At 43.7% G+C, this 144,179-nt stretch overlaps 1 protein-coding gene across 1 annotated transcript; it reads left to right on the top strand.

Moving 5' to 3' along the window:
• Positions 1–32,866: 32,866 nt before the first annotated feature.
• FNDC1 (fibronectin type III domain containing 1) lies at positions 32,867–141,194 on the top strand. The gene is made up of 23 exons (XM_046006351.1): positions 32,867–33,152; positions 61,132–61,326; positions 63,653–63,739; positions 64,189–64,257; positions 80,584–80,790; positions 88,914–89,012; positions 90,547–90,664; positions 92,572–92,759; positions 93,487–93,594; positions 96,295–96,483; positions 98,070–100,790; positions 102,547–102,647; positions 105,074–105,185; positions 106,159–106,614; positions 119,017–119,085; positions 120,710–120,853; positions 122,917–123,147; positions 126,044–126,152; positions 130,683–130,762; positions 134,114–134,143; positions 134,902–135,063; positions 137,416–137,538; positions 140,399–141,194. The coding sequence occupies exons 1-23, from the start codon at positions 33,047–33,049 to the stop codon at positions 140,512–140,514; spliced, it is 5,820 nt and encodes a 1,939-aa protein (XP_045862307.1). The 5' UTR covers positions 32,867–33,046; the 3' UTR covers positions 140,515–141,194.
• The last annotated feature ends 2,985 nt before the right edge of the window (positions 141,195–144,179 follow it).

Below are 144,179 nucleotides of genomic sequence, written 5' to 3'. Positions count from 1 at the left end.
CCTGACTCGGGGCTCGATCTCACGACCCCAAGATCATGACCTGAGCAAAAATCAAGAGACGGTCGCTTAACCAACTGAATCACCCAGGTGTCCCTCTTCCTGCAGCTTTAATAACAAATAGGCTTGAAGTCAAGGGATGGGAAAAGATATTTCACACAAGTGAAAACCAAAGGAGAACTGGGATGGCTATACATCTACTTGATAAAATAGACCTTAACTCAAAAGTTATAACAAGATACAAAGAAGGTCTACATATAATGATAAGGGGTCAATTCATCAAGAATATGTAACAATCATAAATATATATCCATGCCATATCAAAGCACTTAAATATATGAGGCAAATACTGACAGCTCTGAAGGTAGAAATAGACAACAATGTGATAAAAGTAGGGGATTTCAGTACTCCACTTTCAACACGGAGAGATCATCCAGACAGAAAATAAAGAAGGAAGTGCTGGGCTTGAACTATACTTTAGATCAAATAGCCATAACAGACTTATACAGAGCATTCCTTCCAAGAGCAGGACACACATTCTTCTCAAGTACACACAGATTATTCTCAGGATAGATCACATATTAGGTTACAAATCTTAGCAAATTTAAGAAGACTGAAATCACACCAACTCGCTTTTCCAACTACAATACAAAACTAGGAATCAATAAGAGGAGAAATACTGGAAAATCCACAAATATGTGTATATTAAACAACAGGCTCCTGAACGAATAATGAGTCAAAAAAAGAACAAAATGGGAAATTTCAAAAAACATCAAAACAAATACAAATGGAAACACAACATACCAAAACTTATGGGATGTAGCAAAAGCATTTCTGAGGGAGAATTTTAGTGATATGATAAAAGCCTACATTAAGAAAAAGGAGAGATTCAAATAAATAACCAAACTTCACATTTCAAGGAACTAATAAAAGAACAAATGAAGACCGAAGTTAGAAGAAGGAGGGAAATAATAAAGATCAGATAAAAAAAACAATGAGAGACCAGAAAAAAACAGTAGAGAAGATCAATGAAGCTAAGAGCTACTTTTTTTGAAAAGATAAACAAAAATGACATTTACCTAGGCTACCAAGAACAAACAGACCAAGGACTCAAATAAATAAATAAAATTATAAGCCAAAGAAGGGATATTATAACTGATACTATAGAGCTACAAACACTTTAAGAGATTACTATGAACAATTATATGCCAGGAACTTGGACAACCTAGAATAAATGGAAAAAAAAATCCTGGAAATATAGAAGCCACCAAGGCTGAGCTCAGGATGCAGCCAGGGAGAGGCCAAAGGGCCAGCCTCCCAAGCAGCAGCCAGAGAGGAGACCCTCTTGCCTTGCCTAGGGACAGTGTTGTTTCCAACACTTTTCTTGAAGAACTGGCTGGCAGAACAGAAAACATAACATATGGCCAGGCTGTGGCAACCAACAAGACAGTGCTTCTCAGTGTGTGGTCTTTGGATCCACAGCACCACCTGGAGATTTCTAGACATGCACCTTTTGGCACCACCCAGACCCACAGATCCAGACTGATTGTGGTGTCTGAGAGCCACCCAACTGGGCCCCCACCTTGTCACAGGAATCCTAAAGATGGCATCTCTGTGGATGGGCCCATCCATCCACACCTGACTGCCGGCCCCATCTGGCCCTCAACAGCAGGGGGAGCCAGGCCTCCCTTCCCAATGATGGTCCATCAAGAAGCGAAAAGCCAGGGATTCATTATGGATTGCTCTTTCTGCTGTTGGATTGCCTGCAGTTGGAGGCAGGAAGTCCCTTTGGAAAAGCTTCTTCTCATGCAGGATGTCCCCCTAGAATCAGAAGCCAAGCTAAGTGTGTTGATAGCCAGGTGAAAAAGTGAAATTGCACGCTCAGGTGCATTTGATTTGCCTTCATCTTTTCTGTTAGTTCTCCCCTGAGTTACCTCTATGAAAGGAAGGTCAAGAGTCAGATTCTGTCCCTGGCTCTGAGGATACTCTTTGCTTCTGAGATGGGAATTTTGCTTTTGCCTGATAATGCTAATTCAGACACCCTTTAAAAATAAATGTGGGGGTGCCTGGGTGGCTCAGTGGGTTAAGCCTCTGCCTTCAGCTCAGGTCATGATCCCAGGGTCCTGGGATCGAGCCCCGCATCGGACTCTCTGCTCAGTGGGGAGCCTGCTTCCTCCTCTCTCTCTGCCTGCCTCTCTGCCTACTTGTGATCTCTGTCTGTCAAATAAATAAATAAAATCTTTAAAAAATGTGTTTTTAAGTCTCCCTAATAAAATAATAGTAATTCTTTAAATATCTGTCGACAAAAAGCACAATACACTTTTAACACAGAAGATCAATTTTTTATTATATGCCCAAAGTCGTAAATCAGGAATGATGTCATTCAAATTCATTGAGCTGTTGGTGTTTAAATAAAAACAAAACCCAAAACCTAACAACCAAAACTAGTTCAGATTGCAATGACCCTTATACTTTTTGTTTTCTTAATTAGGGCAGCATCTATATTCATTCAAGATGTACGAGAGGGGATCATTTATTCAGTCCGGACAATGAGTCTGGACTTCTGGGCCATAAACTGTGTTTTGCTGGAAGCCAAGGTCCATAGGTCAGCTTGCTGCTCTACCTAGTCTTTTCCAATTATCAGGTAAATCACCTCCTCTGTGACATCTGGCTCTCCCAAGGGAAAGCGCTTTTTACTGGAAAAAGGGTTTTGTCATGACTGCCATCTGCTAGGGGTTGAATCATGCCCTCCCCCTCACCTCAAACATTGAAGCCCTAAGCCCAGTAACTCAGGATGTGAGTGTATTGGAGAGAGCATCTTTCAAGAGGTGATTAAGTTAAAATGAGGTCACTGGAGTTCTTATAAGAAGAGGCCTGAGCCCAGAAACACAGACAGAAGACTGTGCAGACAAGGGAGAGGTGCCTGTCTACAAGCCAGGGAGAGAGGCCTCAGAAGAAACCAAACCTGTTGACACCTTGATCTTGGATTCTGGAATCATGAGAACATAAATGCCTGTGGTTTAAGCCACCCAGCCTGGGTACTTTGTTACAGCAACCCAAGCAGACGAACCCACATCCAGTCTGCTCTACCCCTCAGGCTGTTTTCCTCCAGGAGAACCAGGGCTGTGGACTTCTTGGTTTCCCTTTGTGCTTGTTTATCCCCAGGTCTGATTTATGAACCCTGCCTTCCTTGGTATTTATAGCAGCTACTGCATGGCATCCTTTGCTGTTTGGATGAACATGACCTGCCCCTTCCCCTAGATGCTGAATAAAGATGTAACAGGTTGGACCAGCAGCTCTTGGCACCCACTTCCTCTCAGTCCCTGCTTGGGCCTTCCTCAGGCACCATATGTTGTTAGTTATGACTTATTTTGTGTGTGGTCATTCGGTCTCCTATTTGTCTTTGAATGTTTCTTATCTGAGCCCACAGGCTGGTATCTCCAGCTCTGTGGTCTCCCAGCTGTCTTTAATCTTGTATGAAATAAGGACATCCAGTACCATGAAAATGGAGTGCTGAGAGTCTCTAATTGTGGTTTGTTGTATATGTATGCACACCAGCACACACGTGCAAAGCCTTTTGGTGGAGTGATGATTTGTGGACATACCTGCCTCCGTTCCATGACACACTGAGTTTTCTCGAATGGAGACCCAGCTATATTTCTCGCTATAGCTCCAGGCCTAGCAGGATGCCTGGTATTTATAGATGCAAAATCTTTTCTTTTTTGAAAGGATGGATGGGTGTATACTCATGAGGAAATGGAATTTTATAGAAGGAAAGCTATAATTTCTGAGAACTTAAACATTACCAGACTTTCCTACCCAAAGGGCAGGATTTATCTCTTTACACAAAACTTCATAAGTAAACTAGATCATTTAAAGTCATTCTTTTTTTAAAGTTTATTTATTTGAGAGAGAGAGGGAGATAGTGAGAAGGGGGAGGAGCAGAGGGGGAGGAAAATGGAGGGGGAAAGACTCTCAAGCAGACTCCAGACTGAGTGTGGAGACTGATATGGGACTTGATCCCAAGACTCTGAGATCATGACTGAAGACAAGAGTTGGACACATAACTTACTGGGCCACCCAGGTGTCCCATAAAGTTATTCTTGGAGCAGGTTTACTCCATACACTTTAATTCTGAAGGCAACATTGGTTTCGATTCTTCATCCTAGTCTCCTTTCACAGGGCCCAAACTGCTGTAAAGAACAGATTGATATACAGCATCTAGGGTCAAACCCTGGGGTCACACAGAAAAACAAGATCGTTTGTGACTCCTTTCATGCTAAATGGAAATCAGGTTTATTCTGTGGCTGGAGGAGAGGAGAGGAAGTTTGGGACCATGAGCCTGAGTGGAGGCAGTGAAGGTAGCAAGAGGAAGGCTCTGGAGCTGTTCTAGAGAGAGTCATTGCAGGTTGAAGCTGGGGGGGGGGGAGGTCATGAGGAGGTGCTTCTTGAGAACTGGGGCTGTTTGGGGGCACAGATGACACAATCCCCCAAAGACTTAGGGGGACCACTGCCTTCCCTTCCAGGGAGCAAAGGGCATATGGCAAAAGAGTATGAGTGGCAGGTGGGCACTGTGAAGATGCCATTCTGCATCATTGGGTGGGGCAAACAGGAGGGAGTTCATCCACAGTCCACATGGGTCCAGCCACTGCAGGGTGAGGCTGTGAGACAGGGCAGAGGCATGGCTCCTGCAGTGCAGGTTCTGATGTCCCCAGGTTGTCTTTGCTTTTTTTTTTTTTTTCAATTCCAGAAACATCTACCACATTGTGAGTACAAAAGTAGTATTCAGGAACTGTTTGCTAGTTGGATGAACGGCTTAGAAAACAAAATGAGTTTCCACCAAGAGAGTCCATGGAAGCAGTATGCAGTACTTTTCCTCCCAGTCCCCCACAGCTGCCCATGGTACGGATACCTCTCTGCTATTTGCAGAGGATGCGACCTTATGTCCTTCTACTGCAGAGGCCACACACTTTGTGAAGATCCTAACTGGTTGATTTTGGAGACAGGATCTCTGAGAACTGTCAACTCAGCTTAGGTTAGAAGTCCATTTAGAATTCTGTGCCCGACCTCACGTGGTGTGAGGACTCTGGGTGTGATATGCAACTGATAAATTATTGAACACTACATCTGAAACTAATGATGAACTATATGTTAGCTAATTGAATTAAAAAAAAAAGAATTTTGTGCCCAACCTGAATCCTGGGAGCATGTCTTTTTCTTGCAAATAAGGGGCACTCAAAGTTTGTTCCATACATATAAATAAATGAGGAGAAAGTAATAAAAAGAAAAACGCTCTGATTTGAGTAAAAGAATGGATGTGTATTATTTGCACACCTGTCAAGTGCATAGCTGGCTTGAACTGTTTTATGTGCAGGACCCATGGGAAGGGAACAAGGGCACACTGCTGCCACCAAGCTCTTGGCTCTGGCAGGTGGAGGAGGAGGCAGCTCCACTGTCCTCTCTCTTCCTGGATATCTATTTCCCTCTGGTGGCCGATCTGTGCACTGCAGTCAGTATTTTTTTTTTTTAAAGATTTTATTTATTTATTTATTTGACACAGAGAGAGAGAGAGATCACAAGTAGGCAGAGAGGCAGGCAGAGAGAGAGGAGGAAGCAGGCTCCCTGCGGAGCAGAGAGCCCGATGCGGGGCTCGATCCCAGAACCCTGAGATCATGTGCAGTCAGTATTTCTGAGGCTCCATGAGGTTAGATTGGAACAGAATAGGCTGTAATACCTTGAAAGGTCCCTAGGAGTTTTTGATTCCTGCATTTCGCTGGCGGAAGTATCATGACAGATTCTGAAAAGCCTTGGAATTCTCTACAAGACTAGAGCTGTGTTTGAATATCAGGGATGATCTAAAATACAAGCATATTCTTGGTTCTGTGGAGGCCTGCTTTCTAATCCCCCACTGTCCTGCGATTCTGTTTTCTCGTTTGCGATCGTGTTTGCCGTCAGGCTGGTGCCGAGTGTTATTCCTTCACCTGCCAGGGGTGGAGCAGAGAGGCTCCGGCTCCCGGTCTCGACACAGGAGCTGGAGAGCTGTCCCTAGCGATGCACAATGTAAGCCAGCCCAGGCTGAGTCTGCGCAGCCGTGCACACCTGGAGGGGAGGGCCGGGGGCTCTCAGAAACGTGACTCTCTCTTACGTTACTTTTGCCAGCCCAGCCCTAGGACTTGTACAATTTTTATTGCTTCCTAAAAACAATGTTTTTGGAATGTGCTTTGATGATACTTGAGAGCCAACTACAAGCCTAAATGGTTGATACCTTATTTTATACTTGTGTCTATTTATGTTATTACAGCAGAAGGAAGTAATTCCACCGTGGAGGTCAAACTGGTCCTTTACAAGTGGTCCAAATGCTGCACATTTTGAGATGAGGTAACGGAGGCCCAGGTGAGTGACGGCCCTTCCCCAGTGTGAGGGGGTGGGGGAGTCTGGTGGCGGAGCTAAAAATGTGCGCAAGAGATCTGGTTTTTAGACGCTGGGCCACTCTTCTTCCCCTGTGCCATTGAAGGCATCCGGATTAAGCACATCTATTTTTTTTAAAGATTTTATTTATTTATGTATTTAACAGACAGAGATCACAAGTAGTCAGAGAGGCAGGCAGAGAGAGAGGGAGGGAAGCAGGCTCCATGCTGAGCAGAGAGCCAGATGCCAGGCTCAATCCCAGAATCCTGGGACCTTGACCTGAGCTGAAGGCAGAGGCTTTAACCCACTGAGCCACCCAGGCGCCCCTAAGCGCATCTATTCTGATATGGATACAGTCTGTCATTGTTTATCTTTGTCAGGGGAGATCTGATCTATAATCATTTAAAAATAAGACACACTGGGGTATGTTACTCCTTTCCCTGGCGAGTCAAGTCAGAATGTATTTCGCACTGTTCATAGCATTTTGCCTAGCACCCGAAAACATGGAATATTGATACAGCAGTTTACAATTAAATTTGGAGGAAAGACGTAGATGATGACAAGGGAGCCGAGTAAAGCGGGAAGTGAGTACCACGCCTTCACCTGCTGTTCCACCTGCCGTGTGTCTTTAACTCCACTTGGTGTCTTTGCACCCAGTAGTAACCTTTCCGTAAAGTCTCCCAGGAAGTGGAGAATGACACCCAGTCCCCTTGGTGCCACGGGTGCATCTGCCCACGCCCTGAGGTCTCCACTCCCGTCTTCCAAAAGTGGCCCAGGAGCATTCCTCAGGTCCGCCTACGGCCGGCCTCCAGGAGGAGCTGGGACTCTGATGAACACATTGCTTGTGCTGTTAAGGCCTGTTTGAGGCTCCTTAGGAAGAGTCTGGGTCCCTGCAGCCAGAGCCCCCGGCCATGAACAGTGGCTCTGCACAACACAGTCCACTCTGCCCAGATAAGAGGGCAGCGAGCACCTCCTGGGGTCAGCCAGTGACCCTTGTCACCAGCCAGGCTGCACGTGCACAAAGCACTGCAACTACAGAAGTGTGTGTGTGCATGCAAGTGTGTGTCTGCAGGTGTGCACACATACGTGGAGACACTCAGTCAAGGGAGCTGTGGCCACTTCCACGCAGAGCTTGTTTTTCAGGCCTTGAGTGATGCTTCTTCTGGGGACCCTCAGTGTCATGACGGGGCTGTTCCTGAGTCCGTGTGGACCCTTCAAGATGATGCGACTCCAATCAAAATGCCCAAACACCGGCAAGTGGTGTCTCCTATTCTGGGCTATTCAGCTACAAATCCAGTGAGTGTCTTTTGAAACTGTGGCGTTATATCCCTGGGGCGCGCAGATACAGGTCCTATATCTATAACATAAGGAAGTGTGTCAGCAAGGGGACAGAGACTGTGAAGACTAGGACAATCCCCATTGGTTTCATCTGCAAATTATCTGTTTATTCTAAACAAGCGCATTTTATTATTTCTCACCACTCTCTAGGGGGGTTAGGCCAGCTGGACCTGGGTTGACCGTTGGATAATGCCATCCCTTGTTCTCCAGCTGGCCTAAGCTCCTTTAAGAAGCACCCATCACCTTTGGTGGTCTTCCATTGGCCAAGACATGGCACATGACCAAGCTGCTCTGGTGGGATTTCGAGTCTGGGTGGGTGGAAGGATTAAATGGACCCCGTGACCCAGGGTCAGAGTTGGATAAACCCAACACAGGCAGGCAGTGGGCCCCATGTGGTCAGGGTGGCAAGGAGAGTCTGCAAGCCCAATGAACAGAGAGGCAAAGGAGGGTCTGCTGCCCTGAGCAAGTGGCCCAGAGCAGGAGGTGACTGGGATGGGACAGTGGGCTGCAGTGGGTCTTGGGGAGGCGGCCGATGAGGTCACCAACTACAGTAATTTACCATTATTGCAGAAAGGGTGGTTCTACAGTATTATTACTTTTAGTCAGGCTCACATTCTTGCTCAGGTGACTAGACATTTTTCTTATAAAATTTTGTGTTTTTTTAAAGATTTTATTTAATTTGACACACAGAGATCACAAGCAGGCAGAGAGGCATGCAGAGAGAGAGGAGGAAGCAGGTTCCCTACTGAGCAGAGAGCCCGATATGGGGCTCGATCCCAGGACCCTGAAATCATGACTGAGCCACCCAGGAGCTCCTAAAATTTCAGGTTTACTGGAAAGTTGTACCATTCTGTTCTTGGCATTTACTGGTGCAAGTGACACAGCAGAATGGAAAATATGTGTGTATGTGCGTATGTGTATGATTTATATCACTAGTCTACGGATGGTATTTTTCGTTTTCTTTCAACTTCAGAAGCGTTTTGACATTTGGTGGGAGTTCTCTTTCTTATCCCCATTATATGGTCAAAGGAAAAACACACTGAAAAAATTTGTAGCTCAGGCGCTTGTAACTTCAACTTTTCGGTTGAAATTTGGCACAAGGATTCTGGCAACGTTATGAGCTGAAACTGCCGGAGATGTATTTACTATGGCCTGCAGCCACCGCAGCAGAAGTGGAATTTTGTTTGAGGTCGTAAAGAAAAGTGGCTTGAGGATTTATGGAAGCACAAATTGCTGGAGTATTAAGTGTAATCAGTGCTCCAGGTGACGAGGGGCGTGAGGTGGCAGCTTTTTTTGCTCCCTGCTCCAAAACGACACAAACCTCTGTGAAAAGTTCCTGCCTTCCTCCCCACCCCACCCCATTCTCTGTTCCATCCACCCTCTTCAGCTCCCCTCTCAATTCTTCTTCCTTCCTTCTGCCTGACGTTACCCTGGAAGAGCAGTAGCCATTCCCGAGCCCTTGAAAGTCCTGTCCCTTCACTGGATGACAGAGTGATGTGATCCGCTGCGCGGTTCAGCTGGGGTGGGAAACGATGTGGGCCAGTTTTCCAGAGGGGCAGGCAGGGTTTCCTTGGAGACAAAGAGAAAATACAAGGAATTTTTAACAGAGTTCTTAATACAGTCTTTTTCTCCTGTGCGTTCCCTTGCTACCTGAGTTTCTGGCATGATTTTAGGGTGGTATAGAGAGAGGCCGAGTCCAGCTAGTTTCCTCCTGCAGAAAAAGCTCCTGCTTGGGAGAGGCTGAGAGAGGAGGGGAGGGGAGAGAGAACTCAAGAGGGAGCTCAGAGGGAGAGAGGGGGAGAAGAAGCAAGAGAAGGTAAGGAAGGGATGACATTGTGCCCCAGCATGGTGGCTTACACGTGCAAGTAGGATTATATAATTTGGGGGAGAGATCTGCAAGGCATAGACTCAGCCCAGCACACAAAGGCGTTAGTACAGGGATGTACATTGCAGTGTTGTTTATAATAGTCAAATGTTGGAAATAACTTACATATTCATTAATAAGGCAGTCGCTAAAAATTGTGGTTTTCCTTCTGATGGAATACAATGCAGACATTCACTCAATATAGTAGACCTCTACTTATTCACATTAAAGAGATCCATGATATATTTTTATTTTTAATTAATTAATTAATTAATTTAAAGAGAGAGAGTGCGAGTGGGAGGGGAAGGGGCAGAGACAGAGGAGAGAGAATCTTAAGCAGGCTCAACACCCAGTGTGGAGCTGAAGTAATCTTGTGACCCTGAGATCATGACCTGAGTGGAAATCAAGAGTTGAAACCTAACCGACTGAGCCACCCAGGCACCCCTTTACAGTATATATTTAAATTTAAAAAGTACTTTGCAAAGATTTACAAACAACATGTCTACTATGATCCTTTATTTTGGTAAATATATATATATGTATATTATATATATGTGTATATATATACACACACACATATATATGTGGAAAAAATCTAGGAGACATACACCAAAATGGTAACTGATTTTGTTTCTTAAGTGGTGGGATTTAAGGGAACACTCATTATTCCCATATACACATGTATATATATAAAGAAATATGTACTTCCTTTCTGTAATGCTTAACACATTAAAATAATGAACATGACAGTTTTTGTAGTCTGAAAATCATTAAAGATGTTGTCATTTTTAAAATAAAATCTATCTTGTGTAGCTTCAATAAGGTTAAGTTTTCTGAGAATCTTAATTCTAAGTTGATAATTAGAACTCTTTCCAGTGTACTTTTCCCCATTTCTGTATCATAAACTTAAACTCAAATGGGTGGTTTTCTTTCTTTCTTTCTTAAAAAGATTTATTTATTTATTTGAGAGAGAGAGGGTTGGGGGAGGGGCAGACGGAGAGGGAGAATCCCAAGCAGACTCCACGCTGAGCAAGGAGCCCAAGCAGGGTTCAATCCCAGGACCCTGAGATCTTCACTGGAGGTGAAAACAAGAGTCCAACGTTCAAAGGCTAGACCAGCGGCACCACCCAGATGCCCCCCCACCCCTAGGTGGTTTTCTAAAGCAATGGTTCTCAAACCTCAGCATGTACCAGAATCACCTAGGGCTGTGAGCTTGCACTAGGCTGGGCCACTCACAGAGCTGCAGGTTCAGCCTGAGAACTTGCATTTCCAACACCCCCCCTGGGGGGGGGACTGTTGCTGCTGGTCCAGAACCACAGCTCCCACACTTTGAGAACGATTCCTCTAAGTAAGGGGAAAGGTCTTCAAAGTTAGAAGTCATGATTTCTTTTCCAACTTTTCCAGCATAAGTGCTCCTTTAAAATATCATGTGCAAAATAGATTAAAAGAATTCCTGAATTTTTACGAGACTATTTTCCCCATAAATTATGTAATGCATCTGTGTGAATAAGTATCATGGGCATCACTATCTCCAAGCGCCTGTCACCTGAATTTGAATCCTCTCCTGTGTCTCAGTGCATGCCTGCTGACGTTCTGAAATGACAATCGCTGTCACTGTGATATTTTTGCAGCTCTATTTGGTAAATTCTTGGCCTGAAGCCATAGCTCAAAGACTCACAATACTGCTGACATGACATGTTAAAGATTCTCAGTGAACCAGAGGTGTGCAAACCTTTGCTTCAGGTTTATTTTTTTTAAAATGTTTTCCTGTCCTGCTTCTGTTTGTCTTACAGCTATACCACTGTGTGGCATGCATCCGTGTCCCTTCCGGGCCATGCTTGTCCTCACTGGTCCAATCAGTGGGGTGCTCTACTGGTCCGTGTCCAGGCTCTGCTCATACCCCCGGACCCTTTTTCACCACATCTGTGTGCTCCCCAGCATTTTTAAAGGACTACCCTTGGGAGTCTTGGGGAATAGGACTTAGTCCCAGCACCCACAGGTCCCTAGGGGACAACCCCGAGGCGTCATTTCCCGGGATCAGCTACCCTTGGGTGGGACTCTGGCCTGAGAGTGAGCCTTTGCTGGGCCCCTTGTCTCACCTTCCTTGCTTCCCAGTTGGCCCTGGGAGCTCTACTTTAATAATCAACCCATCGCTTGTACACGAATCATCAGAGGGTCCACTTTTGGGGAATTCTCACTTAAGACACGGGTCCCATGTATGGCAAAAGCCCCCTAGACATACCTAAGTGCATGTTACCCACACAGGATTATTGTCAACAATACAAGGGTGTCGTTGGGCCCTCTGCTGACGAGTGAGCACGTGTAGAGATGTAAGGCACAGCTAATGTCCTAGAGGCATCAACTTCTTGCTTGAGAGATGGAAAACAAGCTGAACAAAATTTAATAATACACCAGGGCTGGATGTTATTTGAGACATATTAGCAGTTGTTTTCATCTTCAGGGTGTTCTTTGTCACCCTCTCCCTCCCCCCATGGAGTGCTGGAGCAGCCATATGTCCTTTTGTTCCAAGTGTGACACAGAAGCCACAGGAAGGCCCACCAGGGCAAAGGATGGTGTGGTCAGGGACATGTGCAGTCTCAGTGGGGACTCCCATGGAACAGATGAAATGAGGGTGTCATGGAACCTTCCCAAAGTCTCTGTGCCCTCTAAATGTCCTGCCCTTACACACAACTCCAGGGAAAAGAGGGAGACCCTGATGGTGGTTGTGTGAGATTGCATGAGTTTCTCCTTATTGCGGCAGGACGGGGCATCAAAAGATAAATCCCCCTGCTGTACAGAGAACGAGGGCTGGGATCCATTCCCTCCACAAACCTGGGGCGTGGGCCAGATTGGTGGTGCAGAGGCAGCCCCGTGAGACGGAGCATTTGCGACTCTCCTGGGTTCAGGGAGGCTCTGAAGTGCAGGTGTTTTCTTGCACGAAGTTTCTAGTATCTTAGACCTTCAGGGAAGTTAAAGAGTTGGTGAAACCAATAAATAAAAACCCTATGCAAAATCACACCCTCATTTTATCCTTTGCTTTGACTTGCTCTACTTTTAAGCTTGCCCAAGGCCAAGTAATCCCCAATTCAAGGCTGGTTAGAACTAATCAGAAGAGCTTTGTTTAGCCAAGCAGATGGAGGTCAGCCCCTTAAAAGCAAAACATTCAAAGGGTTGAATTTTTATGTGCACAGACGCACCCGATTTACTGAATCCCTCGTATGGCCCTGAGCTGAGCTGAGCTGAGCTGAGGGGGTCCCTTGACCTCTTCCAGGTAAACAAGTGTGGGAGACCTGTTTGCCAGGCTAGTCACACCTCCTCTTTCCTTCATGGTAACTTTTGGAAGGAAAAATGGGTATGTCAGACCCTTGCTCCTCAAGGGACTTCTGGTATCAATTTATTTAACTATTTATAGTATGGGGAGAATGATATTTGCCTTTCTAAGGATTAAGGCAATAGAAAAAGAAATGAATCCTTTTAAAGCCTTCAGCTTGCATAGAATATTACCTGAGAAAACCCATGCTTCTATGATTGATTACGTTGAGCATGACATTGACAATGATAATGGTGAAAAGCTCCTGGTAGCAGTCAGGTTTTGGTCAGAGAAGCAAGACCCCCAGGGGAGAGAATAGATTTCCTTGTCTATCTATCCAATTATTCACAGCAATACTCCAACACTTCCGAGCAATTTGTATTTCATGAATACAGTATCTCTCCATTCAGTCAAGCCTTCTTTTAAAGTTCTAAATAAAGATTTATAGGGGCTCCTGGGTGGCTCAGTGGGTTAAGTGTCTACCTTCAGCTCAAGACATGATCTCAGGGTCCTGGGATGGAGCCCCATACTGGGCTCCCTGCTCAGTGGGGAGCCTGCTTTTCCCTCTCCCTTTGCCTGCTTCTCCCTCTGCTTGTGTGCTTACTCTGTCAAATAAATAAATAAAATCTTAAAAAAAAAGATTTATAGTTTTCCACCTGTAGGCCTCATTAAAGTTGTTCTCATTTATGACTTGATTGTTTTAAAAATGGAATCTTTTACATTTTGAGTGGTAATCGATTATTTCTGGTATGTATGGGAAAGCCATACATTTTTATTTACCATATATTCTTATATTCATCACTTCACTTACTTTTCTTAAATTGTTAGCTTGCTGTTCATTTCCTTTTTTTCCTTTTGTTTTTCTTTTTCATCACGAAAGCCCTAGATGGCTTTCACTAGATTGCTCAGTACGGATTAAACTGAGCCTCATAAATTTTGAGATTTTGGTTATCCCAAAAATTCTATCAAGCACCCACAAATTGTGGGAAAACTGTTACAGGCTGTGAATTCAAAGATGAAGAAAATGCTCTTTTTGTCCTCAGAAATTCATACCAGTAGCCTGAAAGACTGGACTATTTGCATTTTACTGAAATGATGTGTGTCCTGTGTGTACTTGGGACAACATGCTTCCGGGAACCTTTGCCAGACTGGGCAGCCCTGACTGCCTCAGTGGTGGTACTGGAAGTAGGTGAAAACAGCTTTAGCGCACCCGACCATTCTGCTCATTATTGCCCCTTTACTTCCCTTGACATTTGGAATATGTTCCTTAAATTCCATTTCCCTTTCAAGGACCAATGAGTGCCTGCTCCGTGATTCATGGTCATTGGCATTCCTGGGTATCTGATGTCTCAGGAGTGCTTCTGCATCTCTGGGGAAGTTCTTGATTATACATTTTAGCCGAATGAAATATGACTATAGTGATAGTTCCTCTACTTTGGCTCCAAATATTTCATTTCTTTTGGAAACCAAAGTGGATTTAAAAAATTCCCTTCCTGTCTTTGTGTCATCTGACTCTGCAAGTTCTGGTGAATTACCTGCCATGTGAAGAAGTCAAAACTGTCACACTAAGCGTGAGTGTCTGGGCATCAGTCTCCGGCTCTGGGTAAATGACAGAAGCTCTGTCCTTGATTTCTCGTGCACATTAGAGATGATAATTTCAGAAGCGTCAGATTAATGTCTGCAATAGCAACTATTATTAGTCATATTGTGAAAACATTCTTTCTTTTGGATTTTTTTTAAAGAAATAAAAGCATACATTTATTCTGTAAGATCTGAGAAAATGATTTTAGGATAGCACGAGCATTTTTTAGAAAAGATTTTACTTATTTATTTGACAGAGAGATGGAGAGAGGGAATACAAGCAGGGGGAGTGAGAGAGGGAGAAGCAGGCTCCCTGCTGAGGAGAGAGCCGGATGCAGGGCTCCATCCCAGGACCCTGAGATCATGACCTGAGCTAAAGGCAGACATTGAACGACTGAGACACCCAGGCACCCCTGGCATGAACATTTGTGATTAAAAACTGTTCCTGAGGTTTCCATGAGGGCTTCTCATCATTAAAATCTCCACAGGAGTCCATGTAGAAGTATGTTCTCCTTACCATTGAAGAAACAGGTCTCCCTGTATTAGTCAAAGTAAGCGCTTTGCTTTCGCAGACAACCCCGATATTTCAATGATTTATGGTAATAAGATGTATTTCTTGTTCACATCAGAGTATAAAGCAGGTTGGGGTGGGGGTTGTTCTAGGCCCCGGGGTCCTTTCACCTATCAGCTTGGCCGTCTCCAAGGGTCTTAAGATCGCCTGCCAGATTCACTCCATCCTCCAGCTGACACCAGAGAGCATGGGGCATCCTGTGGGATGTCTCAGGGGCCAAGACTTGAGGTCACGCCTGTCGCTTTGATCTATTGTCTGCTGGCCAGAACGCAGTCACTTTGCCTCACTTAGCTAACTGCAAGGGATCTGAAAATACAGGGCATGACACAAAACGAGGTGTGTGAGTTTCTGATAGCTTCTGTAACCAGGGACCCTAGTCTCGTGGGTTGACACAACACAAACGTACTCTCTTCCCATCCTGGAGGTCAGAAGTCCAAAATGGGTCTCACAGAGCCAAGTTGAAGGTGTGTTGGCAAGGGCACATTGCTTCTGGCAGCTCAAGGGAAGAATCGGTTCCTTGCCTTTTCAGCTTGTAGAGGCTGCCGGGTCCCCGGTTTGTGGTCACATCACTGTGACCTTGGCTTCCACTGTCACGTCTTCTCCAACTCTCCCGTGTTGCCTCTTCCACCCTTTGAAGACCTCGTGACTACACTGAGCCCAACCAGATGGTCCAGAATAATTTCCACCCCTCAGGATCTTTAATGACATCTGCCAGGCCTCTTGCCTGCTAAGGTAACACATTCACAAGACACGGAGATTAGGACGTGGACGGACGTCTTTGGGGGCAGTTACCCTGCTCTTGCAAAGGCGAGTTCTAGCTGTTTCTGTCACACTTCCTGCAAGAACTCCACAGTGGCCTGTGCTTGGCTCTGGGTATTGCTGGAGCTTACTCAGCTCTAAGTGCCAGTACGCCCTGACTGAGCACTACTAGCTATAGGGCATAAGTCACGAGCCAGATCCCTGGAAACGACAAACTCACAGAGGAGAATCTCCAGTGCGGCACCCACTGCCATCTACGGTCTAAAATCATACAATTGTGACTGTAACTACTCAAGGGATTTTTTAGTTTTTAAAAACATTGCACAAAGAATACATCAAGATATGGTTGTTATAAAAAATTCAAAATGCAGAATACGGAGCTAGAATGAATAAAGGGCAGAAGTCATCTTTCACGTCTCTCTCCAGAGGTAAGTGCTATTAGCATTCCGGAATGTGTTTCTGAGCAACTTCCATTTGCCCTTCTGATCTCTTCCCCACCCTTCTCCCCCCTGCCTCTCAGAGGCTGACCCATAGCAGACTGCATGAATGATCTTTTGCTCACTGGCGTTGGCCAAAGGGAGGCATTAGTAGGAGTTGGGAGGGCAGGAGGTGACTGATGTCAGGTGATTTATTCCCTCTTAGTCTCTCCCTTTTGGGTTACCATGAGTTGATTGCATCTCTGCCAGAAACCAAAGTGACATTTTCCATAAAGCCACCTTCTCCAGATTATGTCGGGCTTGTGGGTTATAATGGTTCCATGCTCTTATTAGTCCTGGGCATTGCCCTAAACCTTATTCTTTCCCAAAATTCCACGTGTACTTTTACCAAATTCTTTTCAAATTATCCAGTTTTAATGCAATGACCCTGATGGATACAGAGTGTGTCCTTCCAAATTTTGCTAGGACTTTACACACACACACACACACACACACACACACACACAAATGCTCACATGCCTAAGTAATAAGATGGTAAACTAGATTAAAGTGTGTGTGTGTGTGTGTGTGTGTGTGTGTGTGTGTGTGAAGGAGAGAGACAGAAACAGAGAGAGACAGAGAAGGACAGAAAGAGACAGGGAGAGAGACAGAGAGAGAGAGAAACACAAGACAATGGGGTGGTATTTGAAATATACTACCGTGCAGACACTTTAAAATCGATGGTCAAGAACAGATTGATCGGCTCACACGAAGGGTGTGGTAGAGCTAGGTCACTGCAGATTAGAGAGCACTTGTCAGGGGAATTACTTTGAAAAGAAATAACGTTGCTCTGAATATCTATCCTATCTCCTAAGGGTGGGAACACAGAATAAAGATTCCCCTTTATCTGAAGCCAACTGGAGCTTTAAGGGAGCCCTTCCGAAGGAGCGAGCCAGCCTCTGACACACAGCTGAGAATGAAGAGTTCCTCTCAGCCAGAGGCAGCGAGTAGGGGGAACCCCGGTGCACTGTGTGCATCCAGAGATGGCTGGTGGGGAGGATGGGACGTGGGTTTATGAGTCCTTGTCATGGACCAGATGTGGACCATATGAGAGAGAGAACTGGCCATTTTCAGTTGTGTCCAAGAGGGCAATGGGTGTCAACCACGTGAATCCATGTGGCTCAGTCTCCCGAAGACAGCAAACATGAGGGGACAGCCATCTGGAGAAAAAAATGCGGCCAACATCATGTAAAGGGCTGTTGCATGTTCTTTACAGGAGACCTATGAGTTATTCCCAAAAGCACCCAGAAAAAAGAGTGATGCCAGCCTGTAGGATCCCTAGTTGGGTAAAAATTCTCTGCTTCTAAACCCAGTGGGGTCAGAATCCTTTAGCAAGCTGAGGGTTGGAAGACCATACTGAAGGAAAACAGAAGAAGGAGACTTCAAGGTCTCCAGGCTTCCAAGTTCAGCAGGTTCCAGACTGGACAGGTTAGGAGAAAATCTAATTTAAGTTAAATTGGGATTTTTATTGTTATACAGGGTTAGACGTCTTCAGTTGCTGAGTTGATGCTGTGCTTATGACTTAAAGCAACCATAGCATTTGCTTATTACCTATGAGTTCACAGAGGCCAGGATACCAGCTGAATTTTTCCCTTAAGTAGAGAATGAACTTTCCCCACTGGACATATGTTATTTTATTTAACTTTTTTATTGTTAACATGTAATGTATTATTTGTTTCAGGGATACAGGTCTGTGACTTATCAGTTTAACACAAACCACAGCGCTCACTACAACACATACCGTCCCCAGTGTCTGTCACCTAGCCACACCATCCCTCCCACCCCCCTCCACTCCAGCAAGACCGGATATATTTTAAAGGACTGGTGGAAGAGAAAAATAGGGAAGTTTTCTCATTAGATTTTATGTGTCTTTCCTGTTTCATACACATCTTTTAAAATGTATGTGACTTTATGTCCCCTTCTGGAACTTTCTTGATTCAGTTAGGGATGTATATTAGAAATCTTTCTGTGTCTTCTAATTTCACTGACCAGTGACAAGCTAGAATTCCTATCCGGATGTACAATACCTTATTTAACTATGCCCTTATTAGTGGACATTCTTATTATTTTTTTCCATCAAGAAACAGTTTTTACCACTTCTGTGATGTAGAAGAAGAATAGATTCTCTGATGTGCAGGTGCTGCTGCCAAGAGATTGACCCCGTGTTGCTTGTGTCTGTCTGTCTGCTCTTCTCCACCTGACAACAGTACCTTTGGGGATTGGGTGATGAAGTAAGAACACATCTCAAATTGTTGTCCTCCACTGTGACTTTTTTGTTTTATTTTTTATTTTTTTATTTTTGAAAAGATTTTATTTATTTATTTGACAGAGAGAGGGCACGAGTAGGCAGAGAGGCAGGCAGAGGGAAAGGGAGAAGCAGACTTCCCGCTGAGCAGAGAGCCCGACACAGGGCTCTCTACCCCAGGACCCTGGGATCATGACCTGAGCCAAAGGCATGTGCTTAATGGAGGAAGCCACCCAGGCACCCCTCACTGTGCTTTTTTAAAGCAAATACAAAGTGGGGCCAGTGTTTGTCCTTCCTGGAGAGGAAACTCTGTGGCTTATGCTCTTGTCATGTGATCTGACTAAGCCAATCAGATACTCACTCCTGGGAACTTGGTTCTTGAACAGAGTGACACAAAATTGGAAAAAGGTTGGGGATGATTTGTCCTGAAAGGGATCTTATAAAGCGGTCAAATGTAGGAGTGCCTGGGTGGCTCAGTCGGTTAAGATCCAGCTGTTGGTTTCAGCTCAAGTCATGATCCCAGAGTCCTGGGATTGAGTCCTGCATCGGGCTCCCTGCTCAGTGGAGAGTCGGCTTCTCCCTCTGCCCCTCACCCCACTCGTGCTGTCTCTCTCTGTCTCTGTCTCTCTCTCAAATAAATAAACAGAATATTAAAAAAAAAAAAGGTGGAGCTCCTGCTTGGCTCAGTCAGTTAAACATCCAGCTCTTGGTTTTGGCTCAGGTCATGATCACCAGGTCCTGGGATCAAGCCCAGCATCAGGCTCTCTGCTTGGTGGGGAGTTGCTTCTCTCTCTACCTACCCCTGCTCCTGTTCTTTCTCTCTCCTCAAATAAATAAATAAAATCTTAAAAATTATTATTACCTAATTTAGCCTGAACATGTCTCTATTGTTTGTGGATGACATAAAGAACATGCATATTTAATATTTTGGCAAATATCTGTAGTTGCTGAGATCACAGTTTAAACTTCCACCAACATTTGGAAGCTTCTGGACTTCATTTTTTTTTAAATTGGCTTTAAGCAGTTCTGTGGTGATATACCCAGAGATTCTCCTTTTATTCAATTTTCCTGATATAATACCACTTTGATTTCCTGGTGGAGTGATTCTATTTCTAAATGGGTTAAACGATATTAGCTGCAAGGGGTTGGTCAACAAGTAATTCATTTACTCTTGCTAGAATACAACTGGCTTGTATTTAACTTGCCAGAGGTAAAGTTGATTAAATGGCCCAGTGTCAAATTAATTTTATTTATAAGTGGAGTGATTCACAAGGATATGAGCCACAAACTTGGACTCCAAGTGTTCTAAAACTGAGTATTCTCACATGATCACCTTAGCAACTGTAAACAATGACATAATTGTCAAATACCAGCAAAAAGAACAGTCAAGCATGCTACAAAAATTTCCTCTAATTAACATCATGTTTGCCAATTACTTTATTCTTACTGAAATATATATTAGAAAAACCAGCTGTAGAATAATTTACGATTTGAATTGAAGCATATGAAAAAGAAATCAGATCCTCCAACTGGGCGAATGCCATCATTAAAAGCAGTACATGTAGGGTTCATTGCCCTGTGCAAAGAGAAATGTCTGGGTTATTCATGGACGATAGTGACCATACATAAGGATGAGTGATAATGAAGAGTCTATCACCAAGAATTGTATGTACCAGGAAGGATATTGAGAAATGGAATCATGCCTACCACCAACTTCTTGAAATATTTCTTGCATCATGAACAAGAGGAAAAAATGTACATATTTGACTTTTCTCCCCTCTCCGTGCTCCAACTACTTTTGTTGAATTTAAAGAACAGAAAATTTCCAGAAGAGAGAGAATTAGAACATGGGAGCAGGGGCTTTGCAAGATTTTGTTTAAGAGCTGGGGGTAATTAAATCAATCACCAACATGCATCTTATAGGATCGTTGGAAGATTGCTTAAGTAAATAAAGTTGTGTTGTTTTGTTACTAAGATACATGGAAAAGATTGCCTTTCATGTGCCAAGCAGTGTAACTGACAGGTGGAGAAATTGCCAAGTTCCTGAAATAAAGGCTGGCTGCCAAGGCCTCCAGTGTAGTGGGGTGATGAGAATGGACATTCCATGCTTCTTGTATTTCTCAATTAAGAAAGGTGTTGCTGTATGCAGATTCTTTATAGATACTGTTCATCAGTTTAAGGAGTCTCCCTTGTGTTTTGAATTTCTTAAGATTATTTTTAACCTAAAGTCATGTATCTAATACTTTTTCTGAGTTAACTGAGAAGACCATATGGTTTTTCTCCTCTTATGTATTCATGTGGTTCCTTATATTTATTCTAATGTTAAACCTCCCCTGAATTCCTAGGATAGAGCAAGTCTGGAGAACATATATTTTCCTACTTATACCTGGCTGGATTGGATTTGTTCTGCTGTTTAGGATTTTTGTATGATGTTTACAAGTTAGATTGTCTGCAATTTTCTTTCATCATATCATCATTGCCTAGTTTTGGCATTGAGGCTCTGTTCACCTCATAGAATGTTATTGGGGCAGTACTCCCTCATTTCCATCTTCTAGGAGACTGGAATGATCTTTCTTAGAATTTGCTCATAAAATTGGTTGAAACTGCTATTTTGTTTTTGGGAAGATATTTAACTACAGATTAAATTTCTTTAAAAATTGTAGGACTATTTAGGCCTTCTCTTTCTTCTTGAGTCAAGTTGAATAAGTTGTAATTTTCCAGGGGTTTATTTCATAGATGTTTTCAAATTTATTAACATTATTTACGAACAGATCAAATAATGATGATGAGCGAACAATTATGATAATCCATAATATTCTCTTTTCTTCCTGGACTTTGATTGGACAGATGCCAAATCTTCCCATTCTTTTTTTTTTTAAGGTCTTTTTCTTTCTTTATCTTTTCCATCTTCCATGACCTTGTTTTACAGTCTTGGCAATTTCTTTTGATCAGTCGTCCAGTTGCCTAATTTTCTCTTCTGCCATGTCTAATCTACTATTTAGCCATCCACTGAACTTTTATTATTCATGGTAATATTTTTTTTCATTTGTAAGTTGTTTTGGATATTGTTGAAACTATTATTTATTTTATTATTTTTTAAAAGATTTTATTTATTTGTCAGAGATAGTGAGAGAGTACACAAAGGGGAGGCTGAGCTAGGAGCCTGATGTCGGACTCAACCTCAGGACTCTGGGATCATGACTTGAGCCAAAGATAGATGCTTAGGGGACTGAGCCACCCAGGCATCCCGAAACTATTATTTACTTTTCATTCTATTTTTATTTCTTTGAACATATCATTCATAATCATTTCATATTTTGTATCTAATAATTCTAATATCTAAAGCACTTGAGAGCCTGAATCTTGTTTCTGCTGATTATTCTCATGGTGTTTGTTTCTTTGAGGATTTGTGATTTCTTATCTGATTAACCTTAAACTGTGGAAATCATGAGGGCCTAAAATGGAGATGTTTTCATCTAAAGAGGTTTTGTATTTGCTTCTGCCAGAGACAGAAGATGTTTCTGACGTAGGACACTCAGGAGTCCAGGCTGATGTTGAGCTTGGGGGCGCTCAGATTCAGTCTTTGCCTTGTGGTAAGCCCAGCGATTAATTGTGGGATCTCTTAAAATCCACTTCCCAAGAGGCACCTGGGTGGCTCAGTCAGTGGAGCAGCTGCCTTCAGCTTGGGTCACGATTCCAGTGTCCAGGGATCGTGCTCTGCATTGGGCTCCCTGCTCAGTGGAGAGCCTGCTTCTCCCTCTCCCTCTGCTTCTGTTCTGCCTGTGCTCCCTCTCTATCTCTCTGTTAAGCAAAGAAATTAAATCTTAAAAAAATGCCTCTTCCCATCACACATATACCATGTTCTATAAATCCTGCTTCCCAGTATCCCATCTATTAATGCCTTTCATGCATCCTCCAGTCCAGCCAACCTGAACTTCTCAAAGTTCTCCTTCTTCTTCTTCACATCAGTCTCTCTGGTGAGAAGGTCCTGTTGTCACCATATCACAATATCTCATATCACAATATCACATATCACCATATCTCTCCTTCAAGGTCTGGCTCAAATGCTCACCCTTCTAAGACACTTTCATTGTTTCCTCAGTTTACCAAGCTTATGTCCCCAGTGCATTAAGCATCTGTCTCTCTCTCTCTCACACACACACACACAGATGTGCATACATGCAGATGCACAGATACACACACAGTTGCACAGATACAGACATACAGATGCACACGCACAAATTCATATCCTTCCCTCAGGAATTAGTTGTTTTGTGTTTTGTCTCAGAATTCCTTTCCTTCTCTTTTCGATTACTCTGAAGCTGCCTTTTTCAGTCAGGTTCCATTTCAGGCTTTTCTTTTTTTTTTTTTCAATAGGCTCCACATCCACTTCAACATGGGGCTTGAACTCATGACCCTGAGATCAAGATCGGAGTTGAGATCAAGACTCAGACATTTAACTGACTGAGCCCCGCAGGCACCCCTATATTTCATCTTTGTAGCAAATCCCCCACTTTTCTCATACCAACCCCATCTTTAATAATTCTTTCACATGAAGGTGAAATATGTTTATAAGATCCCATCTGTTTTAAAGGGAGCACAGTGGAGACATCCCTGAGAAAACTGTGGTGGTTGTGACTACATAATTATACCCAGTGCCTCCCCTGAAGGCTTTCTAGGTGGAGGGTTGGACTGGAAGTGGGGTGTATTCGGTGGATGCTTTCAGGGGACTTAATTCTGAAGGGCTAAAAGGCTAAGAGCTCTCCACTGATGTGTATTTTATATGGACAATAGAGGAAAAAAACCCAGAGATACAATCTTGAATGAATGATTCAATCTCGAATATGTGCATGGAGCCCAGTGACCACATTCAGAAGGATAGCAGAGCAAAGACAGGGATGTGAGGGGAGTGGGCAGAGGATCATGCTTGCCAGAGAGATTATCCATCCTCATTTGAGGAACGCTGGCAGTCTGTTTTCTCAGAGAAGTTATAATTTGGTGGTTTAGCAGTTTCAAGTTTTCTGTGTGATATTTGAAACTTTGCATATTTTCGTTCCTGCCAACAGTTATAACAATGCATCCTGCTTTTAAAAATACATTCCAGTGACAACTTCATGTTAGGCTCTGCAAACCAAGCAAACAAGTGCCTGAAGACAATATCCAGCTTGATTAATTGGCCTTGTTTAGGAGTTTGCTAACTATTGCAATATGCAAAGTGACCACATTTTGATTGCTGCATTTGAACTTGTATTTGATATAAAGCTTACTAAGCCAGGCAGATAAGTCACACATTAAAGTGAATGATACATGATCAGACCTTGTGTGATTTGTCACCAAAATATCATTCTTCTGAAAGATCATTCCAGACACTGTTTTACTCATGCTTGTGCTTTTGGTATTTAGCTTAGTGCTCGACATGTAGAAGGCATTCCAGGCATGTTTGCTGAAAAACCAATGAAGGTATTTAAAAATGATTTCTAAAAATGATTTCTAAGAAGAATGTTCTCTACATTCTTCATGGTTCCATGGTACATCAAAAAGGAATAGAGGTTTGCCACCAAGCTGGAACAATAACACATGATTACGAATGATGTGATGCAGACATAAGTGCTAAATGAATTTTCAGGAGAAAATTCTTTGAGGGTCTAGTCAGGGAAGGCTTCCAGGAGGAGGTGGCGTAAGATTTGAATACATGCTGCAAAAAAACATTGTTGAAGTGAACTTATTAGGTGAAGGAAAAACAGGTAGGGACCTTCTAGGTTAAGGGAGGTACATGAGGGAGTACAGAGGAGAGGGGCCGACGGGAGCAATTAGGAAAGAAACTGTCATTTCCATTCACAGGATCCTTAAGGGGGGCCTGCTAAATGCAATGAGGCTGCAAATGGAATCTGTCCTCGATGGGTCTCTGCACAGAATTTATGAGCTAAAATCTATGTCATATTTTATGAATGCACAAGGATCCTTGCCATTAAAGCAAACCAGAAAGTCATAACCTCGCAAAAAAACAAAAACAAAAACAAAAACAAAAAACATGCTCAGGGACACCGGCCACTGGGACACAATGACGAAGGACATCACAGGCACTGGAGGGTAAAATGTCATGTTCTGTGACCCTGTGGAGGAGGCCTGGGAAGGTGGGGTGCCTTTCCCAGCAGCGCGGCCTCAGCTGGAACAAAGGGGAGTAAGCGTGGAGTAAAGATTCAAAGAGAAACAAATCACTGGTCATTGAATCTAGGAATTGGCAGGAAAGCAAGGACATGGTGGCCACAGGATCAGTCGGTGGTAGCCAGCCTCCAGGTTAGTCCTCCATGGTCTGTGCTTCCTGGTTTTTACATCTTTGTGTAGTCCCCTCCCGTGCTGCATCAAGGTTGGTCTGAGTCACCAATAGAATATGATGTAAGTGGTGGTAGATACTTCCAAGACATATCACAGAAGGTTGTTCTGCTTCTTCCTGGACTTCTGCTCTGCCTACTGTAGGGAATGCCAGCCGCCATGTTCTGAGCACACTCAGCTCTGCTGGAGGCCCAGATGGAGAGGAAATGAGGCCAACAGCCAACAGCCAGCACCATCATGCCCTCCACGAGAGGGAATCCTCTCAAAAGTGGATGCTCCTGCAAACCGTCAGATGACTAGCACCCCAAAGCTGATGTCCTGACTGCATCTCAGGAGAGACCTGCAGCTATGACTGTCTAACCAACTGCTTCTGAATTCCTGCCCCACAGAAGCTGTGACCGACAACACATGAGCACTGCTTTAAGTCACTACTATCTGGAAGAGCTGAAACACAAGCCCTCTGGAAAGAAAAATACGGAAAAAACTAAACCTGTCATATCCTTGGACCAGAAGAGAAGTATCCCTCAATCTCTGCCTTTATGATGTGATGGTGTTGGTCAAGGTGATTACTGACATTTGTAAGCACGTGGACTCCTCCCTGGCAGCAACGGGTAGTGTTGAATATACCAAACCAGGTACACGAGCTGATTGGAGAAATTATGGTGTCTGAAAATCCCAAGGCACCCAACACCCATCTGTTGAATGAATTAAAGAAACAGCAAACGAGATGTGTGTCACCAATTAATAAAAAAAAAAAAACACAAACCCTGAATTTGTTACACAATTACTTTCCACTCATTCCTTCTCCATGTTGGAAACAATAAATGAGTATTTGCTTGTGATTACTAGACTCAAGGTACTGATTGTCCAGAATGGGAAATCTAGCCTTTTTCTTTTTTAAGAGGGAGGGAGGGAAGGAGGGAGGGGTGGGGAGAGAGAGAGAGAAAGGGGGGAGAGGCAGACGGAGAGGGAGAGAGAGGATCTTAAATAGGTTCCACACTCAGACCAGAGCCCAATGTGGGGCTCAATCTCACGACCCTGAAATCTGACTTGAGCTGAAATCAAGAGTCACATGCTCAACCAACTGAGCCACCCAGGCACCCTTGGGAAATCTAATCTTTCTAAACTGTGCTTGCAGGAGGGTCTCTTAACCTGAGGATGTCTGCCCGCTGGTTCAATGAATCACTGGTTAAGCATGGAGGGTGTTCAGCACAGCCAGGATCTGGGTGGGAGTGGCGTGGCAGCAGGCCAGATGTCCAAGCTCACACTTCTTCTTGCAGAGGCCCCTCCCACCAAGTTTGTACTACTGAGTGCAGAATGTCCTCCAGCCTGCATGCTCTCAATCAGTTTTTGCTGTGCACCTGTGTCAGTCAGGTCACATGCCAGCTCCTGGGCTGCAAGGGGAGCAAACCCAGACATGGTCTCAGCCCTAGCAGAGCTCATAGTTACACTGTGGCGATGCATAATGGAGATAAACACTTGGAGAGCTATAAACCCGCAACACACAGCGGTAAGAAGGGCTTGCAAAGGAAAGTTATCTGGTACTTCAAGTGGGCGTGCAGGTGGGGGGGGGGCATTTTGCCAGCTTGCAGAGGTCTGGGAGACTTTGATATGAGCTGAGTTGTGAAGGATAGGAAGGGAGGCAGAAAAAATAGGGGAAGGGATCAGCTGGTGCAAAAGCCCTGTGGGAGGAGGCAGCACAGTCACTTGGGGACTGCAAGAAGGCTGGTGGCTGTGTGCAGAGTTACTGTAGCAGGATTGGGGGGGAGGGGGAGAGGAGAGGTTGAGGGAAGAAGGCCTTCCACTGAGGGAAGAGACAGATGGAGAGCCAGAGCTGAAAAGGCCCTGACAGCAAAGGAGATGGAGGCATTGTGTAGCAAAGCAGAGAAGCCAGGACAGTACTGAGTGGCGGGGGCCAAGGAAAGGGTGTTTCCCAAAGGAGGAAGAGGTCATGGAGGTCATGCCACTGGGCAGTCAGGGGACTATGACTGAAGCAGGAGCAGAGGGCTAGGGCCCTTCCAGGAATGGAGGTAACCCAGGAATAGCTCAGCTACATCTTTTCTTTCAAGAGCATCATAAAAATAATGACTTAGCTCACAAATTATGTTAGAGAATCACATGGATTTGAATGGTACAAAATCATAGGAAGTTTCTTCTTGAGAGACACTTTCATCCAGATTCTGAAGGATGTAAGAAAAATGGGCTCAGTTTGCTTCTCAAATGTGGCCTGAAAGAATTGGTTATGAAACTGATGCAAAAAAAAAAAAAAAAGGTGCCTTTTCTAAAGTGTAAATAAAAGAGGCTCTAGTATTAAATACCCCTCCCCTTGCTGATATTTTGTTGCTTTTAATTCACAGAAGCGTTAGGAGACTAGTCTATAATGCAAAGAGGGCTGAGTTTGCAAAGGGAGTGTCATGATTTTCCTCTTGGCTCTCACAATAACTCTATATATAGTTAGACAGTTATACAAACTGTTTAATCTCAGTTTGTACCTCTGTGAAATGGGAATAATGGTGTGTTTTCCTCCTTCATGGTTCATGAAGGCAAACAAGATCATGCTTTGTGAGTTGAAAAGCACCACATACTTACAGTTAAGAGTACATGCAGCCATATCAGTCACTCACATTTCAGCTAGAAGGAGGTATAAGAATGTCCTTGAAGAAAAAGGAGAATTTCAGACCAATATCACTGATGAATATGGATGCAAAGATTCTCAACAAGATCCTAGCAAACAGGATCCAGCAGCACATTAAAAAGATTATCCACCATGACCAGGTGGGATTCATCCCTGGGTTGCAAGGTTGGTTCAACATTCGCAAATCAATCAATGTGATAGAACAAATCAATAAGAGAAGAGAGAAGAACCACATGGTCCTCTCAATGGATGCAGAAAAAGCATTTGACAAAATCCAGCATCCATTCCTGACGAAAACGCTTCAAAGTATAGGGGTAGAGGGAACATTCCTGAACTTCATAAAATCTATCTATGAAAGACCCACAGCAAATATCATCCCCAATGGGAAAAAGCTTGCAGCCTTCCCGTTGAGATCAGGAACACGACAAGGATGCCCACTCTCACCACTCTTGTTCAACATAGTATTAGAAGTTCTAGCAATGGCAATCAGACAACAAAGAGACATAAAAGGTATCCAAGTTGGCAAGGAAGAAGTCAAACTCTCTCTCTTCGCAGATGACATGATTCTTTATATGGAAAACCCCAAAGACTCCACCCCCAAACTACTAGAACTCATACAGCAATTCAGTAACATGGCAGGATACAAAGTCAACGTACAGAAATCAGTGGCTTTCTTATACACTAACAATGAAAATACAGAAAGGGAAATTAGAGAATCGATTCCATTTACTATAGCACCAAGAACCATAAGATACCTGGGAATAAACCTAACCAAAGAGGTAAAGGACCTGTACTCGAGGAACTACAGAACACTCATGAAAGAAATTGAAGAAGACACAAAAAGATGGAAGACTGTTCCATGCTCTTGGATTGGAAGAATAAACATTGTTAAAATGTCTATACTGCCTAGAGCAATCTATACTTTTAATGCCATTCTGATCAAAATTCCACCGGTATTTTTCAAAGAGCTGGAGCAAATAATCCTAAAATTTGTATGGAATCAGAAGAGACCCCGGATTGCTAAGGAAATGTTGGAAAACAAAAACAAAACTGGCGGCATCACGTTACCCGATTTCAAGCTTTACTACAAAGCTGTGATCACCAAGACAGCATGGTATTGGCATAAAAACAGACACATAGACCAGTGGAACAGAGTGGAGAGCCCAGATATGGACCCTCAACTCTATGGTGAAATAATCTTCAACAAAATAGGAAAAAATATTCAATGGAAAAAAGACAGTCTCTTCAATAAATGGTGCTGGGAAAACTGGACAGCGATATGTAGAAGAATGAAACTCGACCATTCTCTTACACCGTACACAAAGATAAACTCGAAATGGATAAAAGGCCTCAACGTGAGACAGGAATCTATCAGAATCCTAGAGGAGAACATAGGCGGTAACCTCTTCGATATCAGCCACAGCAACTTCTTTCAAGATATGTCTCCAAAGGCCAAGGAAACAAAAGCAAAAATGAACTTTTGGGACTTCATCAAGATCAAAAGCTTCTGCACAGCAAAGGAAACAGTCAACAAAACAAAAAGGCAACCCACGGAATGGGAGAAGATATTTGCAAATGACAGTACAGACAAAAGGTTGATATCCAGGATCTATAAAGAACTTCTCAAACTCAACACACACAAAACAGATAATCATATCAAAAAATGGGCAGAAGATATGAACAGACACTTCTCCAACGAAGACATACAAATGGCTATTAGACACATGAAAAAATGTTCATCATCACTAGCCATCAGTGAGATTCAAATTAAAACCACATTGAGATACCACCTGACACCAGTTAGAACGGCCAAAATTAGCAAGACAGGAAACAACGTGTGTTGGAGAGGATGTGGAGAAAGGGGAACCCTCTTACACTGTTGGTGGGAATGCAAGTTAGTGCAGCCACTTTGGAGAACAGTGTGGAGATTCCTGAAGAAATTAAGAATAGAGCTTCCCTATGACCCTGCAATTGCACTGCTGGGTATTTACCCCAAAGATACAGATGTAGTGAAAAGAAGGGCCATCTGTACCCCAATGTTTATTGCAGCAATGGCTACGGTCGCCAAACTGTGGAAAGAACCAAGATGCCCTTCAACGGATGAATGGATAAGGAAGATGTGGTCCATATACACGATGGAGTATTATGCCTCCATCAGAAAGGATGAATACCCAACTTTTGTAGCAACATGGACGGGACTGGAAGAGATTATGCTGAGCGAAATAAGTCAAGCAGAGAGAGTCAAGATGGTCTCACTTATTTGTGGAGCATAACAAATAACATGGAGGACATGGGGAGATGGAGAGGAGAGGGAGTTGAGGGAAACTGGAAGGGGAGATGAACCATGAGAGACTATGGACTCTGAAAAACAACCAGAGGGTTTTGAAGGGGTGGGGGGTGGGAGGTTGAGGAACCAGGTGGTGGGTAATAGGGAGGGCACGTACTGCATGGAGCACTGGGTGTGATGCCAAAACAATGAACACTGTTATGCTGTAAATAAAAAAAAAAAAAAAAAAAAGAATGTCCTTGAAGGCAGGTTTGGTAGTGGGAGGGGTTGGTAGAGGCTCCGTGGGTGTTGTGTGCTGGGGCAAGCGGTCCGGGAGGGGGTGCCACCCAGGAGGAAAGGGGGTGGGGTTCACTGCTAACAATCTCTCTTCTTCATCACCTTCTCCAGGGCTGGTTACTCTGGGTAGCGTGATACTACCGGGTATGTGTTCTGGGGACACGAGGGTCTTGCTGGGCACCAAGATTATGCTGGTCCTTTCTGTGGCTTGCCCTGGGGGTAGCCCACTGGGCTGCTGATAGCAAAGCCCCTGTCACCTGTCAGCTGGCCCATGCCATTTTAGAGGTGACCACCAATCTGTGCTGCTGAATATAGGTTGGGTATGCAGTAGGGGCTCATTAAATGTTTGCTGAAGAAATAAGTAGTTTCCCCATTTTGAGCACCGATACCTGCCTATCTGCATGGGGTCCGAGGCGCATGTGGCTGGTGTGACCTGCTCTGTGCTTGGCAGCTCTGTGCCTCTGTTGTACCCTCCGAACTGCAGCCCTGTGGGAGGTGGTGCCGGACCAGCGCAGGCTGGAAGGCAGCCAGACGTGTGTTTTGCTAGCATAATGCCTCAGCCAACTTCTCCAACTGCCAACCGCAACTCGAAGATGGGACATTTTGAGCTTTTGTTCCACCCCGGTTTACTAATGCCTTCTCCCCAAACTAGACTTCCTAATTCTGCAGGATTAGAGTGAGCGCACCCTGAGTGAGGTCTGCCTACGGAAATTACATGCAGGGTTAAAGCCCTCCTTGGGGAAAAAAGAGAATAAAGTAAGAGAAGGGAGAGGCAGCATTTAGAATGAGGTCTGTAAGTTTCACAGCTGAAATAGCCCAGTGCTTGGGATTGTAAATTTTTGTGTGTAAGCTTTTTGAGGCAAGGAGCTGCCTGAGCCTCAGTCACAATTTATCCCTAGATTCTAACACAGTACTTGATGCAAAAACCGCTGTTCCACCAACATCATATAAAGGAATAGATTAATGAATGTTTTCTCTCGATCTAGCCAAGTTCTATGCCCACTGACAAGTAGTGGGTGATAAACTGGGATATCTAGCTGCTTCCATTTGCAGTATGTTTGCCTAATGGCCTGGGGCCACCAGACAGAAACTTAGAGTAAGGTCTGTGGGCTTTCCTATCATGCAATCAAAACATTCACAATTAGAATCTTCCACGATTCTTAGGCTAGTTCGGGTATCTGACATCTTAATCCTTTATGTTCCACTAATTTGCAGTATATTTGTACAGAAGAGGACTTGCCTTGGTATCGCTTTGCAGCGGAAACTAGTCAGAACTTCTGCCCAGAGGAAGCATGTTTCAGGCAATGATGGATTTATGGAATTGTAACCAGCACTTCTCTCCTGTGTCTTCCAAACCTCGAGAAGGTGAATGAGGTAACATTGAGGTGTTGTGTAATTGTCTGCTAACAAAGATTGCTCACCATTTGGATGATAAAGAGGTGTCTCTGATCCATCTGTTCTGGACACGGGGTGAGCAAAACATAGTTTTATTTGTACTCTCTGCTTGGATCCTGATGCTTTTGCTGAAAATCGAATAGGAGACATCTGGAGGTACATGGTGTGGTGGGAAAGACATGCACCTGGAGTCAGATGGAGTGGAGGAGGGCGTCACCTACACTGGGTGGACAAGCCACATAAACTTTTGGAGCCTTGGTTTTCTCTCTGTAGATGCAGAGCAGTGTCTCTAAGATTGTTGTGCAAATCAGAACAAAACAGATACCACTCAAGAATGTATGATTAAACTAAGCATTTTGAGATGAGACCCTCAGGATGAATGAAGAACAAACCTCACTGAGAAGCGAGAGAAACGTTCCCAAAAGGAAGGCCGAAGGAAATAGAGGTTCGTAGCTGATCACTAGGCAGGAGGCACCAGCCAGGGTTTAAGGTCAAGAATGTGTTGTTGTTGCTTTGTTTCAGAGAAGAGATACCGCATTTCTCTTTTTCATAGGTCCACAGTTCATTCAACAACCGTTTCCTCTCTGTGGAACGACACAAACCTGGTCAAGTTTTGGGGTGTCCCGATGGAGGGCCGGCTCAGGGTTAGGTTGTGAGCTCGCGCCTGAGCAGCTTGGCGCGGAAAGCGGGGGCCGCCGGCAGCTCTGGCGCAGGTGTCCCCGTGGCCTGCAGGGGCGCTCCCAGCCGCTCCGAGGGGCGCGAGGCTTCCGAGGGCGAGAGCGGGCCACACACAGGTGGGAGTCCAGGTCAGGGAGCTCCGAAGCAGTAACACCACCGATCCTAGAGGAGGCCGGGTCAGTCAAGGCCTCGGGCCGGAGACTCCCCGCACATCAGGACGGATTCCTGAGGGCAGGTGATGAGCTCCACAGAAAGGACAGCCTGAGCAGCAGGGTCCGAGGACATCAAAGCCCTCTCCTGGGCGCGCGGGGTGTGGGAAGGCCGGGCTGAGCCGCAGGAAAGGCCACGATGTGCAGAAAGAGGTGAAGGGTCGTGGCTCCCGTCCCCAGCTTTGAAACCAGGGGTATCGACGGGATCGTAGGTCACTCTTGGGTTTGGCGGCGATGGGAGCCAGTTCTCGAGCCAGAAAACGAGAGGCGTTAGACAAGGGGAGGAAATTCTCACTGCCCTGAGAATCACCGAATTTTCAGAACCACCAAGCGGGGTTCCGGGGCGCTCGGGCACAGGAGCCCCGACGCGGCACCCGGTGCCCCTCCTGCCGGGGCCCGCCGCCCCGCCAGCCCGCCGCCGGCAGGGGGCGCCCGCTCGCGGCCAAAAGGCTCGGCGGGCGGCCCGAGGCCTCAGTACACGGCGCGGCGGCCGGTGCGCGGGCGGAGCGATCAGCGCTGGGCCAGGGCGCCGCGGCCACCGCGCAGAGCGCGCGCACCCACACGGACGGCGAGGACCCGACGGCTGCGCCTCCGCGCTCCCTGACTCCCTCCCAGCGCCCACCCCGCAGCCAGCCCGCCCAGCCCGCCCAGCCCGCCGAGCTCGCCGCGCACCCCGGGCTCCCGATGGCGCCCGAGGCCGGGGCGGCCCCGCGCGCGCGGTGCCCGGTGCCCTGGGTGCTGCTGCTCTTGGCCGCGCTGCTGCCCGTCGTGTCCCCGGCGGGGGCTCCAGGTACGCGCAGTCCCGGGCTCGGCTGCCCGACTCTCCGCGCCTCCTCGCCGCTTCTCTGTCCATCCTCCGCGCATCACCCACCCTGCCTGTCGCTCCGGGGACCGCCGTCCCGCTCTGTGCTGTGCGTGTCGTGTCACTAACCTGTGCGTCCTCATCGCTCGCGGGTCGCGGCGCGGAGGGGCGGCTGGGGACGCGGGGTCTGGGCACTTGGCACCTGGCGCATGGAGTCGGGCGCGGGGACACCATGGGTTCCGGGGACCTCAGTGCCCTTGGTTTCAACTTTGCCGTCGAACGCCCCAGAGTCCGGAGACTCGAGCAGTCAGGCTAACTTCCTGGAGAGATTCAGGCAAAGGAAAAACAAGAAAGAAAAGAGAAAAGCGACGCTTTGGCATTGCGGTGGAGGTGGGGGTCATATTTTTCTTTGCAAGAATTTCCCTGTGGGGATCCTTTCCTCAGTTCACCTGCCCGGAGGTAGGGATGTCTGTTGGAGGGTGGCACTCGGGAGACCAGCAGGGCGGCAGGACTCTTCTAGAAGCGCAAGGGGGAAAGCTGCGAGCCTCCCCGGGGGCGGTCGGGTACCCCGGCGCCCAAGCGTCCGCGGCAAACGGACGGAAGCCAGTACCTCTGGGTGGTAACTTTGGAGCTGGGAGACGACCTTGGTCTTGAGAGGAAGGAGAGGTAAAGTGGGAGAGCTGATTTGGGAGAAGCTCGCCCTTCCCGGAAGAGACAGGGCTGGGGATGGGAAGGATGCTGTCTTTCGGGGATGAAACGTGAGCAGCACTCTTCAGAAAATACCAGCGTGCTGGGATCAGAAGCTTTGAAGGTTTCCTGCAGAGAGTTAAAGTTTGTGGTGGGTTTTTCATCGCTAAGCCTTTGGTGGCCCTTGTTCCCACCTCCTGTGCAGGCATTTTCACACTAGAAACGGCGAGGCTTTTGTTTATGCCATCAGTTTGTAGGAATCCAAGAAGTCCACATTTTTGTTGATACTATTCACTCCCAGCTGGGTTATAAAAATTCAGATGTGATTCCAAGGAAGGCTACTTGCTTGATGATGCTATTTAGTGTCCTTATTGCCCTTTTAAAAAGGGGAAATGAGGGACAGTTGGGGGGGGTCACGTCTTGCAGTTCTTTATGGTGGGTACCTCTGCAGCAGGTTTATGCCACCTGGTGGGATGACCGAAGTCACTTCTTCCTAAAAGGCAGGACCAGTGGTAGATTTTGTTTTCCTCTCTTAACAATCTCTAGGAAAGCATTGACTGAATATTTGGTGCAGTAGTTAACAAGAATAAAGCTATTTTAAAACCTTTCGACTTCCCCACCTACAACCCATGGCTTCTTCCCCCACCCCCACCCCCAAATTAAGTTTTCTGAATGTTGAAAGAGTTTTTGTTTCAGAAAATGGGCTGGAGCTGGAAATAATGCTAACCTGGCTTCATGATGATTCCAGCTTCACTCCTGCTGGATTCCTCTGCCACCTGCCCAGTGGGTTACATTTGCGTGTGCCTGGAGTGAGGGTTCTGTGTGGCAGCTCCCGAAATGCTATGCCCTCGCTTGCCTTCTGCTCTGTAAATTCACTGAGCTGTGGAATGTGAGAGCTGGAATGCTTGCTGGCACTTCGCTCGACTGTGTTGACGTGGGACTTGCAGGAAAATGATGATCAGACTAGAAATGGACCAGCACATTTTGAAATGAATATCTACTGCCTTTAAATGAAATAATAGAAGGAAAGAAAGAGATATAATCTGCAGACAGCTCCCCACTACTGTGAAAGAAATCACGGGGCACATAATTTATTTCATCTGCTCCTCTGGAAGACTTCCTGTCTGTCCTGCCGTACATAGCTGCAGTCGCTGTTCCAGACTTGGATTCTGGGTCTGATAGCAAGGCCATGGGCACACCGCTCCTTCTCTGGCTGAATCAACCCATGGGCCCAGCTAGCTGCCTGAGTCAAGACTTCCCCTGCTCCCCAGACCTTGGGGAGGATCCAGAATCCTTATAATGAAAGCACCCAGAGCCACTCTAAATGGCAGGCCACCACAGCTCAGAGGAACTTTCCTTAAAACAGAGGAGATTTGCAGGGCACATGAAAGATCAAAAGAAACCCTTTACTTTGGTGGTCCGTTAAAACATAAACCAAAATAAGCAAATGGTGCCTCCACCATCCCTCCCTGCAATAACCTGCTAGGTAGCCATTGAGATTACAGTGGCACTTGCCAGTCTGATAGGATACATATCTCTAAAAATGTGAGGACACACTTATATATATTTCTAGCAGTTCTCTTAGGGTGGTTATGGGTGACTTTAATTTTTTTCTTTAGAACCTAAATATCCTTTCAGGGAATTTGCAAGGTCAAAACAATCTTCAAAGAAATGGCAAGATACTGTTTGTTTGTTTTTTTCCCGTGTTGATGTTTTCTGCAAGGGTAGAAAGCTTGGTGGGTGAAACTGCCAGTATTTTAGGGTGAATTGAGGTTTTGATGCCATAATGAACTAATAGTCATTGAAGTGAAGAAGAGATATGCCAGTTTCAGTTAGGAATGTCCTGGTGCAACAGTAAAAATTATTAATTTTACAAATCTCTACCCTTGGATGCATGTCTTTTTAATATTTTGTGGGAAGGAACAGGAAAGGGACATAAATTACTTCTGTGGACTGCCCAAGTTCAGTGATAATCCTGAAGAAAAATCCTGGTAATCCTGAGGTAATCCTAAGGAAAAGCTCTTGTGTAATAGTTTGAGTTGTGAACTGAACTACCTTCTTTTTTCATGGCACGCCATATTTACCAGAAAAAATGACCACAGACAAACTTGGGTATTTGGAGGACACCTTCTCAAAGATGAACAAGAGGACCTGTCACTTCTAGTAAAATAACGGATAGTATGTTTTACCAGTGATAAAATTTGAGCTTTCAGATGAAAATTGGAATTTTGCCAAGTCTTCTCCAATATCATTTGAAAGCTTCCCAATGCTTAAAAACTTCTCTAACAATATCGGTGGTGAGATAAATGAATGTGATGGTTTAAATATTGTCTTATAAAAACGTGTCAGCATTTAGATGACCTACATAACCAAGTGAGCCAGTAAATTCCAAGTGACCAATGCATAAAGTTACCAAATCTTGCCTAGCTAAAAGATCCAGCCAAAGTGCAAGAGAGCCCAATGGATCTTTCATGTAACAAAGTATGAAAAATTCTTTATACAGTTTCAGATTCTACATCACAACCAACCTTGAAGAAACCGCTACTTGATGAGTTTTGGTATAGTATCAAAGATTTTCCAAAAAGACTCATGAGACTGTTAAGATACTTTTCCAGTTATAGAGCTGTGTGAAGTTGGATTTTCTTCAGGCACTTCAACTACAACATATTATTATAATGGACTGAAGACGTAAGCAGAGAAGAGATCCTGCTGTCTCCTATTGAAGAGATGTGCCAAAGTGTAAAACAATGCCACTCTTCCATTTCTTTTTGTTTTGGAAAACACTTATTTTTCATAAAATATAAGTGTTTTAATGCCAATATGAAATGGCTTGCTGCTGCTATTTTAAAATGATTTAACGCATGCAGAGGAATGCATGCCTAGTTTATATTTAGTAGATCACAACAGATAAAACCAACATAAATATAACCTCTGGGAGATAGTCATTAATTTAAGAGTAGACAGGAATCCAGAGAAGAGGAAGTTTGATAGCCCCTGGGATAGAAAGGAGAAGTAGGTCCTCCATCAAGATGCCTGACTCTGAGACTCAGTGCGGTGTCATTCACATGCGGGGTGGCCAGCCTTGGACCAGCTAGTCAGTCTCCACTAGTCCAAGTGAATGGAAAGATTCCTTCCATCTCCAAAGTCTTCAAGGGTCTTCCTGTGGCCCAATCTATGCCCAGTTCTGCAGGGTTTCCCACCTACTTTTGTCCTCTTTGAGAAGAAAGGATGGATATATCCTTTCCTTTTGTCTTGTGCATTGGAGCCCACCCAGATGAAAGAAATGTTTAATTCATCAACATTCATCAATTTGTTGCTGTAGAATCAGAGGTTATAACAGAATTTCAGAATGACAGTTCATGTCCTTGAGGAGTTGTCACCGGCTGGTTCCAGAGGATTATCAATATGTCTTCCCAGGGCCATTCATATCTCTAGTTGAGTTATAAAGCTCCATTCCCTGAAAACAGGCAGGGGAGGAGGTGAGGAGTGTGTGTGTGTGTGGGGGGGGGGGGAGTTGTATTAGTTTCTTATTTATTGTTGTAACAGGTTACCACAAATTTAGTGGCTTAAAACAACACAAATTTATTATCTTGTAAGTCTGGAAGTCTGAACTCTGAAATAGATCTCACTGGGCTAAAACAAAGGGCTGTGTTCCTTCTGCAGGGTCTTGGAGAGAATCTGGTCCTTAACATTTTCAGGCTTCTAGAGGTGCCCACATTCTTCTAGCGGCCTCTCCCAGCAGTCCTGTCACTCTGTTCTTTCCCACACATTACCTTCTGTGACTCTGACCTTCTTGTCTCCCTCTTTCACCTATGAGGACCCTTGTGATTATATTGGACCCACTGGAATAATGCAGAATAATCTCTCCATCTCCAGGTCCTTTACTCAATCACATCTGCAAAGTCCATTTTGCCACATGAGGTCACATATTCACAGGTTCTGGGGACTGGGAGATGCCCGTCATTGGGAGCTGCTATTCTTCTACTGCAGGTGAGGGTTGGAGGGGAGGCTAAAAGCAAACATTTCAGGAAGGACCCCATCACCTGTCACTGAATGAGGAGCAAACATTTCTTCATTGTTCCTATGGAACTGGGGATTTCTTAAGTTATCATTAAATCTCTTATAGGACATTTTATTTCAGCCTGAAAATATAGAGGCGAGTATTTAAAGGTATAAAAATGAAGAAGAGAAAACATACATATATTTACTTGTTAATCCATAGAATATTTATGTTGGAATATATCCAAACCTGAAATTTTAGGTGACTTTGACAAGAGCTGGGTAGCTGGAGGCAGGGACAGATATTGCTTACTTCTTTTATCAGTTTTAGCAAGCATATATTAGGGCATATGGAGAGGGTTATTGGTTATACACATGAGCTAACATCTTTTCCTTTCTTATAGAATTTATCCTTGTCTTGTTGCAAAGAGTATGAATTTAATTCTGTTTTTGGGAATTGTGTTATTATTGATTTTTCATTAAGGAAATTTCTCCAGTATGGGCCAGATGGTTAAAATTTAGAAATTTTGAATAAGGAATCTTTGTGCCACTGAGAGTTAGGTGGCGTCATGAGGAAGACACATTCCTCCCCCCCCCGCCCCTCCCCCCCCCCCCCCCCCCCGCCTTTTCCTCTCGGCCCCGAGGGCGGCCGCGCTTGCGCCCAGTGGCCCTTAGAGGGCGCTGCTGGCCTTGTGGCGGCGTTACCACAGCCCTCTGGCCCATTGCACTGGCGCCCTGGCCACGGTGGCTTTACAGAGATAAGAAAACTAGGATAAATGTGCAGTTATCTGCTTTGGGTTTCCCTTAATGTTTGCCTTTTGTCAGCTTTGCTCCTTATTGAAGCTTCCTTCAGACAGTAAGTTAGGGAGGACAAATCATGCGTGGGCGCCTGGGTGGCTCAGTGGTTTGGGCTACTGCCTTCGGCTCAGGTCATGATCTTGGGGTCCTGGGATCGAGTCCCGCATCGGGCTCTCTGCTCGGCGGGGAGCCTGCTTCCCTCACTCTCTCTGCTTGCCTCTCTGCCTACTTGTGGTCTCTCTCTGTCAAATAAATAAATAAAATCTTTAAAAAAAAAAAGATTGGAATTGAGTGCTTGTTAGTCTTGATCATTGGCGAGGGGGAGCATGAAAGCCTAAAGCTAAAGCAGGGGTCGGCAGCTCTTGAGCCCTGGGGGACCCATGGCGTCTCTGCCGGCCCCCCAGAACTGCAGCAGCTGGAAGACGTGGAGGGACAAGGGACGTGGGAGGAGGACATGGACCTTTTGAGTACTGCCAGTCAGTTTTGAGTGAGTTGATTAACCCGTCTCAAGTTCCTCCCGGTTGACCTCCCTGGATGCTTTTTGTATCTGGGGAGAGTAATGCGCGATCTAAGGCTGATTTCTAAGTCTAGCAGAATAGCTGGAGAGCTGCTCATGTTATTAATCACATTTTTCGGCCGTGGCCCCTTGTATGTGGAGGAAATGATCAAATTATAATAGCATCATAATCTATATGGTACACCCTACACAATTCTACTTTCATTTTTACCTGGAGTTCTTCAGTGTGCATTTTAATTTCTTTTTAATACTAACTGGCAGTTAAAAGTGCCACCAAGTTTAACATTCATCTCTATGTCATGCCATCTGATTTTCGTGGCAACCTCATGAAGTTGGTAACATCCTCCCCTCACCACAAGGGAACTGGGTTCCCAGGAGTTCGTTGGCTTTCCCAAAGTCTTGTAGTTTGCAGTATCCCGGGATTTGGACCCTAGTCTTTTAGACCCACATCCTCTGTGCTTCCTGTAGGCTAACCCAGCTCCAATTTGGGTGTTTGCTGAATTCCCCGTGTTTTCTCCTTTGGGCTGGCAGTGGGAGCTGGTCCACCACTTTTGATTGGCTCAGAATATGCCCTTCTAAATCTACGCCACAGTCACACTGCCATTGGCTGTTGAGAAATGATCCTGTCACACACCGAAGCATGCTGAACTCTAGTAGGGGTGAAGTTCAGATGAGGTTGTAGTGAACCTGTTCCCTGCTCCAAATCTATTTGGCATTGGGTACAAGCTCAATCTTCATGGCAGGCAGTGTCCCTTCCTTAGTGACTCCTGTTAAAACTTGCCCTTGAAGGAACCCTCCTACACTGTTGGTGGGAATGCAAGCTGGTGCAGCTACTCTGGAAAACAGTATGGAGGTTCCTCAAAAAGTTGAAAATAGAGCTGCCTTATGACCCAGCAGTCTCACTACTGGTTATTTACCCTAAAGATGCAAATGTAGTGACCAGGGTCGCATGCACCCAAATGTTTATAGCAGCAATGTCCATAATACCCAAACTATGGAAAGAACCTAGATGTCTAGATATCTATCAGTAGATGAATAGATAAAGAAGATAAAGAAGTAGTCCTTATATAGGAATACTATGCAGCCATCAAAAATGAAATATTGCCATTTGCAATGACATGGATGGAACTAGAGGGTATTGTGCTAAACGAAATAAGTCAATCAGAGAAAGACAACTGTCATATGATCTCTCTGATATGAGGAATTTGAGAGGCAGGACAGGTATTCGTGGGGGGTACAGAGGGAAAAAATGAAACAAGATGGGATCAAGAGGGAGACAAATCACAAGAGACTCTTAATCTCAGGAAAAAAACTGAGGGCTGCTGAGGTGGGGAGGGGGGATAGGAGAGAGGGATGGTGTGGCTGGGTTATGGACACTGGGGAGGGTATGTGCTCTGATGAGTGCTGTGAATTGTGTAGGACTGATGATTCACAGACCTGTACCCCGAAGCAAGTAATACATTATATGTTAATAAAAAATAAAGATTAAAAAAATTTTAAAGATTTTTTTAAAATAATTTTTTTAATTTTTAAAAAGAATCTTTTTAAAGGCTTAAAAAAAAACTTGCCCTTGAGATCCATGCTCTGTGTCTAGTTAGTTACAGAAACCCTCAGAGTTTAATAGAGTGGTTGTCTGTGGATGCCTGATCCTTATGATGGAGCCTTTCAGCCTTGTGTTGTAACCACAAGGTTCCCAGAATTCAAGTTTGTTTTCAGCAGACCATGTAAATCAAGGAACACTGCTGACAGACATGAGTTGTTAATCTATGGGTTTGACAGACATGAGTTGTTAATCTATGTCACCTCATAGAGGTGAGAAGACTGTAAGAGCATTATTGTTAAGGTGTTTGGAACTTCTCAGAAAACAGTATTCTCTAAATGCTGGGATTTGTCTTTTAGGGATTATTTTATTGGGTCCCATCTCTTCACCCACATTTGCTGCACCTGACCTAGCTGCTAATTTACACTGTGTGTGTTTCGACGGCTTATAATTCTGCAGGCTTGTTTCTCATCTACAAAGTGAGGGGATCGGACTATGGACATGGCTAAGGGTCCCTTCTGGTGGTAACTTTGCATGAGTCTCCATCGAAAGGGCATCCATCCATCCATTCAGTCAGTCAGTTAGCATTAATATATGTCGGATGCAGAGATACCAAGTCTAATAAACACAGTCCTTCTGTCCAGAAGGCATAGGCTGAGGGGAGTAGGGGAGGTAATGCACACAGTGTGGTACATATTAGGACAGTCCCTGGGGGGAATCGGATTGGACATCCAGGAAAGCCATATTTGAGCGGGGTTTTGAGGAGAGGAGTGGGCATTACTTAGGGAAGGAGGGCAAGGAAGGACATTTCAGGTGGAGGAACACCGTGCCATGTGTGTGAAGGCACAGAGAGGCAAAGAACATCGTGACAATTTTGAAGAAATATGCATTTCTGGTGGCTCCTGCAAAGTGGCTCCTGTGGGAATGGTTGCATTCAGGGCTGGAAGGACAGCCCTGCTAGATGGTCCAATGACCATTGAAGTAGTGTGCACAGTGGGGAGTCGCATGGATGCTGAGTGGCGGACAGTGCAGGAGTCAGGCCAGGGGGGTGGTGTTCTTTTAGATCTTCTGATTTATTTGAGATTTGGGAGGTTTCTCCATACTTTATAGACCAAGCTGATAGATCCTAACTACTGTCTTTGCCTTCAGTTCTACCTGAAATGTTCTAGCATAGCACAGCCCCATCTTGGAATGGGTTCCAAGTTACCATGAGTCTCATGCCTCCACACGTGGGTAGATTATAGTTAAGATGGGGAGCTAAACAGTTGAATACAATGGCTTTGGGGTCAAGGGTGGTTCTGGGGATGGAATTTAGTTTCCAAGGGAAAAAACGGTGTCAGTAATTTTAGGAGTTCGTGGGGGCAGCAACAGTGGGTAACTTGGGAAGGAGAAAATCAATGGATATAATTTATGCAGGCTCTTAGAGTCTAAATAGTGACACTCCGTTCAAAGGCCACCTAAGCATCCACTCGTTCTGGGGGTCTGAAGGCTGTTATGTGGTGGACAGGTGGTTGGTTAGAGCCAACAGACACAGATTGAGGAGGAGACTGCGCTGTCCTTGGCACAGGGTGGATGGCGGGTTCCATAGCACCGGCTCTATGGCTATACTAGGTGGCATTGCAGTGAGCGGTTGGGTGCACCATGATGGCTAACTTGGGAGGACGGCATGTTTGTCTGGGGTGAAATCCCACTGGCAGTCACTGCAGCCAGAACTCACAGCGCTGGGCAGGGGAACAGGCCAGGGACCCTGACAATCAGGTGTGGTCTCCTAGGAGCTTGGGAGCAGCAACCTCAGCCAGGCCAGGCCATGGCGGCCTTCTGAAGACCCCGGCCAGGGGCTGCTGTTGGCCAGGTGATGGCTGGGCAGACTGCCTTCTTAGTGGCACCATCTTAGGACAGCAGAGTTTTATAAAATAAAGTCCCCTAGGGAGACGTGATGGTGCCACACAGCTGCTTGCACCTAGAAACAGAAAGCTTCGGGGAGCCTGTTCCACAGTGAGACTGGTGTGATAGGCAGGGGGGTGGCTCAGTTTCCAAGGGTGCTATCAGCGATCCTTTATCAGGAGTCTGCCCTGGGGTGCTCTATTCCCCCAAGCATCTGGATTAGGATTTTGGACTCCACTGTAGGCATAAAGGACTATTTCTTAAGAATGGCTTCTTAAAGCGTCATCTTTGAGGTAGTTGTAGTCACATGCAATTTTAAGAAAAAATGCAGAGATCTCCTGTATCCTTTCCCCAGTGTCTCCCAAAGGTGACAGCTTGTATAACTCTAGTGCAGGGTCTGGCAGGCAGCTGACATCTCTACCATCCACTACGGTTCCCGTCTCACCAGTGTGACCTGTGGCTTGTGTGGGTTCCTGTGTAATTTTACCATGTGTGTATGTACGTTCACCTTCCTTTTTACCTAACTCCACCTCACCCTTGGCAACCACCAACCATTCTCCACCTCTATAATTCTGGCATTTCGAGAATGTCATATAAATGAAACTATGCAATATGTTACCTTTTGAGATTGGTAAAAGCCTATTTTTAAGAAGTATTTTCGCCCATTCTTGAGTGCTTGAGATCACTACAGTTAGCTTGCCAGTATTTTTGTATGTTCTGAGATCTCGTGGTATGTAATTTGGCATAGCAGGAAATTACTGCTTGCTACTCTGGTCCAGGCCACCTTATTGGGATTACTGCAAGAACCTCCTTATTGGTTTCCCTGCTTCTGCCCTCTTTCCCTACACCTTATTCTCTAAAGAGGAGTCACAGTGGTTCTTATGATGCATGAACTCACAGAAGTCACAGTAGCCCCCCATCTCTCTTAGATAAAAACCCAAATCCTAACAAGTTTTCAGGGCTACACATAATCATCTTCTATACCACACCCTCCCTCACTGTCAGCTCCAGCTCCCTGGCTTCCTTGCTGGTTCTGTAATGTGCTGGGGACCTTCCAGCCCCAGCGCCTTTGTATTTACTGTCCCCTCTGCCTAAACAACTTTCCATAAACATCTATGGGTACATTTCTCACTGTCTCCAGATTCTTTATGCAACATCTCATGGGGCCTTATGTGACCACTTTCTCCCCAGTTTAAAAGTGTAATCCTATCCCTACCCCCCAACACTTCTTATCCTGGCTTAACTCTCTCCACAACCTTTAGCCCCACCGGATAGTTCAGGTACTTTGCTTTTGTAGTTGATAATTGGCTGTTGTCCTCCATTGCACTATAATCTCCATGACAGCAGGACATTTTGTTAGTTTTATTCACTGAAGTCTCCTCATTGCCTAGAATGATATGCTGTCTGCAGAGAGAAGATGCTTAATAAATATTTGCTGAATGGTTGGTATTGATGAGTGCTTTCTTTGGTATTGATTACATGTGGTATACACCAAATATATTTATGTACATGACCTGACAAGAACAGGATATGTGGGGGTGGCATGTGTGGGGCAGTGTCCTGCCTCCATCTTACTGTGACATTGTGAGGTCAGCCCCTGATTTTTGAAGAATGTTGGCTTGTGTTGGAAGTCCATCAGCAGCTGGAGAATTATATTTCATGGTATACCAGTTTCCAAGGGCTGCCATAACAAAAGATTGCAAACTGGGTGGCTTTAAACAACAGAAATTTATTCTCTCATAGTTTGGAGGCTGGAAGTCTGAAATCTGTAGAGCAGGGTCATATTCTGTCCGAAGGCTCTGGAGAAGACTCCATCCTTGTCTCTTCTTAGTGACTGGTGGTTTCCAGCAATTCTTGATGTTCCTTGGCTTATAGATGTGTCACTCCATTCTCTTGTCTCCTTTGTTATATGGTCTTCTCTATGAGTCTTCTTATAAGGGTAGTGGTCACAATGGATCATGGCTGAACTTAATCAAGCATAACATCATCTAAACTAGATTATATCTGCAAAAACCCTATTTCCAAATCACGTTCACAGATATTGGGCATTAGCCTTCAGCATAGCTTTTGGGGAGACACAGTTCAACCCACAACATATGGTATGCCTACCAACACAATTCTTTTTCAGTAGGTGAAAGAATTCTTGCAGCTTCCAGCAGTGGGCCATAGTTGAGCCGTAGGAAGACATGAGTCACTGTGTTGTACTCTGTGCTGAACTGTCAACCCAGAGTTCCAAAGACCTACGCACATTCAATCCGCCTAATTCATAGATCAAACCTGGCTGAATCCTTAATTCATAAAGTAAGTCATTAAGTAATTAACTCATATCTTCTGTGACCAGTGACGATGCTAGGCTCTGAGGCACAGGGATACAAAGACTTAATAATGAAATCAGGATTGATGTAGCAATAAGTAATGGCATCGAATGTGACGTGTAGCAATATAGGATCATCTAGTACTTTCTAATCAACTTCTACTCATCAGATATAGAGTTAAGCTCCAAATGTTTTTATTTTACTTTATTTTGTTTTGTTTTGTTTTGTTTTAGGTGTTCCAAGATTCCTTGTTTATGCACCACACCCAGTGCTCAATGCAATACGTGCTCTCCATAATACTCACCACCAGGCTCACCCATCCCACCATCCCCTCCCTTCCAAAACCCTCAGTTTATTTCTCAGAGTCCACAGTTGCTCATGGTTCATCTCCGCCTCTGATTTCCCCCAATTCACTTTTCCTTTCCTTCTCCTAATGTCCTCCATGTCATTCCTTATGTTCCACAAGTAAGTGAAAGCATATGATAATTGACTCTCTCTGCTTAACTTATTTCACTCAGCACAATCTCCACCAGTCCTGTCCATGTTGATACAGAAGTTGGGTATTCATCCTTTCTGATGGAGGCATAATACTCCATTGTATATATGGACCATATCTTCTTTATCCATTCGTCTGTTGAAGGGCATCTTGACTCTTTCCACAGTTTGGTGATTGTGGTCATTGCTGCTATGAATATTGGGATACACATGGCCCTTCTTTTCACCGCATCTGTATCTTTGGGGTAATACCCAGTAGTGCACTCTTTCTATGAAGTTGGCATTATCCTGGTCCCCAAACCAGGCAAAGACCTATCAAAAAGGAGAATTTCAGACCAATATCCCTGATAAGCGTGGATACCAAGAGTCTCAACAAGATCCTAGCTAATAGGATCTAACAGTACATTAAAAAGATTATCTACCATGACCAGGTGGGATTTATCCCTGGGATGCAAGGGTGGTTCAACACTCGCAAATCAATCAATGTGACAGAACGAATTAATAAGAGAGAAGAACCACATGGTCCTCTCAATTGATGCAGAAAAATCATTTGACAAAATACAGCATCCGTTCCTGATTAAAACTCCTTAAAGTATAGGGATAGAGGGAACATTCCTCAACTTCATAAAATCGATCTTTGAAAAACCCTCAGTGATTATCATTCTCAATGAGGAAAAGCTGACAGCCTTTCCTATGAGATTGGGAACATGACAAGGATGCCCACTCTCGCCACTGTTGTTCAACAAGTTCTGAATGTTTTTACACTGACATACATAAAATTATAATATTAGCAGGAGAAATCAGTAAATTTGTGTGAGGACTCTTCCTGGTGGTCTCACCTGAATATTCGCTCAATCTTTACTTTTTTCCTGTTCAGTAAAATTTGGGATCCACCACTATCTTTCTCTTATCTAGACTATAGTCTCTAGTCGAGACTCCTAGGTGATGAGGTGAGGCAGCCTTGCTCTCTCACAGACTATCTAATTTTGGACATTCTTTATGTCATAGAAAAATGTCATGTCCTTTTTCTGTTGTAACACGTGCCCTGGCCTGCTCTGTTTTTTTCACATTTCCTCCCCCATCCAACATTGCCTTTTATTATTTTCTGATAGACTGGGAGAATTAAAACCTCTTTTTGTGGTTCATAGTTCTCAGAATCCACACGTGTACCTGCAGATATCTGAGCAAACCAGGGCCAAGGGGAGGAGAAAATAGAGGCAGAAGACACTATGCTCCCCAGCTTCCCTGTGACACAGGCTGATCTTATTTTATAGCTGTGTCATCACCACATTTTGACTCTAATACCTAGGAAGGAAGAAGTCTTGGAGATGAGACATGGGGTATTGTCTGAGCAGATTACATGTCTCTCTCAAGGAACGTGAGGATTTTGAACTAAGAGTCTCTGGGATGAGTTCTGTGGGGTCCACTGATGCTCTGAAATTATAAAGAGTTTTTATTACAGGAAGCAATTCAGAGCATTCTCAGGGGTAAAGGGCAGGCTGGGTTAGACTCACAGAAACGCCTTGATTAAATTTCCTCTTGGAATTCAAGCTGTGAGACTCTTAAGCATAGGAAACACACCAAGGGTTGCTGGAGGGGACGAGGGTGGGGGGATGGTGTAACTTAGTGATGGAGGGCATAAGGATGCAATGAGCACTGGGTATTATATAAGACTGATGAATCACTGACCTGTACCACTGAAACCAATAATACATTATATGCTAATTGAATTTAAATAAAAATAAATAAATTTAAAATAAGAATTCAAGCTGTGGAAAGCACTGGTTAGGTCTCCCACACATGGCGGAAATCTCTGGCAAAGACCCTCCTTGAATCTCACTAATGTCGTACTTTGCTCTCTGATCATCCTGACTTGAGAAAGTCTTCCTTTCCCCACCCTCTGAGCCCTGATAATGTTCATAATTAGTAGCATTCAGTTGATATTAAATGTCTGATACCCTTACTCTTTTTTTCATGCGTCAGTACAGTGCTTCCCTCCAAAGCCTGAAGATCACTGCCTTCCTTAGACAGCTGTGAATTTATTCACTTGTATTCCCAGGGCAGCAACTTGCATACTAACTCTGTGTCACCCAGCTGAGGAACACATTCACGGAGATACACCTTTGAAGAGGGGGGAATGTGGGGAATTTGACTAGGTAGATCTGTCTAATCATGGAAATTACTGAAGACTGTTTTAGGCACAGAATTGATAGGCAGATTGAAAAGGGGAAGTTGACCAGATTACCTAAATTTCCTTTCAACTTTTAAGATTTTAAAATTTAATCCAAAGACTATTTCCTGAGGAAAATGAAGACCCCAAGCCCACTCCTACTATGTGAGGAGGGAGAACTGACCAAGATCCCAGGTACTAGGAATTATGCCCAGTCATTTTCTATTGGGTTTTAATTGGTGACATCATCCCCTCTGTGGCTCTTCTGCCTCCCACATTAGTTGAGTGTCTTATGATTTTCTTTCACATTTTATTGTTGCATCAGTCCTTTGAGGATAGCTGTAGAAGAGGAAGTAATTCAGTTTTATATTTTCCAAGAGAAATTTTGATGACCTATTTCTTTTGTTTTAGGCCCTCCTTCCTGAAAGTCTTTCCACTTCTGTCCTCCAAGATGCAACTTTTTCCCTCGTTCTCCTCTTTATAACTAATGGTTCAAATTAAAATGTCTTCTTAAGTCATTCTTCAGATATCTATATTCTTTGGGTCCCACTGGAGATGTCTTGTACACCGTTGGACACACGGAAGCTCAAAGGAAAAGCCAGGGGTGCCTGGGTGTTTCAGTCAGATAAGCATCTGCCTTCAGTTCAGGTCATGAATTGGGGGCCTGGGATCAAACCCCTCATCAGGCTCCATGCTTAGTATGGAGTCTCCTCTTCCCTTTCCCTCTGCCCTGCACCCTAGTCATGCTTTCTCTGTCTCTCTGTCTCTCTCTCAAATAAATAAAATCTTTAAAAAATAGGAAAAGCCAGGGCGCCTGGGTGGCTCAGTGGGTTAAGGCCTCTGCCTTTGGTTCAGGTCATGATCCCAGGGTCTTGGGATCGAGCCCCGCATTGGGCTCTCTGCTTGGCAGGGAGACTGCTTCCTCCTTTCTCTCTGCCTGCCTCTCTGCCTACTTGTGATCTCTGTCTGTCAAATAAATAAATAAATAATCTTTAAAAAAATAGGAAAAGCCAGGACTGGAGTTATGAATTTGGGAGCCATGATTTTATGGATGGCATTTGCAATCATGGATTAGGTGTGCTAAGGAGGGAGAGAAGACAAAGGGGGGTGCATGCAGAGAAGAGAGAGGGCCAGAAGCTAGACTCTGGAGTACTCTAACATTTGAGTTCTGGCAAAGGAGACCAATGATGTGGAAGAGAAACCAGGGAGGATGGTGTCCTGGAAAGCAGGTGACAGTGGGGTCAGGGAAGACAGAAGAAAAGGTACTTTGAGGAGAACCCCTCAGCTGTCATTGGAAGTAAATAGAGTATGTCAAGGACCAAGAGATGAGTGTTTGGCAACATGGACTCTTCCTAGTATTTGTAAGAGTTCACTCAGCACAATGAGCTCAGGTTTCACCATGAATTCTTGTGTCACCAATAACTTCCATTTTTTTTTTTTTTAAGTAGACTCCATGCCCAGTGCAGAGCCCAGTGCAGGGCTCAAAGTCACAACTGTGAAATCAAGACCTGAGCTTAGTTCAAGAGTTGGACACTCAACCAACAGAGTCACCCAGGTGCCCCAATAGCTTACAGTTTTATAACTTTGGTTCTGATTTCTGTCCAGGCCTACATTTATCTCTTTCAGTTGAAACTGCAGCTGAGAGGCAACAAAGAGTAGTATAAAGAGCATTGTCTTTGGGTTTGGATTTGGCTTGGTTTTACCACCATAACTTACTAGCTGTGTGTCCTTGGGGAGTCAGTGAACTCTATGAGACTCAGTTTCCTCATTTATAAAAATGGGGATACCAAAGCACAGTTGATACAGTTTTTATGGAGATTCAAGAGCTGATAGTCATGGTAATCTAGAACTCTTTTTTTTTTAAGATTTTATTTATTTATTTGACAGACAGGCAGAGAGAGAGGGAGAAGCAGGTTCCCCTCTGAGCAGAGAGCTGGATGCGGGGCTCGATCCCAGGACACTGGGATCATGACCTGAGCCAAAGGCAGAGGCTTAACCCAGAGCCACCCAGGTGCCCCTAGAACTCATTTTAATCACCTCTGAGTCCCCAGTGCCTAACTCAGAATCTGACACGTGGTAGGTATTCAACATATGTCTGTTGCAGAAATAAATGAGATGTCTGGCTCTTACTAAATGGGTAAATAACAAATATTCATTCCTTTTTTTTTTCTTTACTTCCCTCTCTATTTTTTCTTGATTACATATGACCCCACTACAAAACCTAAACTCCTTGTTCATGAGGTATGTTGAACATTTCTTTCCTCTTTATTGAGAGATTGTTTGCCTATGACTTTATTCATAACCATTAACTGATTATCTAAAATATTAGTTTTTAAAATATGAGAGCATATTTTAAAAGATGATTATTAGTAGCAGTCTGGGTTGTCATTGGTCCCATGTGGTCATTGGCTTCTGCTCATATCTGTTTCATTTACTCTGTTTCATACCTGTCTCTCCACAACATTTGCTTGGCTTATCTTCTAAGGGTATTTTTCAGGGAGCTTTCTGAATAAGATGAGTGGTGATTTCAGTGACAGTAATACCCAAGTGTTTAACATAGTTAGACAATGACTTTCACATTTTGGGAAAAGGAATGAATTTTCAGGGAGTTTTTTTTGGCTGGCATGTCAAGCAGTTTATAGTAGGCTGATTTTAAGCTGGACTAGCAAACAATGGTAATTCTTTGAGAAACTATTCCTCAGTTGCGAATTGAATTTGAAGAATGTGCAAAAGATCCCACAAAAGCCTGGAAAGTACTGTGTCTAGTGGGATCTCTGATGCCGGTCAACAGCAGGCATGAGCTCTGTATTCCTTTTCAATCCATAAGTATTTTCGCTTCTCGGTCTCTTGTTTTCTTACTCTCTCTCTCTCTCTCTTTTTTTTTTTAAAATAAATATATCTGTCCAATAACTCCAGTTCCATTTCCCTAAATCATTCTGGAAATCTGGTGGTTTAGATGGGGTAACATTCTTGTCTTTTCTCTGGAACAGTAGCTTTTGCTTATATTAGTTCCTGAATAAAACGGCCAAGAGCTTTAAAACTTTAAATCCTAACAATCAAATTCTGCCAGCTTTGTGGGTTAAGTTTACTCTAATTTTTGGCTGCATCATTTTCTGGACAGATGTAATGACTCAAGTCTGTGGCATACTGACAAATAAAGTATTGACATTGTCAAAATCAAATTCCCAGAGCAGGTCCCTTAACAACAACAACAGAAATAAATTAAGTTAAAAAAAAAAAGCAGCTCTCACTTAGAAATCAAGAGAAAAAGTGGCTTGATTTTATGGGTCCAGAAATGATGACACCAGGTAGCAATGGACTGGGTACTAACGGCACAATATCTGATAAACGCTGGCTAAACAGGTAAGAGAATTGTTTATCTCACTCATCAGTAATCTCAGGAGCAGAGAGGCTAACCAGGTTCTTTCCATTTTTCTAGTCTGCCATCCTAGGCTGGGCCATTACACCCAGGCTTGTCACCTCATGTTCCAAAATGGCTGCTGCCTGGTTAGGTGTCATGCTGACATCCCACGGGGGGAAAAAAGGAAGGTGCAAAAGGTCAAAAGCACAAGATAGTGGATCTTAACCCCTTTATAACACTTTCCTGGAAATGATAGCAGTAACTTCCTCATAGGTGTCATTGGCTAGAATGGATCACATGACCACCCATGGCTACTGGGAAGGCTGAAGGATCATGAACATTTAGCATCCCTGTTTCTATTGTGAAAGAAGTCAAGGGAGGAAGAAGCCAGAAATGGATCTGCCATGACACTTTCTGAATTCAGTGCAAGTTTTAAACTGTCATAAATTAGTTGGGAAACTGGCCATTCTTGAGTGAAACTAATAAAAATTCAACTTAAAACATCTTAGAAGACATCTTGAGAGAGAAGACAGATTCACTTTAAGAGTATTCTTCGGGCTTGATCATTTGATTTTAGTTTTTCCACTTGCTGCTTGTTTTGAAACAATTCCTTGCGGCTTCATTTTGTTGTCCATTTTGTGTGTTTTCCTGCTTTATAGATCTTCCCCAAGGTGGCTGACAGGGAGGAAGGAAGATAACGAAAGGGATTAATGTGAGGTAAACTATATTAACAGATATTCTGCCTTTATCTCTTCACCCCACTTTCTCCCCCAATACAAATAAACAACCTAGAATCTAGAACATTCTAGGCAGAAATTTCCTCATTACCCTTGAGGGTAATGAGATGGCATTTGAATGACAGCCTTTTTTGGGTGCAGGTGGCCTTGGGTGGGAGCTTGGGAGTCAACTCCTAAGGAGAAAGGGACACAGGAAAGAAAGTACAGTCCATGCAACACTGGGGATCTTTCCTTGGGAAGTCCTCATGTCCTGGCAGGAGAGCTGGGCAGCCTAGGGCATGGCCAGCTTATGTGCAACACTATCATGCCCCCTCGCCCCCCCACCTCCCCGCCACCCCACGACCCAGGGAAGCAGTTTACCGAAGCTACATATGAAAATGTCTCTTTCTGTGACATGTAGCCACCTGAGAATTGCCCCAGGTGAAAATGCTTGCGCAGAGGCAGAGGCAGTGCTAACTGTCTGGGGAGGATAGAAAAGGACTCAGACAAACTCTACTCAAGTTTGGCCAGCGGCATGAGTTTTGAGATTTGGATGGCTTCATTTGGCTTCTTTGAGCTGATGGAGAAAAAATGTGATTCACAATTGTATTCGGTGACCATCTAGTGCCCTTATAAGCTCATTGGCATGTACGCCTTTGAATTTGGCCATTTATTCTAAATAAAATGATGCTTTGTTGTGATCAAAATACTGGAATAGCCTGAGGGTTTGGGGACACGGGCAGGGAACTCAGGTTTAGCTGAGGAGAGAGGTGAGCAGAGCACACACCACTAGGCCTCACTCATCCCTCTGTTTATTAGGAAAGTCTGCCAGCAGTGAGGGTCAGGGTGCCCCAGCCACACACCAGAGCTGTCCGCGGCATTCTGAGTCTTCTGGTTTCTCACTCTACTTGTGTATGCCCTCAATAGGTGAACGTGACAGGACACGTTGGGCATGGGGGTGGGACCCAGTAACAGGGGAGCACATTGGGACAAGGGAAGGTGGATTGGGTTTTGAGGAATGCAGACCAGGGATAAAGTCTGGAGAGCTCTGGCTGCCCTCAGATCACCCGAAGGACCTGGGACCTCTGCTTGCCTTGGTGTTTCCCTCTGACGTGAGGATAGCACTGTGTGGCTTCCCCGTGGTGGGGTCAGAGGTTCTGTTTGCAAAGTTCTTTCAGGTCTGTGGAGTGTTTTTTAAGTTTAAAGACTCCAAGGACCTAGACTTCCAGACCTAGGCTTTATTTTTTTAAATCAGTTATCCATAGAGAACCATGCCAACTGTGGAAAACAATTTTATTGAACCCCATTCATATTGGGAAATGTCAGAAGAGGAGCCAGGCCATTATTTTAATACTCAGACTATGTCTACCCAGCCCTAGTCTTCCAAGGTGGAAAATGCAGTCAACCGTATGTAGATTATACTCATATCAGTTTTTCTTCACACCATTGCAAAACAACCTGTATTTGCCCTGTTTTGTTTTTTTGGTTGTCCTTATTTGTTTTTGAGGGGAGCATCATAATTATTTGGCAAATATAATTCCATCCATTTGACAAGTTATTAAAACTTGGCTGGACATTCCAGTGTTTTGCCCATGTGTTGCCAACCATCTGGTTGTTTCTACATTTGTGACTGTTCCTTTTATGTCTGGTATCTTATGGACAAGGGCCGAATTTTTCCACCTTTCCTTGGAATTATAGTCTCAAAGTTGTAGATCACACTGATTCAAAACCTGCCCCCCCCCCCGCCCCGGTTTACATCCTAACCTTTTCTGGCTTATTGATTGAATTTTTAGTCAAACACTCATGGTTGCATCTGTGTTTTCTTCATTTCAGTCTGGGAAGTATTTGGCGGTTTCCAGTGGAAAGTAAAACTTGCATTTCAAACACAGACAAAGTAGGGAGACTTAAATAAACACGAAGGTTTTGTTGCATTAAAGAGCAATCCTTAGTATACTTAAGAAATAATTTTAAAATTTTTGGGGTTTTAAGGGACTAGTTTATTTCTTTTCTTTTTAACATCTTAATTTTATTTTATTTTTCTCAGTGTTCCAAGATTCACTGTATTAGTTTATTTCAAAAGCTCTTAACATTCCTTTGGGGGTTTCCTTCTTAACCAAGTTTGTCTACTCCTCTCCTCACCATCAACTGCCAGACTGGGTGGGCTGCACAGAGCCCTCAGCTAGGAATGGCAGCCATCCCTGGCTGGTATTTGCTTTAATTTTTGGGGCGGGGGTGCTTTCTGCACACTGGCAGCGTTTTGTGACTAAATGTACTGGCTACTGGGATAGCTTCAGAAAGTTATTTTTGACTTTCATAGAAGATCTTGATTAATCCATCAGGGTCTGACTGCAAGGGGCCAAAACGCCAACTTGAACTCATATAAGTCCCCAAATTCATTGCTTTGTGGAGCTGTATGTTCCGAAGTGAGGGGGTTCAGCTGGCCTTAAGGAATGAACCTCGGAACCAGGACTCTAACAGCCCCTGGACACTCTGTCCATTTCTGGTTTCTCCTTCGTGTGACATGAAAGCTGTCACTAACAATTCTAAGATGCTCCTGCCACAGCCTCATGACTGGAAAGCAGAGGCGGTGCCCAGGGTCTGGTTCCAGTTAGAATGATTCCAGTGAAGTCTCCTGAGCCATCTGAGCTCACATGAATAGAAGTCTGTTACCAGAACTGGGAGAGGCTTCGTTGGATAGACAAACATAATATGTGTTTTTTTACACTGCACATTTTGGATTTGCTGGCTTATAGAGATTTGAGGGTCTTGGGGCTCTTTAAGAATTTAGGCAGGTGGAAGATTTTGGATTTGATTATTTTTACATCAGGGAATCCTGAAGAATTCGCACCAGTTCCAGAGAAGGATGGCAGGGGCTTTGACCCCATCTGGGCACTAGATGAATCTCTTCTGGCCGAGGCTAGACAGAACGGGAAGTAAGAGTGGAAAGAAGCTTAGACTTCAATTTCTTTAGATTTTAAGCTGTAAGACCCAGACAGCTTCACTCTTGGACTCTAAATTTTCCTTAGGAATTTCATAATGGGATGGACTTACATTGAAATGGAACATTTTTTTTTAAAGATTTTATTTATTTATTTGACAGAGAGAGAGATCACAAGTAGGCAGAGAGGCAGGCAGAGAGAGGAGGAAGCAGACTCCCTGCGGAGCAGAGAGCCCGATGCAGGGCTCGATCCCAGGACCCTGAGATCATAACCTGAGCTGAAGGCAGCGGCTTAATCCACTGAGCCACCCAGGCGCCTGAAATGGAACATTTTTATATTGCTGGTATTGTATTATCAGAATATGTGTATGATATATCACCCCATTGCCTAAACTCTGGTGGACTACTTTGGACAGCATGGACTGGTCAAAATATGAGATTGGAAAGGACAGGCAAGAGTGGATTTTTAGCCTAGAGGTCAGTGTGGCTTTGGAGTTGACCAAAGAATGAGCCTTCCTCATCTCAGAGCTTTTTGGGGTCTGGAAGGATCCCCAACTTTCAGCCCAAGAGCATAAGAATGGGACAGTGATTAGTCCTGCAGAGGCCCCTGAAGGTGGGACGAGTGGTCTTGATCTTCTCTCTGAGGAAGCAGCCACACTTGACCTCAGGTGAATGGTCATGCCCAGTGGGGCCAGCAAATAGCCTGCTGGACATGTTAAGGGGTCTTCCATTTTCCTCACCTCGTGTTTCACTTCTGGCCTCTGGCCTCATGCTGTGCTCCCTGTCCTCCCTGAGACTAGAGTCCAGTCTCTCTTGGTCTACTTTCTCTACTCCGTGGTATTAGTGTGTTGGAAGACACAGGCATATGAGCCTCCTCTTCAGGTCTGACTTCCTGGTGGAAGGCAGCATTTGGTTCCTCTCCGACTTCTACATGGGAAGGCACTGGGTGGTGGCTCAGGCCTGTTGTTCTCACCCCACCTGTGAGGCAGTGGCCCTGTGGGGTCTGCTGTGTAGGCTTGGCTTTCCCCTCTGTGTCCTGAAGGGAGGGAGACAGGAAGCACGGTGATGGTCCCATATCAGATCCACCCTCCCTAATGTAACCTTATCGATAATAAACCTGATGGTTTGATTTTTTTTCACCAGTTCAGAGACTCTGATGAAGTCACTATGTTATTTTTAAAAAGTAAAATGAAACAAAGAAACTAGCAAAACAACACTTTGGATCCAGAAATATTCAGTTACTGTTTTGAATCACAGTCCTCAACCCGTGATTTCTCCATGAATTGTGCACACTTTGGATTACGTTTACCATTGATTCATTTTATCAACTGATTGTGAACTTCCCTTCCCTTTATTCTGAGAAATAGCCCTTCACAGAATTCCCTTTCTAGGAATATATGTATTTTTGTTCATTGTGGCTATGCCTGTATACTTGCGGATGGGTGGTGATGTCTGAAGCAAGGCAAAGAGAAGTAAGATACTGAGTTTCACTTTAAATATGTTCCATTTGGAACTCACATGGGACCCTTACGTAGGCAATAGGGACTGTTGGTCTGGGATGGTTAGGCCCGTGATGGACATGTAGCTGTCATCGGTTTTGCTAGTCGCCAAAGCCTGTGTAGCAAGGGAGCTGTGCTCCCTTCCCCAAAGCCATCCTGGGATGGGCCTTCCTTTCTTCTCTGGAACCCAGGCCAGTTTTTATTTTTCAGAGCCTTTATGCCTCTCAAGGAACAGAGGGAGGTCTGACAGTGAGATACGAGTCCTTGAACAGATCTGTACCTGAAGTGAGTAAGACGCCAGAGTGGGAAGGTGAGCAAGGGCCAGGTGAGGTGTTACACCCCTATCCACTGTGAGAAATGAGCCGTGCAGATGTTGGTCAGGCCAGCCTGGCCCTGGGAACCTAGCTCTGGCTTCCCAATGGCATTCATCAACCCTGGAGAACCCCTTGAGGTCACTCTGCAGAAGCTGAAGACCTAACAAGGACAGACATTCCAGACTCACTGGAAGTTTGGTCTCCATCCTTGAACAAAAGTGGATCCGTACTTTGACCCTGGAAATAAACTGGCCTCCTAGAGCATTCTTGGATAAAACTGGAAGTTTGTAGTTAGACCACAGTAACAATTCTAGGTGCTTACTGTGCCCATATTGTCTGTTTCCGAACAAACCAGTAGAGGTCTCATTGGAGCCATGGCTCTGAAACATCCAGCCTGGCAGTTGCTGGGCATCTGAAAGATCACCAAAATACCATTGCCACTTGGTACTTGGCAAAATATCTTTGAATCTGGATAATGTTTACTGGCATAAACTATGGAAGTGACTTTCTCATGGTATGAAATTGCTGTCATAGCAGACTCCACTAGCTTCCTTCTTCTGTCTGGATTATCTTACCATCTGCTCCATTCAAAGACTCCTTGAATGGGGAGAAATGGGAAAAGGCACAGACAGGAAATTCTTTTGACTTAACCTAGCATCCCTTAGGTTGCCGCTTAAGCTCATTTCCTCATTTTGTATCCTGGGGAGAAGGAAAAAACAACTTGTCATAGCCCTAACCTGTCATGGAGGCTCTGTGAGGTTACCTCCCCATGTTCCCTTTGTTGGGTCATAGAATTCCTGTTGTCTTGACTTTGGGTTTGTCCTTTTTCCTTTTCAGAGAGGCAGTTCATGGGATTTATAGTTTTAAAGAATGTACCCGGTATCATCTTTATCAGATAAGAATACAGAAAACTACTACAAAATGTTATGTGTGGCATTTATCTAGCAGAGAGGGTGGTCTGGTCTAAATTTCTAAGAACAGTTAGAATAAATCAGGAATCACTTTGTCATGTTTCATCCTTTTGCTCTCAGAATACTGATCCCACAGCACAGAACCAGAATGCAGTCTGCAGACCTGGAAACCAGTTTCACAGCCTCTATGCCTTGACAGCACACGTACGGAGTAAAATCAGTAGACCTACAAAAACAATCATCAAGAACAGAACATATGGTCACATTTGCAGTCCCAAGAAGAAGCTTTCTGTCAAGTAATTCAAGTGCACATACGTTGATTTGTGCCTGCCCAGACTGACTGTTCCACTGGCAGATGATGGTTTGATGAGTTCTCTGAGAGTGAGGGGCTCTGGGTGGGGCTGGACAGCAGAGACGGCTTTCCATCCAGCCCCCTCTCCTTCTCTTCCTCCAATTCTTTCTAAGCAGACACAGATGATGTTTACCAGGAAGCATCAAAAATGACACCAGTTGGAAATATCAAAGTAGGGGTGCCTGGGTGGCTCAGTGGGTTAAAGCCTCTGCCTTCGGCTCAGGTCATGATCTCAGGGTCCTGGGATCGAGCCCCGCATTGGGCTCCCTGATCAACGGGGAGCCTGCTTCCCCCTCTCTCTCTGCTTGCCTCTCTGCCTACCTGTGATCTCTGTCTGTCAAATAAATAAAATCTTAAAAAAAGAAATATCAAAGTAGATAACAATCCAGGGAGTGAAAATATCTGCTAATCAAGCCACTCTATGGTTTAACTGACCCAATTTGTGTGTGCTGGGGGGAGGGTGGGAGGAAGGGTCATGGTAGCTTGGCCTAGCGCCTTTGGAAAACCTTAAATTCAAGACTTATCTTAAGGAAACTGAATGTAAGGCTGCCTTGAAAGTGTGATTTCCAGGTCTCCCAGAGATCTTTATTCACAAATGATCTTCATTAGGCAACTCTCTGAGGCCTACATTGTCACTATTAGAAAAGTCTTTGGCCTTAAGTTTTGTCATAAAAATGCAAATGTCCCTGAGAGAGCACATGCTCTGCTTCTTCCATTCCTTCCATAAAGGGGGGAGGATGAGGACACCTAGCGCAAGGTGCCATGACAGTGTATGGGGGGCAGGAGTGTCCCGCAGAGAGGAAAGTGGCATGGTGGGAGAGATGGTAACCCCGCTCTGGAGGCTCGTAATTTGTTTTAGAATGGTGGTGGCTTCCTAAATTAATTAATTTTTGATACCAGGTCACAGGTCATATCCGGGCAGGGTCTGTGAGCTGGGAAGGGGAGAGCTGGGCTTTGGAATTGGACAAAGCAGGGCTTGCATTTGGCTCCAGCTCTGGTGCAGCTGTGTGACTCTGGGTGAACCCTAACCTTGCTCCCGGCCTTCTTTCTTCGTCTGGAATATGGAGGAATAAATGACACCTCCCAGGTTGTGTGTTCTGAGCACCTCAAGTAACGCTGGGTTAGGTGCTCAGAGTAGTGGGTGGTGGGTGGTAGACACTCCGTAACCCACCCCCCTCCGGTCCATTTGTATTTTGTCGTTGCACACCATTTGGCTTTTCTCTCAGCGTACAAATGCTGGCTCAGGCAATTATCAAGTGGAGACACACTGACGGTACTTGGTCATTGGCAGGAAGAGAACAAACAAACCCATGCACAGACACAGTTGGAAGCTCCGATTGTGTAAGCCCCGTAAAGGATAGTCATTAGGTTTTGGCAACCCAGAGGTATTTCCCCCTTGCCCTTCTTTACTTTGCGTATCTCCGTGCATATGCTCCTTGAAGGTTTGGAATGTCTCCCCATATGCTGGGCTGATGGAACTGTTTGAATGTGGATTCTCATGTAAGCTGGAAACCCTTCTAGGCTGTGTCCAAGGATAGATGCAAGGCAGGGCTGGGAAGAACAGTGAGTATATTTATAAACTGTTCTTTTCAGAGTATCAGTAATGAAAGTCAATCGTTTTCAGGCCTAGGCAGATGGTACTGATTTTGTACTGATGGAATCACGAGTGCCAAGAGAAAATGTGACAGTGCTTGGGGGTCACTGACCTCTTGTTTTCGGCTGTGTGTCCAGGACATAACTTTCCTTAAGGGAGATTTGGAAGCGAACTATAGAGAAAAACGTCATTTGCATATTCATTCATTTGTTTCCTTCCTTGGGAGGATGCCCAACTGTGAGCATCCCTTTGCCATTTTGGGAAGGGACCTTGCTTTGCTCTTGAACACCTTTCAGTCTGTGTGAAATACTGAATTCCTGGGACTGATTGCTGCTGTTGGAGGAAATAGGGATCACAACTAGAAAAAAAGCTGGTTAGTCAGATGGCAGGAAAAGAGGAGAGGTTTTGTAGTGAAGCCTTGGGGGAAAGAAAGGAAACTTAGAGAAGGGAACCCCAGTCCTTTGGCTAAGTAAGTTCTGGAAGGTTTCTCCTGGGTGAGGAAGGAAGGGTACATGAGAATGACTGAAGAGTAGCCACGATTGCTAGTAAATTCCAAGAACGTCACCGGCGCCTTGTGTGTACAATCTCCTCAACTCAAAAGTTTGTAGAGAGCCCTAGGTTTCTTGTCTATGATTTCTCCCATTGTGGGGGACCCTTGTCCCTGGAACTGGGGAGGGGAGGCTTTGTGGATTTTGCTTCCTGCATGGAGTCTGATAACATGCTTTTGTCTCCAAAATAGGCACTCTTTATTTACTGCTTTGACATCCTCAGATTCATTCTCTTCTTTTCCATTCCTTGGATTTCTTTGAGTGGGACCATATGAGTTCTCCTTTTCCATCGTCTTACTCCTGAAGCAGTGGGGCAAATTGGGGAGGGATGAGTGATGTATGCCAACATCATCTGTTATGGTTTCAGAATTTTCATCCAGTATTAAAATCACATACTAACCAATCCATGTGTCATCACATGAAAAAATTCATTTTTTTCCATGTTACTCAGTTTAAAGGTTTTCTGGGCTTCTTAGATTACTTTTGTCTTTCCTGAGAGGTCCTTTCATCATTGAATAAACAGTTTCAGATCCAGGTTTGCCTAAAATTTGTTTGACTGTTGTGTGAATGTTTAGCGTCTATTTATATTATGCGGTGTTGCAGGATCTCTTACAACGCGAGCTGAGAGGTTTTGTTTGACAACATGTTATGTTTCATTTGGGTTATTTTTCAAAATCAAGAATACATTTATGGAACCTCATAACTGAAGATAAAAAATGTAACTATGCTTCTTAATAACTTGTTTTTCTTCTTCTGGGACAAAATGTGGAAACATTTAAATTAGCTCTATGCAGATGAACCAGAGGTTTTCCTCCCTTTTAAGGTGTTGATGATCTTGGTTTTTTTCTTTGTGGAAATGAATGCTTTGGATACAATGGATAGTCATCCTCATCATGACAATTTTATGTTGTTCTTTTTGGAGGTATTTTAAAGATCATCTAACTGTACGTTACAGAATACTAAGAGCTTATTTGATATATGAATGCCTCTGGATTCATATGTGTGTCAAATTATGAATTCGTTATTCCTGCACTAGCAAGGCAACATGATCAAGCCAGAGAATGCCTAGAGTTTGTTTTGATTTGTTTCACTTTTGTTTTAAATTTACCACCCACCGTTATCCAAAACACATGAAAGTTTGTGGGTTTGATATGTTTGTTTTGCTCTCATACTATAACGATGTTCAATCATGACGATACTTAACGTCTTTAGGACCAGACAAATTAAAAGTCATTTGCTCTTTTGATAACAATATCAGAGAACATTGGGAAAAAATTCCTTTTCACAATCTGCCGTTCCCATAAGTTGATAGTTGCGCTGTTTGCATAGCTGACCACCCACTGAAGCCAAGGCATGTGAAACTGCTGTCCACTAAAATGGGCCTGAAAGTCACGTGGGACCCACCCAAAGATGCTACCAGTAGACCCGTGGAGCATTACAACATTGCCTATGGGAAGTCACTGAAAAGTCTTAAATACATCAAGGTGAATGCTGAGACGTACTCCTTCCTTATTGACGATGTGGGTAAGTGACACTCTGGTCTTGTTCCCAGTCAGAACTAACTGTACGTCAACATTCTCAGTTCCCTTCTTAGGTAGGATGGCTGTTTGTGAGACACAGTGTGGCCAGGCTCCAGGAAACTCATGGTTCTTTGAGAACAGGTAGCCAAGGTCATGAGGCTGTTGCTCAACCTTTATCTTGCCCCTGGACTTCCTCATTCTGCATTTTAACTCAAGTATTTCTGGATAGCGCTCCAAATGGATGTAGGAAACCAGTTTTTAATTTCTGAATGTGATTTTGGAGAACATGTGGGTCCTTTGTTTGTTTCGTAGAAACTTAACTACTTTGTAGCCTAATCTTGAAATTTCTAATTTATAAATCAATTAGAGATTACTCAAATAATATGTCCCTGTGAGGGTGTGTGTGATATGTCACACTTAGCCACATCTGGTTCGAAGATGTGACATCCCCCCCCCATTAAGTCTGATTCTGGAAGTCTGCGATATTTAAAACTTTTTCCTAAATGTATTGTTTTATTAGTGCAGGTGTAGGTGGTTTTGAACTTAGGCTTTGAGATGCTTCCTTGGGATCCTCTATCATTTGCTTTCTTTGATCCCATGAGCCTGAAACTTCCATTTATTCTGCAGTCCAACCTCATGATGGATTGTAAGGAAGTAACAGAAGTCAGCATCTCTGACAACCAGGTCTCCCTGTGCCAGGTTACCATTTTCCTGCCTTCCTTTAGTGGATCAAAATCAACTCGTGGCTCCTCACATTCCTGGCCATAGTCTACACACTTTCTCCCTCTCCACCTCCTGCATATATAACATTTATATGTTAGGCTTTCTGAGTAACGGAGCAGAAAGTATATAGAATGAACATAAAGGGAGCCGGATTTCTTTCTTCGTGGTTCCAGCCAAATGTACATTTCTCTGAATATTTTCCACATCAGTATGACCCTACAAAGTCCGACAGTGAGGTTAAATGGAGATTCTGTTGGGCCAGAGGCATGAGCCGGGTCATCTTTGCTTGTTCAAACCTTAGGTTGTTATGATCACTGCAGAGAAGGAAAAAAAAAATGCAGAAAGAGAGCCCTAGAAATTACTGAAAAACAAAGTGTCTCCCAAGTAACTCACTGATCAGTTAACAGGAATCAGAATCATGTGGATTAAATTTCTTTGAAATACGAATTACCTCAGCATGAAGAGAGAAAGTGCCTGGTGAAGCATGATTTTCCATGTGTCTGACCTTAGAAGGCAGTCCCCAGTTAGCCCGGCAGACAGTGCCAAACCTGAAATGCCACTAGGCCCTCCCGCAGTCAGACAGAGGTCCTACCGACCTGGAGCACAGCAGGGATGCTCGATGGCATTGCTGTGTCTCTCCTGTTGGGCCTCTGGCTTGAGAACCAAGGTTCCGTTATGGGAACACTCAACACCTTGAGAAAGGTACAGATGCTTCTTGCCTTTGACACAACTAGCCCTTATCTCTCCAACTGTCCGTCTGGGCAAATGCCTGCAAACTCTCATCTCTCCAAGGAATTGGCACCTTCATTTACCTTTCATAGTAATTCATCTTCAGGAAAACCAGCATTACTAGAGTTTGCCTTTCTGCCGTTGCGAATTCAGGGCTCACTCACACGATAATGTGGCCTCTCAGTTTCTCTTCCCGTCCCACTGACTTCAGGAGCTCAGCCAAAGAGACCATGGCTATTTGAACTTGACCCCTAGATACAAGTCGAAGTGAAGCCCAGTTATTTCAAGATTAGCATGTCCAAGTTTCCAGCAGCTGTTTCTCTAGGTCTTTGTTGAAATGGCCAAAGACAACATGCAGACCTAGTAAAGAGAGTGTTTTATTATCATAAGGAGAGAATTTCATGAAGCTTTATGGATTGCAATGAAGATTTTCCGTGTGCTAAATTTTATGAGTTACCCTGACATTTTCTTTCTCTTTGTTGGAGATTTCTGTTTGAAGCTTCCAGGGGGAGATATTACTTGCAGTTACTGACACTGTAGGCTATAAAACACCTAGTTAGTGGATAGTGTCTTCTTATTTCCTACATTAATTTCACAGTTGCAAAAGCCGCTTCTGTTGACTGCGTTTGCATCCAGGTTTATTAGACATGCCATGTACTTTGTACTAAATAAATTTTGTGTTCTTTGGGTTAGGTGTATTTTTGTTGCATGAGAGGAATATTAGTGATATTGATTAAAGAGAGAGAGAGAAAGCTGTAGTTAGACTTGTCACTTAATTCAGATTTTTATATTTGGTTATGTAAGGGAGACAGTTAGTGAATCAAACTGTCATTCTTGGAGATTTGAAATGGTGGCTTGATATAAACCATATGTTTCAGAGCCGGGGGTAGTGTACTTTGTGCTGGTTACTGCAGAAAACCACAATGGAGTGAGCCGTCCAGTTTACAGAGCTGAAAGCCTGCCTGGTAAGTCTTACCTAGAATTGGAGGCTGTATTTTTGTTTCTTAGATGGGGAGAGACATCGCTCTTTGCTTTTTCAGATATATATAAATTTAGAATCTTTAAATTAGAGTTCCTGAGCAAGAATGACTTGTACAGCAAGTTGAAAGGTGGAAAACTAGGAGAGATTTATTCCTTCTTTTAAAGTAATTTTAATGCAGGTTGTTAGTGGTTTGTCCTAAAATTTTTGAGTACTCATTAGAGTAAGCCATGTGCAAAAGACCAGAAAGATGTGTTGTCCAGAAAGCTTAGGTGCCTCGTTACTGATGTGGCCTGAGCGGATCTTTTTTTTTTTTTTTTTTTTTTTTTTGAGGACTGTTGAAAAGACCACTAAACATATATTAGGGCTGCACTGAAATGTGGAAAATCCAATCGTCCTCGTTTCTAACTATGAAGTTGCATTTTCCTCATTTAGGAGGTGAATGGATCCAGATTGATGGTTTTCCCATTAAGGGTCCAGGACCATTTAATGAAACCGTCACAGGTACTATGTCCGCCTTCGGTTCATGTCTTCACTGAAGCACCGTCTCGCAAGAAGGTCGTGCTTCTGTCACACACATTGCTCACCAACCTTCACGTAGTTCCCATCGCTAAACTAACACACATGGCACACGGTTTCGGTCAATCTGCTCTGCACCCGATGGCCCAGACTCTAGCCCGCGTTTGCTCATTTTGCACTGTTCTTTCGTGTTCTGGTGTGGGGAATTGTCTGCGTCTACATCTGGGGATACTGTTGCACTGTTAACAGGCAAATATGGTCGTTGAGATGGCAGCCCTGGCCAAGATAAGGATGTTTACTGCTCTGTTACCTATGGATGGCATAAATGAATGGAATCCACCAAGAAGTGGCTTTTATTGGCAAATGTATGACATCAAGTCTTTCTCTCTGTTCTTATGAGCGTGGGATATTTTGTGGTATGTCAGAGCACCTGCCTTCCATCTCTGCTCCATATTTGTATATATATGTCTGTTTCATCATTTGGATGTTGATGTTGTCTAGTCATATTGTTTTTGCTTGTTGGAAGAAGTGTTTTCTTGTATTTTTTTGAATATATTTGATTAATGGTGAAAAAATAATGCAAAATGAACCCAGTTATTTTGGAGTGTGGTTGGATAATATCCCAAAGGCAATATGGCGAGGACCTGTATTCTATTCTATGAACCATTTTTTTAAGTCCATCGATCTGGTGGTGTTGTTGAGAGGAAGGTGAGTACCTTGAAACCAACGACCATAATCAACTTCTCAGGTCAGCTTTGATGGGTGTAGGTAGTTTCAAAGTCCCATTTCCACAGAAGGGGGTTAGAAAAATGAAGCAACCTGAAAAGGAAGCTGGCTTTCAAGGAAAGGTGATACACTTTTGTTCTAATATGTTGGACTTGCAGCAACCATGGGGTGTTGGAAGGGAGACATCTTGGAGATAACTGGAGGCAGGGAGATGAAAGTTGGAAAAGAAAATTAAGGGGTGGGCATGGATTCCAGAGTCATGCTCCAGAGTGAGTGGAAGCTGAGAGAGAGTGTGAGGATGACAGGAGGGAAAAGAGCAAAGGGCTAAGATCAAAACTGAGAGAACGATGACAGTGAGGAGCAGCCATGATGGTAGTACACCTAGGAAATGTGCAAAATAGGCAAGGGTATTTATTCCAAGATTGTCTAGCCTGAAGAAGCGTGTGTAAACTTTTTACTGACAGATGTTCAGTGCCTTGTATTGGAATCTTGTATTTTAAATGACCATTTTATTTTTTATAATTTTTCTGATAAAGTTTTCTGAATGACTGTGGTTTTAGAACAAGTAATTTTCTTTTGCTTTTTCTTAAGTAATTAATTTCTGATGACTTCTCTAATAAAAACATGTGTGTGTGCCTGTGTGTGTATGAGTGTCTCTGACCTTTCTGAGTAAGTGCTGGGTTACAGAAACACTGGGAATTGGGACCCACAGACAATCATGCTCCAACTCATTATTGGTTTTGCATACTGTGAAATCGTTTAACCTCTCTCTGTAGAAGACTTTTTACGCCCTAGTTGCCAAAGAGCACTCTTCTGTAATACATAATACTATATTTGTTTTACATTATGATAAAAAAGATACTGGAAGAAATTGCTAGCTGAAACTATTTCCAGCATATGATATAAAGCAGAATTTTTTCTTTAAAAAAAATGAATATCAGAATGCACAGATTTGGTTACAATGGTCCAGAAAAAAAATTACATGTCACTGGTAATAAAAATATAAAGAATAATTTATGATAAATTATCAGTAAATGATCAGCATGCATCTATGCCTTTTTTATAAAGCTTGGAAAATATGCTATGCTGCTGTTCGGAGGAATGGTTAAATAAATGACAATCCTATTAAACAAAGTAAGTATTTTGTGTTCCAGGTATCTTCATTTAAAGGAAGGGATTTGTCTTCAAAATGTAGACATTGGCATTGGCTCCTGGTGGAAGGCCCCAGGGGTTCCCTTTAGTGCTTTGACTGGTAACATCTCACTTTCTGTGGGTGTATTATTTGAAACCAGAGGAAAATCTATCCTTTTGCTTTGCTGGAAACAGTAGTTTCAGTTTAAATTCCAGAAGGCCTCTTTTTGAGTTGGAGACCTATCTTGACCTCATTGTCTTTCACTAATTACTAGATTCATTCATTCAGTGTCAATGGCTTTCCAGAGGCAGGTCTGGATGCTGCAGATACAGTAGTGGGTAAGACAAACAAGGTTCGCCTTAATGAAGACTGGATTCTAGTGGGAAAGAAAGGCAAAAAACACGTAAGCAAAAAATAACGCATATAATCTGTATTTGCTTGTGAGGGCCACTGTAACAAAATACCACAGAGGGTGGTGGCAACGGCAGATGTCTGTTTTCTCTCACAGTTCCAGAGTCTGAAAGTCCAAGATCAAGGTGTCAGCAGGTTTGATTTCCCATGAGGCCTCTCTTTGGCTTGGCTTTCCTCTGTGAGCACACATTCTTGGTGTCTGTATGTGTCTCTGAATTTCCTCTCAGAGGAAAGGACACCAGCCAGATGGGAGTAGGGCCCATCCCAATGGCCTCATTGTAACTTAATTGCCTCCTAAAAAGTTCAGTCTCCAAAGACAGTCACTTCCTGGGATAATTCGGAGTCAAGACTTCAACATATGAATTTTGTGGTGGCGACACAATTCAGCCTGTAGAAGAATCATAAATTCTTTGAAAAATGAACAACCCTGAGATATAGACTAAGCCAGGTTGGGGAACACGGGAGGTGCTAAGATGGTGGCAGGTTGCTGAGATGGTATGGGGACCACTGGCCAATGGGAGCATTAAGATGAGGAAGAACAGGGCAGGTCAACTCAAATGATTCTCAGACTAGTCAAACTCAAATGATTCTCAGACTAGTCACTAGTCCAAATCTGAAAGCCCCCAGGACTCAGAAAGTAGAAGGACTAAGCAGAACTGCAACTCTGACAAAGTTTTGGCTTTGGATTTGGATAGCTCATGTTATATCTTTTAGTTAGGAAGTTTTCTTTGTATTTCAATGTGAAATCCCTCATATTGAGATATAAACCCATATCCCTTTGTTTTGTCTCCTGGGAAGAAAGGTCCCAAGTCCCTTCAGATATTGCAATCTTATTATTTTACTTCCCTGCAGACTTCTTTTCTGAAGTTGTTTTAGCTTTTCATTTCTGTTACCAGATGTGGGGTCACCTGGTCTGTGCCAAGACAGACTCTGGGGTCAGGACAAGACCATGGCCCAGCTCTGCTTCCAACAAACCTAGGAACTTGGTGCACAGGTCCTTCTGCTTTCACCAGGCTCTTCATCTGGAAAATTTTAGTTCTCATAGGATCATGTGTATTTTTAATAAGGTGATGGTTTTCTAAAAATCTAGTTGTTTATGGTGTCCTTAAGCTGTGGCACCCAAACTAGACAATAGAGATAAAAGTCTGGTTTCTGCCTCCTATTTTCTTACATTGTATTTCAGTCCACGAAGTTTGCTCATTTTTTAAACAAATTATAGCTCCGACTTGAGTTCACTATTCTCCTTGGCCATTCTCAACCAGTACCAGCATAACTGTGCCCAGCCATTCTCTGACCTCCAGGTTGCTCCCCAAATACAAATAGCAAGTTAGTGCTTGGCTCCTAATGGCCTGTCCACACGGGCATCCTCCATGGCGGTGGCCCATGTGACATCCTCAACTCGTGGTTTCCAGCTGCTACCACCTGCTGCCTGTGGTAGAGTTGCTCCTCTCCACAGCCATCTCTCTTTTTCAACTCTCTCACTCTCCTCAGCTCCTTTTTGGACCTACTCAGGCTTTGGGTCCATAGACCCTTTCCATTTCCACAGTCCAGAGCTGTCTCCTGGATCATTTCTTGTCTTTTCCGGTCCTGCTCATGACAGCTTGGCAGCTCCCCTGACCCTGGACAGCCTTAGCGGCCTGTTAGTCCCCATACTAGGGACTCTACTCCCTGACTTCCCTCTTGCATGTGAATTTCTGAGTCTTGTGGGAGAAGCAAAGAGCTAAGATGATCTGTACATTGGTGACTCCTTGCAGCTGGTCTGCTAACTCCAACTGGGTCCTCAGCACTGTTTGGCAGTTGTTCTCTGTGTCCTTACTAAGGTTACTTCCTTTCTTCTATGGGTTGTCAGGTCTAAAATATTGCCACTTTGCTCAGTCTCCTTCCTCCTGCTCTCCTCTTGCTTCTAGCCTTGCTTCCTGCCTCCCTTTGAAATAAAGGTCACCAGCGTCACACCACTCCTCTTCTTTCTCATGATTTCCAAACTCTCATCTCCCTTCCCTCCTCTTGGCTCTGAGGGGAACTGCTGTACCCATGACTCCTCAAGATTGACTTCATATATGTGAAGCTGCTTTGCACACATGGTCAGACATGAGGGTAAGCCTAGGTTCGGGTCCATCATGGAGCTCCACTAGTATCCTCAGTGCCTGCCTCAAAAGGCTGATACCTGCTGTTGAACAGGTGTTGAATTATTAACATGGAAATGATGAAATTAAGAAACCATGTAAAACACAGTTTAGCATCTCTATTCCTTCCCTGGCATTCCTTTTATTAGGAAATACCTATGGTCATATGAGAAATGGGTATTTCATAATCTAAAATTATGAATTCTTGCCTTTCCTATCAATAGTTCATCAGAACGAGCACTGACCTTCAGGTGTATCTTCTTGCCAATTAATTTAAACGTGACTGATGTGGAGGGTGGAAATTCTAACCGTAGTGTCCTGCTATGGGCCCTTTCCTGACCTGTTGACTTCAGAGCATAGTCACCATCAGGCTATACTCCCCACCCTGTCCACTCCTTCATGGCTGGCCCAGCTGCAGTTCCAGCATATTCCTGGATCCAGATTCTTCAGCTGTGAAATGCTGGGCCTTGATGGAAAGATTCTAGTGTCCTTTCTAAGAACCATCTCAGGTTCTAAGTTTTATTCTAAAGTTCTAGGGTTCCTTTCAGCTTGGAAATTTTGTGAATCTAGGAATGAAGTGTATTGATTCCACCACTTTTATTGGGTGATTTTAAACTTTGCAAGCAATTGGGAACCATTTGTATTACTGAGAAATGACTCTGCCTTTTTCTCCACTCCTTTGACTGTTTTGGGTCAACAAAATCAAAATCATATTATTAAAGGGAGAGATGCTGAATTGCAGTTCCCAGGTGTTGAATTTGTGCCTGAGCACAGGGAGATGCACACAATAAAGAATCGTCTCCAGTGATCCACCAGACACACGTTTCCCAAGGGCCCCGTTGTCTGTACCATCTACTCCCCTTTCTCTGTGTGTGATGGCATGGCAGACCGCCACCACGGGAGCCAGGAAGAAGGCCCCATTAACATATTTAGACTGTGGGCGTGGCTCTGGGTAAAAGGTGCGGGTGTAGCACTCCCTTCGGGGCTCTATCCCATAGTGCTGGAGCCAGGCCAGGGGCTGCTGTGTACCAGACTTTTGCTTAAAGTGTACCCTAGTCCAGAATTTTTAAAGTAATTATGATCAGATGGTCCTATTTTCTCACGCTAGTTTCAATTAACGCCCTGGCCCACAGGGAATTAGTAATGTTTATGGCCTGATTTTCTCAGTAGCTTTCTCATGCAATCATGAGTTTTATTAAGTGCAGTTTACAGGGCAAAAATCAGTTTCCGCTCCCCAGCCTGGATGGTGAGCTGCCTCAATGGTAGGGTGCTTTGATTTACTCATCTTTGTATCTCCAGGGCCTGGGCCAAGCACACAGTAGGTGCTCCATAAATGCTTGCTAAACAGAAGTGCATTTGGAGGCTGCTTCCACTCAGTGTCTGCGCCTTGGGAGAGGAGATGAGCAGGGACAAGGCTAGTCTAGGAAAGTGCGAGATGCAGAGGGGGGTGTCAGAAGGTCAGGGTCACCCCTGGCTAGTTCAGCCGCTGCTGCTGGGGGTGGTCCTGGGCAGGGCAGAGTGTTGGCCACAGAGGGGTGCTGCCATCAATCAGAGATCCTAATTCTTGCCTTCAGTGTCTTGGAATGACGTGGAGTACATTTGTGGATTGGAATTCCCCGAGGTGGCTGGTCTGTGAAGACCAGGTGTGTATACAGCAGGATCCATCTGCTATGGGGATACCCCTTCTTCCTGGGGCCTCCCATCTTATCAGAGTGCCTCCATCAAAGTTGCCTCTCCCATTAGAGTGTAGACTTCCCCAGCCTTCAAGCCCATTCTTCAACAGTGAAAATGTAGGCAGTGGAATCTTGTTTGTAGAGTTGTGTAACTTTTCCCATTAGAATGTTCTTGGGTCAGAACAAAGGCCTCAGGGGTTCCAGCCCCCATAGAAATGCCTGGAAGGGAGTCAGGAGCTGTCACGGACTGGAGAGACTTGCCCCGGCATACCGTGCATTTCCTCCACATCGATGAATTGTGTGCTCACAGATTTTCCCATCAGTGAGTGCCTAGGAAGCTGGCGACCAGGAGTGAGGCTGTTTCCCCGGGTGTGGGGTGGGTGCTCTCTTTAGAGGCTGATGAGTGGCTGCTCCCAGAGGGCAGGGCAGGGCCTGAATGCTGAAGAGACGAACTGTCCCCACATGTGTGGCCTTCATGTCCTGCACTCATTAACATACCTAATGCTTCTGATGAGGTCAGCATCTTGGGGGCCAGCTGCCACTGTCTGATGGCAGACCCATCACGGGCTTTTCTATTCATGTCTGAGTGAAAAAGAGGTCAGGCATGTCCCCTGTGAGGTCTCTGAAGGGGGATGTGGTCCTTGTATAGAATCCCTGCAAATGCAGGTATTAGGCCTGAAAGAAAGCCCTTCTCTTTGCACTTACCAGCTTGTTCATATATCATAACTGGGTCCTCCATTTGCAAAGGGTATGTTGGGTCACAGTAAAAAGTTGAATTCATCAGCAGCCACTCAACAGAAACAAGGTCTTTCATTTCCAGAAAACAAGAGCATTATTTACTGCCCAGCTCCTGAATGAAAGCAAGGCAGAAGAGCTTTAGACTAAAACAAACAAACAAACCAAACCAAACAAATCTTGGAACGGAGACAATTTTCCTCAGCATATCTCCCACTTCTTCATCTTGGCTTCCATAGTCTAGGAGGCTGACCCCATGTTACACTGCAGGGTGAAGAAATGCCAGATGTCTGCAATTCAGCTGCTGAGGAGAGCAAGAAGGGGCTGTTGCTCCCCCTTGCTTTCCGTGGCCCTCATGGGTCCTCAGAAAGAGCTTCTGGAGGCAACACTACCCCCAGAGGATCTAGAGCAGGCGCTTCCTGTGACAGTCCCTGCCCATCTCCAGTGGAGGAGACCTCCACAGCTGAAGACGCTCCCTGATCCCCTCATGCTGTGTCCATGGGGCTGGGCCAGGGCTGGGCTCCCTGCAAGTTTCTGTCACAGATGGCTGAGGACATCTGTGGCTGGTATCGTCCTTCCAGGCTTAGAGATGAGTTGCTGTCCTGAGTGGGAAGCAGACCCTCACTCTGCCTATATAGTAAGATGGTCGGCTTAGTGTAGAGAGCGATGCCTCTCAAAAGGCTTAAGATTTGTAAGAACTGAGAGATGTGTCCATGGAAGTAGTTGCTGAGCCTCTTCATTCTCAAGCCCAGGGCAGGACTTCACAGCCAACTTGTGCAGAGCCCCATCTCAGCTGACCTGGCGTTTTGCAGCCCTAGTGCTATGGGGTGACATTGCCAGCCTGAAGTCATTTTTACTGATATTCATAGCACTGCTGGGGTCAAAGTCAGCCGTGGATGGACACTTTGGATGCCAGCCTGAAGCTGCTCATGTACCAGTGGTTCCTGCGGCTTCTCAGACTGGGCTTCTCAGAACCTGGGAGGATGCTGCCCTGCCAGGAGTCCATGAAGGCACAGGAGACACTGGCCACGTCCACAGGAAGTGCTTTCTGGATGATCTTTCAAAATGTTACTTTCTATTTTAACATGAACACCAAGATATTAGAGTCATCTACAAAACTGAAGTGGGATTTTGAGAAAAAGATTATGAATACAATGCCTTGCGCCAGGTTTCTGGGATTCCACCATCTTCTTTGCTGTGAAGTGAACTTCAGGGGAGAGTTTGAGGAGCTCTGCTACGTGATAAAGGGATTCCACAATCTTGTGAAACTGACAGCAGACAAGACAACATGACCTCTGTGGAGAGGCTCCAGCATGGCTTACAGTATTTGCTTTGTTTCTGAGACAGTCTTCTGGATTTGATGGTCACCCTTGAGGGCCAAGTGCTGGAAACCTCACACCAGCCTGTGGGGTTGGCCTCTGACCACACTGTCCTTTCTCTACTCCATGCCAAGTAGGATGCCCTGTGGCTCCTCATCCAGTGACAGTCCGGGTGTCCATGCATGATCCCGGAGAGCAGCAGGGAAGAGTCTATGAAGAACTGGACAGGTCCTGGGGCAGGAGGAAGCTTGACCAGAGACACTTAGGTTGGCTTGTTTAAGAAATAGTGTCTGATGTTTTAGAAAGCTCTTTGGACTTCCACAAACCATAACATTATTAGTCATTGGCAGCGGTGTGTTCAGGGGAGATCAAAGTTGTTTTTTCTTTCTTTTCTCTTCTTCTTCTTTTTTTTTCTTTCAAGATCTTCTGCCCTCTCCCAAACCCGGGAAAGAGAGTGAGGATGTACTGCCTCTACATGTGGTCTTAGGGCTGCTGTTTTAGTATCTCTGAGAGTGGAGAGATGTGTATAAGTTGCAAAACTTTTGTCCCTCGTGTCCCAACTGCTTCCCAGGATGAGTCAGGCAGGCAGACTATCAGTGTGGCTGCCCAGGTGCCGGGCTCTTCATTGCATGGTGTTTCCCAGAGTGCTGAAATATACAAATGTCAAGAGACTCATGTGATGAGTGGCTCCTGATGGAGCAGATGGACTGACTTCCCTTAAGAGCAGCTAGGTCCTTGGGGACAATGTTGGCACTTTCTGTAAGTGGTATACTTGTGGCATGGAAGTCATGGACAGTGATTCCTGGAGCAGCAGACCAGATCCTTCACCCCGAGGTGTCTGTGAGGCACGAAGGGGGACCTTCTCCCAGGGCAGGCACCATGCTTATGCCACAGTGTGGCTGCTGGTGACACCAACTCTGTAGCCACTAGGAGTTTCTGAACAAGAGTGACGTGGAGACAAGGAGGGCTACAGATCCAACAGACTGCAGTTTCCTGCCCCTGCTGTCTGGCTTTGAAATTCCCCCTTAAGCATCCTCAGCCTCACTTTGTAAACAGGGCATCATTGGGTGATGGTGAGGACGTTTGTCAAATGCCTTCTACCTGGTAGGGATCCAATAGCTTATGAAGGTTGGTGACATAGTGACAGTCACTGTTCTAAAATAAAGAAATAAGATACCCTTTCTCCTTATTGTTAAATAGCTAGGCCTATCCAAATATCACACAAAAACCCAGTAGTCCGATTATTGAGGATGTTTTTTGGAAAAGAAAACAACAGCATTCACAAGACTTCAGGTTCAGTGTTGCATACGTTGGTGTGGAAGGAGAGTTTCGTGAAACATTCACAAGTGTTTCGAGATGACGAGTCAGAACTCTCTCAGGAGAAGTCCTTGGCAGACGTCACTCAGTGCCGGGGCTGGGCCTGTGTCAGTGGCAGGGAATCCATACTCTGAGTGGGGACAGCAAAGCCCACGTCCTGTCTCTGTTCTGGCTGTCCACAGTTGATCTGCACACACTCTAATGCATCTTCCCTCCCCTCCCTCCTCTTCTTTATGCTTATCAAAAGTACACATAAGCTGGGGCACCTGGGTGACTCAGTCAGTTAAGCGACTGCCTTCTGCTCAGGACATGATTCCAGGATCCTGGTGTAGAGTCCCTCACTGGGCTCCCTGCTCGGTGGAGAGCCTTCTTCTCCCTCTCCCTCAGCTGCTCCCCCTGCTGTGTTCTCTTGTTCTCTCTGTCAAATAAATAAATTCTTAAAAAAAAAGTTCTGGAACACCGAAAAGAAATTTTAAAAATAAATAATTTTTTAAATAAAAAGTACACAGAAGCTTGGGACTCCCACGTGGCTCTGATAGAGGTGGAGGCTGGGGCATGTTTTCACAAGCCCTGCCGGCGAGTCTGATGCACACTGCGGTGTGAAGGTCACTGCACTGGCCTCATGTGTTAGACCCCTTCCTGCTGTACAGACTGGTGCCCCTGCTGCCCTCAGGGTTTGCTGTTTGGGGTTTGGGGGAAGGTGCTGGGGGCAGAGGACAGGTGAGCGGACAGCCAGAGAACACATAGGCCAGCCCTTTCAGGCCATGAAGAGGAGGATCCGGACCATCTATCCCTGTGAAGCTGGGCGGGCAGTGAAGTGGGGTGTCGGGTTGCTCAGTGGAGCTGTGTGCTGAGTGACGGTGGATGTTCTACAGGAAAATGAGAGTGTCCTGTTACCTGAGACCAGGCTGAGGAAAGGGGTCACCGGACAGCAGTGGTCATGGACTCTTTTATGCCAACAGAGAGCAGGGAGTTGCTCAGAGTAACTGATAATTGTTAGATGTTGACGAAGAATAGCACTGCCAGTTTATGGAGCAGAGAAAGGGGCTGGATTAGACCACCTCATAGCTGAGAAGATTTTCAGTGTGAAGAGTCTTTGACAATAGTGCTTTCTTCTGCTTATGTCTGGTTCTTTGAGACACATTTTTTTTTGCGCCCCCTGTGTGCAAAGCATCACCATAAACTCTGTGGTCCAGCCATGGCTCACGTTCTGGAGGGGGCGGCTCACCCATCCAGGGAAGCTGATAAATGAGGGATTTCATCTTTATCACAGTTGCAAACACATCAAGCAATTAATGTGTGCTTAATGGAAGCCAGGTACAGCTTTAAATGCCTTACGTGGATTATCTTACAAAACTCCAATGCTGTCTATACTTTACAGAAGAGGAAACTGAGCTTCAGTGAAGGTTCTCAAAGTCATCCAGCCTGGGAGTACTAGACTTGGATTCAGACCCTGACTTTGGTGCCTGTGGAAGCTGAATGCAGAAGCAACCATGTTCAGCCAGTGCTGGGGTTTAGACGGGCACAGCAGCATGATGAGCCTTTGATTTCTTAATTATTTTTCTTCGTGAAAAGAACCAATTTTGATTCTGTATAACTTCAGCATATTTGCAAATTTTCATAGCTGGCAGGAGAGATCAGCAGAGATGTTCTAATCCTGTCTGGCTTTCTGGAGTCTGCTATAATCCAGGTGGTAACTGTCACACCCAGCTGCCCTGCCAAGGAGACAGTGTGTAATTAAGTGCTGTGGGTCTTCTGTGATGGACCCGTTCTGAGTAATCTACCTGATTCTGTTGTTCCAAGAGCAATGGAGGCACTCTGCGCTGGTCGGTGTGAATGTGATCACTCATGGCAATTGTGACTTCCTGTTTTCATGACAGAAGACTTAAGGGAGATTTATCAGAAAATCTTCATGGGGCTTAGAGGAAATACTGAAATAATTTTATGGCAAGTGAATTTGAACCATATGGGTAGCTTGTTTGTTTTTTTTTAATGTGTGCATCAGCTTAAAAGAAGATTACCAGATGACCTATAAAAGATCTTTAGAAAATGGTTGATGGTATGTATCCCAGAATATTAAAGAAAGGAAAATTTCAAAATACTTGAAAAAAATTACAGTTGGCTTTCCTAAAACCAAGGTTTGGAAGGTGGGGGACTGTGTCGAGGGGGCCATTTTCACCTTACTCTGTGGTTTGCAGAGTCAGTGACCTCTGTGTATGGTGGGAGGAGATCTCAGGACAGTCTTTGGTGAGAGGCCGTCTCTTACTCATTTGCGATCTGCTGTGTGTACTGTCTGGTCCATTTAAGTGCGTGTGCACGTGCGCGCGCGCACACACACACACAAAATGCCTACTGTGATAGGCATTATGCTCATGCCCTGAGGAGGGCCTCTCCAGCTCAGAACCTTGCTTCGCATTCGTTGGCAGAAGAGGTTAGGTGGTTGGCGGGATGGCACCTGGGGTGAGGAGAGAGTGGAACTGGAAGGTGTCTAGTGAGATGAGAATGGAACCCAGCCCACAGTGCTTGAATTCATGTCCTCACTTGGCACGTAGTACCTGTGTGGCCTTGGGTCAGCAACTTCACCTTTTCAAACCTCAGTTTTCTCTTAGGGATTACGACATGTACCCTACTTGACCTGGAAGCTCGTGTAAGGACAATTAAAATAAACCATGTGAGGCCTTGTGGTAAACTGTGAAGTTCTATGTAAAGCAGGCAGCGTGCTTGGTGGCTGGGGCTAGCCTCAGCCCTGTTCCCCATTCCCCCTTGCTCAGGAGGCCGGACTCATTCTCCAGACCTGGTGTGGGGTGGCTACAGAGCAGGTTAGAGACTGTGGTGAAAGCCCATATGGTTTGAGGGCAGCAGTGTGGCTGATGCCTACTGGGCCTGGCAGGAGTCGAGACAGAGCCACAAGCTGGGCACCTGAGGCAATAAACTTGTGCCATCTGAGACCAAGATCCTTGCCCTTGGAACCTTACTGCTTCCTGCTCCTCAGGGACCCTGTCATGGTTCCAAGGGTCTTTTTCCTTTTTAGAGTTTTGTCAGTGCTTTACTGTTAAGTGTCAGGGGTTATCTGTTTGGAGCAGAGACCTGCTGTGTTCCCAAGGCTCAGCAGTGAGAGTGCACCCTCCCGAAACACTTTGCCCTGTGGTGTGCATGGCTGGAAGTGTCCCAGGACCAGAGGGGAGACCCAGGGCAGAGAATACTGTCTCTGTTCAATAACTGATTTTTTTTTATCTGACTCCTGTAAGACCCACGTGTGTGTTTTCAGTACATTTGCCCATTTTGCTGGTGATCACCCAGAACTCCCATGCTGACGTGTTGCTTTCTGGAGTGGTGGGAGCATTGCCATAGGCCACAAAGGGATTTAGAACAAGAGCCGGAGTGGGGGCTAACACCGAGGACAGTCAAGCTGATATTAGCACCATGGATATCTGTCCCATTTACTGCTGTCTCAGGAAATAGACCGTGGCAGCCATGGTTAGGTGATAACCCTGTCATTTCTGCCCCAAATGCTAGCAGTGCAAATGGCCTGTGGCAGCTTGAGCAGGCATCATTTTCAGCGCCACATCACTGAGAGGTTGCCTTGAGGAGGTATGAACTTTTTACAGAAGTAAAATAAATATCCTATGTTGTTGGCAGAGATAATTTTCACCTTATAAACTTTTTAAAAACATAGTACTGACCCTTGTCCAAAGCTGGGCACCCCATGAAATCAATCCCCCACCTCAGGTGGTTCACCCTCAGGGAATCTATGTCATCACTCACAGGAGGGTCTTCTGTTAAAATTGAATTTTGTGCATGTGGTGACAGTTTGTATTGGAGGCACATAAAGAGGAACATGACTCAGAAGCTGTAAAGAGAGAATGAAGCAAAGGTTTTTGCTTTCTGTGGAATTTTCTCTTAACTTCTATGCCCCTGCTCTTGGCTCATGTCAAGTCTATTTCATGACTTTGCATACAGCTGAAAATGACACAAACACCATTCCTGAGAAAGTCAGCTTGGTTATGTGTTTTGTTCTGATGAATGTCCTCTGCAAATTTGCTAACTTTGAAACAAACCAAAACATTGTTGAAAATGAGACTGAACAGGCTGCTCGCTATTCAGATTTTGCTTTTCATATGTGCTTTTTATGAGACATTTCCCTCAGTATTTAAAAAAAAATCCCATTCAGGCCCCACACAAGGTCTATTCATCAGTGACCAGTGCTGACAAAGGACATTCCTGTTCACCTCTGTGACACAGTCACCTTGAACAACTCAAACAATAAGTTTTAGTAGCCTGGATCTTTCTAGAAACATGGGGCATCACATTATTAAGACTATAAATGAGAGATCCCCATTGGGAATGCATAAAAGTTACCAAGTCATGGGATTAATGTGGGAACTCATACAGTTACTCAGTGCTGTGCCATTAATGAGTTGGGTTATCAGTATTGAACACATTTGGCAAATTATTTTCTTTTGAACTATATAAATGAGCATACTTACAATTTCCACAATTATTTGGTGGTCCCTAATTTTTATAGAGGTTAGTCCTTGAAATTGAGAGCTTACCTCCTAACTTGGAACAAAACTGGAATCAGTTTAGTATAACCCTACGGAAAGTGGTTACACTCATGACACCAGACTGTAAGGGCAAGTTCTATGTAGTTTGCCCTTTGGCTGCAATTTTGGGGTCAAAACCAAAAAAGCTTAGTAATGACCACTTTGCATATTGCGGAAAATATTTACTGAACCATAACCTGATATTCTTTTTTTAATTTTAAATTTTTTTTTAATTTTTTTTAAAGATTTTATTTATTTATTTGACAGAGAGAGAGAGAGATCACAAGTAGGCAGAGAGGCAGGCAGAGAGAAAGAGAGAGGGAAGCAGGCTCCCCGCCGAGCAGAGAGCCCGATGCGGGGCTCGATCCCAGGACCCTGAGATCATGACCTGGGCCGAAGGCAGAGGCTTTAACCCACTGAGCTACCCAGGCGCCCCTTTTTAAAAATTTTTTTATAAACATATAATGTATTATTAGCCCCAGGGGTACAGGTCTGTGAATCGCCAGGTTTACACACTTCACAGCACTCACCATAGCATATACCCTCCGCAATAACCATAACCCCACCACCGTCTCCCTACCCCTCTCCCCACGGCAACCCTCAGTTTGTTTTGTGAGATTAAGAGTCTCTTATGCATAACCTGATATTCTTTTTTTTTTTGTATTTTTTTTCCATTTTATTTATTTTTTCAGCGTAACAATATTCATTCTTTTTGCACAACACCCAGTGCTCCATGCAAAACGTGCCCTCCCCATTACCCACCACCTGTTCCCCCAACCTCCCACCCTTGACCCTTCAAAACCCTCAGGTTGCCCCAACCTCCCACCCCTGACCCTTCAAAACCCTCAGGTTGTACAACGACAAAGGCAAGGGAAGCAAGGGCAAAAATGAACTATCGGGATTTCATCAAGATCAAAAGCTTTTGCACAGCAAAGGAAACAGTTAACAAAACCAAAAGACAACTGACAGAATGGGAGAAGATATTTGCAAACGACAGATCAGATAAAGGGCTAGTATCCAAAATCTATAAGGAACTTAGCAAACTCAACACCCAAAGAACAAACAATCCAATCAAGAAATGGGCAGAGGACATGAACAGACATTTCTGCAAAGAAGACATCCAGATGGCCAACAGACACATGAAAAAGTGCTCCACGTCACTCGGCATCAGGGAAATACAAATCATAACCTGATATTCTTGTAGACGCCTTTAGGAATGGGGGTGCCCAATAACTGAGTAGGTAATCTCCAGCTAATGTACTAAAGGATATTCCTTTTGATTAGATTCAAGACGTGGGCGTTGTGTGTCTGACTTTTCAGAATAACCATCTCCAATAGCTGTTGATTTATTGCATTATTGAAATTGACACTAACTCGAGACATTAGATTTTATTTTTATGTCTTTGCTTAGCTGGGAATTTTCCAGTCTAAAAAGTTAGTTGAGAATTGACTAATAATGGGGCCAATGTAGATGGTTGAAGAAGAATGCCTGGGAAGTACCTGGCTTCTGTAGGTGGAGAGATGCTCATTAGCCAAACTGTATCCCTGATCTAGGGCCAGAGTACGGCTAATGTCCCAAATGGGCCGTGTGGTCGTCACACCCTCCCCACCCCCGCCTTGTTGCCAAACTTATCAGCTCTTAATTGATGTAAAAGCAAGACTTTGAACACTAAGTATTGGCCACCAGAGTGCATTGCTTTGAAAAAGTTAACAATCAGGGTGTTTCTTGAGATTGCTCATTTAGCAAGAGGATTTCTAGACATCGATTTCACAAGAAGGAAAGAGCAGAGACTGGGGACTGCCGCTGTGTTTGTCTGGAGGGGCAAGATAGCCGTGTCAGAGAAACCAAGGTAAAACACAAAAACCAGTTAGCATTTCACTCTTAGTGATTTCCTGTACAAACAAGGAAAGCCTGTCTTTTCAACCTTGGAGTGGCAAGCGCTAAGGGAAGGACCGTTAGAAATAACGCACAAGTGTGTTTGCTCTATTTTTACACTGACCTTTAGCTCTCACTAGAGAATATACAATTTTGGCCCTAAGAAGGCAAAATAGACAAGAAGGAACGTTGTAAATCATCCAAGATTTCCGGCTGGCAGCCTCACAATGACTCTTGAGACCTCTCTGTCTGAAGCTCAGGGAGGAACGGGTTCATCGAGTGTTGATACCCTTGGGGGAAAAGTGTTCCTACTAGAATTGATTTACCAAAAATGAATGTTTTGAGCCCAGCTGCTAATTGTTGCTGCTCCGTCTTTAGACAGACTTTATAGACTCAGCGGTTCACTCTTAGGGGTATACTGTGTAATAATTTCTGTGTCATGTGTCCTCTTTAAGAAAAGGAAGTGCCAAACAAGCCCTTGCGTGTCCGCGTCCGATCCTCAGACGACCGGCTCTCCGTTGCGTGGAAGGCACCGCGCCTATCGGGAGCCAAGAGTCCACGCAGATCACGGGGTTTTCTTCTGGGCTACGGAGAAAGTGGCCGGAAGATGAATTATGTCCCACTGACGAGAGATGAGCGGACGCACGAAATTAAAAAACTGGGTGAGTTCGATGTTAAATGGTATCCGATGTGTTGGTGACCTTTGCCATCACGTCAATGTTTAGAAGCTCGTTCATAACCGAAGATTGTATTTGAGATGCAGTGCTGTTCATTTTCCAGGTATGATGATCATTAACTGTGTTCTTTGCTCTGTCCGTCCTCCGTGCCTTCATCCTTTCAACCTTCAGTTAGTGGCAGGATGAGACCCCCCTCCATGTGACAGCACCAGTTCCTTGAGCTGGGCCATTTCCCTGGACGTGGGAGGGAAGCTGATGCTTTTCTCATCTTGTCTTTGCTTTCACCATTTTGTTCTTTTAAGCTTTGTCTTAGCTCCCAGGACACTGGACCTTGGGTCCTTTCAAGATGAAATGTGGCCGCTGATGGAATCTGCATACCAGGCCCGCCCTCCTCCTTTGCAGACCCTTACTGTGTGAAGGAAGCTTTGGCCATGGGATGTGGATGGGAACATCTGCTGGAATGTGGAGAGATTGTGCACATGGTTCCAGCTTGAGTCGAGGCCTGACCTTTGATGCTCTCACTCACTGACAGGTCTGGACAGTGGCAGAGGCCACAGTCCGAGCCAGGCGATGCTGCAAACTCCTGCTTTTCTTCCCCTTTCCTCACACCCCCTAACTAACCTGATGAGTTTGGCAGGAGGTGCTGGGAAAGCTGGGTTGCCCCTTTGTGTGTTCTCCTCTCACAGGGAAGCCAGACTGTAGAGAGCACATGATCTACTCAGTTCCTCTGGGTGTATGTCATGTAGGGCAGTGATGACCAGTAGTTTGGAGCTCAGGAAACAGCCTGGTGAGAAAGGTGATGGTGGACCAGGGCTGCCTGTGGGAAGAAGGCCTGCTGGCCCCAGGCGTCCCACGTGCTCTGGGAACACAATCCCCTCTGCTCAAGGCATGACCACAGATTCTGGAATTTGCACAAGAAGCTCCGAGTTCCTCAGGACTCCCAAGGCCAGCCCCCTGGGCCACATGGCAGGCATGTCCGGGGCTGGTTTGAGCTGGTTGGAGACAATAGTGGAAGCCCACGCTGCTTTCCCTTCCAGGATAGCCAGGAAGCCACCGTCCTATTGAGGCTGTCTGTTCAGCTTGAACAGCCATCTGCTGAAGACCCTTGGACAATTCTGGTGGGTGTTCTCCTGGGCAGAATATCCAAACCCTCTCAAAATTCAGACTCCAGAGTCCCCCAACAAAAAGACCAGCTACCTCTCTTCTCCAGTGCCACCGGAAACCACGTGGGATCGTAGAAGGCGCTGGAGACATCTGAGCTGAGTATGCTTTGTGAGACTTCAGTATTAGCAGCGAGACCTAGAGCCAGAGGCCCTGTCATCTGGAGATGCCTCAGTTATTCATTCCCAAACCTACTCCTTGCCCTGAATAGGTGTACTCCGCAGGGGAAATGGGCCAGATTCTACCCAGAGTATCAGCAGCAGGGGAGTCACTCCTTCTGCACTCCTGAGGCTGCAGGGCAGCGTGTTTCCAGTAGGAGGTTTTCATTGTTCTGAGTCCTTCATACATACCATGCAGTAAAACCTGGTTTAGTGCGAACAAGTTTCTCACCTGACCGGTGCTGCTGTCTCTTCATTTGCTCGGTAGTGACCCCTGGCTCATCCAAGGGCAACAGAAGGATTTTTTTGCTTTTTGAACTTGAGCCAATGTGGGAATTGAGGTCAGGGCCGGGCTCCGGTCCCAGCCTGATAGACAGTGCCTCCCACGCCTCCACGACGTGTTGGTTTTTGAATTTTCACCGAACAAAAAAGTGTTGGACTTGCCATCACCAATGCTCTATGAGGCTGCCAGGAAGAAGAAGAGGTCTCCCAAAGGGAACCCTCCCACACTGTTGGTGGGAATGCAAGCTGGTGCAACCACTCTGGAAAACAGCATGGAGGTTCCTCAAAATGTTGAAAATAGAACTACCCTATGACCCGGCAATTGCACTACTGGGTATTTACCCTAAAGATACAAACGTAGTGATCCAAAGGGGCATGTGCACCCAAATGTTTATAGCAGCAATGTCTACAATAGCCAAACTATGGAAAGAACCTAGATGTCCATCAACAGATGAATGGATAAAGAAGATGTGGTATATATACACAATGGAATACTATGCAGCCATCAAAAGAAATGAAATCTTGCCATTTGTGACGACGTGGATGGAACTAGAGCGTATCATGCTTAGTGAAATAAGTCAATCAGAGAAAGACAACTGTCATATGATCTCCCTGATATGAGGAAGTGGAGATGCAACATGGGGGGTTACGGGAGTAGGAGAAGAATAAATGAAACAAGATGGGATTGGGAGGGAGACAAACCATAAGTGACTCTTTATCTCACAAAACAAACTGAGCGTTGCTGGGGGGAAGGGGGTCAGGAGAGGGGGTTGGGGTTATGGACGTTGGGGAATGTATGTGCTATGGTGAGTGCTGTGAAGTGTGCAAACCTGGTGATTCACAGACCTGTTCCCCTGGGAATAAAAATACATTATATGTTTATAAAAAAAAATTTAAAAAAAAGAAGAGGTCTTCCTGGACACTTGCTCTATCTTAATGGGGAGGATGCTGTGAATTCCAGGAGGGGATGTTGCAGTGGACCTGCTGTGTCATGGGAGGCCAGTGTCCTCATTTTATCCTACACAGGATTTTACTTCTGTTTATGACCGAGATGCCATTGAGAGCGTGGTGCCCACAGAGAATGGTCAAGGAAACCTGGAGAGAGGTGGGCCTGAGGTCCTATCAGCAAAAATCCCACCCTCCCACTCATTCACAGCACACGTGACTAGACATTTTCTGTGGCAAGCCTCTTGGGGGCACTGGTGCCCCAGCAGTCCCTCACAGAGACAGATCGCAGACAGAGTGTCATGAAAGCAGAGACCTTAGAGTAGGCATGGGGGGGCCAGAAGTGGTGTGGTGGGCACCCCAAGCCAAGCCCACCCAGGGGAGCCATGGAAGACCGAGGACAGAGAACATAGCAAGCGCCTGGACTCACGTGGGAGCGGGACAGTAATAAAGGAGTAGTGCATGAGTTTGGGGCCTTCAGGAAGATGACAGGCAGTCCCAAGTCCAGAGCCGATACACCGGCTCTGACAAGGGGCTGTGGTGGCTGGGGTCTCAGGGGGCACTGGGCTGATGATGGTGGGGTCATTTTGGAAATTTTATCTCCAGAGTACCAATAATCAGGGGCACAGAATGGAGTGTGTTATTGTATCAGTGAGTCTTCTTTATTTCTGTGGAAAAGAGATTGTTGCTCCATACCCAGCACTTGGCTCTAGCCCTACTCCCTCACCTGCTGTAGTAAATCCTGGTGTCACACTGGCCCTAACACCTTGTCCATGACTGTGGGTGCATCATCTCATCCCCTCGACCCTGATTTCTCATCTGTGAAGAGGAGACTGTGAGAGTAGCTTTCTTATGGGGGTTTGTTGGGACTAAATGAGGGGCAGGTGTGATACACTCAGTCTGGCCGAGACCAGACCCAGACACGTGGGTTCTTTGGGTCTATTCTACTTCATGGTAATCTCAGGCCAGGTTTAGTGTAGAGAGCTTGCAAGTCAAGAATCTGGGTGTACAAAGAGGTAAAGGATCTGTACTCGAGGAACTACAGAACACTCATGAAAGAAATTGAAGAAGACACAAAAAGATGGAAGACCATTCCGTGCTCTTGGATCGGAAGAATAAACATTGTTAAAATGTCTATACTGCCTAGAGCATTCTATACTTTTAATGCCATTTCGATAAAAATTCCATGGGTATTTTTCAAAGAGCTGGAGCAAATAATCCTAAAATTTGTATGGAATCAGAAGAGACCCCGGATTGCTAAGGAAATGTTGGAAAACAAAAATAAAACTGGCGTCATCACGTTACCTGATTTCAAGCTTTACTACAAAGCCGTGATCACCAAGCAGCATGGTACTGGCATAAAAACAGACACATAGACCAGTGGAACAGAGTAGGGAGCCCAGATATGGACCCTCAACTCTATGGTCAAATAATCTTTGACAAAGCAGGAAAAAATATACAGTGGAAAAAAGACAGTCTCTTCAATAAATGGTGCTGGGAAAACTGGACAGCAATATGTAGAAGAATGAAACTCGACCATTCTCTTACACCGTACACAAAGATAAACTTGAAATGGATAAAAGACCTCAACGTGAGACAGGAATCCATCAGAATACTAGAGGAGAACCTAGGCAGTAACCTCTTCGATATCAGCCACAGCAACTTCTTTCAAGATATGTCTCCAAAGGCCAAGGAAACAAAAGCAAAAATGAACTTTTGGGACTTCATCAAGATCAAAAGCTTCTGCACAGCAAAGGAAACAGTCAACAAAACAAAAAGGCAAGCCACGGAATGGGAGAAGATATTTGCAAATGACAGTACAGATAAAAGGTTGATATCCAGGATCTATAAAGAACTCCTCAAACTTAACACAAACAAAACAGATAATCATATCAAAAAATGGGCAGAAGATATGAACAGACAGTTCTCCAACGAAGACATACAAATGGCTATCAGACACATGAAAAAATGTTCATCATCACTAGCCATCAGGGAGATTCAAATTAAAACTACATTGAGATACCACCTGACACCAGTTAGAATGGCCAAAATTCGCAAGACAGGAAACAACGTGTGTTGGAGAGGATGTGGAGAAAGGGGAACCCTCTTATACTGTTGGTGGGAATGCAAGTTAGTGCAGCCACTTTGGAGAACAGTGTGGAGATTCCTCAAGAAATTAAGAATAGAACTTCCCTATGACCCTGCAATTGCACTGCTGGGTATTTACCCCAAAGATACAGATGTAGTGAAAAGAAGAGCCATCTGTATCCCAATGTTTATTGCAGCAATGGCCACGGTCGCCAAACTGTGGAAAGAACCAAGATGCCCTTCAACGGATGAATGGATAAGGAAGATGTGGTCCATATACACGATGGAGTATTATGCCTCCATCAGAAAGGATGAATACCCAACTTTTGTAGCAACATGGACGGGACTGGAAGAGATTATGCTGAGCGAAATAAGTCAAGCAGAGAGAGTCAAGTATCATATGGTCTCACTTATTTGTGGAGCATAACAAAGAACACGGAGGACATGGGGAGATGGAGAGGAGAGGGAGTTGAGGGAAACTGGAAGGGGAGATGAACCATGAGAGACTATGTACTCTGAAAAACAACCAGAGGGTTTTGAAGGGGTCGGGGGGTGGGAGGTTGAGGAACCAAGTGGTGGGTAATAGGGAGGGCACGGACTGCATGGAGCACTGGGTGTGGTGCAAAAACAATGAACACTGTTATGCTGAAAATAAACAAATAAAAAAAATGTTGATATCCAGGATCTATAAAGAACTTCTCAAACTCAACACACACGAAACAGATAATCATATCAAAAAATGGGCAGAAGATATGAACAGACACTTCTCCAATGAAGACATACAAATGGCTATCAGACACATGAAAAAATGCTATCATCACTAGCCATCAGGGAGATCCAAATTAAAACCACATTGAGATACCACCTTATACCAGTTAGAATGGCCAAAATTAGCAAGACAGGAAACAACGTGTGCTGGAGAGGATGTGGAGAAAGGGGAACCCTCTTACACTGTTGGTGGGAATGCAAGTTGGTGCAACCACTTTGGAGAACAGTGTGGAGATTCCTCAAGAAATTAAGAATAGAGCTTCCCTATGATCCTGCAATTGCACTGCTGGGTATTTACCCCAAAGATACAGATGTCGTGAAAAGAAGGGCCATCTGTACCCCAATGTTTATAGCAGCAATGGCCACGGTTGCCAAACTTTGGAAAGAACCAAGATACCCTTCAACGGACAAATGGATAAGGAAGATATGGTCCATATACACGATGGAGTATTATGCCTCCATCAGAAAGGATGAATACCCAACTTCTGTATCAACATGGATGGGACTGGAAGAAATTATGCTGAGTGAAATAAGTCAAGCAGAGAGAGTCAATTATATGGTTTCACTTACTTGTGGAGCATAACAAATAACATGGAGGACATGGGGAGATGGAGAGGAGATGGGAGTTGAGGGAAATCGGAGGGGGAGGTGAGGCATGAGAGACTATGGACTCTGAAAAAGAACCCGAGGATATTGAAGTGGCGGGGGGTGGGAAGTTGGGGGGGCCAGGTGGTGGGTTTTAAGGAGGGCACATATTGCATGGAGCACTGGGTGTGATGCAAAAACAATGAATTCTGTTATGCTGAAAAGAAATAAAAACAAACAAAAAACAAAAAACAAAAACAAAAAAGAATCTGAGTGTTAACAACAATAGGAACTTTAAGAAATACATCACAAATATTTAAAAACATCAGTTGTGGGAAATTATTCATTTCTTGGGGGCTCTTGATAAATGATGGCACACTGCTTTTTAAGTTTCTTTATATGTGTTCCTGGGTTGCGAGGTTGGATGGCAGAGTTTTTCTTTGTTGACCTTTGGCTGCTTCCTTTGTCAGTAGCACCAAGAAATTAACCATCTTGCGGGACTTCTCTTTTTGGAAGCTTAGTTTGATGCTCTATGAATCCCAAAGTTACAAACCTGATTTTTCTCTTTTATGAAACATACATTTCAAAATCCGGTGGTAGCATGTCAGAACCTTAGCCTAAATAATAGTTTACTCATCAAAACATGAGTTTCATTTGCCCTATGTGTGTGTATGTATGTGTGTGTGTGGAGAGAGAGAGAGAGAGAGGCTGTTCAAAGTTTGTCAAGTAATATCCCCTTCCCATGAAATGTGACTGGGCTATTGCAGTTTATAAGTTGCTCTGTGTGAGGTTTTTGAATGCTGATCTCCTTTTATGTTTAACTGACATGCTGTTTGCAAAAACAAAAGTTAATTTTCCCATTACTGTGAAAGTTTGCAATGCCTGAAGTTCTACAGTGTTACAAGTTCTCACTGGCATCTCTGTCACCGCTGCAAGTTTTGCTTAGGTATTACCTGAGGGTGTAGTTGCCTGATGGTGTATTAGCAGATGCTGTATTACCTGATGGTATATGATTAGAAATATATCATACTGGAGAGCCTGGGTGGCTCAGCCCATTAAGCATCTCACTCTTGATTTGAGCTCAGGTCACGATCTCAGGGTGGTGAGATAGAGCCCCACGCTGGGCTTCACACTGAGCATGGAGCCTGCTTAAGATTCTCTCTCTCTCCTTCTCTGTCTGCGTCCTGCCCTCTCCATGTTCATTCTATCTCAAAAAATAAAAAAAAAAGAAATATATCATATTGCTTCATTTTTATTCTTGAACTAATCAAGGCCATTGCTGGAAACTCAGTCAATAGAGCCAGGAGTTAGGCATCAGAAACTCCAGATTCAGAGAAGATTATGAGTCCTTCTTACGGGCACAACTGTGGGCAAATCGATTTTCTCATGGCTTTATGTCCTTACTTATAAAGTAGAAGGCCAAATTGGAATTTAATCAAGATTTCATCTGGATCCCAGATTTTATGATTCCATGGTACTCAAGAGTTACAACTTTTATTTCATCATTGTAATTTTTTTCCTAATAGTTTTCGAGTTTAGATTCGGTTAAGTACTAATGGAGTGTGGCGTAGAAGGAACTAACTGACAGAACAATCTAGAAATAAAGGGTGTGTTTAAACTTCTACATTTGCTCTTAGCAAATCTTCAGAGGCTCAGTTCTGAGGAATTCAGTTTTCAAGGGCCCAGCATCCTCTCTGCACTGATAACCTGGTACACTCACTCTTCTTGTCTCGCCCCCTTCTTTGTGATGACAGATAAAAAACCAGAGTGACCCCTCTTCTCTATTTGGAGCTAAAAGGAAGTTGGAGGGATTCTGTGGGCAAATATATAATTGTTTTCTTTTTTAAACATTGTTCATCTTTCTTCGATGTTGAGGAAATAGAAACCCATTTCTCAAGAATTGCAGGTAATAATCACTTCCGCCTTTTCTCACATGACAGTGTTATTCTTGAGCCTAGTTTTCTAATGTTCTTGGTCTCATCTTTATCCTGAAGAAGTTGGAATGCCCCAGAAGGACGAGACGGGAAGGGAGCGGGGCTGTGGGTGGGGGATGCGGACAAAGAGGGTGTGCGTCCTGGAAAGCCAAGCGCGGAGCCTCACCCATTGCCGGTTGGTCCACAGCCTCGGAGTCGGTGTATGTGGTCTCCCTGCAGTCCATGAACTCACAGGGGCAGAGTCAGCCTGTCTACAGGGCTGCCCTAACGAAACGGAAGATTTCAGGTATGTTTCCAAGGACGAACCTGCTCACATCCTGGTCTGTGTGGATGCCGTGTTGTTTCCAAATGATGCTGCGTAAGTGGCCAATCACTTAGATGTCACTGAGTGTGAAGGAAACCACGGGACCGGCTCGGTCATATTTCGGACACGAGCATGTTTCATTTATACTTAGAGATAAGCGTGTTCATCCGAGGAAGTATATTTCTCTGCGTATTTTGAATGGCTTCCCCGTGCGACAGATGAGCCGCTGCAGAACCGGCCAAGCATTTGGTCCATTTACAGTCACAGTCTAACCCACACATCAGTTGCCCGTGGTGGCAGACCGTGAACAGAGAGAAATGAGAGTCCGTGTGGAGGGGGCAGTGAGCAAGATCTGCCCTCGTACTTAATTTTAGCCAAAATCTCCTAAACGTAGCATTGAGAAGAGTGAGAGAAGTGTGGTAGAGGCTTCCTCATAGTCTGGCCATTGGTCATTTACCAAGAGGTGCTTTTCCCCTACATCCATTCGCAGATTTTTAAAATATTACATCTTAATAAATTACACATACCTATTCTGGGTCCCGCACCTTAATTTAAAGAGGCAACCTGCAGCATGGTTATTTTCATGAATTCACAATTTATTTGTGATTACAGTTTTATATGACAGACCAATACCAAATTATGTATATTTCTATATTATCATTTTTTACTTATGATTATAGTTGCTTACGTTGTGTGATGGAAATCTCAAATACATGATGCTGCATTTTTATTTTTCAGTATTTACTGCTATAGAAAAAGTGTCCATATTGTTTTTTAACAAGCGATTTCCACCTTCCCCTACCTGTAGGAAAGTCACATCCTTTTGAAACATGGTCCCTGAAAGGTAAAAAGAAAAAAAAAAAAACAAAATAAAACCCCCAAGAGACTAAAAGCAAAATTGAAGCCTGTAAGTCCTCATTGTGGGTACAGATTGAACAGAAATTATAGGCTTCGTGGGTATGATGTATTCTCTTGGAAACTGGCAAACTGAACTCTACTTTATGTCTGAATGTAACTTTTAATCTGTCTTATTGGAACCACATTTTCTAAAATGGGGGGACATTGAACCCAATGTGATTTGTGCATTTGTTTGAACCAGAATTTCATTTCATGCCATGATCGCTAAGGAAATGCTCTGGCTTGACCTTTTTTCCCCCCAAACTTTTGCTTCCTGTAAATTTGTATTATTTCCCAGAAACTTATAGTATGTGTTAAGAAAACACTGAGTTACTTGGAGTATTTTGGACCAAGGCAAAGCATCCCTTTTGCACTGTTCTTTAGGTCAGCTGGATTGGGGAACTTTTCAAATTTATTAGACTGTGGGTAAGAACAAGAATGGAGATTTTTGTTGTTCTACATTGACCAAGCAAATAACTGCTTAGCTTTCATTTTATTTACATCAAGTGTAAGCAATTTAAAAATTATATAGCATGAATAATGAACTCTGGGGGCCAGAGGAACTCAGGGCAGTTCCTCTTGTAGAGATAACCTCTAACGTGTCCCCTTGTCATTTCAGAAGAGGATGAACTAGACGTGCCTGAAGACATCAATGTCCGGGTCATGTCATCCCAATCCGTGCTTGTAGCCTGGGTGGATCCTGTTTTGGAAAAACAGAAGAAAGTTGTTGCATCAAGGTACTTTCCCTTATTTCTTTGTCTTTTTTTTTTTAAGTATGAGATATGTGAGTTTCTGATCCTTAAGAGACATGTGTTTCTTAAGGAAACCGTATCTTCTGACATGTGAGTGCTGGCCTCTCCTGTAGCTGGGTGTAGACTGTTCTATGACAATCTAGCTAGTCTCGGGTGCCGTCACACATTTTCCTCAGATCAGATATGACCAGGGCCTTGTGTGTAATGCACACAGCAGGACCTCACTTCTCACTTGTTCAGAGTTTTGTCTTGTGTCTGGAAATTCCCTAGATTCCCTTTTCTTTCTTTGCCCCATGTGGGTTTTGCTTTGTCTCACTATGATCTATTTGTGAGCAGAGGATGTGACCCCATCTTAGAAGGAGTCTTACCTTTCTTCCTGTTATCCAGAAAGGGTGACAGTAGGAAGGATTTTTATGTAGAGAAGGGGACATTTGTCAAATGCCTTGTACACCGTAGTTCTTCATTCTTCAGACACTGAGTTGCTTTATATCTAGCTCATTTGTGCATAACAGAAGGCACTGTTTTGTCTCATAATGATATTATGATAATATTAGATATTATAATATCTCATGATATTATGCTGTTCAGATTTTTATACTGATTTGCAATAGCAGTAGAAGAAAAACCAATCATAAGATTAAAGTAATCTTTGTGTTTAAAAAACATTGGTGAACACCATTCCTTGTTAGTGGTAGATTAATCTAAACATCAAAATTTTATTGTTAAACTACTGAATAGTTTATATTACCAAGAGAAAGCCAAGATTTCTATATATTAACTTTTAGGACCCTATATATTAACTTTTGAACATATCTACAACCAAAAAAAGTGAACATCCTTTAAAAAATGAATGGAGTATAATGCTAAGATTATATATGTATTTTATGTATATATTTTTATATTTTTATCATATATATTTATTCTTTATACACACACATCATTATTTATTTGTATTATATACAGTTTTTGTTATTGTCTGTTAGTAAAGAAAAAGAAAAAGACATTTGCTTCATTTGAAAGAAAGTGAGAAAGCTCATAGTGATTCTCTTCCATTTTGTTCCTGATTACCACTGGACTTTGATTCCCAGTATCTTGATCAAGATGATAAAGGGCCTGAGTTTTCTTAGCAAGACTCTTGTATTAATTGGCGGGCTGTGTCTGCAACTGAAGTCTTATCTTGACTTATTAAATATCACCTTGTTAATGCTTCAGATGTTTTCTACTGCCAAGTGGCTGCAAAGTACATTTCTTGGCAAAGGACTACAGTAAGTGGCGTTTGCAACCCTTTGAGTGTGGAGGATGTCTTCTGTCTGGATCGTTGCTACCATGTTTGCTCCTAGCATTTCTCTCCCTGATAATCACACAGTAGAGTTCCTTTTGTAATCTGCTCTATCCTGCTCTGTTTATTACACACTTTTGCTCCTTCTCATGGTAATAATTCTACTGAAAACCACACGTTGTCTTTCCTCCTGAACCTATAGAAAACATGCCTGCTTTGACATGAAGTGGATCTTCTTGTCTGTCTTTTCCGGAGAACAGTTTCAGTTATTAATATTGCTTTTTCCATACCACATGCCTGCACACACGTACACACATACATCCCTCAGAAGGCACCTGCTTGGTCAAACCTGTCCCTCTTCTGTCCCTTCCCTTCTTTATCTCTGAGCTGTAAGACACTAAACTCCATCTTTCCTGGCTGACTTTAGACACCTTTCCTGGAACTTAAGAGTAAATTCTTTGACTTAATAATATAGTAAAAAATGTAGATTTTTCTCCTCTTTAATTTCTCTCCTTATCTCCCAAAGCCATTACTTATGGGGAAGGAAGAATAGCAAGGAACCTAGCGTTCAGTTGCAGAGAATTGGTCAACTGGTTGCCTTGTTTCCTTATAGGCAGTACACTGTGCGCTATCGAGAAAAGGGGGAATTGGCAAGGTGGGATCACAAGCAGACCTCCAACAGACGTGTGTTGGTTGAGAACCTGATCCCAGACACCATGTATGAATTTGCAGTCCGTATTTCACAGGGTGAAAGAGATGGCAAATGGAGTACATCTGTCTTCCAGAGAACACCAGAATCTGGTCTGTATTTAAAACTGCCTTTGGATCTTCCATTTGGGAATTGCCCTGAAAATAAGATTTAAAGATAATTTAAGAAACCAATGGTGATAAAGACCAGCAGCAGAGGCATTTTTTAAAAAGTAACATTAACCCTAAATCTGGGATGTGTTTCTAGGTACCAAGGCAAAGAAGTTCGGGCATTGTTGCCCACGTTTATCCTCCACTGGCCATCTTCATTAGCATGTTATCCTGACATGTGGAGCATTGTACATCCCAGAAGGGAGCGTAATTACAAATCACCACTGGATGTGTGCATGCCCCTGGGTAATGCATGGAGGGCAGGGAGGGTAGGGAAAATTTTCTTCCCTGAAGCTGAGTTTCTGTTTGATTCTGGGGGAGAATCGTGCTTGGTATCGATTATTTTCTTTTAAATGATGTCTTTACAAGTTCTATTAAAAAGAAGTTCGAACTGGATTTTAATCTTCTTTATATATTTCAAGATTCAGCAATGAGAGATATTCTGAATTTCTAAAAGCATTTCCCTAGATATGTCTGAACTCACTACGTGAGTCAGTAGCACTGACATAACCACTATATTGCACAAAGAGTAATACAGAGTGGAGTTTTCTGTCATGTATATTAAAAATGAACATAGTAGTGCTGCCCTTAAAAATCTATCTGCAGGAACCAAATGTCACTTACTTTTAAAATATCCATTTTTAAACCTTGGGTCCTTGTCCCTTTGTAGCTCCTACAACAGCTCCTGAAAACTTAAATGTCTGGCCAGTCAACGGCAAGCCTACCGCTGTCACTGTAGCTTGGGATGCACTGCCCGAGACCGAGGGGAAAGTGAAAGGTAGGAACCTCATTATTTAAGGTATCACATGCACACAGAAGAGCCATACTCCAAATAGAGATGTGTACATTGACTCTGATCAACACCAGCTCTAATAGTAGGCTTGGTGACTGGGAGAGCAATAGGGAAGCAACATATGTGTCTGGGATGCTAACCCAACGAACAAGGGTATTTCATGTAGGGTTCTCATTGTCAGTAGGATCCAGGTCCTCATGAAGATGACTTTTCATCTTCCCTATCCACAGCGATTTCGGTGCTGCTATCAGGAGGGGTGTTTTTAATTGTATGGGAGTGACATCATAACCTTTACCCATACAAACGGCAGCCTTGTGTTTCATTCTATGGATCTTCTTGTTGTACCAATAAGATCATGGAATGTGGGAGTAACTACAAACCCTGTGGGACCACAGATGTCTTGAATGAGACCATAGATATTTAATGGATTTGAAAAAAAAGTAATAAAAATTAAATAAAAATGGATTTTTCCTATTTGCCAGACTTTTTAATTAAATTTTTTTTTGGTTGAGGGAAAATATGACTTTAAAACAGAAAAAAAATACCAAAGACGAAACCAAATTAAAATAGAATAAAATATTCACAGCTAAATTTAAAAATAATCTCTTGAGAGTATGAAATAAAAACACAAATTACTTCTTTTTGGTGTAAAAACATTCAAGAACCTTTCAGAAGTCTTTTCAGAGACATTTGAGAAGGCTGTATGGTGGTTTTCCCCTGACATCGCATATACAAATGTGCCTTAAGCGTACTATTGCTTGATTTGGATTTGCTTGATTTTGGAAGACAACTTACATCTATGTCCAAAAACTATGAAAAGTTTGTGTAAGCTTAAAGAAATTGAGAAAATTATCTACTAACCTCTTTTGGGAATTTAATTGAAAAAGCTGAAGTATTCTCTTGTATTCAACTTTCAAAGATATCTCAGTTATCTTTGAGGACCTGTAAAGATGGAACAATGGAAGTTAAGGGAGGCACGTGTAGGGGAGTAGTTTTAAACTTAATGCTTTCTCATTTGCTTGGAGATTTTAAAGAATATATTGTACTATTCTTGCTCACTTTTTCCCCAGTGGAATAAATGAGAAGCAAATGAAGAGAAGAAATATTTAGTTGACCCTTTAAATCATCCTTTTTATGACAGTTTGTCATGATGCTGGCAAGGATTCTGAAAACTGCATAAAGACATTTTTGGCTGATGACTTTCATTAGTTATAAAAAAGTCAATTGTTGCTCCTTTCATGACTTTATTATCATGCTACTTATTTGCTTTCTTTCCCTCTCCCACAACTTAGTTTATATTTATAGCTCTCTGGCGAATGAACCTCCTTGGTAGTCAATGAAATATTTTCAAAAATAGTAACAGCTACTGAGTTTTTGTGTCCAAAAGAACTCATGTATCTTAACTCTGCTTAGACAGTTTTCACAAAGGAGTGATGGTGGGACTGAAAATTCATAATTACACTGGGGAATTGTATGTACGACAAATATAAAACAGAATAGAAGAATATAGTTTGACATGGTTACATTTTTTCCAGATGAATTGAATTCATAAAAAAAACCTGTATTACCAAATTTTTTAGACAGTGGGTTCTTTTAATTTTTACTTTTGACCACCACAAATGACTAGTTTGTTCGTTTTCAAAGAGAAAAGAATGTGGGTTTTTTTTTCCAGACAAATTCTGCAAAGACATTTTTGGTTGAAGTTTTTAGTTGATGTACTTTTTAAAGATTAGATCTCAGGGAAGAGAAAAGGCCTTCTGTGCTTCTCTAGATATGGCAAAGATAGTATGACAGTTGCTTGGTTTTTCTGTGATTCAGATGATTTTTTGTGGTTAGCTCCTACTCACATTAATTTGATAAGTTTTCTAAGTCTTGAGTACATTGAGAGGAAAAGAGGCATGACAGTTTTTAGTCAAGGGTGGAAATTCTGCTTCAAAACATGGCTTCTTTATGGTACAGCATTTCTGTAGAAGCCATATAACTATATTAGTTCCTTGGACTGAATTTGCTGTGATTTTCAAAGTTCAAGTGCATTACATGTTCATAAATATCACTGATTGGAGATGGAAACATTAGACATCACATAAATCTAGGAAAGGGCAACTTTTCCTTACAGTTTTAAATACTGTGAAATATCCTTACCTAGGTATATTGAGTCAGGATTGTAATTCCTACAAAAGGGAAATTTTACTCCATATATGGGATTTATCTGGCTTAATGCACAAATGGCCCAGATTAATATACCAAGACTCCTAGAGGTCTTGGTAGCTCTTCTGATTCAGTTCTGTCCATTGTCATTTAAATCTTCCACGGCTTCTTCTACTCAGGATGTATTAATGCTGACATAGTAAATTAGTACATAAGCACAATGAAGAAAAAACTCCAATGCAGTGTAAGTAGATTTGGCACGTTGTGTGAAGACTCGCCTCCTGGGTTCCATATATTTAATTTGCCGAAAATAGGAATCTGCCCGAGAATTCACTCCGTGGCCTTGTCTTGTAGCCTGAATGGATGTTAGTTCACCGTCCGTTGTGTCTTTACGCTCCAGCTGCCGACTTGGCGTGCATTGCTACAGTATTAATTTTAGTAATGCACGTTCTAATTCATCCTGCCCATACAGTCTGTCTGCTGGACACAGGACTGTTTTCAGTTTCCTCCTTCCAACCGTCTGCCAAATCATTTCAGAATACATTCTTTCATACGCCCCGGCTCTCAAACCATTTGGAGCAAAGTCCCTCACCTATCCTGGAGAGACTACTTCTGCCCTAGTGGATGGTCTGCAGCCTGGGGAACGCTATCTTTTCAAAATCCGGGCCGCAAACAGGAGAGGACTGGGGCCTCACTCCAAAGCCTTCATTGTCGCTATGCCAACAAGTAAGCATTGCGTGTTTGTGGCTCTTTCTCTGTCTCTCTTCTCCTTACTGCTAATTGTGGTGTCTTACTTTGAATCATGCTCATCGATTTAATACTGCTTTGTTGACGATTTTGGGGGCTACATTTGCCTGTTGATTTCTAAAATATCTTTGTTGTCCCTTTGGAAATTGGTCTCCCCGGAGACTAAAAGATTATTGATTTCTAGTCATATGAATGACTGTTACAATATTCCAGTAACATGAATGTATTAATTATGTGATTGATCCTATATCACTGTGTAATTTGGGGCTTATGATGACAGGGAAATAACATTTTTACAGATGTAATGTGACATTTTTAATTATTAGCTCTCTTCAATTTCTAGATAGCGCTTAAGATTTTTAGTTTATATTCCATTATTTTGGAGTGCAGCTCTAGTCAGAAGAACTTAAATTACCTCGTTATCTGATCACTATCAAAATGCAGGTTAATAAAATCCCAAATCGGAGTGAGGTGTTTTTAGACTGTATTTTCTATTTCTTTTAATTTAATTTTATTTTTTCAGTGATCCAAGATTCATTGTTTATGCACCACACCCAGTGCTCCATGCAATCCGCGACCTCCTTAATGCCCGCCACTAGGCTCACCCATCCCCCCTTCCCCTCCCTTCCAAAACCCTCAATTTGTCTCTCAGAGTCCACAGTCTCTCATGGTTCCTAGACTGTGTTTTCTTTTCTGCCTCCCCGTGTTTACACCAGATATTGGTAGCTGTCTCCTGCATGGTGTGTTGTGAGGATTCACAGTATAGTGCAATATTAAACAGTTCTGTGCTGGAAAAATTGGAATAGATGAGGTTTGCTCCCTCTGGGTCCCCCATTGCCATATAAATTCTCCCTGCTCCTGCAGCATCCCTTCCTGCATTCAACCCTGCTCTCAGAAAAGAGTAAATTGTAGGGCACCTATAGTAAAACGTTTTGCCTACCCCAGGAGTCTTTTGAGTTCAGGCCTTATCATAATGTATCCATTATTAAAAGGATTTTAAGTAAGAAGGAGAAAACAAATACAGACATGTTAGGGGGAATAGGGAACTCTTTGCAATGCCTTAAAAATTACAGATTTATTGCTCACCTGTCACCTTGCAAATCACACACAACACATCCCCATTTAGTTTTGAGTACAGATCTTCAACACTTTTTACCAGGCTTATGTGTGTTTCTTCCCTACGTCACCAAGAGTGGCTATAATATATCTGTAGTATCCTGACAGTTATATTAAGAAAACCCTACATAAGATTTTGCATTCACAAAATCAATGGATTTCTTTAAAGTACTCCTTTCAATATTTCTGCAGATAATAAGCTGCAACATAATGATTCAATTTATAGACATTTAATACACATTTTCTAGGACTATATCATTACTTAAAGTAAAAGAGATCTTTAAAAGAGATTGCCGTAATTTGGAAAGTGTGTTCAATGTCTAACGAACGAGAAGTTATTAATCACAATGACTAATTGTAAATGCCTCCACACTGCCATCTGAAATACTCACCTGATGTTTCTCAGCTTTCAATTTTTTTGACGGCAGAATCTTTAAAATCTGTTATAGCCGATTCTGGTGAGTCCGATGTGCAGCGGAAGACCCATGCTGAAGACGACTGGAAATCTGAAAAGCCAGAGACTTCTCCCAAAGTTCCCGCTTCCACAAAACACACTCATTTGCCTGTTTCTCCCCGAGGCAGAAACGTCAAGAACCCTCTTCTTGACTTGAAGAACAAAATACTGGCTAATGGTGGGGTGCCCAGAAGACCCCAGCTGCACCCTAAGAGGACTGAAGTTTTGGATCTTCAGTCGACAGAAATCACTGATGAGGAGCTGGATTCCCAGGGGGACCCACCAACGTTGCCCTCAGAGACCCAAGAGCGGAAGCCACAGCAGAGGCCACCAAGTAGATCTGTCCCCCCAGTCCTTGCTCCTGGGAGGACCCCAGTGGGAGTGCAGACCCCAGTGTTGCCCCGAAAGGAAGGCGCAGACCGGGGTGGCTCCTCTCTGCCTTCCCACCCTCATCCAGGGACGTCCTCATCTGCACGCCACACACCCATTGAGGGTAGCCCTCGCCGCCCTTCAGGGGGGCCCTCCACCCATCTGCCCCCCAGCTCTACTGACAATGACTCAGTGGGCCAAGAGGAGGACGAGCCAGCCACCGGCTCCCGGGACCCCAAGGACGGGGCCTCCCAGCGGCTGCCTCCTAAGAGCACGGCCCAGGCTAGGCCTGCCCTGTGGCCCAGCCGCCAGACCACCTCGAGTGCCCTGCGGGACAGAGGTCCTGGGCACCACAGTACAAAACCAGCATTGCCAGCGCGGAGAGCACCCCATTTTGGGGGTAGGGAGGAAAATTCGGGTGCCTCAGTCTCATCCTCGAAACTTTCTCCACCCCAGGAAGGGTCATCTCGGCTGCTGCCCATGGAACCACACCCCGGGGCTCCACTGTCCAGGGGCTGGAAGGATGGTCAAGACACCCCAGCCTCCAAGTCCAGTGTGCCATCACAGTCCAAGTCTTCCTGGTCTTCTGGTCTCCCCTCAAGGACACAGGTCTCTGAGCGAGAGGATGCCTCTGATGGGGATGGTGACAATGATACAGAAGATAGAGGCAGGCAGGCTGAAGCCACGGCCCCGACGTCTCGGGCCCGGCTACCCGCAGGTCCGCCTGTCTCTGGGCATTTCAGTTTGTTCAGAAACAAGCCCTTTGCTGCCCATACGAGATATCCAAGCCGGGCTGGCAGCGGCCGAGGACCCCGGTTGCATCCCTCCAGCTCCCCGCCGTCCACCGTGTCCCCCCGAGTCCACTCGAGGGTGAATTCTCACCCAGCTTCGGACCACAGGCAGGGCTTGGGTATCCATGGAGACGGTGCAGAGAGCGAAGAGGAGGACGAGAAGCCACTCCCTGCCACCGTGGTAAAGGACCACTTGTCCTCCTCCTCCAGGGAGCCTGCCTCCTTGGGCGTGGACCACCTAAGAAAAGGCCCGCAGAGAGGGGCGAGCCTTCAGCGGAAGGAGCCCCTGGCGGAGAACCCCAAATTCGCCGGGACTGAGGCAGGTGCGCATCCTCAGGGCAAATCCCTGGCCTCCAAGGCGCTGGACGTCCAACAGAGCACAGAAGTGGGTGTGGAGGGCGGCTACCCCAAGGCGCAGCTGGCCCCCGCTGGGCGGCCCGCGACTCGGTCCCAGCACCACCCCGGGCCGGGCGTGCCCAGAAGGACGGCACCCGGCCAGGGGCTGGGTGCCGGGGCCGCCGCTCCGGAAGGGCAGCCTTCTCCCGCGGTCTCCGTGTCGCAGCCGCAGCCCCGCGGCCCCCAGAGCAAGGAAGTGGGGCGTCCGCTGTCCAAACCCAAGCCCGAGCTGCCCCAGGCTGGGCGTCCCCACCCCGCGGCGCCCTCCTTCCCGGACCCCTACGCGGCCAGAGGCAGTCAGACCCCCCACAGGGCGAGCTCCCGAGGGGTGCTTCCCGCGTCGCCCCACCGTCGGGACGAGCATTCCGAGGGCAGATCTGGCGGAAACCACCACGACAGCACAGAAGCAGGGGCCCGAGCCGCCCCGGCGCCCGCACACCCGGCCCGGGCCAGGGACCCCATCCTGTCCCTTCCCAAACCCCGCCAGCTGGAGGCTCACGCAGGAGGCGCGGGCGACAGTCACCTCCGCAGACCCCCAAGCTCTCCGCTGAGGCCCGGCAGCCCCCGCCACTACCCCCACGCCCGCCCCAGGGTCCCGGGCCGATTGGGGCCCCAGGCCATGGGGAACAAGGACCGCGATCCCCAGGCCGCGCCGTCCAAAAGGGAGCCCCTGACCTCTAAGTCTCAGCAGTCGGTCTCGGCAGAGGAGGAGGGTGAAGACGCGATGTTTTTTAAAGGAGGAAAGGACGAGGACCCTCTGTCCTCCTCTGTTCCCAAGTGGCCCTCCTCCTCCAGTCCCAGGGCCAGCAAATACGCGGATGGGAACATCGCGAAGGACAAGACGGACCCTGCCATTGTGCTCTCACTCCCCAGGGTGGGCTCCCCCCAGGGCGAGAACGACACTCCAGTGAAGCGTCCTCCTCCTCCCCCGCCAGGAAGCTCCCCGAGAGCCTCGCACCTGCCGCCCAGGCCCCCCCACCGCAGCCCTTCCACCCCGAGCCCCACCACGGGCACCACCCCGGCCCGGGAGCGGTACACCACCCGCGCCCCGCCGGTCTATTCTTCCACCACCCCTATGCTCTCCTTGCGCCAGCGCATGATGAACGCGAGATTCCGGAACCCCCTCTCGCGCCAGCCCTCCAGACCCCCTGCCAGACAAGGTAATTCGTTTTTAACTTAACGTTCTCTTCGGGGTCCTCTAAAGGGTTCGTAGCAATTCTTGAGAGTCATTTATTTTATATTATCGAGTCTCTGCTCCGTCCAAGCACTGTGTTAAGAGCTTTACAGATGTACCTGATTTTATCCTCTTAACTGCCTCTTGGGTTGTGTCTCCTGGTTTTCACATGAGTGACTAGGGGCCCAGGGATCTGCGTGCTTCCCCGAGGTCAGACGGCTCTGAGGGTGAGCTGCAGTTTCCATTCCAGACATGCTAATTCCCCAGGCCTCTGCCATGCCTCTGTCGAATACTACCTCTTTACATTCCCCAACATGTGCTCTTAATCTGTGAAAATGCTTCACAGTGATGCCAAACGAGGTTCCTGTATTTTTGGTTATTTTTAGCTGCTCACCTGCCAGGGTATATTCAAAGAATCCACAGAAAGGCATTAGGTAACTGTGTAGGCTGGATCTTGTTCTTGTTGATTCTGCGTATAAAACTCTTAACATACCCTGAGACAAACTCAATGTCTTGTGTGTGAATTGTTTAGATATTGCAATCAGTGAATGTTATTTAAAACCTCCAGAAAATGCATGTTAAAGATGATTGTCATACGGAGGATTAAGAGGCAGATGTAGGACTTACATTGAGGATACCATGTAGACAGCTATGAATTAGAGTCTACATAGACCCAGGCCAGGATCTAGGGTGTTTCGTCCATGTCTGCATTCAGTTTAGTGACACCTTGCACTCTCCCTGCATGGAATTGGTACTTAATGGAAGATTCTTGAATCAATGCATTAGCGTTTGTTAGTCTGTACTATCTATTACTACCTTAGCCCAATACAAAAAAAAGAAAAAAAAATAGAACAATGCCCCATGGAGAGGACAGTTTACTTTTTTTTTCAGTTTACTCTTAAAATAGACGATTTTAAGCAAACCTTAGACCCTGGTAATAGATGTACAATCTACATTCCCTTGTATACAGCAGAAATTCAATTAATATTTAGTTTTCCTTAGCTATTTGAGTGAGAAAAGTAAGTCTCTGACACCCAAATAGTTGTCAGAAAGCCCAAGTACTTTATGCCATGGTTGGGGCTGGATCAGAGCACTCCCAGCACAGACCTCGAGTAACTGTAGCTGATCAGAAATGCCAGGAGACGAAGAAGATGGGCAGGTGCTAGGAGCAGACAGAGCAGCAACTGAAGGGGCAGCTAACGGGACCTTCGACTTTATCTCTGAGCAGACACTTCTCAAGCAGCCCCACACAGGCCAGCACTGAGTATTTACACTTGGTGATTGATGACTGGACCGGATTCAGCTAGAAATACTTGTTGGGTTTAGTATAATCTGCTGAGAAGAGCAGAACAACATTTAGTATATTTTAGAGAGTTTCTCCATCCTTCCAACTTTCCTTCCCTCTATCTTCTAAATGGTTAAAATAACACGATAGCGACTACTGTCTTAAAATTTATCTAGAAACTTGTGCAATACTCTCTCCTTTCGCCAGTATTGTCCCAAAACTGTCACTTTATTGTAATCTTCATAGACATTCATATTTGGTACTTAGAAGTCACAATTTAAGACTGTAGTCTAATATATACTAGTTACTGTCTTAAAATTCCGTTTAGTATTTCTCTTCAAAATGATGTGTTACTACTTAGAGTTTGGTATGAAGCCAACTTTACAAGAATGTTGAGTTTACCAGATTCTGGCTTTGTTGTTGTTGCTGCTATTGTTCTCTTTTGTGTGCCATGTAGGTTATAATGGCAGACCAAATGTAGAAGGGAAAGTGCTTCCTGGTAGTAATGGAAATCCAAGTGGACAAAGAATTATCAATGGCCCTCAAGGAACAAAGTGGGTAGGGTAAACTTCTTTACACATACAAGTTGTTTTCATGCTGTTGGGAAGAGAAAAGTGGTGGACACTGTGTAGCAATAAACGAAATGGTCTTTCGTTTTCTTCAGTTTTAACCACTCATACATCAATATATTCTTATATTGCTTCTTCTTGTGCTCAGAAGAATCTTTTATTCTTCTGAGTGACTAGTTCGTGTTTTTCTCATAACTAAGAAGATAAATGGGACTTTACTTCCTGTTTGCTTTGACTGGTTAGGAAGATCACACAAATATTTTTTCTAGCCCCACAGCAATTATATAGATTCTGATGCTTAGCTCCTCAAATGGACTTCCTTTTCTCCACCTCTGTTAGCTTTGTTTTATTTTTGTTTTTTATTATTTGATTAACTAATATACACATTTTTCTCCAAATTGTCTCAGATCCTTTATAAAAGAAAGCAGGGTAAAAACAACTGAGCAAACCAAAAAACACTGGATCAAATAGGCAACTTTTATTAGATCACCTTTTGAATTTTCCAATGATTGTCGTTTGACTGAAATAAGAGATAATTAGTAGTATTTTATATATGTTTAAGCTAAATGACTAACTTCTTGGAGTTAAATATTTAGGAATTTTTGGTGAGTTAGAGGATAATGGGCAGAACACTGTACAATGTTCAAGGATTTAAAAGACTTTTTTTCAGAGAATCACAAAATTATTCATATTTTGACTGGAAACTCCCAGTCACAAATTCCCCTTTATAGCGGTAAGGTTTAGGAAAACATTGAAACTTCATAAAATTTTTAGTCGCAGGTAACAAGATACATTTTATCATTTCTTAAAGTTGAGAACAGGAATTTATAAAGGAAGAATGTATATTAAAGTCAAATGTTATTGAAAAAATTTCACATTGAAACAGTGTGGAGTAGAGTTCAAAAGAAGGGTTTATATAAGTATATTTTATTTTTAATTACTGAGACAGCATCCAAGAAAGTGGCCTTCTGAAAGGGGTTCCTCCAGTGACCTACTGAGCAGAGTCATAGTTCTCAGACTTTGTGGAGCATCAGAATCTCTGGGGGCATGTCAAATAATGTTTGGAGTAGGGCTAGGTAATTAGCATATCTGACCAGTGAGGCTGCTGGTTCAGGCCAAAATTAGAGAACCACCAGTGTAGAGTATGAGTTTGTTCCTTAACAGGGATAATAATAGCTCTTCCCCCCAAAAGTTTTATAATTTCTTAGAGTATGAAATTTTTGCCTACATTCTCTATTAGGCAATTTAATTACAATTAAATTGTTTTTGTTATAGCAACTTCAGTGTTTGACATTACAGCCAGATGGAAACATTTCATGCTTTTTTTTAATTTTTTTATTTTTTATTTTTTTATTTATGACAGAGAGAGATCACAGGCAGAGAGGCAGGCAGAGAAAGTGAGAGGGAAGCAGGCTCCCTGCCAAGCAGAGAGCCCGATGTGGGACTCGATCCCAGGACCCTGAGATCATGACCTGAGCCGAAGGCAGCAGCTTAAACCACTGAGCCACCCAGGCGCCCCATGCTTTTTTTTTTTTTTTTAATTTTTAAATTTTTTAATTGAAAACAAACATTTTCTTAACATACAATGTATTTTTTGCCCCAGGGGTATAGGTCTGTGAATCGCCAGGTTTACACTCTTCACAGCACTCACCATAGCACATACCCTCCCCAATGTCCATAACCCAACCACCCTCTCCATACTCCCTTACCCTCCAGCAACCTTCAGTTTGTTTTGTGAGATTAAGAGTCCCTTATGGTTTGTCTCCCTCCCGATCCCATATGAAACATTTCATGTTTTTAATACACTGGCAGTACACGTTCATGGTGAGAAGTTAAAACAATTCAGAAATAAATGCAAAAGATAATTTCTAAGCTAATCAACATCACAAACCACTCCCCAGAGATAACCACAGCTAACAGTTTAGGTATATTTATCCAGATTATTTTTCTCTGCAGCTTTAAGCTTATATACACAAATGAATATATTTTTATTTCTGCAAAATAGTCAGACCTGTAATTTGAGTCTCTAGCAGTTAATGTCAATATATGTAGAATTTCCAATTCCTTTTCATTGCCCACTAGCTTTCCACTGTGTGGATGGGCCATATTTTATTTAATCCCTTCCCTCCACTGATGAATACTTAAGGTATTTGCTTCTTTTCAGCATTACACACAGCATACTCAATGGTAGCAGTATTATGGACATCTTTTGCATATTTGAGAAATTGAAAACAATTTGCATATTCTATGGTTAAGCCATTATAATATGAAATGGGACTGTTTTGCACTTTATTCTTATTAGGCCTTGTGAATGATGCAGAAAAAATGATATTTTCTCCTCACATTATGGTTTCCTTCTGCGGAGGCTTCTGGATTCATGCTCAGTATATTCTTTAATCTGTGTCATGGTTTTAGGTCGTGGATCTGGATCGTGGGTTGGTGTTGAATGCAGAAGGAAGGTACCTCCAGGATTCACAAGGAAATCCTCTTCGAATTAAACTAGGAGGAGATGGTCGCACCATTGTGGGTAAGCGAGAATTGTTTTAGGCAACAAAAAGTGTTCTGAACTAGCTGTGGGATAACAAATCCCTGCCCATTTTTAATGGGACCCTCGGTCCAGTTACTTTTAGTCATTTGGAAAGGAGTGTCCCAAAGGGGCAGAACTTAGCTTTTTCCCTGATACAACTGTAGTTCCACTCTTGCCTCCAGAAAAGGTGGCACTTGACTTCCTTCTTGCGATAGGGCAGCCCAGAGCAGAGGTGTCAGCAAACGACAGCACAAAGACCAAACCCTGGCTGCTGCCTGTTTTTTACTGCCTGCAAGCTCAAAATAGCTTCTTCGCTTTTAAATGACTGCAAAAACAAAACAAACAAACAAAAAACAAAAACAAAAAACACAACAAAGAATAGCAATATTTGTGACATGTGACAGTTATTTGAAATTCACAGTTTAGTGTCCATATTCAAAGTTGTATTGGAACATAGACACACTCCTTTGCGTATTCTCTGTGCTTTTTTGCCCTGCAATGGCAGAGTTGAGAAGCTGCAACATGAAGCTTAAAATATCTGGCTCTCTATCTTCTCTGGCCCTTGACAGAATGTTTGCCACTGGCTCTCTATCTTCTCTGGCCCTTTACAGAATGCTTGCCACTCCAGGTACAAAGTAACACTCTTCTTCCTTAGGTGCAGGAATCAAGAGGAAGAAACAGTTACTTCCCTGACTAGAGACTAAGAGTTATTTCAGGGTAATGGGGCATATTGATGAAGTATTTAGAGGAGTATATAAGGTAATTCAGAGTAAGGGACAATATAAGACGGCGAGGAATTACTGGATAGCAGCTGATATTGCTACCTCTGCTGAGTATCCTTTTAATGTTTCCTTTGCTTTTTACTGATTCGAATATAAGAATCCATAAGCTCTGAGAAGACACTTGTGTTTGGTTGTTACTTCCTCTGGATGATCTCATCTTGTTGCATAGCCTTTGTCTGATTTTGTTTCAGATCTGGGAGGAACGCCCGTGGTGAGCCCTGATGGCCTGCCCCTCTTTGGGCAGGGGCGGCATGGCAAACCCGTGGCCAGTGCCCAGGATAAGCCCATTCTGAGTCTAGGAGGGAAGCCTTTGGTGGGCTTGGAGGTTGTCAAAACAACCACTCGTGCCCCCACCACAACCACACGACCCACCACGACGACCCCGAGGCCCACGACCACAACCACCCGCCGCACGACCACGACCACCACTACACGTCCAACGACCACCACTACACGTCCAACGACCACCACTACACGCCCAACGACCACCGTTCGAACCACTACGCAGACGACCACCACCACTACCACCACCCCTGAACCCACCACCCCTGTTCCCACCTGTCCCCCTGGGACCTTAGAACGGCATGATGAAAATGGCAACCTCATCACAGGCTCCAGCGGGGTGCCAGAGTGCTACCCTGAAGAAGGTAATGGCCTTCCTTGTGATGGTGGCCCACGTAACTAGCATGCTTCATTTTCAAGTCAGGTCACAAAGGGTGTAGGGAGAGGTAAGTAGGGTGCACAGTGGAATGGCAACAAGAGGCATTTCCAGTCCCACATGGTTTGCTCAGCGCTATGTGTCACAACCAGGGTTGTCAGATTTAGTAAATAAAAGTACAGCGTGGGACACACTTAATAGGAAAAATTATTTGCTGTTCATTTAAAATTCAAATCTAAGTGGGCATCCTGTGTTTTATCTGGCAACCCTTATCATAAACCAGATCAAAAAATGTAGCTAAAACATGGAACATTATGAGTATGGATGAGCGTTTCCCCAAGTGTGTATTACTGGATATTAGTAGACTTGTATGCATTATATTAAAAAAAAAGTTCTGTGATTAGCTATGTGATTTAAACAAGGCTAATGATCTTACTGTTGGATCGTTCAGATCCTTGAATAGTCTCATTGTGAATTTCCTAGAAAAGTATAGTGTCCTGAATGCTTTCTCAATCTGCTCTTCCTTTGCTAAATGCTAATCCTTGAGTGACTGGGCTCTGGTGGCAGCAAGGGTAGGACTGCTTTCCACTGGGTAGGACTGTGCTGTTTCCTCTGCGATGAGACACCCAGTCAGGACTGTCCTCTGCCCCTACCATGTCTTCCTGCTGAGAATGGCCAGTTCCTCCTGAGGAGTGGAGGCGAGACACTTCGGTCAGGTCCCAGTGGACCTGCAGACTCATCGTCTTTTTCTGCTCAGTCCCTGTTCAGGCTTCTTTGGAAGAGGTCATCGTACATTGGTGTCTGGCCCGGAGGGGAAAAATTCATCTTCTTTCCCTTAGGTGAAGAAGAATCGCCACATAGGCTATGAAACTTCTGTCTTTTTAAGCTGATGCAGAGTGAAGATGATTCATTTCAGGAATCATTTTGCACACCCAGAATTCTTTACACAGCCTTCTTGACCATGATCAGCTTGAACTTGGAGGCTGTATTCAGAATGGGAATTCTTTTTGAAGCCAGCCTTCCTGCAGAAAAGCTCCAAGTAAACAGGAACATCGGACCCATCTAAAAATTCATGCCAAAGCATAAGGAACCACGCTGAGAGGAGGGTCATGGGGGAGAAGATTCACAGACTGTGTTTTCCCCAGGGAGCATGATTTGGAATTTACCTTTGGATTTCTGGTATGAAAACATTATGTACTTCTCTTGACCTTACACTTCTGCATACACTGATGTGTGTGTGTGTGTGTGTGTGTGTATAATTGGAACAGATATTTACTTAATAATTGTTTGCAAACAGGAGAGTGACTATTTTGGCTTTGGATTGAATTACTACTATTATTATGAATATTTTGCATTTTCCTTTGTCTAAGACGGCTTATACCATATTCTTTTCATTTACTTTGGATTTTGGGACTTTTATGTGGCATGAAAGTCAATGTTTTTCTTAGTATTTTTGTTTCTTCTTCTTTTTTTTGGCAAATCATGATGTATGTGTATTTTTTCACTTCACTTATGCAATCCATCCACTTCCCTAGCCCAGGCCAAATTAGTAGCCAAGTGTTAATGATAATTTGCCTCTAGGCAGCATTTTCAAAATAAGTACAAATCAATACAAAGTCTTGGGAAAAAAGTAAATTTGTGGAGAGAAACTTAGGATCTTTATATAATGTTATGATGTACTATAATTATTATTTTAAAAACATTCCTGTATGGGTGACCTTCCTTTTTTAATTTATGCTGCTCTGCTAACAACTTTATTTTATTCCCTGTATTAATTCTAATTGTAGTTATTTTTGTTTTAAAAATTTTAAATTATAGCTTTCTCGAGATTCAATTCACATACCATAAAGTTCACCCTTCTAAAGTGTATAGTTTAGTGGCTTTTAGTATAGTCACAGGATTGTGCAACCATCGCCACTATCAAATTCTAGAACAATTTCATCACCCCCCAAAGAAACTCCTATTAGTCATTACTCCTCCTCCCCCCCCTCCTGCTAACCCCTGGGAAACCACGAATCCACTTTCCATCTCTATGGGTTCATCTCTTCTGGACTTTTCATATAAATGAAATCCTACAAGATGTGGACTTTGTGTCTGGCGTCTTCAGCTCAGCGTGAATTGTATTCAAGTTTCATCTACATTGTAGAGTAGGTCTGTACTTTATTCCTTTTCCTGCTGATCAATATTCCATTGTGTGGATAAACCACATTTTATCCATTTATTGGCTGATGGACATTTGGGCTGTTTTCACCTTTTGGCTATTATTATGAATAATGCTGCTGTGAACAGTGTGTACAATTTTTTAAACACACGTTTTCAGTTCCCTAGGGTCCACACTTGGTAAGAGAGATGCTGTGTCGAGTGGTAATTCTGTGTTTAACTTTAGGAGGAACTGCTAACGTGTTTTCCTCAGTGGCTGCACCATTTTGTATTCCCAGCATCAGCACATGAAGCTTCCAATTTCTCTATATCCTCACCAACACCTTGCTTTTCTGTCTTTCTGATTCTTGCTATCCTAGTGGGTATGAAGTGATGTCTCTTGGTGGTTCCGATTTCCAGTTCCCTAATAACTAATGCTATGGAGATGGTGATTTTGTATACCTTCCAATGATAGGTTCTGAAAGGGAAAGTGAGCAGGATTATGTTTGGTGCTTTAGGTTAGCCCTGATGTAGAATTGAAGTAAATTTATTTGAAAAATATTTCATCTTTATCATTGTGATGGTGGTGTCATTATGAGGAAGTTCATATGGTAAACTAGAAGGGATAGAGTAACTCTTGTTTTTGTTATTCTGGCTTCATTCACAATTTTATAAAATAAAATTCACAAATGATGATTAATCATCTAGTGCAAGTGGATTGGGTTCTCTGGGACATACAGAAGAACCATAGATGACTACCTGTGCCCTTGAAGGGCTTGCGTTTGAATTGAAATTATAGTGGATAGAAACAACTCACTCTCTTGTCAGAAAACCAAATTGTTCATTTTAATCTTTTTTTAAGATTTTGTTTATTTATTTGAGAGAGAGTGTGTGTGTGCACAAGGGGACAATGGGAGGGGCAGAGGAAGAGGGAGAAACAGACTCCCTGAGGGATAGGGAGCTGGACATGGGACTTGATCTCAGGACCCTGAGATCATAACCTGAGCCAAGGGCAGAAGCTTCACCGACTGAGGCACCCAGGCATCCCCCAAATTGTTCCTCTTTAAAATAACATGAGACAGGGTAACGATTGTTTTGCAATAACCCAGAGAGCTCTCCAGGTCTGAAACCTCAGTGTCTCTCCTTGGACTTCTTTCATCTCATTGCCAGACCTCATTGCCCACTCACTCATTCTCCAGGCTTCCTTTTTTTTTCTTAAGTTTTAATTTTAATAACCAGGTGCTCAACCTGAGAAGTTAACTCCTTAATACCCATTTCCTACTCAACCCCCACGCCCCCTCCCCGCTGGTAACCATCTGTTCTCTAGAGTTAAGAGCCTATTTCTTGCTTTCAGTCTCTCTCTCTCTCTCTGTCTTTTCTACTTTGTTGTTTGTTTTGTTTCTTAAATTCCATGTATGCGTGAAATCATATGGTATTTGTCTTTCTCTGACTTGTTTTGATTACCATCATACTCTCTAGCTCCATCCATGCTATTGCAAATGGCACTATTTCATTCTTTTTTTACAGCTGAATAATATTCCATTATATATATTTACCACTTCTTTATCCATTTGTTTTAGTGGACACTTGGGCTGCTTCCATATCTTGGCTATTGTACATAATGCTGCTATAAACACAGAGGTGCCTATATCCCTTTGAATTAGTATGGGGTGGGTTTGATAAGTGTATTTTATTTTATTTTATTTATTTTTATTATGTTCAGTTAGCTACCATACAGTACAGCATGAGGTTTTTTTTTTCATTTTTTTCCCATTTTATTTATTTTTTCAGCATAACAGTATTCATTGTTTTTGCACAGCATGAGTTTTTGATGAGGTGTTCAATGGTTCATTAGTTGCATAAACACCCAGTGCTTCTGTTTTCATATTCTTTGGGTAGATATCCAGTAGGGTAATTGCAAGATCTTAGGGTAGTTCTATTTGTAACCTTTGAGGACCCACACTCTTCCACAGTGGCTGCAGCATTTTGCATTCCCACCAACATCCTCCCTTATCTTGTGTTTCTTGTGTATTTTATGTTAGCCATTCTGACAGGTGTGAGGTAATATCTCATTGTAGTTTTGATTTGCATTTCCTGATGATAAGTGATGACAAGCATCTTTTCATGAGTCTGTTGGCCATCTGGAATGTCTTCTTTGGAGGAATATCTTTCATGTCTTCTGTCCATTTTTAATTGGATTATTTGGTTTTTTTGGTGTTGAGTTATAGAAGTTCTTTTGTTTTCTAAAGATTTTATTTATTTATTTGACCATAGAGAGATCACAAGTAGATAGAGAGGCAGGCAGAGAGAGGGTGAAGCAGGCTCCCAGCTGAGCAGAGAGCCCGAAGCAGGGCTCAATCCCAGGACCCTGGGATCACGACCTGAGCCGAAGGCAGAGGCTTTAACCCACTGAGTCACCCAGGCGCCCCTAGAAGTTCTTTATATATTTTAGATACTAACCCTTTATCAGATACATCACTTGAAAATATCTTCTCCCATGCAGTAGGTTGCCTTTTAATTTTGTTGATTGCTTCCATTGCTGAGCAGAAGGTTTTTATTTTGATGTAGTCACAATAGTTTATTTTTGCTTTTGTTTCCCTTGCCTCAGGGGACTTTTCTAGAAAGAAGTTGCTATGGCCGATGTCAGAGAAATTACTGCCTGTGTTCTTTTCCAGGATATTTATGCTTTCAGGTCTCAGATTTAGGTCTTTAATCCATTCAGAGTTTATTTTTTGGGTATGGGGTAAGAAAATTGTCCAGTTCCATTCTTTTGCATGTTGCTGTCCAGTTTTCCCAACACCGTTTGTCAAAGATTAATCAACCATATAATTGTGGGTGTATTTCTGGATTCTGTTGTATTGATCTATGTGTCTGTTTTTGTGCAGTACCATACTGTTTTGATTACCACAGCTCTGAAGCATGATGCTTCCAGCTTTGCTTTTCTTTTTCAAGATTGTTTTGGCTATTCATGGTATTTTGTGATTCCATACAATTTGGGGGATTATTTTTTCTAGTTTTGTGAAAAATGCTCTTAGTATTTTGATAGGGATTGCATTAAATGTGTAGATTGCTTTGAGTACTATAGACATTTTAACAGTATTTGTTCTTCCAGCCCATGATCGTAGAAGGTCTTTCCATTTGTGTGTGTCATCTTCAGTTTGTTTCATCACCATTTTATAGTTTTCAGAGTACAGGTTTTTCATCCCTTTGGTTAGGTTTCTTCCTTGGTGACTTACATTTTTGTTGCACTTAGAAATAGAATTGATTCCTTAATTTCTCTTCCTGCTGCTTCATTACTGATATATAGAAACGCCACACTTTCTATATGTTGATTTTACATCCTGTGACTTTACTAAATTTGTTTATCAGTTCTAGCAGTTTTGGGGGGCTTTTTAAAAATTTTCTGGTTGACCCATTCATTGTTTAGTAGGATGTTATTTAACCTCTATGTATTTGTAGTCTTTCTATTTTTTTTTTTTTTTTTGGTGGTTGATTTCTAGTTTCATAATGTTATGGTTAGAAAAAAATGCATGGTGGGGCACCTGGATGGCTCAGTGGGTTAAAGCCTCTGCTTTCGGCTCAGGTCATGATTCCAGGATCCTGGGATCGATCCCCACATTGGGTTCTCTGTTTGGCAGGGAGCCTGCTTCCCCCTCTCTCTCTCTGCCTGCCTCTCTGCCTACTTGTGATCTCTGTCTGTCAAATAAAATAAATAAAATCTTAAAAAAAAAAAGAAAAAATGCATGGTATGATTTCAATCTTTTTGAACCTGTTGAGGTTTGTTTTGTGGCCCAATATGTGATTTCTTTTGGAGAATGTTCCATGTGCACTTGAAAACAATGTGTATTCTGCTGGTTTAGGATGGGATGTTCTGAATGTATCTGTTAAATCCGTCTGGTCCAGTGTGTCATTCCAAGTCATTGTTTTCTTGTTGACTTTCTGTTTAGTGATATGTTTGGATTTCAGTGTCATCCATTGATATAAGTGCAGTGTTAAAGTCTTCTACTATTACTGTCTTATTATTGGATAGTTCCTTTATGTTTGTTATAATGGCTTTATGTATTTAGGTGCTCTCATGTGGGTGCATAAATATTTACAATTGTTGTATTTTCTTGTTTGATTTTCCCTTTTATTATTTTATAGTGCCCTTCTTTGTCTTTTGTCATAGTCTTTGTTTTAAAGTCTATTTTGTCCAATTTAAGTTTTGCTACTCCAGCTTTCTTTTGATATCCATTTGCATGATAAATATTTCTCCATCCCCTCACTTTCAGTCTGTAGGTGTCTTTAGGTCTAAAACAAGTCTCTTGAAGGCAGCATATAGATGGGTCTTGTTTTTATCCATTCTGTCACTCTCTGTCTTTTGATTGGAACGTTTGGTCCCTTTCCATTCAAAATAATCATTGATAGGTACATATTTATTGCCATTTTATTACTCGTCTTGTGGTTGTTTCTGAAGATTCTCTCTGATCCTTTCTTGTCTTTCTCTCTTCTGTGCTTTACTTGTTTTCTTTAGTGATATGTTTGGATTTCTTTCTCTTTATTCTTTGCACATTTATTAGTGGTTTTTGATTTGTGGTTACTATTAGATTTGTATATAATATCTTCTGCATATAGCAGTGTATATTAAGTTGATGGTTATTTAAGTTTGAACCCATTCTTTTCTCCTCTCCCCTCCTTGTTTTAGATATATGGCATCATGCTTTTACATCCTTTTATTTTGTGAGCTCCTTGGCTTATTTTTTTACAGAAATATTGATTTTTACTAATATTATATTTCTTTTTTTTTAAACTTTTATTTTTTCAGTGTTCCAAGTTTCATGTCATTTTTGGTTTTCTTTTCTATTCGAAGCAGTCCCTTTAATATTTCTCACAGGGCTGGTTTAGTGGTTATAAACTCCTTTAGTTTTTGTTTGTCTAGGAAACTCTTTATCTCTCCCTCTATTCTGAATGATAGCCTCGCTGGATAGAGTGTTCTTGGCTACAAGTTTTTCCCACTCAGCACTTCGAATATACCATGCCACTTTCTTCTGACTTAGGAAGTTTCTGCTGAAAAATCTGGTGATAGTCTTATCAGGTTTCCTTTGTATGTAATTGTCTTCTTTTGCTGCTTTTAGTATTTTATTCTTTATCACTAGATTTTGCCAATTTAGTTACAATATGTCTTTGTGTGGATCTGCTTTTGTTGGTTTTTGGCAGGGGGCTGGTCTCTGTGACTCTTGGGATCTGGATTTCTGTTTCCTTCCCCAGATTAAGGACATTTTCAGCTATTATTTCTTCAAATAAATTCTCTCTCCCATTTTCTCTCTTTTCTTCTGGGACTTCTATAATACAAATGTTATTACATTTGATGGAGTCACTGAGTTCCTTAAATTTATTCTTGTTTTGCATACTTATTCTTTCCTCCTTTTGTTCAGCTTGATTACTTTCCATTACTCTGTCTTCTGTGTTTTTAATTCATCCCATTGCCTCTTCCAAACTGCTGCTTCTTCCATCAAACATGTTTCTCATTTTGTTTATCGAGCCCTTTATCTCTGCTATGTTATTGCTTATCTCCATGTTAATGGTCTCACTGATGTCTTCCCCTCTTTTGTAAAGCCTGATGAATATCCTTATGATCACTACTTTTATACTCCATCAGGCATGTTACTTATATCTGTTTTGCTTAGATCTCTGGCTGTGACCTCATCCTCTTCTGTCATTAGAAATAAATTTATCCATCTTCTCATTTTGTTTAAGTCTCTCTGACTGTTTCTCTATGTTAGGAAAGTCAATTATGTCTCCTGTTCTAATGGCTTTATGAAGAAGAGGTCCTGTATTACCCTGCAGTACAGGGTCCCCTGTTCACCAGGGCCTGATGATTCTGAGAGTATCTTCAATGTGGGTTGCACGTGTTCTGCTGTTGTGTCCTGGCCATGTTATCCTTCAGGCCAGCCATCTGCAAAGGCTCTCTTTGCCTGTTTTGAGTCGTGTTTGGTTCCTGGCCTAAACATATGAGTTTTGACTGGGTGTGCTCTGGTCTGCTTGTGAAATGAGACCTGTCACCATCACTGCCAGAACTGAGACCTTTCAAAACTCCCAGGTCAGAAGATGTGGTACTGGTAGTAGTTTGGGCTGATCTTCCAGTGCAGGGGGTCTGCCATGCTGGGATGGAAGAAACTGTGACTTGGGGGATGGCAGTTCTTCCAGGGGGGTGGGGCTTGGTGTAAGCAAGTTAGGTACCCAGTGTTGGCACTGTGCTGGTTCCTGCAAGTAGCCCTGTGCTTATGCGGAGGGATGGGAGAGAGAAACGATGCCTGCCTGTTCCTTTGCTCCTGGAGTGTTGTCTTTGTGAATCCTGTCTCTCTGGGATGCACTCTGAGATGAGTGAATAACGTCCTCATTGTGTGCTCCAGGTGAGCTTCAGATCACTGTTTCCATGCTGTATGTCATGCTGTTTGCCCAACTTTCTCTATAAGGGCAGCCTTAATATCCTCTGGGCTCTCCCAGAGCCAAGCCCACTGACCTTTAAAACTCTAGGCTTTAAGGCCTCCTCGTTGTCAAAAGTCACAAAACTTGGCCTCTCTCACTTTCTAAGCCAATTGCTATGGGGATTCATTTTCCCATGCACTTCCCTGTGTGCTAGTCCATCTCTTGCCTTTCTCTGTGACCATGGCTCCCTTCCCACCACAGTAGTCATGATCTGTTTCTCTTCCAAGCTGCATCTCTGCACTTCAATCTTCTCCAATGTGGACTCCTCCCTCCCTTTAGTTGTGGAACTTGTTCTGACAATCTTCAGATTGATTTCTGGGGTATTCAGAATATTTGATAGTTATCTAGTTGTATTCATGGGACACATTCCCTAGGATCCTCCTATTCCACTACCATCTGCCCCTCCCCTTCATCACACTTAACAAGATTTGCTTCATTCTCTCCATCTATAGGCTGGTCCTGTTGGCCCAATACTCTTTGTTATTCTTTACTGGGCTTCATTCCACCAACCTCCACTTGCCTGGGGATACCACACATAGTCCCAGTTTCTTTCATCATTGGAGTGAAACTTGCCAGGGCCAGTGTTGGAGAGAGGCAATGGAGCAAGCATCTTGGGTGGGAATTAGTTTCTAAAGATGACTTATAATTTGAAAAGCAGTCAAAATTACTCTGGAAAATCCTGTGCGTTATCTATGAAATATCTATGTCATTTGTTGGTGAAACAACTCTTAGTGGCCTTGATAATTATTTTGTAAATGCTGTAATGATACTGAAAGCAGAGAGATGCTTTCAGTAAGAGGCTCTGATGTCAGCTGAGGGACGGTCCCAAGGCTCCCTCACAAGAACTGCAGAACCACCTATATCCTGTCTCCTCTTACTCTGCTCTCAGATTTGTGTTTTTCTCATGGCCCTTCTCTTTTGTTGTAGTTAGTGAAGTCCATAATGTACACTCACAAGTGCTGGGGATCCATGTGTACATAGTCAGTATTAAGCAAGTGACACTTTGGCCATAGCCCTTTGCAGGCCAGTAGTCTCAAATGTTTGTTGTGGTAGTGCTTATGATCTAGCACCTGCATTACGGATCAGCAAAAGAATGCCTGTCCTTCAAGACCCCTGCCCCACAATCCCACCTAGTCACCCATTTGTTATTATATCCCACTGGTGAAGTCCTAAAATTTTGTTTCTAGCCCTCCAATTTTAAAATTGTTTTTTTCAAATCTCGAAGTCTTGGCTCCCCTGGTTAAATCATGCACTCTTTTCCTTTAAAACACTGCTTTAAAATAACATTCTAGGAATAACTTTGTGTCATTCAATAATTCCAGTGATTCAAGCAGTATTTACGTACTTCCTCATTTGTTAAGCATGCCATATGTGTATGTATATTCCTGGAAGCATATTATATGCTTGTTTTCAGTGTTTTGTTGCTTTTACTCTTCTTGCTTTCTTGCCACACACACACACACACACACACACACACACACACACACTTTTTTGCTTGATCTGACTTCCCCATTAAATAACAAACTCTTTGCAGTAGCGACAGTGCCTTCTGCTCATCTCACATTCTTCATGGTACCTTATTATTTGTCTTTGGGTGTCTGAGCAATATCTTAATCTATAGGCACGCTCCATTTTTCTAACTGACAAGTAAAAGCCAGGGTCTTTGTTTTTCAGGTTCCATCTCTACGGTGGATCAGATGCCATCACACATGTATGGAAATTTTGAGCCAGCTGAACATCTTCAGTAATTTGTAACATGATCTTGGGCTGTGTTTCAGAAAAGCATCCGTCATTATGGAAAACGAGTCCACTCACTCACAGCTCACTCTGAAAACAGAAAATATAAGAAGAATAATTGAAAATTCACTTGAGCTGGACAAACTTTATAATTTATGAATATTCTTGGTTTTCAAAGTGCTGTCTTACCTTTTCTTGAAACGTCTACTCAGAATTTTTTTTTATAGTTTTGTTAAATATCCCTGGAGCCAAGGCCCTAATTCTTTGGTGATAGCGTGCATTCAATTTTTTTCATAACCATTTGGGTAAACTACTCAGAGAATGAACTATACTACTATGTTGGTGGCTCTTTTATGTGAAGAGCTGGAAGCTTTTGACAATGATGCTGAGTTGACTTATAAAGTATCTAGTTTTATGTAATTCCCAATGCTTCCAAATGGCAATCAGGTGGGACAAATTCTGAGGGTCAATTTAAAAAAAAAACAAAACACTTTCTTCCATCTGGAATTTGCTTTTACTTGGAGCCAAGATGGTGCTATTTTAGGAAAATTATGCCTGACTTTATTTGAGCTTAAGTGGAAAAAAAATAAAAGAGCACTAAATCACTCAGTAGAATGTTTACTTTTGCCAGAAGACTTGACTGACATTCATTCAAGAAGTGATCCCAGTTTGTAAGTAAAAGGCATGATTTCTGTGGCCTGCTGCGTGCACTGCGGTGTGCAAGAATTACACTCCACAGCGAGAATCCAGCAAAGAAATGCTATCCTTTTCCTTTTTCTTCTTTCCTCTGGGATGCAAAAGTTACACAATTTATTCATTTTTGATCTGGCTAAAAATAAAAGAGAAAGAAATGAATGTGAACCAAGAATGAAGAAAAAGAAGACCATATTCTTAAAAGTTAAATTGACAAGGGAAGGAAAATGGTACCCAAGGAAGCAATGGCAAAATAGCCCCAAACTGGGTGGTGTGAACTTGAAAACTGTCCGATTTGAACTACCCCAGAAGTAATTCCTCTTGGATCCAAGAATATTGACATTGGACTGACCTAAGGAAAAATTATGCCTTTTTTTTAAATAAAGATTTTGCTTATTTGATAGAGATCACAAGTAGGCAGAGAGGCAGGTAGAGAGAGAAGGGGAAGCAGGCTCCCCGCCAAGCAGAGAGCTCGATGTGGGGCTCGATCCCAGCACCCTGAGATCATGACCTGAGCCGAAGGCAGAGGCTTAACCCACTGAGCCACCCAGGTGCCCCCCAAAATTATGTCTTAATAGCTGTTCTTGAAATGACAGTCCTGAGCCCCAAAGGGTGGAGAGTAATTTACAACCTGTGTCCTGCTGGCATCCATTGGCCCCATCAGAACACACCGAGGGCCCCCACCTAAACGGCAAAGCAGGTGCTAAAGCATCTCCCGGGCCCTGGGCTGCAGGCTTCCTGCCAGAGAGGGTGGGGGTTAGAAGGGAAGCAGTGAGGCACAGGCAATTCACATTGGTGTGGTTCGCCAACGTAGAGTATGGGAGAGGCAGGAAATCACCCTGCTTCCAGAACATGTGATTGTGGCAAGGTTGAGGGGGTAAGGGAGATGGAGGCCTAATACATAAGGGAGCTCGCAGGTGGAGGGATTTTTGTCCCTACCCTGAGCAGCAGTTTCCCACCCTCCTGCTTTTTAAGAACGTGTGTTCTCAGGCCTGTGACCTGCTGGCCTGGGGCCCTTCTCACGGCCTCCTGAGAGCTCCCTGAGCAGGCAGGTGAGTGGGCACTGTGTGTGGTAGGGAGGTCAGAAGGTGCTTTGTGCCAGAGAGTGGGTGTGCTAGGGGAGGTGGCTTTCCTCCGATCGCCAGGGGGCATTCTGGGTGCCTGCACCTGAATGTAAAGGAAAGGAAGTCCGGATTTCCTGTCTGGGTTCTAATGCTCTCCCTTTTGAGAAAGCTGGGCAGGAATCTGGCCTGGCAACTGACCCCTGTGGAAGGATGGTGGGGATTGGATGCTGTGCCCAGGGCACGGTTCCCAGCCGCTGAGAGGAAACCTTTCTCTCTTTTTTCTTCACTAGATGAATTCTCAGGACTGGAGACGGACACCGCAATGCCCACGGAAGAGGCATACGTTATCTATGACGAAGGTACCAACTGATTTTTACAGTTTGGATGTGGACAGTTTCTCTCACTTTAATTACTAAGTGGATGATCTCAATTTTCCAAGTGTCTCTCAGAACTCTGGGCTGCATGGTAATGCTCAGGGAAGGTGGTTGTACCCTGCTTCCAACTTAGCCCCTAGTACTATTTGATCCAAAGGAAAACAGTGAGTTTCATATGTGAATGAAGCTTTCAGACGAGCCCCTATGCCTCTGTTCTCTCCCTGCCCCCTGGATCTCTGGAGCGGCTTGTCTGGGCCTGTACTTCCACCACCCCTTGTGAACTGACTTGGTTTAACCCACAACTCCGCTTCCTCTGTTGGCTCCTCTCACTGTTCTCTTTTCTTTCCTTTTCTAATTGTGTTTTAAAAAATGCAGTGCTATGGGGGCGCCTGGATGGCTCATTCAGTTGAGCATCTGACTCTTGATTTGGGCTCAGGTCATGATCTCAGTGTTGAATGATCAAGCCCTGCCTGGAACTCCACACTGGGCGTGGAGCCTGCTTGAGTTTCTCTCTCTTCCTCTGCCCCTCCCCCTCTACCCACCCCCTGCTCATGTGCATGCCTGTGCTCTCTCACTCACTAAAAAAGAAAAAGAAGGAAGGAAGGAAGGGAAAGAAAGAAGAAAGAAAGAAAGGAAAGGAAAGAAAGAAAGAAAGAGAAATGCAGTGCTATGCAGGTGTTTTTATCACAAAATCTTTTCAAGCAGAGATAAGCTTATAAGACTGAGAATGTAATATGCTTTGGGTAGAATCTGGAGCCAGTGCAGTTAGTCTACGTATGACCCTGTGACCCTGTGATGGTTCTGTCTGTTTTATAGATTGTCTCTGCAGTTTTCCTGTGGGCATTTTGTCCCCATGGCAGGGCTGGCCTTTGATACTCAGGATATTCTCACTTTTGTGCTTCCTTGTTGGCCATTATCTGTAGCTCCAGGGGCCCCAAAATCCCGATGTGAGAATAATGTCACCTTTGATGCAGTCATCGTAAAGCTTGGTATGTCGTTTCATCCCATGGTTTAAGAAAAAAATGACTTAAAAACAACAGATGTCAGGAGAAAAAGAAGAGCTTCTTAGCACCTCTGAAAACATTAAGCTCCATTCTTACTTTCTTACTATCTTTGAGCGGTTGAAAGGGAGCAGAGTTTTCTTTTTTAAATGTTAAAGGATTAGTTTTTTAATAGGATTCATTCCACCCAGTCCCCAGAAAAGAAGCCCATACCCAGAAGGTAAATTTTTAAAAAAAATCAAGTTTATTTTCTGACGTGACTCTTTCATGGCTCTAAAAGAGAAAGTTACTTAGGTACAGAATGTCCAGGGGCCAGTAATAGGAGTGTGCTAAACTGGATGAATTCTAAGGTTCTGTCTAGCTCTGCGTATAAAACCTCATTTTTCTGCTCGTGTTTCTTTTTCCTCTTCCTTTCTTTTATCTGTAACTGCTTCTCTGAGGGGATTGAAGTAGGAGGGATACTTTTTCTTTGGGAACAAATTAGGTTCAGGCGTAGCATTTACTTTGGGGGGGGTGTGTGCATATGTGCTTTAGTCTCCAGTTGAATTTTGAGAAGGTATGCCCCTTTTCTGGAGGAGCCCAATTTCAAAGACTTTGTATCATTTCAGATTATGAATTTGAGACCTCAAGGCCACCGACCACCACCAGGCCCTCCACTACGGCTGCGGTGCCCGAGGTCATCTCACCAGAAGGCTCCATTAGCTCCTTTCCTGGAGAAGAGTTCGATTTGGCTGGAAAGAAACGATTTGTTGGTAAATAGAATTTCCTTTGTCAGAGAAACATGGGTTTTAACTTTTTTCTTTGAGGAAGAGCATAACCAATTTCTTGACTTGGCCAAGGCAGTGCATTTGGAGCAGAAGCTTTCCCAGAGTGAAGTTTCCATTCGGGGTGACTCAGTGAGTCAGTCCTGCTGGAAGGCATATTAGCTTGCTTTCTGCAGGAGTCATGGGAATGGGGTTGGCAGGAGAACATCTGGTATCCAATCGAGTAGAGCTTCGAGAGTCTGCCTCCTGTAGACCAAGGGTAAGGAACACTTGTAAATATCTTCAGAAGCAGAGAACATGACCGTTTGTGTTCTAGCAACTTTTTCAAACTGGGGCTTCCACTGGGACTCACCTATGCGTTGTTAAGTTCTTCCTCAAAGAGGAGCAGCTTACTAAATTGAGCTACTGCTACATCTTAAGGTACCACAGAGCCAAAGCTGATTTTCTTCTGTTGTTTCCTGTAATTTTCATTAGCCTTGGGGACTAGTAATCTAGACGTTTACTTGACTCTTCTTTCTCAGTTATTAAACAATTTCAAGAAGAAATTCTATTTTGCTACACTGTACTTCACTCCCTTTGGGAGTCTTCTTTTCTCATGCCCTTAATGAACTTCACTAACGAGACAGTTAGATTAGTACATTACAAAGCGGAAAAAAATATTACCAAGTGGAGACAGGCAACAACTTAAACTAATATCACACTTTTCTGTTTCCAAAACAAATGTTCTGCCATAAGCAAAGAAGAGTGCTTGCCAGCCAAGATGTAGTCTTGAGTGTCTAAATCTCATGTGCTTGAAGAACAAGAATATTAATTTGAGGTAGCGTTCCTGAGGCAAGCACTAATGCTGGTCCCTGGCATTAAGCAGACTGGCTGGATTTGCTGAATGTTCTGGTCTGTCCTCTCTGTGGCTCCAGGACAGAAATGAAAATGCTTTCAGCACTATTGTTCGCTGTTCCACAGAACTCTTCTCAAGACTGGAAGGCTTACTATTGTCTGGCTTTTTTTTTTTTTTTAATGTCTGTAAGCTCTTCAAAGCATAATACATTACTCCCCAGAACTACCTGATTAGATCCATCGACAAACTCTCAAGGTCTAATTTTATACAAATTATTGGGTATTAGATTGCTTTTAGTCTCAGGGACCACCAAGAATGAGAACCTATACCAGAAGATGCAATGGAACGTCTAGAAAGTACTAGAAATTGTTACTTGAAGGCATTTCAGAGTTTTGCATCTATGAAGCCCCAGCTCCAACTCCTTGACATTTCTGTCTTCTTACAGAGCTTTTGTAATAAAGAAGTGTGGGCTGGAGGTAGAGTCTTGTTTGCGCCTCGCTTTGTGGGCCCTCTCAGCATCAGTTGGCTCACCTGGAACATGGGATATCTGTCCATGTCCTGCTTTATTCCCAGGGCCCTTGTATACACTGAGATAATGTATGTAGAAAACCTTGAACCTGTCCATAACTGTGAGTAGCTGTATTGTACTTAGCAGTAAGGTTGTAAAGGCTGTTCAGTCCTGGTCTTATGCAAATATCCTGGATGATTTGGGTATCTCTGAAGCTCTAAGGAAGCCCACCCATGACTGGAGGCTAGAAGCTGCACATCCTCATCTGGGTATTTTTTTTTTCCTGGTTCCAGCACAGACTGGGAGGTGAACAGTGCCAAGAGAGCTCTAGTTAAGTGTCAGCTGGGCCCGATTCATACCTTTACAAACATCTGGGCATACAAATGGTGGAATGCTGCAGACTTATACAACATTCAAGTGTAGTTTGGGGGTCCTTCAAAATTACTTTGAAGACCGAGTCGTTGATATTGATGGGAAGACCAATCTTCTGAAACTTCTAGATTGGAAGATGTAAATGTGTGGATCCATTGAGGAGAGCTAAGGATGTGTTTCTGAGTTTATCATCAGGGCTGATGGGCTGATGGTGCTGGAGCCTCTGTCTAGCAGGGAAAGACTGAATGGTGGGTCAGCTCCATCCAGCCAAAGTTATGTTTCTGCCTCTAGAGAAAGTTTTCAACAATACAGTTGGGTATCTCTCTTCTTTTCCAGCTCCTTATGTGACATACCTAAGTAAAGACCCATCAGCCCCCTGTTCTCTGACCGATGCTCTGGATCACTTTCAAGTGGATAGCCTGGATGAAATCATTCCAAATGACATGAGGAAAACTGACCTGCCTCCGCAGCATCCCCCCCGCAACATTACCGTGGTCGCCATGGAAGGCTGCCACTCATTTGTCATTGTGGACTGGGACAAAGCCACCCCAGGAGATGTAGTAACAGGTGTGTCCAAGGCAGATGCTCAGAGTCCTCATTGACTGTAGGTGGAAAATACAGACTATAAGGGATGAATGGGTGATGGATAAGTGGATGGATGGGTGGATGGGTGGATAGATGGGTGGACTGGATGGATGAAGGCAAATGCCTCCTTTCAAAAGGATGACATACAGGCCACAAGGGAAGCCTTGTGAAGTAGTATGCAGAATACCAGGTGGAAGTCAAAAGTCCTGAATCTTAGTCCCACATGGGTTTGTATGACCTTGAACTAGCTGCTTCATCTCTCTGGACTTTGGTTCCTTCCTATGCGAAATATGATTACATCTCTAACATTCTGTAATCCCACAAATGGTCACAGAGTCCACACGGCCACTTGCAAGGTCAGACCCTGCAGCACAGGCCCTGGAAGACTTCTTAATGTTCACTGCCCGTGGAAGAGTCAACCCTGGGACCAAGATTCTGCCTCTGGACTTAATTCAGATGCGGCTCCTGTGTTATCCTGTAGAGGGTGTGTTTCTGAACCACATGCTCTTGTTAATACGAATCCCAAGGAGTACAAAGCTCCCTGGAGATTTTGGTCTCATCACATCATCCTGTACCCTACACCTCATCCGAAACCAAACCTCGGTGCTCCTATCACAGGCACTCATGCCCCTAGTATAAATAATACGGAGGAGGTATTTCCAGGGACTTGGGCATTCCCCGTTTAAAGCTGTGCCTGCTAAATTGATGGCCATAGAACACTTCAGTCACGACAGCCCTGCCAGGTTCAGGCAGAACAACAGACCAAACACAGCACCAGCCGTTGTTACCAACAGCATCACGGGAAGCACATGTGGCTTGATGTCACTGTTAGCAGAGGAGGAAACCCTGCGGAGGGAGCAGCAGCCCTTCATGCAGCCCTTCTCACCCAATATTTGTTGAAAAAAGAGAAGAATGAACTCCTCCGGGGAACAGTGTGGAAAGGGCCACGGAGCCCAGTGCACCTGCTTCGGATATGCCCGTTGGTTAGCTGTGTGCCTCTAATCCACTCTCTTTATGTCACCAAAATGACTCTTGTGGAAAGTAATCAGCAGCCACGGGTTGTTAAATAAGTAGCTTGCCTCATAGATGCATTTGATGCTGTTAACATTTTCCTCCCCCTAAACTTGTGACCTATTTCTCTCAACCTCTGAGTCACTCTCATAGGCTTGTCTGTGAGACAGACATTTAATGCCCCAGAATTAAATGTTGGAACTTCTCAGGGCATGATCTCAACTCCTCTTTCCTTTTTGCTCCATCTCTTCTCCCTCCAGGATCTTACCCAGGAACATAGTTTTAATTCATCCTGGAGATGAGTCATTGGTTTATAGCTTGAGGCTAAGCCTACCTCTCCTCGGAGCTTCAAACACTAAAACCAAAATGGGCACTTGATATCATCACTAGGATGTCTCCAAAGCATCTCAGACAGCATATCCAAAATTAAACTCATGATCCTTCTGATTCCCAAACCTACTGATCTGCGTTTCCTATCTCAGAGAATGACCCTATTCTCTACCCTTTTCCTGTAAGCATGGGATTGTCTTCAAATCTTCTTAATTTCCCCCACTATATTCAGTTCATCACTGAATCCTATCAGTTTTACCTTCCTCGTTTCTCATGAACCCATCCACTACCAAGTTAACCTTGGATGTTGCCATCTGTCCCTTGGATATTACAGTAGCCAGCTGTATCCACACCCCATCCCTCACCCATTTCACTGTGCACCAGAAGGAGGCATTGAAAGCAGTCTGGTGGTGGGTATTAAGGAGGGCACGTATTGCGTGGAGTACTGGGTGTGGTGCATAAACAATGAATCTTGGAACACTGAAAAAACAAAATTGAAAAAAAAAAGGCAGTCTGGTTGTGCTACCCTGTAACGTCTTCCCTTTTATTTTAGAATGAAAAGTAAAACCCCACATGATTCAAGGGCACTGAATATTTCTGTTTTATGCTTCTTCAGTTTCATCTCATGCTTTAACGGCTCTGTAAGACTCAGTTTTCTCTTGTGTCAAAATGGGGATAGCGATGTCTACATACTAGGAGCAGGAGAATTAATGAAAATAAAACTTGGTTGAATGTGTTTGGAATGTTTGACACATGGGAAATTCCTGATGGATGTTTTCTTCCTTTGTGTATAACGTGGGAGACTGTAGAGGATGCGCTGAGCCATGACTTCACTTGGCCTTCTGAGGTCTCCTTGAAGGCTGGGCAGGTGTCAGGGCCTGCTGGGGTCCATTCATAGCTGAGAAGGCAGAAGGCACTGCCTGGCTGCTGTCACTAGACATCAAGGTCAAGGGCAGGCACAGATATTCAACAACTAGCAATCAAAGAAGAGCCTTCACCAGCTGGGTGAGGAGACCACTGCAGATCTGGAGTCTTTCAGTCCCTCATACACATGCTAGTGCACGTTTGTGCAGACACACACACACACACACAGAGCATTTGCCATCAACAATTTTGTCATTTCGTGTAAGGACAATTGTATATATCTCTGATGGGAAATTCTTAAATATTTCTGTGGAGGTCACTGCTTTTTCTTCCACTGCCTTTTTCTCTGTGCTGTCAAGGTCAGTTGAGGTGATTAGTTCTGAGGAAATGAAGGCGGCCAGGAAATGCAGGAGATAAAGAGAAGGAAGAGAAGTAGGGAACGAGCAGTTGTCAAGAAGTGTGTTTAATTTTATTATCCACATCTGAATTCATCAGAAGTTACCATTATACCGATCCAGAAGCAACATGGAGGTTGCTCCCATTCTTGAACTTTTCCCTCAGACGGCAATGCCTCTGTGCCATGGCCTCCTCCCCATCCTCCTCCATCAGGCACGCCTCTTGGGTGATGTGGTTCCTTGATGCTCAGTGGATCCTTCTGTATCTCCATCTGCAGGTTACCTGGTTTACAGTGCATCCTATGAAGACTTCATTAGGAACAAGTGGTCCACTCAAGCTTCCTCAGTAACTCATTTGCCCATTGAGAACCTGAAGCCAAACACAAGGTATGATGTGTCAGTCATTAAATAAAGAGAGAGAGAGAGAAAGACCTGTGTGCATGGTCACAGGTATCCTCAGGTTGGAAATGAAAATGTTGATGAAAAGGTTTTATGATTTCTTTTGTCATCTCTGTTTACTTCTCATAGAATATCAATGAATACCCACTATGTGTCATTATATTTCTCTTAGAAGAAATTACTGCACCTATTAGAGTTGTTAGTCTTTTGTGTTTATATTTTGTTACCAATTTTCCAGAGACTAAACACTACCTACTGTTGGGGAAACAAAGGTTGTTCTGTGTGTTGAAAGGGACTCGGATCCATGTGCAGGCACCCAGGTGGTGACATTAGAGAGCACAACCTTCATACGTAGCATGAATGAGGCAGCCATTGCTGAACATATTAGTTAACTGTACTCAGACTCTGTCATGTGGAAGTTCAGACCATTTAGAAAGACGAATGTTGCACATTAATAAGGTTACACACATGTCTTCCTAGACTGGGCAGTAGCTGGCTGACCAGAGGCCCCTCTGGGAGCCAGAGTTTGTGGCACTCAGTGTGAAATCTACAAAACTTGTTCCCAGGGTTACAAACAGAGTGAGCATGCATTTCCTCTTTCACACTATCTAGTTTTGATAGTAATGATCATCAGGAAAGCTTTCCTGGTCGGTTAAAATGGATAAAGCACCAAACGCATGAGGATCAAGCATGGTGTGCATGTAAACCAGCTCTCTGGGGAAGAAAAAGTCCCTGGTTTATGGAGCTTACCATTTTCTCTAGTGTGAGCACTCCCACCGTGACCAGTTCCAGCCTTCCAGTGGGCCTGCAGGATTCTTGAATATTTGATGATTGCTTCTCCCAAGCCCATGCAAATGAGCCCAGCACCCCACGGTCACATTAAGCCCCACAGTTATGGGGCAAAGAGCTCTAAATGATGTGTCTGTGGGTCTAAGGTCTCTCATATCCTGTATAGTTAGAGGAATATGGAAAAAGTTGAAAAAAAGTACTCTCCTTAAACAGAAATGTGCCAAAGGGGATAGAAACTAATTAATAGCCATGGGTACTGAGACTCTGCTGAACTAGCCGAGAACTTTCCTCAGGGTATTGGGGGTGCCATGGGCTTCCCTGAGCTAAACTTAGTTCATAAACTATTATCGATTTGTGGATTTGGCAAATAAAAAGCAAGGAGCAAACTGGAACCTGAGAAAGGACTTTGTTTTTTCCCTAATAGTGAGAGAAAATGGATTAATTAAGCAAACATAAACAACACATTTAAGACAGTGGAGCCAACACTCAGTTCTCTTTATTGTTTACACTTCCCCAGCACAGCCTCAGCATCCCCAAACTGAAAGAGGTACCGGAGGGGTTTATCTGCATAGCTCCTTGTGGTGGAACTTGAATCCCTGTCTCCTGACCCCCCTACCCCTCTGGCCAATGTTCTTTCTCCAACTTTTGCTGCCAGGCTGATCTTGAGTTTAGAATGTCAGGAGATGGTTATGGAAGATGAAGGTTTATTTGTTCTTTCAACTGATATGAAGGAGTGCCCATGATTCTTTCTATGCGTACTAGGTGTTTGCTCTGCACCAGACACAGGTGATGCACTGAGGGTGGAATGGCATTGGGAGCGGGAAGGGGGTGAGGGTAGAAGGAGTGGGGTAGGGTCAGGGTGGGCTCTAAAATACAGAGGAACTGTCCTCATGGAGCTCACAGTTCGGCAGAGACAGATTGTTTAGCAGCAGCATAAATATAAACGTTGACTAATCACTATCCTGAGGGAGACTTTTTTCCTGAGCTTGTGGGGAGGAGGTGGGCAGTGATGAGTTTTCCTGGGGAAATAGATAAGCAGTGGTGAACATGGAGAAGGTGGGTGGGGTGAGGCCAAGTTGTTTTAGGTGGAAAGCATGTCCAACAGCATGGTATGTTCTAGGAAGGGAAGGAGGCCAGGATGACGGGAGCAGGAGGAGAGGAGGCTGAACAGGCTGGTCCCAGAGGACATTGGGAGTCCCTTGTGGCTTCTCTCTTATCCTCCACCCACATTCAGTGCCCTGATAGGCTGGGAACAGTAGCTGCTACTGTAGCCTTCTCTCTGGGATGCCTGCTCAATTATTCTTTCTTCTGATGGAGGGCACTGGGCAGGGGCATAGAGAACATGTGGCTCTTCTACACAGATTTCCTCAAAACCCCGATGAACAGCCTGATGTAAGGACCCTTATTGTTTCCCTGCATTACACTGATGGGCCCACATTAGTGGTTCACATCCTTCTTCCATGGAGGCTATGTGTCCCCATTTTTAGTACTATCCTCGGAGCTTCTCAGGAACCCACCACCATCACGTCCCTGTAGGAGACACAAGAAGTCAGTCCCCTCAAGATGGGCCAGAATGTAAGACACCAGCTTTGATTCTTTATAACTCAGTCTTAGGATTGCCTGCCTTGTTCACCCAACTCAGTCCCAGACCACTCTCTGGAATCTGCGTAATTCATCCATCCTTCAAAGCACAAAGATTCTGACTGTGGGGGCTTATTCAGAAGAAGGTGTCAAGAACTTATGTAAGAAGGCAAGGCATGGGTTTCTCTTGTTACTTGGGTGAGGCAGAGACTGTTCAGAATATGAGATATTTTGGTTTCTAGAAGAAGTTTAATATGGTTTGGAAAACTGGAATCTTACTTTCCCCCCATAATTTTGTGCTTTTCTACTTCATGTATTTAAATTTGCTTTGATACATTCAGTAAGGTTCAAATGGAAGTATGTCTTTGGAGTTGGGCCATGCGGGCCTTTTTGGAGGACAGAGGAACTGTGGGGACAGAGAAAGTAGATGAGAACACTGGGGTTTCAGTGGGGAGACAGAATTGATACAGTGAAGGAATCAAACCAGTTTGGCATCCTGTACCCTCCCCACAATCGTAGAGCCATGATTCCCTCTGTGGACCTTGAGAACTGGTGTCAGGACCACTCAGGCTTCAGAAATGTTCAGCAGAAATATTTCATGTAGCCTCTGAGGAGCTGTCATTCCTTAGGGTTTGATTTCCCTTTTTAAGGAAAGAAAAAGTATCTTTAAAGTTTGACCAGTATCATTGACGTATGCCAAACCCACTGCCTGTAGAATTTTGTCTTAAATAACTCCATAACCACTGAATAAAAGCATGCATAATTGGGAAAACACAGACCACTGAGTGAATTGAGATTTGGAAACTCATATGTTCTTAATTGTGCATATCTTTTTTTAAAATGAAATTTAAAAAGGATTCTCTTCTAAATGAGATGTGAATGACTTTCTTGAAAGCCTGAAAAGAAGACTAAATTTACCAAATTAGCCTTTCTTTGCTCTCTGTTTATTCAAACCCAAAGTCAAATATTTCTGTGTAACCGTGAAGCCGGAGGCTCCCTTGGTGATCTCAGGAGCTCTGGAGGCTTGGCGCCAGGACCGTGGTGTAACAGACATATGCCTTTGCTCTCTGAATAAACTATCCACCTTTTGAAAATAGAGTACATTTTAATTAGCGCTTAGAACCTGTGTGTCAAGACTGACATCGGAGAAGACTTGTCAGGAACTCTCTGCAATGGCAGAGCCACCCCTTACAGGGGTTTCTTACCCCCTTCTTCACCTGTGAGTAGCTCAGGACTTGGAGAGCACAGGGAATGTCGGGTGTCCCAGAGGGAAAGGAATTACGGAGATTAACCGTGGATACAGTGGATCACAGCTGCTTTGTTGGTCTCTAATATTACTTCACCACCACTTTTTGTCCTGTAGCTCATCAGAGCAGAAAGCAAGATGTTTGGGGACTTCCCACCCACTCCGCCTATCAGTCTCCCTCTAGGCAAATGAGTACATTCTCTGTTCCAAGACAAGGATAAATCTGACAGCAAAACCTCTCCCAGCCTTTTCCATTTCCTCTTCTTGGACTTGCTTCTCTTTCCTGGAGGCACAGAAGCTCAGGACTCCGTGACTTTTAAAGCTCCAGAGCCAACCATAGCACTTGTCATGCACCCAAAACATCATTGTCTCGTTCGTTCCACTGAGGAGGCCAACCTCGGGAGGGGCTGGCCTTCCTTCCACCAACAATGAGTTGCATCATTACTGGGTCAAACACATGCTTTTTCACAGGGAGTCCGGTGATTAGAATTAGGTTAACTTTGAATTTTGCTGTAAGTGTCTTGCTGTTCCAGCTTCTCCCTCTTGAGCTGTGGAACTCAGGTGGGTTGGAGCAGGAGCATCAATCCAGGGGTGAGCCCATGTGGGCCACACAGCCTTGACGCCCTAAGGAACATACGCTCTCTACATGGCTTATTTGCCCCATGTGCTCCTTCTGCTGCCATCAGCCACATTGGTCAATGCTGTGAATTGTATTATTTTGAGTTATTGGAAAGTGAGAAAGTTCAGAAAAAATATGAATAGCAGCAATGTATGCATTTGTTATGAAAAAGCACTCAAACCCTGCCACAGAGTTAAGTGCTCAATAGTTTGAGCTCTGTCTTATTACACAGAAATTAAACAAGCTTCTCTTTCAAAAAACTGTTTTTTTGTTCCAATTTCAGGTATTATTTTAAAGTTCAAGCCAAAAATCCACATGGCTACGGACCCATCAGCCCTTCAGTCTCATTTGTTACAGAATCAGGTACCTGTGACTTTACATTCTCATTTCCCGCCCGTTTTCCTCAAAGACAAATAATTTGGAATCATGACTACAATAGAATAAAAACTGAAGAAGTGAAGTCCTCACTTTTCTATTTAGTGAGTCTTACTGGATATCACTTTATAAAAGAAACATCGTTTTCTTTGTGCTGTGTTAAAATCTGGACAAGAAAAATAAGAGGAACTGCCTGGAAAGTGGAAAGGTCACATTCCAAAGAAAGGAAAAAAAATCTAGTTTTCAGCCATGTGGGAAAGATAATTTTGAATCTCTCTGTAAAATATTTAGTTGCAGAGCTAATTTTTTTTATTACAAACAGCTGAAAAGCATAAATGTCCTGTGTCCTGAGAGTCATTTGCTTCTTCCAATTAGTCAAGTCTCCAAGATGGTTCTTTCACTAGGAGACAAAGAGGTCCTAATATGGAGAGTTCAATTAGAATACTATCCAATCTTAGAAGCAGTATTACTCAGAGGATGGCCCTGCACTGGGGGGGGGGGGGGGACACTTGGTGTACAGCGCTCTCCAGCCCTCTGTAAGATGTGGTCATCTTGTGGTCATCTGAAGCAGTATGCCCCGAGCTGGCCATGGTGACGGTCCTGGGTGGGCAGCCTTTCCACACAGGAAGCCACACTGGGAGCTGGCCCCTCTACCTCTAAGCCAGGCCACCTTCAGAGGTCCGGCTAAACCAGCTGTGCACTAAATTCGCTCTAGCTTCTATTCAGTTAGATTATTTCTCACATGTAGCTTGATCCCAGAATATTGATCACTGGAAGTTATTTTTAAATGTGTTGCTTTGAAATCTACTGACTCACAATTAAGTGGAAAAAATTAAAATCTTTCGTGAGAATAAGCTTCATATTGGAAATGTTGGCAAAGGACCTCAAGAGTGTTTTCATTTTTTTTTTCATTTAAGAAGTGTGTTCCTCATTAATAATTAAGAAAGAGTCAAAGAAAACCATTTTCAAGGGTTAATTTGCTAAAGTAGGGAATGTGTCTATGTTCATGGCTACATTTTCTGACAAGGGAATGGACCTTTGGTGACTATCAGAATTAACATGATAAAAGTCTATAGGAAAAAAATAATTCAAATCTAGAAAGCTTTCAAGAAATTGGCCCCAAATCTGAGAATAGAAATATAAACGTAATTTCTGAGACTGCAGTATCAATTGGAAAAGACAGCTCTCTGCTGTTCTCCCTCCCAAGAAAAGCCCCACCATGCCCCCACCCTATACTTTGTGACCCCTAAAGGATGGGTGATAGCACTCCAGGGCCCCGCATGCAGACCTCTTTTACCGTCAGATCCCAGGAGGTCCTCATGCACGCCATTTAACAATTACTTGAAATTTGACAATTATTAGCTTTGGCCATCTTCACTGTATTCAGTCAGTTTGTTCAAATTTCTCCTTCACTTTGCACAACCCTGCCGTAAGAGGTTAGGTTAACAACAGGAAGACTATCAAGTAATTGCATTTTGGCACTTGCCAAACGTAGAAAATACATGAGGTAGATGCATATGTGAGCCCAGGCTGCAGCATGGGGTCAACTTTTGATGTTCGTGTTGTGCTGTTGTTGGTTTACGTGTCCCCCTCCACCCTGGAGCATTTGAGGTTTTTTCCAGCAGACTATTGAAACGTAAGAGCAGGAGAGCAAAATGAGCGTTTACACTTATAGCTAAGGGTAGGTCACTCTTCTGTGGGAGGGAAGGAATGGTCTGTACAAAGGGGCAGCTCCCAAAGGGAGGTTTGGGGTGATGGAAATATTCTATGTCTTGATTGTAGTAGGGCTCCGTGAATCAATGCATGTGTTCAAACTCACAGGGTATTTACCCTAAAAGAGCAATCTTACTCCGTGATAATTTTTCAAAAAAAAAAAAAAAAAGGAGACTGGCCCATGTTATTTTATAAAATGAATTTTTTTTCTAAAACAGAATTGCTTAAAGACTAGTTCCGTATTTTTTTAAGATTTATTTATTTATTTTTAGAGAGAGAAAGAGAATTGGGGGAAAGGGTGGAGGGAGAGGGAGAGAGGGAGAGTCAAGAAGACTCCCCGACGTGGGGCTCGATCTAACAACACTGAGATCACGACCTGAACCAAAACCAAGAGTCAGATGTTTCTCCAACTCTGCCACCCAGGCGCTGCCATATTTTCTTAAGGGGCGTTACTTTGGCTAAGACATAGAGATGTTTTACATATAGCTTTATTGAGATGTAAGTGGTATACGGTAAGACGCACATATGTACGGTGTACAGCTCAATGTGTTTTAAAGTATATTTGCCCCCCTCAGGCCATCGCCACAATCACACTAGTGAACATCAATGTCACCCCAGCACGCTGACTGCTGCTGCGCAACCCAGCTCCCCTGCCCCCTCCATGGCCCATCTTCTCCCCTGTTAACAAGGAATAACTCATCTGCTGTGTGTCACTTTCGATTGGTTTGCGCTTCCTAGAATTTACGTAAATGAAATCATACAATACGAACTCTTTGTCTGGCTTCTTCCCCTCAGCAAAACCATTGTGTTCATATTGTTGTCTTATTCATGGTTCATTCTTTTAATGACTTTGCAATATTCTTTTAATTACTTAGCAATATTTCCTCATAACTTAACCACTTGCCATAACTTACTCGTTCACTTGTTCATAGACATTTGAGCTGCTTCTACTTTTTGACTATTACAAACAAAACTATGAACGCTCATGTACTAGTGTTTGCACAGACATGTGTTTTAATGCCTCTTGGGTAAAAACTTAGGAGTGGAATGGATAGATTATAGAGTAGGTGTATGTTTACCTTTTTAAGAAACCACAAAACTGTTTTCTCAAGACAGACACATCTTTTAAAAATGATGAGTATTGGGGCACCTGGGTGGCTCAGTGGGTTAAAGCCTCTGCCTTCGGCTCAGGTCATGATCCCAGGGTCCTGGGATCGAGCCCCGCATTGGGGTCTCTGCTCAGTAGGGAGCCTGCTTCCTCCTCTCTCTCTCTCTGCCTGCCTCTCTGCCTACTTGTAATTTCTGTCTGTCAAATAAATAAATAAAATCTTTAAAAAAAATGATGAGTATTGAATTATTCTGTTGTACTCCAAATCAAAATCCGACTATATTGACCCACAACTTCTATACAAATATCAAGGTCGTTTAACTAGAAAAGGGTATTTTTCAAAAGGAAATGTTTAGGAAATAAAAACTAAGGAAAACATTGGCAGCACTCGAATAAACTCTATTTGTACCTACTCCAGGGAGCTCTTCGGTTAGCTGTCTCTGCCACAGTAACATTTCATCAATTGCATGGTTATCAAATAGGATAGTGAGGTCAATTCTTTCTTTTTCATTTTACAGACAATCCTCTGCTTGTTGTGAGGCCACCAGGTAAGTTTCTCTTCTTGACAAACTTGACGTTCTAATAACCAAGTTGGATATTGACAACGAGATTGCTATGATTGCTCACAAGTAGAAATGCTAGACCATTTTTGCATTTTTATGATTTTCTGACAACCTCTTTAGTCTCCTTGGCCCCTTTATCCTGATCTAGGGAAAAGAATGATCTGGGAATTTTTTATAGGACCATAGAAGCCAATCTATATAAAAGAAACTGTTATGGGGTGACCAATATCTATAAAATAGATAACTTTATTTACATAATCTCTTTGAATATTTTAAATGGCTGAAAAGGTAGCAAAATGCATTAAATATACAACAAAATTTTACTTCATATTTCAAACAAACTGTGAAAGCCCTACTTCTTAAGTTCAAGACAGTTCTTGGGAGTGATGAGAACAGTGAAAGTCTATGAGGAGGGACTGCCAGAGGGGGGCAGGTAGGATGGCATATCCCAAAAGATCAAATATGCCATTATATCTTATTTTCCTCGAAGCATAAGGGCTTTTTCTTACTTCAAGAATCCCTTGTAGAAATTCAAATACTTTAAATGTGTTCAGGTATAAGAAGCTCCTCAGTTGTACTTCAGTGCCAAGAAAGAAGCAGAATGAGGAAAACAGTGCCTACTGGTGGGGAAAGCCCTGAGAGGAGGGGAAGGGCTGGTGAATAAGTCATATTCTCCGATATTTTGTGCGAGAATAAACATCGTGGAACGCCATGATTGAGAGAGTGTGTCTTGTGTTGTCAAGGTGGTGAGCCCATCTGGATCCCATTTGCTTTCAAACATGACCCTAGCTACACCGACTGCCACGGCCGGCAGTACGTGAAGCGGACATGGTATAGAAAATTCGTGGGAGTTGTTCTTTGTAATTCACTGCGGTATAAGATCTACCTCAGTGACAATCTGAAAGGTAGGTCTTTGAGGATGGTGAGGAATGGGGAAGCATGAGAAGGTATGTTATCGGGTACTGACTCGACATAGCAGGTGCGTCAGGATGTATTTGAGCCGTGGACCCACTATATCTCGCTGTGGCTTGAACACACATCAGTGTTTCAGGCTTTACTGTGGAGTTCCTCGTTTTTACTTTGACATCCAGAAATACACACACACTCGTATAATTTTTTAAAATCCACTACATTTTATTTTTTAATATATATATTTTTATGGTGGTAAAATATATGTAACATAAAATTTACCATTTTTTGGAAGAAAAAATGAAACAAGATGGGATCGGGAGGGAGACAAACCATAAGTGACTCTTAATCTCACAAAACAAACTGAGGGTTGCTAGAGGAAGGGGGGTTGGGAGAGGGGGGGCGGGGTTATGGACATTGGGGAGGGTATGTGCTATGGTGAGTGCTGTGAAGTGTGTAAACCTGGCGATTCACAGACCTGTACCCCTGGGGATAAAAATACATTATATGTTTATAAAAAATTAAAAAAATTTTTAAAAATTACCATTTTTAACCATTTTTAAGTGCACAATTCAGTGATACTAAATACTAAATATATCCATCACCACTACCCATTTCCAGAGCTTTTTCATCTTCCCAAAATGAAATTTATACTCACTAAACAGTCTCTCCATTTCCCCTCTTCCAGCACCTGGTAAGCTCCATTCTATTTTCTATCAGTATGCATCTGCCTATTCCAGGTTCCTCATAGAATTGGAACTATATATCTGTCCCTTTGTCTTGAAGTCTTGAAGGTTCATCTATATGGTAACATATAAATGAATCTCATTCCTTTTGAAGACTGAATAATACCCCATTATATGGATAGACCACATTTTGTTTATTCATCCATCATTGATGGACATTTCTGGTCATTTCCGCTTTTGCAGCATTTTGAATAATGCTTTAATGAACCCTCGTGTCTGAGTTTTCGTGTGAATTCCTGTTTTCAGTTTTCCTGGGCACATGCCTGAGAGTACAATTGCTGGGTCATATGGTGACTCTGTGTTTAAGTTTGGAAGAACTGCCGAACTGTTTTTCCAAAGTGGCTGTAACATTGTACGGTCCTCCAATAATGTGAGTGTTCCAGTTTCTCCACATCATAGCCAGAACTTACTCTTTTCCATGTTCTTTTTTCCCCCATTATGATCATCCTGGCAGGTGTGAAGTGCTCTCTCATTGTATTTCTTTTAAATACATTACTTTATAAATATGTTATTTTTTAAAATCCACTACATTTATAAATGAGGTCCAAAATTCTGTTAGAGTGTAAAGGCCAATTTTCTTTGCTGTGTATTCAATAATACTAGATAAGAGTGTAAGCTAGAAATATCAAGGAAAAGCCACTCCCTTCCCGCCCTTGCCATTGCTACACCTTTATGCAGAAAAAAATGTAGATGATGAAACATACCTCAGTATTACTTGTTCTGTGCCTGAACAAAAATTACATTATTTTCATTACGGTAGGAGATTGAAACAAAAAATACCATAAGCACCTTGAACTACTAACATTTCAAAATGTCATTTTTACCCAGCTGGCTTTGATTCCCCTACCTACACAAATCTGTTTTTTATTTTTAAACTTGTATACTTTTAAATTTTTAGTACATACATTTTTAAAACTTTTCCTTAGCTGCTACAGATTTTTTTTCTTGCTAGTGGTGATCATTTAAAGACAATGTCAAAACAAAGTCTTCTCTACCATTCTCCTCTCTGGCAGTTTCTCAGTGCCTCTCCCAAAGCCTACTGTCTGTTTCTCTCTGCTCTTTTTTTTCTCTCCCACCATTGTGCTTGCCCTCCTCTGCATCAGAATTCCTGGCAGCCATCTCCAGTGTCCCAAGGTCGACAGAAAAAAATGCCCTACTGTGCAGCGGTGGTTCAGGACCACGGACAGCAGCTTATGCCACAGATACACACCCTACTTCTAGTTGTGTGTGAAAATAGGTTCTTCTGTTTTTTTACAGATTTCATGCCTTTTGTAGTTATTTCATAATACATTCCTATTGTGGTTTTATCGATTCCTTTTTTAAAATCAAGGAGTAAAAAGGCCTACCATCTATCGGCTGAAACTGCCTATAATATTAATAGTTTCCATTTTTTGAGGACTTGTTAAGTACTTAGTGTATGTGATCTTGCTGAATCCTTACAACACTTTGACCTTGGTGCCATTATTACTATTTTTCCAACATGGAAAGTATGACACACCAAGTTTAAGTACCCAGTTCAAATGGTCTCCAAAGCTTGTGCAAACTCTTGGAAAAGTGTATCTGTTTTGACCAGTCACTAACCCATGATATTCCCTTATGCAGACACATTCTACAGCATTGGGGACAGTTGGGGAAGAGGTGAAGATCATTGCCAGTTTGTGGATTCACATCTTGATGGAAGAACAGGGCCTCAGTCCTATGTAGAAGCTCTCCCTACCATTCAAGGTAATTCACACAAAGTCCTGACTATACTACCCTGTGGGTTAGGAAAGGAGGGCTAATATAAGGAGGAAATCATCATAGCTCTCCTTTTTGCTTACCACTTAAAGATGGATGTTGACAGCATTTTGGATCGTATAGATAAGGAAACCAACAAAATACTCCAACCATGTGCTGGAATTGGTGTAAACCTAGGAGAGGCTGGGATACAAAGGAATATAAGACCTTGTCCTTACTTCAGAAAAATCTCTTCCCTGCTCCATAACTGGGAAGAGGAAATAAATATGTGAAAGGCAACTAAGAGTGAACAACTTAAAGTACAGATAATGACAGGAGTTATATCACATAGTTGAACTATTTTTAGGTAATTGTGCAGGTTGTAATCACTACCTGAGTTCAGGGAAGGCAGGCTAGTTGAGGCTGTCAGGAAAGAAGAAACAGAGTCTGAGCTGAGTCATAAAGACCTAGACATGTAAAGATTAGTCTTCCAGGCAGAGGACAGCATGCACACAGGTGCAGAGAAGGAAAGGTAAACAAACATGCAAACCAACCATAGCTTATCATATACTTCAGGAGGTAATGTAGTAACTATTTCATTATGGTATCACAGGGTACCATACCATACCAGAGAACAAAAATATTAATCTCAAAGTTTAACAACCTGCAGTATGCTACTAACTCCCTCAAATGCCAAAACAAGAAAATAAACAGAACAACTGAATGAAGTCCAACACTCTTTCCATTATGCACTCAACTCTTAGTGATCTGGCAATTTCAAAACACGAGATGCTCTATCAGTTTTTTTAAATTGGAAAAAAAAATACGATTGGCTGGTAAACATAAATTGCCTATTTTCAGAGAATTAAGATAGAGTAAAATATACAGAAGAGAAAAGTAAGTGTATTAGTCAGAGTTTTCCAGAGAAACAGAACCAGAGAGAGAGATAGAGAGGTGTCTTAAGGAGTTGGCTCATATGATTATAGAGGCAGTCAAGTCCAAAATCTGCAGAGCAGGTCAATAGGCTGGAGGCCCAAGGAAGAGTCTAGGTTGTAGTTTGTGTCTGAAGGCAGTCTACTGGCAGACTTTGTCAGGGAGAGTAATCTTTTCCTATGAGGGCCTTCAACTGATTAGATGAGGCCCACCCAATTATAGAGAGTAACTTACTTTGTTCAAAATCTGATGATTTAAAAGTTAATCTCGTCTAAAACTATTTTTACAGAAATATCTAAAATAATATTTGACCAAATATCTGAGCACCATGGCCTAGCCCTGTTGGCACACAGAATTAACCATCACAGTTAGTATACAAAATATATAACATTTCTTCCTTTTTTCAGGATCTTCCATTGACCCAGGGTTACTATGCATTATTTGTATTTTGCTGTGGTCATGGTTTTGGTTCTGAGCAGAGGTGTTGCCTAACCAGCATGCTCACTGGTAGGATGGCAGGTAACCTTTCATCCGGCAAGAGTAAACAGGGCCAAAGAGTAGTTGCCAAAAATTTTTTTTGAATGGGCTGGGGCCTCACTTTTACTTTAAAGTATAATGGCTCAAAAGTGCAAAAAAAAAAAAAAGTGCTATCGTATTCTTTCCTTGAGAGATTTACCTGAAAGATCTAAAATCCTACCACAGACTTCAAGAGTTAAACCTGGAGGCTTGAGGTTCTAGGCAAGTCTCAAGGTCCTAAGTGCTGGCAGTTTGTTCACCCTGTGGGGAGTCTCCATAGAGAGCGGCTACAAATGATCTTCTTTTGTGCAGAGAGAGAAATAGGGGACTAACAAACACGCTTTCCCACCTGTGCCACACTCGTGTGGGGACTGGATTATCCCCTCAAATCATGTCTGGTATAAACCCAAGGGGTTATTGTGACCCACATAAAAATGGTAGTATTTATTTGGAAGTAACTTTTGTTATAAGAACAATTCCTCAGAGATCTTCTGTCTGAACAGAGGTTCTAAGGATGAGAATTTTTCTCTTGGTTTGGCCACTTTTGATACTACAGTTGTGACACCAATTCCAAGTGTGGGATTTTCCCACACCAATAGCAATTCTTGGACATCAGCTGGATGTACTACAAATTATGTCTGTTCTGACACTGTGTTCCCAGAGGTGGCATCAGATCACACAGGTTAAGGGCTCAGTCCCATATGACTGAATGCCCTCCCCCAACAAACAAGTCCAGACTGCCATCTGAGTGTCTGACCTATTGGCTACATATTGGAGGGTCCTACTGCCTACTGCCCCTTCTTGGGTTTGAGTAATTTGCAAGCGTGGCTCACAGGACTCAGAGAAACATTTTACTTACTAGGCTACCTACCAGTTTATTACAAAAGTGTACAATTTGGGGGCTGCCGGATGGAAGAGATGCAAGGGCACAGTGTGGGGAGAGAACGCAGAGTGTCCTCTCTGGGAGCGTGACCCTCCCAGCATCTGCATGTGTTCACCAACCTAGAACTTTCAGAACCTGGTGTTTTTGGGGTTTTCTGGAGACTTCATTATCTAGGACTGATTGAAGAAAACATTGACCCTTCATGACTGAACTCAATCTCTAGCCCCTCTCCCCCCACCCCCCGCAGAGGCCAGGAGGTGGGACTTTCACCTCTAATCCCATGATTGGTCTCTCTGGTGACTAATCCATCCATAGATGCTTTCTGAAAGTAATCCCATCAGCATAAACTCAGGCGTGGTCTAATGGGGTTTGTTAGGAATATCAAGATGCCTATACCACTCTCATCACTTAGGAAGTCCTAGGGTTTTAGGAGCTGTGTGCCAGGAACAGGGATGAAGACCAAATAAAGATTTCTTATTATCAATCACAATATCACAGATGCATTTTCTTTCCCTTCCTCTCCTTTTACCCTTGTAGGCTACTTCCGCCAGTATCGCCAGGAGCCAGTCAGCTTTGGCAACATCGGTTTTGGAACCCCCTATTACTACGTGGGCTGGTATGAATGTGGGGTCTCCATTCCAGGGAAGTGGTAACCACAGGAAGATCGTACCGAAAGCTCACCCATCCGGCCCCCTTGACTAACTTGCACTAGGGACTGTGAGCAGAAAAAGACAGTGTTCCAAGCCCCACGGACCCCGGGTTCCAGCAAGACCACGTGATGGACACTGGACATTTCAGGCATCTCCCCTCTGGGACTCGGTCCTACTTACTGGCCTGGACTACACACAGAATTCAATGTTGCTGGTTTACTTCGCTTTTCCACGTGTTTTGATTGTAATAGCACCTGCCAGAGACAGCAGAAACACACGGCTGCAGGGGATGCCCACTAACTCACTGCAGTCTTCACACTTCATAGGCACAGAAGTCTGTTCCAGGGAACAGCATCAATATGCTGTGCTTGCTTCATGGAATGCTGCACACTTTCTCTTTTCTCACTGGACTCTTCCAAAAGTCTCCAGATCTAAGCTTCAGATCTCTCACTATGCAGTAGAACTGAGTTACTAAAAACAAGACCAAAGGAAATATATCCACACTTAAGATTTATTCCGTGGGTGTACCCATTGCTAGACCAAATGTATCAAATCATATTTGTAAATTCTCAATTTTGAAAGATATATATATGTGTATATAGGCATATACATATCCTTACTTGTCTGCAAGAACATTGATTAAAGTGGCTAAATTTGTACTTGTTTACTAGATAAATGTGTGTGGGACTTTTTGGAGCAAATGTTCTCTTTATGAGCCTCTTTTAGAAGTGTCCAAAGAATCTGTACTCTGTGTAATGAGAACAGCAAAGTGATCGCTGCTGGACTCTGGGGGTGATGGGGAGCTGGCAGTGACAGCGACTGACACCGGCCACCTAGATGCAAGCCGAGTGCTTTCTACCTCAGGAGACAATCTTTTTTTTTTTTTAAATTATGTTATGTTCGTCACCGTACAGGACATCATCAGTTTTGATGTAGTGTTCCATGATTCATTGTTTGGGTGTAATACCCAGTGCTCCATGCAATACGTGCCCTCCTTAATACCCATCACCGGGCTAACCCATCCCCCTACCCCCCTCCCCTCTGAAAACCTCAGATTGTTTCCCAGAAAACATAGTGTTTCATGGTTCATCTCCTCCTCTGATTTCCTCCCCTTCACTTCTCCTAACGTCCTCCATGCTATTCCTTATGTTCCACAATTAAGTGAAAGCACATGAAAATTGTCTTTCTCTGCTTGACTTATTTCACTCAGCATAATCTCCTCGAGTCCCATCCTTGTCGGTGCAAATGGTGAGTATTCATCCTTTCTGACGGCTGAGTAGTAGTCCATTGTATATATGGACCGTATCTGCAGGAGGCAATCTGTCCAGACCCTGGTGAAAACTACCACTTGCTTCTATGGGGGCATATCCAGTATGTTTTCAGAATTACCAAGGTTTTCGGTCCCAAATGATTTATCCTTTCTTCTTCCCTGCCTGAGTAGTTCCTCCTCAAAATACATGCTTGTTATCCCTTTGGACGGCAACACGCCAACATTTATTTAAGGACACATTATTCTAATTCTTTTTCAAACATGGTGTCCTTTCCGTGTGCTTGGCTGTCCCATGTAACCAGACAGCTCCGTGGCATGAAGGTTTTGTCTTCTTTCATAAAGGTTTCACATTGGAGAAGTGCGGAGGGGGCGCACGCTGGAGGCGTACCCTTTTCTGGGGTCCCGGGGCTACTATGGAATGATTTAATGGCAGAATGCAGTCCAGCTTCCAGGCGTCCATTCCTTTCAGTGCCAATACTGTGTTGAGGGGCGGCCTGATGTATCAGATGGGTTCAAAGGTAAAACTTACAAGGAAACTTAGCAGGATCCTTTCCATGGGGCTGTGAAAGCTGATGTTCTCCTCAGATTCCACGATCCCCTTTCCACAGTAAACAACAGTAAAGAAAATGCAAGCATTCTGACAGCCTGGGAAGTACTAGAATTCCTTAGGGAGCAGATTAGATACCAAGTTCATCTATCACTCACAGTTTGGTTTGCAAAACAGGATGGGAACCTTTAAGTAGCTTTTAGGGCTCTTGTCCATGAAAGAGGGATTATTTTTAAAAAGATATTTAAAAACCTTGTTTTTCACACAGATAACATTCAACATGCTTCATAAGGCCAAGCGAAAGATATGGTCTTCAGATATAAGTGACTTTTCCTGATAAACACATAAGTGGCTTCCTTCGTTTCTCCCACCCACCCCTCTGGAACTTCTGTCCAGTTTCAGCTTCCACCAGCCTGCTATCGGAGACTGGAAAAAGATGCCAAAATGAGGCCCCTGTCGGGGAGAGCACCAGCAGATTGCACATTTCCTGAAAGTGTCTCCTCTGGTATAAATAATTCATTAGCATGTACGAGAGAAGAGCCATTTGGTCAGTTCCACAAGCCTGTCTTGGTGCTGGGGCCCCTTTTGGAAGACACACGTATCCAGATCAGCACTGAGAGGAAGCCCCCCTCACCCTTTGCAACTCACACATTGAAGGGCAATTTCCCTGCCTCACCCCAAAAGGGCCGGATGCTCGGGCCACATCTTAAAGACATGGGTCGCTCAGGAGTTTATGCTCACCTCGCAGAAAGCCAAAGAAATTCCCTGGCGTTCATTCACACGATGATTTTCAAGCCCTGCTTTCCTCCTCAGACTGTAATTCATTCTGGAAATCTAAACTTCTATTAAAAATAAATGTTGGCAGTTTTTTTTTTCCATTTTATTTATTTTTTCAGCGTAACAGTATTCATTCTTTTTGCACAACACCCAGTGCTCCATGCAAAACGTGCCCTCCCCATTACCCACCACCTGTTCCCCCAACCTCCCACCCCTGACCCTTCAAAACCCTCAGGTTGCCCCAACCTCCCACCCCTGACCCTTCAAAACCCTCAGGTTGTTTTTCAGAGTCCATAGTCTCTTATGGTTCGCCTCCCCTCCCCAATGTCCATAGCCCCCTCCCCCTCTCCCAATCCCACCTCCCTCCAGCAACCCCCAGTTTGTTTTGTGAGATTAAGAGTCATTTATGGTTTGTCTCCCTCCCAATCCCATCTTGTTTCATTTATTCTTCTCCTATCCCCCTACCCCCCCATGTTGCTTCTCCATGTCCTCATATCAGGGAGATCATATGATAGTTGTCTTTCTCCGATTGACTTATTTCACTAAGCATGATACGCTCTAGTTCCATCCACGTCGTCGCAAATGGCAAGATTTCATTTCTTTTGATGGCTGCATAGTATTCCATTGTGTATATATACCACAACTTCTTTATCCATTCATCTATTGATGGACATCTAAGTTCTTTCCATAGTTTGGCTATTGTAGACAGTGCTGCTATAAACATTCGGGTACACGTGCCCCTTCGGATGACTATGTTTGTATCTTTAGGGTAAATACCCAGTAGTGCAATTGCTGGGTCATAGGGTAGTTCTATTTTCAACATTTTTTTTTGTTTTGTTTTGTTTTTTTTCCATTTTATTTATTTTTTCAGCGTAACAGTATTCATTCTTTTTGCACAACACCCAGTGCTCCATGCAAAACGTGCCCTCCCCATTACCCACCACCTGTTCCCCCAACCTCCCACCCCTGACCCTTCAAAACCCTCAGGTTGCCCCATCCTCCCACCCCTGACCCTTCAAAACCCTCAGGTTGTTTTTCAGAGTCCATAGTCTCTTATGGTTCACCTCCCCTCCC

This window comes from Meles meles, chromosome 5, assembly GCF_922984935.1.
Source record: "Meles meles chromosome 5, mMelMel3.1 paternal haplotype, whole genome shotgun sequence".
Classification (NCBI taxonomy): Eukaryota; Metazoa; Chordata; class Mammalia; order Carnivora; family Mustelidae; genus Meles; species Meles meles.
The sequence above is the reverse complement of the archived record's forward strand: the minus strand, read 5'-3'. Positions and strand labels throughout refer to the sequence as shown.

Coding starts and splice junctions, on each gene's coding strand:
- FNDC1 (XM_046006351.1), top strand. CDS start 33,047: ATGGCGCCCGAGGCCGGGGCGGCCCCGCGCGCGCGGTGCCCGGTGCCC. Junction 80,791..88,913: donor GCACGAAATTAAAAAACTGG/GTGAGTTCGATG, acceptor GTTGGTCCACAG/CCTCGGAGTCGGTGTATGTG. Junction 96,484..98,069: donor CATTGTCGCTATGCCAACAA/GTAAGCATTGCG, acceptor AATCTGTTATAG/CCGATTCTGGTGAGTCCGAT.